Source organism: Trifolium pratense, linkage group LG6, assembly GCF_020283565.1.
Source record: "Trifolium pratense cultivar HEN17-A07 linkage group LG6, ARS_RC_1.1, whole genome shotgun sequence".
Taxonomy (NCBI): Eukaryota; Viridiplantae; Streptophyta; class Magnoliopsida; order Fabales; family Fabaceae; genus Trifolium; species Trifolium pratense.
This window is the reverse complement of record NC_060064.1, coordinates 3,758,645-3,899,782: the sequence shown is the minus strand read 5'-3', so window position 1 is coordinate 3,899,782 and position 141,138 is coordinate 3,758,645. Positions and strand designations below refer to the sequence as shown.

Here is a 141,138-nt window from a genome sequence, read left to right as displayed (position 1 = left end):
AAAAAAAGTTTGATTTTAGTCCCTATAAAATACCAAAACTTTTAAAAAGGTCCTTGAGGTGAATTTTTGGCTGACATGTCAAGTAGTTGATGATTTGACAGATGCTAACTAGAATTTTTGATGACGTGAAATTAACAGTTAATTTATATTTAAAAATAAAAAATGGAAAATAACATGTCAATTTTTTTTTATTAAAAAAATATATTGAAAAATAAAAATAGAAATTTAATATACTTACAAAAAAAAAGTTAATATATTAGATTAAAAAATATATTATATTTAAAAAAAACAAAATAAATTATCACATTTTATTTTGACAATAAATAAATTATCAAAATAGAAGAAAGAAATCACGCTAAGAAGAAAGGGGCAAAAATTAGGGTTCATGAATCAAAGTTGCGATTGAAGGATAAATCACGCAAAGAAGAAAAAAGATGTGGAGTAGCAAAGGTGGTTCTTCTTCTTCTTCAGTAGAAAAGCTTCCTGTGTGTGGGCGTCAATTACCCACAGTGATGTACAAAGCCAGTAGTAGAAAACGAAATTACAAAAACAAAATTGAGGAAGATGAACAACAACAAACAATAGAAGAACTCGCGAAGAAGAACTCTACAATTTGAAGATGATGAACAAAAACTCTTTCTTATCCTAACTTTCAATTTCAATTAACCTCTTACCGTCAAAATAAAATTAATACCTATGCGGTTTGAAGAAGATGAATAGAAACTGTGTTTTTCTTCTTTGCGTGATTTCTTTCTTCTATTTTGATAATTTATTTTTTAAATCTAATAATATATTAACATTTTTTTGTAAGTGTATTGTAATTTTCTATTTTTATTTTTCACTTTATTTATTTTTAAAAAATCTGACATGTTATTTTCCATTTTTTAAATAAAAATTAACTATTAATTCCACGTCATCAAAAATCTTAGTTAGCATGTGCCAAATCATCAATTACTTGACATGTCAGCCAAAAATTCACCTCAAGCACCTTTTCAAAAGTTTTGGTATTTTGCGGGGACTAAAATCAAACTTTTTTTTTTGCAGGGAATAAAATCAAAACAAGCCGTAATTGCAGGGATCGTTTTCATATTTAAGCCTATTTCTAATATATTATAGTTAGACATTTTTTCATTTACATGGAAGATATTCATCATGTGTATAAGATTTTTTGATTTTGTATAAATTTTACAAATATTGTTGGTTTTTTTTTTATAAAAAAGAAATGAATATAATAATCTATTATTTTTTTAATTGATTATCAATCTATATTCATAATACCAACAATACTCTTAATTTTTTTTAGTAGCAACAAACTCACCATAACATAAACATATATTTTTTTTTGCAGCAATTTTTTTTTATTAACTGGACTGGGCAATGGGCTTAAGAAAATATCCAATAAGCCCAATTAGAGTAAAAAGGATGATAAGCCCAAAGCAGGTAAAACACAAACAGGCGATTAGAAGCTAGGGCGCGACCATCAATTCTAAGACAACGCCAAAAAAGGATTGGATTCTGCGTTACTGAAAATATCTTCTCCTTCCTTGCATCAACCGCTAACTTAAGAAGGAAGAATTAAACTTCTCGCAACTGCCATAGCTTGGAGACCAAGGTTCTCATCCCTATTTTCACGCCACACCACCGAAGAAGATGCTAAGGACCGGATTTTTAGGAACCCTTGCTTGGAGAAGAAGACTAGAAGCTCTATAAATAGCTCCATACTCTCATTTGTAAAAAGATCGAATTCTGACTTATTAAACTCCCAGGGTTGTTGGGATTGAACTGAGTGTATTCACACCATTTGATCAATAATACAAACCCCCTTGTTTTTTACCAGAACATTTTGGCGCCCACCGTGGGGCTGCGGTAAAATCATTTGATCCCAGCCTATCACAGCAACTAGACGAAAAATCAAACATCTTCACATGGCTGGAGAACACGAAAACCACGACAACTCTAACGTTAACACCCTGCAAGCCGCCGTCGTAGAGATTCGGCGCTTACAAACTCAGATTGCGGCCATCGAAGCCGAAAGAACTAATGAGAAAGAAAGAGCGAAATTGATTTTGGAGGAGGAGGAGGGAGAGGGCGTCATGGACGTACAACCCTTAGCACAGCACTTGTGGGATGCCCAAGTGGTGGAAACAATCAAGGTTCCTCACCTTCCTACCTTCGACGGAAAGACGGATCCAAGGGAGCACCTGATGGCAATTGGGACACAAACTGCCATAATCAATGCTCCGGAACATCTGAAGTGTAAATTACTAGCCGGCACCTTCAAGGATGTCGCCCTGCGTTGGTACATGAACCTTCCAAGAAACTCAATTGAGAGTTATGCTGACTTTCATAAAAAATTTATTCACCAGTTCGCTGGATCGAAACACGTTAAAGTCACATCAACCAGTCTTTTCTCCATCCGCCAAAACCATGGCGAGTCATTGCGTAACTTCCTCGCCAGATTTAGCGAAGCCACCATCAAAGTCTCAAACCCAAATCAGGAGATGTTCGTGGCAGCCTTCCACAATGGGCTAAGAGCGGGACATTTCAATGAGTCCTTAGCCCAAAAGCCAGCCTCGTCGATGCAAGAGGTGAACAAGAGGGCGGAGTGTTATATTAAGGGCGAAGAAAGTAACGCCGAGAAAAGGCAAAGAGACGTTAAGGAGAAGGAATACGTGGGCCGTGCCGCTAGAGCGCCCGAACACCCACGACCAAAATCGGGGGGCCACCAAGGAGACCCATGGCAAAGGCATCATGGGAAGCCCTACCGCCAACCGCTCAGAAGAGAATTCAGGAATCATCCCGCCAATGAAGACCTCACGCCATTAAACGCCTCAAAGGTTTACGTCTTAAATGAGATTCTGGCCACCGGTTTGGCAAACCTCCCCCCAAGGAGAACCAGTAACATCCCCATGGGGCTGGACGATAACGCCTGGTGCGCATATCACAGGTGTAGAGGTCACTCCACAGAAAAATGCTTCCGCTTAAGAGATTTAATCGAAGAACTAATCAAAAGCGGACACCTTCGCAAATTTATTGACGACGCCGCCCAAGGGCGGGTTGTCGTGCCAAAAGTTCCCCGGCAGGAGCCACGAGACCCTCCTGGGCCAAACAGAGAGCCTCCCAAGGGGAGAATCTCCGTGAATACAATAGCGGGGGGATTCTCAGGCGGGGGCGAATCAAGCTCAGCAAGGAAAAGGTATGTACGCCGAGCCATCTCGGAGATATACCTCGTAAGTCAACCTCAGCCATCAAACGTACCAGATTTGGCATTCACGGCAAAGGATGGTTTGGAGGTAGCACCCCATGACGATGATCCCTTAGTGATACAAGTCCAAATTTTGAACTGTGATGTAAAAAGAGTACTGATAGATTCGGGGAGTTCAGCGGACATTATGTACTGGGAAGCTTTCAAGGCCATGCAGTTAGCAGAGGAGCAATTGCAACCATACTCCGGAACCCTGGTTGGGTTCTCTGGCGAACAAGTGGACGTGATGGGTTACGCCTCCCTTCTTACCACGTTTGGAGAAGGCAGCAACGCCAAAACTATCAAAGTGCGATATCTGGTAGTTAAAACTCCTTTTACCTCCTATAATATTATTATAGGAAGACCCGCCTTTAACGCATTAGGGGCGGCCATGTCCACTTTATACCTAGCAATAAAATACCCCCTCGAGAATGGGGGAGTAGGAACAGTAAGGGGCGATCAGATTCTCGCCAAGAAGTGCTACGAGTCTAGCTTAAAGATACGACACCGAACTTCCAGCGCAAGCGGGAAATTCGAAAGAAGACAAGCCGCAACTCCAGGCGGCATAAACATGATAGAGAGCGCAGATATGGATCCAAGGGAGGAATTCCAAGATCGAAGGGTAAGCCCTATAGAAGACCTGGAGCAGGTTCAAATTGGCGATTACCCTCACCAGACAACTAGCTTGGGAACAGCGTTGCCCAGCGAGGAGAGGAGACGAATCATCAAAATCTTGAAGGATAACGCTGACCTATTCGCATGGAAACCTTCAGATATGCCAGGGATTGACGAAGGGGTGATAACACATAAACTCTCAATATCACCCAGCACAAAACCAGTTTCCCAAAGAAAAAGGAAGGTGGGAGAAGAAAGACGAGTCGCTATAGCAGAGGAAGTAGAGAAATTAAAGGAAGCAGGATTCATCGAAGAAATAAAATACCCCTCATGGTTGGCAAATGTCGTCATGGTGAAAAAGGCCAACGGGAAGTGGAGAATGTGCGTGGACTTCACAGACTTAAACAAGGCGTGTCCCAAAGATCCATATCCCCTACCTAACATAGACAGGTTAATTGATGGCGCCTCGGGGTGTAGGATGCTGAGTTTTATGGACGCCTACTCCGGATACAATCAAATAAAGATGAACCCCTCCGACGCCCGCCATACAGCCTTTATGTCGAATACCTGCAACTACTTTTACAACGTCATGCCTTTTGGACTGAAGAATGCGGGAGCAACATACCAAAGGCTGATGGACAGGGTTTTTGCTGAGCAAATAGGGAAGAATTTAGAGGTATATATCGACGACATGGTAGTAAAAACTTCCGAGGGAAGTCGCCATGATGATGATCTGTTGGACATCATGGGATCAGTAAGAAAGTACAACATGAGACTAAACCCAGCAAAGTGTTCCTTTGGGGTACAAGCCGGAAAATTCTTAGGGTTTATGCTCACCAGCAGAGGAATAGAGGCTAACCCCGAAAAATGCCAAGCCATCATAGACATGAGGAGCCCTACATCCGTGAAAGAAGTACAGACCTTGACAGGCAGAATAGCCGCACTATCCAGATTCCTATCATGTGCGGGCGAAAAGGGTTTCCACTTCTTCGCATCTCTTAGGAAAAATGAGAGATTTTCCTGGACGCCAGAATGCGAAGAAGCCTTCAAGCAACTAAAAGAGTTCCTGGCATCACCGCCCATCTTGACGCGCCCATTACCAGGTAACACCCTTTACCTATATCTCGCAGTCTCGGATAGAGCTTTGAGTTCAGCTCTAGTTCAAGAAATAGAGGGCGAAGAAAAACCTATATATTTTGTAAGTAGAACCTTAAGGGGAGCAGAAACAAGGTATCAAAGAATAGAGAGGTTATCTCTCGCGGTAGTTGTCACAGCAAGAAAGTTAAGGCAGTATTTTCAAAGCCACCAGGTAGTTGTTAAAACAGATTACCCTATCAAGAACGTCCTCCGAAAGCCAGACTTGGCAGGAAGGATGGTGGCGTGGTCCGTGGAATTATCGGAATTTGACATCACCTTCTCACCTAGAGGGGCCATTAAGTCACAAAGACTAGCTGATTTTGTATTGGAGATGTCTACTCCGCCAACAACAGAGAAAACGGCGTTTTGGACACTCTCAGTTGACGGGGCCTCCAATGTGTGAGGAAGTGGAGCCGGAATAGTACTGGAAGGACCGGATGGCGTGATGATAGAACAATCACTACGTTTCGCCTTCAAAGCTAGCAACAACCAAGCGGAATACGAGGCTTTGATAGCAGGAATGAAGTTGGCAAGCGATATGGAGGTAAAAGAGCTAAAGGCCATGAGTGATTCCCAGCTGGTAACCAACCAAGTATCAGGGAAGTTTCAAACGAAAGAGCCGCAGTTAATCAAATACGTGGAGAAGGTGCAAAACCTAGCTAAGCATTTCGATTCGTTCGAATTAGTTTACGTTCCCCGCGAACAAAACATGAGAGCAGATCTATTGTCAAAGTTGGCGAGCACCAAAAAACCAGGAAGCCATAGAACCGTTATCCAAGAAACCATAAAAACTCCCAGCATCAACGGGGAAGAGGTAATGATGGTAATAGAAGAAGAAGACTGGAGATCGCCCATTATCCGGTACCTCCAAAAGGATGAGCTCCCGAAAGAAAGGGAAAAGGCTTTTAAATTAAGGAAAATGGCGGCATGGTATTCAATGGTAGGGGATAAGCTATATAAGAGAGGATTCGCGTCCCCCCTCCTTTTATGCGTCAGTACTGAAGAAGCCAAGCGCATCATGAATGAAGTACACGAAGGATCATGTGGTAGTCATATCGGTTCAAGAGCATTAGCAGGAAAGATATTGAGAGCAGGATTTTATTGGCCAGATATACATGATGATACCGCCATGTATGTAAGAAACTGTGACAAATGCCAAAGACACGCCAACCTGCATCACGTTCCGGGGGAGCCACTGAAGTCAGTATTATCCCCTTGGCCCTTTTTCATGTGGGGTGTAGATATCGTTGGTCCATTTCCGGTTGGCTATAAACAAGCGCGATGGATCATCGTCGCCGTAGACTACTTTACAAAATGGATTGAAGCAGAGCCGGTATCCAGCATCTCGGCGGAACAGGTAAAAATCTTTTATTGGAAGAAAATCATCTGCAGATTTGGATTGCCCAAATACATCGTATCCGACAACGGTACACAGTTCGCCAGCGAAAAGGTCGTTGAATTCTGTCGAAGCAAAGGAATCAAAAACACCTTTATATCAGTGGAGCATCCACAAGCTAACGGACAAGCAGAGTCAGCAAATAAGGTGATACTAAGAGCCTTAAAAAGAAGGCTAGATAGTAAAGGCGAAGCTTGGGTAGCCCACATCTCACCCATCCTCTGGTCGTATCACACCACTCCCCAATCCTCGACAGGAGAAGCGCCATTTACAATGGTCTATGGTTCGGACGCGATGATCCCGGTGGAAATAAATCCTCCTAGTTGGCGCAGAGAAACCACGACGCAGGAAGAGAACGACAGAGCTCTGGAAGAGAACCTAGACATGATCGAGGAAAGAAGAGAAAGAGCGCATTTCAGGGAATTCGCCATAAAGCAAAGAGCCGCTAGGCGTTATAATACGAGAGTCAAACAAAGGAGTTTTCAAGAAGGCGACCTGGTGCTGAAAAGACCTATGGGAAAGGATAAAGGAGGAAAGTTCGCAGCAAACTGGGAAGGCCCCTTTCGGGTGCAAGAAGCTTTCGAAGGAGGAGCATATCGCCTAGAGACCATGGAAGGAAAAATCCTCCCAAGGACATGGAACGTAGCAAACCTAAAGTTCTACTATAGCTAATCACGGAGCATCACTTTATCGGTGGAAGAATAAGTAAAACCATTCTCTTCTTTTAGCAATATTTTTAAATGATGTATAAGAACCGTTTTCATAAATGAATAAAAAAACAATGAGACACTCTTTTCCCCTGTTTCAACGGGGGTTTTTATCGAGGCTCATTGAATTTCAAAATTCTAGTAGTTTATATCTTCCTGCATATCCCAAAATATTTGCGTCAATAAAGGTCAACCTGATTAAGTTACGGGCTCTGAACCAACAAAAATGGTTATCTCAAACTTGAGCTCTGAATCTTTACTTAAAGATCAACTCAGATGTGAGCGCTGAACCAAAAACAAGGGTTACAGTGCCTTGGCGTCACCTACGAGTTGGGTACGTCAGAAAAAAAATTTTATTAAACAGGGGTTACAGTGCCTTGGCGTCACCTACGAGTTGGGTACGTCAGAAAAAAAAAAATTATTAAACAGGGGTTACAGTGCCTTGGCGTCACCTACGAGTTGGGTACGTCAGAAAAAAAAAAATTATTATTAAACAAGGGTTACAGTGCCTTGGCGTCACCTACGAGTTGGGTACGTCAGAAAAAAAAAAAAATTATTAAACAGGGGTTACAGTGCCTTGGCGTCACCTACGAGTTGGGTACGTCAGAAAAAAAAAATTATTAAACAAGGGTTACAGTGCCTTGGCGTCACCTGTAAGTCTTACGAGTTGGGTACGTCAGAAAAAGAAAAATTAAAAAGGTTGTAAAGCCTTGGCGTTACCTGTAAGTCTTACGAGTTGGGTACGTCAGAAAAAGAAAAATTAAAAAGGTTGAAAGGCCTCGGCGTCACCTGTAAGTCTTACGAGTTGGGTACGTCAGAAAAAGAAAAATTAAAAAGGTTGAAAGGCCTCGGCGTCACCTGTAAGTCTTACGAGTTGGGTACGTCAGAAAAAGAAAAATTAAAAAGGTTGAAAGGCCTCGGCGTTACCTGTAAGTCTTACGAGTTGGGTACGTCAGAAAAAGAAAAATTAAAAAGGTTGCAAGGCCTTGGCGTTACCTGTAAGTCTTACGAGTTGGGTACGTCAGAAAAAGAAAAATTACGAGGTTGCAAGGCCTTGGCGTTACCTGTAAGTCTTACGAGTTGGGTACGTCAGAAAAAGATACAGCAAAGAAAGGCGAGATTATCAATACCGCCAGAAGAAGCTTATACACAACCAAAGCAAGGCGATTCATTATAACGCCAAAAGTCAACAGGTATAAAGTTGTTTGTACCAATTTACAATTATTATAGAAAGTTAAAGATGTCACAGGTGCAAGGACAAAGTTTCCTAGGCGAGAACGACAAAAGGCGTTACCTCTCAACGTAATGCAAATCCATAAAGTTATGAAGAGAAGAAATCAGGCAAATAAAGAAATTTATAAAGGACCCAGCCAAGGGGTAAATTGTTCAAAGCCACAAAAAGGGCATACAAAATAATTACAAAAAGCCACAGAAGGGCAGAAACAAAATCATTACAAAGAGATCATTCACTGAGGAGGAACATAGGGAACGAGCTTGCCGTCAACAATTTGATTCATTGCATCAGCTTCGCCAAGGCGCTTAGCATCGAGATCCGGAAAAAGAAGCTTAACCTGTTCTATAGCAAAAGAAAAGCCCTCGTCATATTGGTTGGCGGCATAGAGCTGAAGCTCTGTGACATCACTCTCCAATCTAGCTTTCTCATCAGCTAAGGTCCCTACAGACTGTACCGCTTCATCCTTCTCCTCGGATAGCTTGGAGAGTTTCTCAGCCTGGGCAGCAGCATTCTCTTTGAGTTTGGCCTCCGAAGCGGCATAGCTTTCTTTAACTTTGGACAGCTTTTCCTCATACTCTTTCTTCAGCCTCTCTGTCTCGCCCTCCTTTTCTTCCTTCAACTTTTTAATGTCACCCTCCAGCTTCGCCTTGGTTTCAGAATACCTCTTCTCAATATCAGCGAGGTTATCATCAACCATCTTCACTTTCTGCCTCGCCTCCATGACCTCTTGCTCCTGGCGGTTTGTCAACAGATAATTAAGAAGAGTACCCTTGACTTCATACTCTAAGGCTTTCTTCCTCAGGTCGTCCGTCGAAGTGTTGGTGAAGCGAGTCATGTCACCCACCATGGTTACCCCTCTCTCAATAAACTCCAGAGGATCGAAGGAGCTCCAGGAAAGAGGCGCAGCGGTTTCAGCGTCTTGAGAAGGAGGCTGAGAAGAACTGGAAGCCGCACCTTTGCCCTTGTCAGCGCCCCCAGCCTTCTGAGTAATCTTCTCAACTTTTTGCTTTTTGGGAGGAGGAGGAGCAACACCCTCAGTCTCCTCTACTCCAGAGGCCGTCTTTCCCGGGATCTCGACACGGATACGCCCCTCATGCTTCTTCTTGCTCCGCCCTTCCTTCATAGCAGCTTCCTCCACTTGCAGCTTTTTCAGTGGATCAGTCACGGCGACAACAGGATTGGCCTTTTGCTGGCGAGCCTTAGCCAAGAATGCCAGTCTCTCCTCATTAGAAATAGTCCTCATTCTCTCTGCAAAAGTAAAAAGAGACAAAAAAAAAAAAAACAAGAGTTAGTAACGAGGCGAGATCAACATTAAACAGAAGTAGAAAAATACCAAATGCGTTACTTACGTAAATACTCTGTCAGGGCTTCACTATTACCCTCAAACCTAAGAATATCGGCGGTATCCATAAGAGCATAGGAGTCAAGGAAGTTGACGGTATCTTGCTCAAAATCGCTTAAGGCTTCAAAGATAGCACCCTTGATAAGCCTAGGGTTATCAGTCCAGTAAAAAGGGAATAGAGGATCATCAACCTCATCATACATCAAGTCAGAAAATTCCCCAGCACTACGAACTCGAAAGAAAGAATTCTTAAAGTTCTTGAAGTTGGAGGCATATAAATTCAGAAGGCGACGGTTAGGTTGACTGCTAAGAGAGACCAAAGTTTGCGGCTTCAAGTTCTTTATGTGGTAGAAAGAGAAAAAAACGCCAATTGAAGGCTCCAATTCGAAGCCAGAACACATTACCTCATAGGCTTTGATAAAGGCCCAACTATTAGGATGGAGTTGGGTGGGGGCGACGTTGAGAACCTTCAATATCTCCGCCTCAAAGGAAGTAAAAGGTAACCAAATGTTAAGGGGTTGTATTACGCCGGTATAAAGATAGAAATAATGCGGCGGGTTGTCGTTCTTGGAAAATACAAACTCGTCCTCTCTGACGGGTTCGGTTATAATAAGGTCTTCATGAGAGGGGTCTGAAAGCTTGACGGCTTTCCTAAAGCTCCTCACCATTTCCGTGTTGGTATACTTTGAAGAAACTTCCATGGTGACGGGAGTATAACCAGCAACAACCAGATCTCGACAAGGATTCTTCCGCTTTCCTGTGAAAGAGGAAGGGGAGATTATGACGCAATCACTGTCATTACCACTATCAACACTACTACTATCACTATCACTATCACTACTACTACTCCCAACATCAAAACCCCATAATTCCGAGTAAAATCCTCGGCTATTAAGTACACCGTTAGCCCTAGTATAATGGGCGCGAACTTGTTGCGCCCATTCGAGATAACTAGGAGCAGAAATAGGAACCCTCCCCTCATTATCGTCTAACTCTCTCAAAATAACCATCTTTCTAAACCTAAATCAGAAAACTAGGGTTCCTACGCAACACAGGCCAAATCGGCGAAAAGGAATAAGGTATAAAAGAAAGAATACCTCAAAGAAATTGACAAAGCTGGGAGCGTCCTAACACGTAGCGTTGAACAAAGGCTTGCTGGAGAATCGAAGAAGGATATGCGAAAAAGAGTACGGATTTGCGAGAAGAAACAAGCAAAGGGAAGGAAACAGAGGTACTATTTAAAGAGAAAAACCTTTTCGGTTGTTCGAAGTCCAGAAGTTGAAGCAAGAGGTAACGCACGCGTCGTCGGATTAAATACGTGTCAAAGCGCGTATCTCGAGAATAAACCTTAGAAGATTTATCGTCAGATAACTAAATACGACGCCTACATGCGGGGAGAGTGGCGCCATTCTTTAAAGTTTGATTCGCCTTAGGGGCGCGACAAAGATATCCAAAACAACGCCAAACGAGAAAAAGCCAAAAATCAAGGAAAGACAAGACATAAAATAATACATTCTACTCAAAGCAAGAAAGAAAAATCTTTATTATTAGCAGAAAATGGAAAGTACAACGAGGAGAAACCAAGGTTACATGGAGAAATCCTAAAATCCTATCAATCAGACTCCGAATCCTTTTGCACAGGCTCAGGGAAAGTCATCTTGGATTCCACGGTGACCCGGGACCCCCCTTCTTCACTGGACGAGGAAGCACGAAGCTCAGGAGGAACATAGGTCTCCAGAAACGAAACGTAATCCTCATCACCACTACCAGAATCGGAGGTATCCGAGGAAAGAACGATAACCTCCACCTTTTTGACATCCTTAGACCTTCGGGAGCGAGTGGAGTTAGAGGTTGAAACCTCAACTCTTTTCTTCCTCCGCTGAGGCGGAGTACTTCTGGCAACAGGTTTTTTCGCATTGTTATTTTCCATGATAAAGATTCAAAATAAGTTGATGAGAATAACAGTTGATATTTATAGCCAATCTTGCCCAACCCTAACATCGTTATTAACGGTCGTAATTAATGCTTGGACGGTCGCAACTACTTTGGTTTGACTGTCTTGAGAACCGTTATTTTTATCTTTCCAAAAAGTCAATGTTTGACCCATTTAAGTTAATGGAGATTTTAGAGGAGGGCGATACTAGCAGAAATAGAAAACAGCGTATAACGGAAAAGGAAAGATTGAAATTCAAATTACTTAAGGGAAATACAACGAAAGCAAAAAGTATGAAGAACAAACAAGGAATGTCCTAAATGCAAAAGCAAATTACAAACATGCAAAGAAAAAAGCGTAAAGGAAAAAGTTGGCGAGCAGGAACTTCATGGCATGGTGGAACCCCCCAATTCACTGGCATCGGCGACGGCGATACGATGCATCTCCTCCAACGCTCGTTTCACCCTTTTCGCCTTCACCATGTTTTCTTCAATAGGCTTCAAATCCTCCCTCAGTTCGTTCTGCTTGTCCAATAGGTCCACCAGGGAGTGACGCCTAGAAATCAGCTTAGTGACATCGTCCCTGATTTCGCCTTGAAGAGCCCTTTTTCTCTTCACAAGCGGCTTCATCTCCTTGTTCAGCAGCGCCAAACGATCGTCCACTCTCCGCTCCTCGTTGAAGCATATCCCTAAGATCTCCTCCTGCACACCCATGGTTTCTTTCGTGATCTCTATCTGACTGTCGACAGCTTCGACAACTTCGGCGTGGCATTCTTTGACATTCTCCACAGCAATCACGAAGGATGCACTATCCTTTAACTCCTTCTCTAGACGCAGCACACTGTCTAGAAAACGCTTCTCTTCCTTGGTCAGCCTCCAGCAATAGTCATTAAGCTCTTTGACAAATTCCGAGAATTCACCAAAATCGTCCATTAAGTCCTCCGTACTCAGGGTCAACATACGGCGGAGCCGCTTGATGACGGGGGAAGCAGGGGATTGACCACATTCAAAGGGAGGATTTTTGGGAGACATACTGTAAGAAAGAAAACTGTTAGGTAAGCAGGTGAAAAGGTGATGAGCGGATCCTATCGTCGAGTGATCCATTTTATAGGGGAAATATCTGATCGTGTCATCAGTAAATGGAGAAATGGTTGATAGATACGGCATAGGAGAGCGAGATCGTGCATCAGAAAGTGGGGAGAAACGTGATGAAACCGTTCCCGCGCTACAAATTTTAGAGGGAAAATTCGAATCATACTCAAGCACTTCACCCCTTTGGACTTCGTGCTTGGGGGGCTGTGGACTGGGCAATGGGCTTAAGAAAATATCCAATAAGCCCAATTAGAGTAAAAAGGATGATAAGCCCAAAGCAGGTAAAACACAAACAGGCGATTAGAAGCTAGGGCGCGACCATCAATTCTAAGACAACGCCAAAAAAGGATTGGATTCTGCGTTACTGAAAATATCTTCTCCTTCCTTGCATCAACCGCTAACTTAAGAAGGAAGAATTAAACTTCTCGCAACTGCCATAGCTTGGAGACCAAGGTTCTCATCCCTATTTTCACGCCACACCACCGAAGAAGATGCTAAGGACCGGATTTTTAGGAACCCTTGCTTGGAGAAGAAGACTAGAAGCTCTATAAATAGCTCCATACTCTCATTTGTAAAAAGATCGAATTCTGACTTATTAAACTCCCAGGGTTGTTGGGATTGAACTGAGTGTATTCACACCATTTGATCAATAATACAAACCCCCTTGTTTTTTACCAGAACATTAACAAACTCACCATAACATAAGACATATATATTTTTTTTTAACATAAGTTAACGCCTGCCTGGTCCACTACTTTTTACATAAATAATCTATTTTTTATATTATATGAAACTTTATTCTTGTAAATGTAAAAAAAAAAACATCATTTTTTTAATACACTATATTTCACTAATGAAAAAGCTATAGTGTACTATAAAAATTTCGTCACATTAGCACAAAGTTTTTTTTTTCTTACGAAAGCACAAATTAATTGTTGGTTGTAATCTCTAAATGTGTATAGTTCTATATTATATCTTGGTTTATGTTTAAAGTATTTAAAAAATTATAATCTAGTATCAATTTAACCAACTACTCCTAAAAGAATTATCTTCTCTCAATATTTTCATAGTTAATGTAAATATTATGTAATTATTATTAAATCAATTTTTTAAACATATTTATTAAATAAAAGTTGACATTTGTAGATATATACCTGCAAGAATCATGAAAAAAATTACAATCAATAAATATAAATTAAATTATTACATGATTAGTAATTATGTTGCTACTATTTCCATTACAAGTTTGATGCAGATTTTATGAATTATGAACATGTACTTAATATGTATCGTTATTTGCTTATAAAAGGAGGTTATAGTTATTCAACTTCAAATCATCCAATCAAACATATATTAACAAAATATCAATTTTTTCTCACGAAAAAGAGTTATGGCAAAGAGTGAGATGAAAAACATTGTTATGATTACATTGATGACTATGACAATGATTATATTCGGTTTGGTAAATGCCGATGATACTCCTTTGACAACAAATAGCGTCACGGGGATAATCCGCTGCACTATGGGGTGTGCTGTCTTCTGTAAAGATCAATTCAGTATCTTTTTTCCAAAACGTTACATAAAATGTATTAAGAGTTGTAATGCAATATGTCCACACGCATTCTCTAAAGTTGCATATGAATGTACAACAAGTTGTGCTTATTCCAAGTCCAATAATGCTAATATTGGTATGAACATATACTTAACCTCTTTTATGAATTATTATATTTAATGGTATCAAGTCAATCTTAGTAGTATCGATTTAATTTATGATGTTTCTCACATAACTTTGGTATTTTTTTCTTCAGATGCTCGTAGTGTTGATGCGATTATGAATTCTTGCAAGGAAATCTGCAAGAACAACTAATACATGTAATTAACAATCAAATAATTTCAAATAGTGTTTATGTGATAGATTATTTTTCTTTAATTTTGTTGTAATAATAATCTCAGAAGTTCCGACGTGTATCACATTCTAATCTTATTTATAAAAAATATGTCTTGGTAATATTATTTATAAAAGTGTTGTAGCATTTTCACTTGATATATAGCTTGGATTGTTGGTTGTTTTGATTAGTGAATTGCCTTAAGACATTGTTGAAAGTTTCATATGACGTTACCATTAGTTATGTTTACTCCATGCCTAATAATATATTAACTAGTATAAATTACGTGCAAAAATCACGGGTTAATATTGACTAATAAATTATTTTTTTTCTTGGTAAAAATAAATTTTATTTTGTTGTGAAACTTTATATTTATGTGTTCACAACATGACAAACTTAACTTCAAGTCACAATATAAGATAGTTAAATTCATTTTAACATAGATTTTTATTTTTAAACAGTTTATTCCAGTGGTTAATATTCTAAATATTAAACTTAACGAATATCAACATTTTTTTATAATAATATTAGTTTTTTTTAAATAAAAATACAAAATTTATAGTTAATACTGTATTAAATATTCATTTGAAACTAAAACAAATTAAATATTAATTCGCTTACATCTAAATTTTTTACCCCGTATATATGATTTTTTATATATACTATAATAATATTATTAAATTTTTTAAACAAATAAATATGTTAATCTATTATTTCTAAGGCTTAAATATGAAAACGGTCCCTGCAATTACGGCTTGTTTTGATTTTAACCACTGCAAAAAAAAAGTTTGATTTTAGTCCCTATAAAATACCAAAACTTTTAAAAAGGTCCTTGAGGTGAAATTTTGGCTGACATGTCAAGTAGTTGATGATTTGACAGATGCTAACTAGAATTTTTGATGACGTGAAATTAACAGTTAATTATTATTTAAAAAAAAATGGAAAATAACATGTCAAATTTTTTTTATAAAAAAAAAAATATATTGAAAAATAAAAATAGAAATTTAATATACTTACAAAAAAAAAGTTAATATATTAGATTAAAAAATATATTATATTTAAAAAAACAAAATAAATTATCACATTTTATTTTGACAATAAATAAATTATCAAAATAGAAGAAAGAAATCACGCTAAGAAGAAATGGGCAAAAATTAGGGTTCATGAATCAAAGTTGCGATTGAAGGATAAATCACGCAAAGAAGAAAAAAGATATGGAGTAGCAAAGGTGGTTCTTCTTCTTCTTCAGTAGAAAAGCTTCCTGTGTGTGGGTGTCAATTACCCACGGTGATGTACAAAGCCAGTAGTAGAAAACGAAATTACAAAAACAAAATTGAGGAAGATGAACAACAACAAACAGTAGAAGAACTCGCGAAGAAGAACTCTACAATTTGAAGATGATGAACAAAAACTCTTTCTTATCCTAACTTTCAATTTCAATTAACCTCTTACCGTTAAAATAAAATTAACCCCTATGCGGTTTGAAGAAGATGAATAGAAACTGTGTTTTTCTTCTTTGCGTGATTTCTTTCTTCTATTTTGATAATTTATTTTTTTAAATCTAATAATATATTAACATTTTTTTTTGTAAGTGTATTGTAATTTTCTATTTTTATTTTTCACTTTATTTTATTTTTTAAAAAATCTGACATGTTATTTTCCACGTCATCAAAAATCTTAGTCAGCATGTGCCAAATCATCAATTACTTGACATGTCAGCCAAAAATTCACCTCAAGGTCCTTTTCAAAAGTTTTTGTATTTTGCAGGGACTAAAATCAAACTTTTTTTTTGCAGGGACTAAAATCAAAACAAGCCGTAATTGCAGGGATCGTTTTCATATTTAAGCCTATTTCTAATATATTATAGTTAGACATTTTTTCATTTACATGGAAGATATTCATCATGTGTATAAGATTTTTTGATTTTGTATAAATTTTACAAATATTGTTGGTTTCTTTTTTTTAAAAAAAGAAATGAATATAATAATCTTAATTGATTATCTAACTATATTCATAATACCAACAATACTCTTAATTTTTTTTAGTAGCCACAAACTCACCATAACATAAACACATTTTTATTTTTTCAGCAAATTTTTTTTATTAACAAACACACCATAACATAAGACATATATGTTTTTTTTTAACATAAGTTAACGCATGGCTGGTCCACTACTTTTTACATAAATAATCAATTTTTTATATTATATGAAACTTTATTCTTGTAAATATAAAAAAAAAAACATAATTTTTTTAAAACACTATATTTCACTAATGAAAAAGCTATAGTGTAAATAAAAATTTCGTCACATTAGCACAAAGTTTTTTTTTCTTACGAAAGCACAAATTAATTGTTGGTTGTAATCTCTAAATGTGTATAATTGTATATTACATCTTGGTTTATGTTTAAAGTATTTAAAAAATTATAATCTAGTATCAATTTAATCAACTACTCCTAAAAGAATTATCTTCTCTCAATATTTTCATAGTTAATGTAAATATTATGTAATTATTATTAAATCAATTTTTTAAACATATTTATTAAATCAAAGTTGACATTTGTAGATATATACCTGCAAGAATCATGAAAAAAATTACAATCAATAAATATAAATGAAATTATTACATGATTAGTAATTATGTTGCTACTATTTCCATTACAAGTTTGATGCAGATTTTATGAATTATGAACATGTACTTAATATGTATCGTTATTTGCTTATAAAAGGAGGTTATAGTTATTCAACTTCAAATCATCCAATTAAACATATATTAACAAAATATCAATTTTTTCTCAAGAAAAAGAGTTATGGCAAAGAGTGAGATGAAAAATATTGTTATGATTACATTGATGACTATGACAATGATTATATTCGGTTTGGTAAATGCCGATGATACTCCTTTGACAACAAATAGCGTCACGGGGATAATCCGCTGCACTATGGGGTGTGCTGTCTTCTGTAAAGATCAATTCAGTATCTTTTTTCCAAAACGTTACATAAAATGTATTAAGAGTTGTAATGCAATATGTCCACACGCATTCTCTAAAGTTGCATATGAATGTACAACAAGTTGTGCTTATTCCAAGTCCAATAATGCTAATATTGGTATGAACATATACTTAACCTCTTTTATGAATTATTATATTTAATGGTATCAAGTCAATCTTAGTAGTATCGATTTAATTTATGATGTTTCTCACATAACTTTGGTATTTTTTTCTTCAGATGCTCGTAGTGTTGATGCGATTATGAATTCTTGCAAGGAAATCTGCAAGAACAACTAATACATGTAATTAACAATCAAATAATTTCAAATAGTGTTTATGTGATAGATTATTTTTCTTTAATTTTGTTGTAATAATAATCTCAGAAGTTCCGACGTGTATCACATTCTAATCTTATTTATAAAAAATATGTCTTGGTAATATTATTTATAAAAGTATTGTAGCATTTTCACTTGATATATAGCTTGGATTGTTGGTTGTTTTGATTAGTGAATTGCCTTAAGACATTGTTGAAAGTTTCATATGACGTAACCATTAGTTATGTTTACTCCATGCCTAATAATATATTAACTAGTATAAATTACGTGCAAAAATCACGGCTTAATATTGACTAATAAATTTTATATTTTTTTCTTGGTAAAAATAAATTTTATTTTGTTGTGAAACTTTATATTTATGTGTTCACAACATGACAAACTTAACTTCAAGTCACAATATAAGATAGTTAAATTCATTTTAACATAGATTTTTATTTTTAAACATTTTATTCCAGTGGTTAATATTCTAAATATTAAACTTAACGAATATCAACATTTGTTTTATAATAATATTAGTTTTTTTTAAATAAAAATACAAAATTTATAGTTAATACTGTATTAAATATTCATTTGAAACTAAAACAAATTAAATATTAATTCGCTTACATGTAAATTTTTTACCCCATATATATGATTTTTTATATATACTATAATAATATTATTAAATTTTTTAAACAAATAAATATGTTATTCTATTATTTCTAAGGCTTAAATATGGAAACGGTCCCTGCAATTATGGCTTGTTTTGATTTTAGCCACTGCAAAAAAAAAGTTTGATTTTAGTCCCTATAAAATACCAAAACTTTTAAAAAGGTCATTGAGGTGAATTTTTGGCTGAAATATCAAGTAGTTGATGATTTGACAGATGCTAACTAGAATTTTTTATGACGTGAAATTAACCGTTAATTTTTATTTAAAAATAAAAAAATGGAAAATAACATGTCAAATTTTTTTTTTATAAAAAAAATATATTGAAAAATAAAAATAGAAATTTAATATACTTACAATAAAAAAGTTAATATATTAGATTAAAAAATATATTATATTTAAAAAAAACAAAATAAATTATCAAATTTTAATTTGACAATAAATAAATTATCAAAATAGAAGAAAGAAATCACGCTAAGAAGAAAGGGGCAAAAATTAGGGTTCATGAATTAAAGTTGCGATTTAAGGATAAATCACGCAAAGAAGAAAAAAGATGTGGAGTAGCAAAGGTGGTTCTTCTTCTTCAGTAGAAAAGCTTCCTGTGTGTGGGTGTCAATTACCCATGGTGATGTAAAAAGCCAGTAGTAGAAAACGAAATTACAAAAACAAAATTGAGGAAGATGAACAACAACAAACAGTAGAAAAACTCGCGAAGAAGAACTCTACAATTTGAAGATGATGAACAAAAACTCTTTCTTATCCTAACTTTCAATTTCAAATAACCTCTTACCGTCAAAATAAAATTAACCCCTATGCGGTTTGAAGAAGATGAATAGAAACTGTGTTTTTCTTCTTTGCGTGATTTCTTTCTTCTATTTTGATAATTTATTTTTTAAAATCTAATAATATGTTAACATTTTTTTTGTAAGTGTATTGTAATTTTCTATTTTTATTTTTCACTTTATTTTATTTTTAAAAAAATCTGACATGTTATTTTCCATTTTTTAAATAAAAATTAACTATTAATTCCACGTCATCAAAAATCTTAGTCAGCATGTGCCAAATCATCAATTACTTGACATGTCAGCCAAAAATTCACCTCAAGGACCTTTTCAAAAGTTTTGATATTTTGCAGGGACTAAAATCAAACTTTTTTTTTTGCAGGGACTAAAATCAAAACAAGCCGTAATTGCAGGGATCGTTTTCATATTTAAGCCTATTTCTAATATATTATAGTTAGACATTTTTTCATTTACATGGAAGATATTCATCATGTGTATAAGATTTTTTGATTTTGTATAAATTTTACAAATATTGTTGGTTTTTTTTTTATAAAAAAGAAATGAATATAATAATCTATTATTTTTTTAATTGATTATCTATCTATATTCATAATACCAACAATACTCTTAATTTTTTTTAGTAGCAACAAACTCACCATAACATAAACATATATTTTTTTTTGCAGCAAAATTTTTTTATTAACAAACTCACCATAACATAAGACATATATATTTTTTTTGACATAAGTTAACGCCTGCCTGGTCCACTACTTTTTACATAAATAATCTTATTTTTTATATTATATTAAACTTTATTCTTGTAAATGTAAAAAAAAAACATAATTTTTTTAATACACTATATTTCACTAATGAAAAAGCTATAGTGTACTATAAAAATTTCGTCACATTAGCACAAAGTTTTTTTTTCTTACGAAAGCACAAATTAATTGTTGGTTGTAATCTCTAAATGTGTATAGTTGTGTATTATATCTTGGTTTATGTTTAAAGTATTTAAAAAATTATAATCTGGTATCAATTTAACCAACTACTCCTAAAAGAATTATCTTCTCTCAATATTTTCATAGTTAATGTAAATATTATGTAATTATTATTAAATCAATTTTTTAAACATATTTATTAAATCAAAGTTGACATTTGTAGATATATAACTGCAAGAATCATGAAAAAAATTACAATCAATAAATATAAATTAAATTATTACATGATTAGTAATTATGCTGCTACTATTTCCATTACAAGTTTGATGCAGATTTTATGAATTATGAACATGTACTTAATATGTATCGTTATTTGCTTATAAAAGGAGGTTATAGTTATTCAACTTCAAATCATCCAATCAAACATATATTAACAAAATATCAATTTTTTCTCACGAAAAAGAGTTATGGCAAAGAGTGAGATGAAAAACATTGTTATGATTACATTGATGACTATGACAATGATTATATTCGGTTTGGTAAATGCCGATGATACTCCTTTGACAACAAATAGCGTCACGGGGATAATCCGCTGCACTATGGGGTGTGCTGTCTTCTGTAAAGATCAATTCAGTATCTTTTTTCCAAAACGTTACATAAAATGTATTAAGAGCTGTAATGCAATATGTCCACACGCATTCTCTAAAGTTGCATATGAATGTACAACAAGTTGTGCTTATTCCAAGTCCAATAATGTTAATATTGGTATGAACATATTCTTAACCTCTTTTATGAATTATTATATTTAATGGTATCAAGTCAATCTTAGTAGTATCAATTTAATTTATGATGTTTCTCACATAACTTTGTTATTTTTTTCTTCAGATGCTCGTAGTGTTGATGCGATTATGAATTCTTGCAAGGAAATCTGCAAGAACAACTAATACATGTAATTAACAATCAAATAATTTTAAATAGTGTTTATGTGATAAATTATTTCTCTCTAATTTTGTTGTAATAATAATCTCAGAAATTCCGACGTGTATCACATTCTAATCTTATTTATAAAAATATGTCTTGGTAATCTTATTTATAAAAGTGTTGTAGTCATTTTCACTTTATATATAGCTTGGATTGTTGGTTATTTTGATTAGTGAATTGTCTTAACACATTGGTGAAAGTAAACATTCTTCTAAATGTAATTGCTCCAAAATAGACATTCCTTTAAACCTAACAACTTTCATCAATGGAATCACTCCTTCTCTTGCTTCCCCCAACATACTCATTATTAAACAATGCTTTTTTATCTTCTGCAATTGAATAAAAATTATTGATTAAAGATCAATTTAGTTTTTATTATAAGAAAGAATAAAGGAGAACCTTTTAGTGGCGGTTGGCGGACGCCGACGGAGTCCCGCGTTGTTTTCCCGGCAGATGAGTTCAGTGAACTGCAACTGTTTTTGTTGTTTAAGTTTATGTGTTGTTTGCGTTTTTAATCGTTAATTGTTAACAATTATAAGTTAAATTGTGTTTTCTTTTTGTCATTAAGGATTAATGGGCCTTTTGTCAAAAAAAGAAGGAATAATGGGTTTGTTCTATAAAAGAAGGAATAACGGGCATTGTTCTATAAAAAGAAAAGAATTAGAGTTTAAGGACGCACCTTCCGTATAAATTAATTTTACACTAACAATTGATAAGAATGATTCAACGTTTCATGTCATATCTTACAAAAAAAAAACGTTTCATTTCATATCAAAAAAGTAGAGTTAAGTGAGATGACGTTACAAAATATATGAACATCAACAAAAAAAATTCTTTTGAAACTCTTTATCGACCAAAAAATTTAAATATTTAAAAAAATTATATTAAATTTTTGGTTTGTCAATTTATTTTTAAAGTTCTCCGGTATGGAACACCGACACACCGTCCACCTTGAATGGATATCATGGTGCACGAGCCTGCATTCTTTGTTTTTGGTGTCAACTTAGTTTGGATCATTAGTTTAAAGTTTAAACAAGTGGGATTATTTGTTATAAAATGAAGTCATGGGATAAAATTAAAACTAAAAATTAAGGATTAAAATAAAAACTTATTTAAGCAACAAAAACTTTGGAATACAAGATAATGAGCCCAATTATTACCATCTTATAAAAATGATAGAATGGAGGACTTGCAACTTACAATTACAATGTCAACCCTATCATAGTATTCAATATTGATAATCCAAAAAAAAGAAAGAAAAAACAAATGAGAGAGCAATACATTTCCTTAATTTCCTCTCTCCCAAAAATTACAAACAATCTTATCAAATTATTTGACATTAATAGATGAATCAACCTAACATGTCTTCTCTTCAAGACTTGCACCAATATATACTATACCAACAAATTTTTCTTTGAAATTGCACAAAAGCTATGAATCAACTTTAGTGAAATTAGGAAAACTTAGATAAGCCTAAATTAATTTTTTTTCAAGACTTGATAATCCCAAGTGTTTCTGCTTGAAGTGAAACAGAATGTTTAACATCACCAATATGAAGACTATGTACCCCCATTGGAATTCTCCTAATCCCAGACCTATCAACAACACTAAGCAATTTGCAAACATGAATATTAACTTTCACCCTTTGCTTACTTTTGGCAGGAACATGAACTTTTTCAAAAGTCACAAGCTGTTTTTGTGGTACCCAATTGGCACCACCATTAGGTGGTGCAGCGAACACTAACAATGTGTGAGTACCATCTCTAGAACCAACATTTTTAACATCAACATGAAGAGTTATAGAAAGTTTGCCACATCTTGCATGTGTCACTCTAATTGCTTTGTTTGAAATGTTTGTGTTATTACCGTGTCGGTGACCGTGTACCGGAACTGAGACTAATGTAGGTGCACTAGCTAATGTGTGAACAAAATGTGTGTATGTTAATCCATGTCCAAATGGATATACAACCGGTCCCTTGTAGAATCTATATGTTCTTCCTGGGTACCCTACTGTGCTTGGTCTCATTGCCATATTTGTCATGGCCAAGTTTTTTAGGTACTCTTGTGGGTACCATGTCACAGGTAGCTTGCCTCCTGATAGAAAAAATTGAGATAAATTTCTAGTCATTGGCCATATAAATTTTTACGCACACATCCAATCAAATTATGCATCATAAAAGTTAAGAAATTAAATCAATTTCACTTGAGAAATTTTTGACAAACCTGGATTAGCGGTTCCAAATAAAATATCAGCAATGGCGGCACCACCAGCTTGGCCAGGATAACCGGCCCACAAGATGCCAGCAATACGAGGATCATTCTTTGCGAAAGTAATGTCGACAGGCCCACCAGACATCAAGACCAAAATAGTTGGTCCTTTTGATGCTGCTGCAACCTTTGAAACAAGATCTTGTTGATGTCCAGGCAAAAGCAAGCCAGTCCTATCAACAGTTTCAGCTTCAATAGACTGATCTAAGCCTATCACTAGAACAGTTGCATCTGCTTGACGAGCTGCATCTAAGGCAGGCCCAAATTGTTTATCATCGCTACAAGCTACATTTGCACAACCCAGTTGATGAATTGTCCTAGCATATCTTCCTATTCCTTGTAAGGGACTAGTATATCCACATGCAATACCTATCAAACATGTATTATTATAGAGAATAATTAATAAAAAGTAAAAAGATAAAGCATGTAATCGATTTGAACAACTAGCGACTGACGCAAGTGATTGGTACACAATGTGTGTGAATGTTGTAAACTCTGAAGTACGAATTCTATTTCTGCTACTAATAAACTCGATTTGAACTTGGGCCTGAAAGAATATAGGCTTACCGGCATAGTTTCCGATCATGGTAACCGTGACATTGGAATTGGGCCCAATGACAGCCACGGTTCGGTGTCGTTGTGGGGAGAGAGGCAAAGTAGGACCATTGTTTTTTAGGAGCACTATTCCTTGTCTAGCTGCATCAAGTGCAAGCTCTTGGTGAGCTGGTTTACATACATCTTTTGGGCCTAACCTGCCATAAGCTTGAGCTGATGGCTCTCCATCAAACATCCCTAATCTCATTTGCACAGTAAGTGTATTCACCAAGGCACCATTCACATTTGTTTCTTTTAACAAACCCTTTTTCACAGCATCCTGTGTGTGCAAGCCTAGGAATGGCCCACAATCTAAATCCAGACCTGTAACATCATTTAAAAAAAAATAGAACAAAAAATTAAATGAATAGTCAAGATTATGGCACATGAGGAACATGAGAGAAAGTACCGGAGAGAAATACTCGTCATAATCTTCCAATTTATACAAATTTATAGTAAAAAAAATAAATTCAGTAAACTTATACTGTAAATTTGGCACCAAACAATCAATATGATTTATGTAATACAGAAAAGTTTAGCGGCGCAGGCGGCGCAGCTTGTTGTCCGTCTACCTTTGGGTAATTACCTTATATTTAGAGTAAGACAGTAAGTTACTGACCTGCTTTGATGGCATCAGCAGCAGCTTCTTCTGGCGTTGATGTATAATGTTGGCTATTGTAAAACACTCCAACAGAGTCACAATCAGATACAATGTACCTACATTAATTAACCCCATCAAAGCAAAAAATTAAATTATTTTTGCTTGAGAATGAAATAAGGCAATTATATTGTCCAATGTTGAAATAATATTTGTATAATTTTGAGCATACCCATCAAGACCCCATTGTCCACGAACTGTTTTCTTTAGGAGGTTGGGGTCAGCACAAGTAGGGACACCATTAACTTGATTGTAAGAACACATGACACTAGCTACTTTTCCTTCCTTCACACACATTCTAAATGGCACATCGAATGTGTCCTCTATGTCTTGCTTACTCACCTGCGCATTAAGCTTTTTTAGTTAGATTATACTTTTCCACATGTTCAAAAGGGATGTCCAAAATTGTCAAGAACTGGCATCCATTATTCCATATATGGCATAATATGATAAATCCTCATGAAGATGTTGCAACAAAATAACTCATGTTAGTAAAGCCTTTTTAATTCAGTAGTTAATAACCCAGTCGCCCACTCACAACATAGTTCAGTTGGTAGGGCATTGCATGTAATATGGAAATACCGTGGTTGGTTTGTATATTCAGACGTTAAAATTCCCACATGTGTAGGACATGCACATTTGAGTAACCTCATAATTTTTCTTACCAAACTATCCTCAACTTGATGGGAGTACAATAATTTAGTCTTATGAATTCATTACACTGCCCTGTGCATATCAAGTTTCATTTAAGCTCTTTCTTTTAAGAAGTGATTTTTGTAGAATCAAATTAGACAACTTTCGTAACAAACTTTTTAAGTGATTAACACAGTTTAAATAAATGGTAAATTAATCAATTGATGTATCAGTGTCAAACTTATCGACCACTGACAAAAACTTCATTAACCTATAGAATTTTGACGTAGTTAACCACAACTCTTCGGTGTTTAACTATTCGTAAATTTGAACACCTAAAAATTATGGTTAATTATGTACGGATTTAATTTTAACTCATAATTCGTATAAATCATCAATTAACATTTAAAAGTACTAAAACACTTTTTTGAATTGAATTAAGTTAACCATTTAGATTAATGTCCCAAAAGTTAACTTTTGTTGTTGAATTAACACAACTGTTTTTTGGTACAGATGATAACTTTGATTAAGCTCCAAGCAAAAGCAGGAAAGGAAAAACAATATTACCTCATCACAGTCCACTCAGCTGAGTCATATCTAGTTTTTCCTTATCCTCTATATATTTAATTGAGTATCCATTATCCAAAAACAAACAGATAAGATAAAGGATACAAAGAACCAGGACCCACAAATACTACAAATCAACTTGACCTATGCCAAAAAAAGTACTATAAGCTCAAACATTTTTCAATTCAGGAGATTCTCATTTTTGCTATAATAACAATTGAATTCAATTTCAAATGTTCAGTAAATGACCGATACAGTCCTATAATCAAAGTCACGTGCATTAGCTTAAGATAATTAGGAGGTGCCTCAGCACTAGTCTATTAAAATAACATTATGGAAAGATTTTATATTACTAATCAACATTCAGTCTAAGAACCGACTAATTTGAAGATATTAATTTCATTGTACATTTATCGAGAGAAGCTCATTTAAAGTCTGAGTTTTGTTCCGTCCCAATGGACCAACCCAACGGAAAATATCGTAAAATTACATCAAGAGGATTCATTTTTCAACCACTATTGACCAAAAATTAAAATTGAACAGAACGCACCTGTGCATTAAAGTGAAAGCGATCAACACCATTCCAATTATCAATATCATAAGCTGTGAAGTGTTTACAACAAGCAGCCACTTTCAACCGGTTACCGTCTGTTCCCTGTAACCCTTTAACATAGCTTGCAGCATAACTACCGGCTAATACAGGATCTTCACCGGGTGTTTCCTGTCCACGACCCCACCTAGGGTCTCTAAAAATATTCACATTTGGACTCCAATAAGTTAATCCAGCTGCTCCTCCATTGTACATTGCCCTTGCTTCATCCGAGACAACCTGTGCAATGCATTACCAAACCACATTGTTTTTTCTTAAAATCCAAATATTTTGCAAACTCCGTAAATGTTTTTTTTACTTGTTACTGGCAAGATGTGCAAGTTACTTAGGAAAGTGTGGGACAATGAAGGGTCCTACATAAAGTGATGGGCAAGTTGAGAGTTGAACCAATAAGTGAGTAGAACAAAATCTTAAGAAAGATGGGTGAAAGATCCTAACTCATCATGATTGGGTTCATAACACTAGTTGTTGTACCTGATTAATTTGTCATAAAGCAAAGGATAAATAAAAGCCATCCTAGTGTATGTGGATATGATTTTATATATCTTTAGTTTTTAGTCACTTTTACATGTTCTTTCCCCCCTTAAGAATTATTTTATAGAGTCATCTTAATATTTATATCGATTTGTAAGATGAAAATCGCGTCTACATAAAAATATATGTTTGTTGTTTAGACCATCTCATATCTGATGTCAGACTCCTAATAACTTGTTTGAATTAGGATTTTATAAAGTTAGAATTACACATAACAACTAATAATCCTAATTCATTCAATTTGAATAAGATTCTTCCCACCCTAAGCCCATGATCAAAATAATTAGCCAAATATATAGTTAAATAAATGGTGTTCTTGCCCGTGCAAAATGTAAGATGATCCATTAGTGCAAGCACAAGTGTGCACACGCCTTAACTATTATTGCTAGCAAGTAGTAGCAAACAACTGCTTAATGACAAGACAATGTGTATCTGTATTTCAAATGTAACACTTGAATTACACTTTATTACTTAGGGGTCAAATATATGAAACTTTGTGATACCTAATTAGTATGTTTGGTATTGTATTATGGTGGATATATCTGAATCACACTAGATACATAGTGTAGTGTAGCTTCTGTAAAATCACGGTAAGTCATCGTGATTCTGATGCATCACCGTGATACCAAACATAAGATAAGTGAATAACATTTTTGTCTATGGTAATACAGATGACTTACTCTGCCCATGTGGAAAAACAGAATTAAAGCACCATACTATCTTATGTATCAACTGGACAGAATATCAGTAAAAACAAAAAGAAAAAACAGATCTTGACAAAAAAAAAAAAAAGCAAAGCAAAAGGCAAGTTCGACTTTAATATTGTGGAGAAAAAGGATTATACACATTTTAATATATTGTTAGTCTTAATTTCCTTTTGAACTGTAGATTTAATTAACATAATCACACTTTATAAATACTGATCTTCTAAGGTACTTTGATTAAATTCATAATCACTCTAATTCTTTTAATTAAGAAATGTACTTGTATGTACAAGTTAGTTGTATAATTAAATTTAAATCTCACCCGTCCAATAGCCTCCCACAAAGAAGCATTAAAAGAAGCAGCGGTGGTGATAACTTGAGGAAAACTAGTAGCACCAGGAAACACACCACCAAATCTAGTTCCAGGACCAACATTTGAAACACCATGAAGTGCCTCCGACCACCACTCATAACCCTTTATTCCGACTCTCGGAACCGCCGCAGCATTATTCACTAGCAAATTAACTTTTTCTTGTAAAGTTAATCTTCCAATAAGATCCTTCACTCTCTCTTGAATAGCCAGTTTCACATTGCAAAATGGTAAGTTCTTTGTTGTGATATCTTTTGCGTCGCACGCGAATGTGTCACGTGCGTCACAAGTGCGGTGGAGGAGGAGGATGAAGAAGAGGGTAGTGAGATGTGAGAGTGAGAATGTGGAAGACATTTTGGTGAAAGAAAAAGAAAAATGAATGTAACTGACTTGAGAAGTGGAGGAATGGAGGGAACATTATTTATATAGAAAATTAGAATTTTAAAGAAAAATAAAAAATAGAATTAGAATTAGAATAGGTGTGGTGTGAGTGAGGTGATAAATAGTAAGCCACTTTCATCATTGAGTTTTTCTTTATTATTATTGCTTTATCTTAACTGTTTTATTATGACATTGTACTAGCAACTTGCTTGGCTGCAGGTGAGATTTAAATAAAGTTGGTGAATAAAAATAGTAAAAAATAGATCACTCAGTTAATGCACATAAATTAACGAATTAACAACCAAATAAATATGCGGTGGATATTGTATTATATATGCAGGATCGAGGTTCGAATTCCGATTATCTCATTTATCCATTTTAAGGATGGAATTTATAACCATTAGACTACTTAGAAAAAGAAAAAAAATTAAGTGAGATTAGTTTGTAGCTATGTACCACTTATGCCTATCATCATAGATGTGTAGTGTCCGACACGTGTTAGTGTCTACACTAACACATGTAATTATATTTAATTATTTAATTTATTTTCAAATTATTATATGCGTATCGACGTGTCAATATTTTGTCCATATTTATTATTTATTTAATTTTTATTCATGTATAATTATTTTATATTTATTAATATAATGTTATCTCAAGACCAAAAGTTCGACTGGAAAAATAAGTTTGCCTATTTCTCGAGAGGTCACTTGGTTGAAGATTTATTCTTCAACCTCGAGGTACTCAATTTGAGACCCGGCACCGAGAGAAAAAAAATGCTACTAGTAGTTTGTTTAACTGATTATCTCAAATGTAAATAATCCGGCACATTAGATGTATATATGGAAAGAGTGTAAGCCATTAGATTTGTTTTAGTAGTGAAGAATTTGGGTAGTGTACTAAAGGTCTGGATTCGATACTCAACTCGTAAAAAAGAAAATGTATGAAAAGAGTGTGAGTGAAGTCTGTTTTAAGTTGCTCTGCTTTGTGGTTTGTATCAAATGCAAACATTCTATACCACAACTTGTGCACCACTTCCTTATTTTCAATTTTGTATTTCCTAGTAAAATTATTTTGCTTATTAAAAAGAGTGGTTGTTAAGCTAGGTCTAGAAACAAAGATTCAGTTGCTTGATAACAAGTTTTCAACCTTAAGCTGTTAGTGGGGAACTTCCATAAAATGGATTGAGTATAACACACGTTACTCACAAGAGTTACCTAAAAAAACAGAGAAACTAAAAATTGATTAAATGTCACAAGTCAAGTGCAATGATAATTATAGTTAGTTAGTTTTACATTGATTAAAAATGGAGTAAATGGAAATTTAGTATGTAAATCCTAAACTACCCATATATTTACTATTTCGCCAAGAAAGCATTAATTGAATTGGTTGAGTATTAGAATTTAGAGATGCCCTATCTAATCTAATCTAATTTTAGATATCTACAGAAGTGCTTGTTGGTTGAGAGTAGCTTCACTTAGAAGTGAGGTTTCAAGGTTCAAATATTCAAACCATGAACTAGACTAGATATATCTCACATCAGGTTGGTTAATACTTTCTTGCTACTTTAATAAAACTGGAATATAGGCATTAACACTAATCAATTTTATTTTATATTCCTTCTTCCTTTTATAAATTAAAATACTAAAGTTTGTTTGTTAAAATTAAGTTATAAGTTAGCTTATAACTTACTTCCTCGGTAATATTTTATAAGTAAAATTATATTTTCTAGGTTTATTGTATATTTAATATATCTGGACTAGATACATTAAATATACAATGAATCTAAAAAATATGTTTTTGCTTTTAAAGTATTACAGATAGAGTATAAGTTAGTTGATAGTTGAAAAGCTACTTCATAGTTAATGTTTGATAGCGTTGAAAGTTTATAGATGAAAAACTAATTAATTCTAAAACGTATCCTATTGTATCTCTCTAGTTTAAAAAATTAATATTTTCTATGGCGATGAGTTTGAGAAATCAAATGATTAATATCACATATTATTGAAAAAAATTATACTCTCCTAGATGAATTATTTAGTACTTCCTCCGGTTCTTAATATAAGAAAAAATTTATTTTTTAGATATATTGAAACATTGATGTATCTAGACTATATCATAGACTAGATACATTAATATTTCAATGTAGTATCTAAAAAGTGAAATTTTTTTTTATATTAAAAATTAGAGGGAGTAAAAAATAGTGAGTTTCTCCGTTAGGAATGGCTATCACCTTTCGGTGGCAACCGTGGCATGGCAACGAAAAAGAATCTCCTTTGGATGGGTAAAGTCCAATTATTTTTGGGTCAATTAACATGTTTCAATACTATCATTAGTTGACCGAACCCTTAAGATTGTTGATTATCAGTCATCATTTTTATTGTTTTCTATTTGTCCAATTGGATAGTGCTATCTAAGTTCCCAATAAATGAAATGAATTGTACTACTATTATTTTAGCAACAATTAACAAACATTATGGTCTGCACGAGTTGTGATCATGGCCATGGCCGGATATACTAGATGATAAAGGGAAGAAATTAAGTTAAAGTACTTATGAAAATCCACTTGTGTGTGAGTGTGTGGTCAGCTTCTGACAAAACAACATTAATGAAAGAAATGCTTTGTTACGTTTTCTTGGGAAAGCGCCCATAATGTCTTGCAGTTTGCACAAGTTTTGTCTGCTTTCTTTGCCCACTTGAGGAATTTTGTTATGGAAGCACTAGAATCTCTATTTTTTGTTATGAAAGAAGGTTTCACTTTTCAAATTACTACTAGTACTAATAGTATGTACAACTTATGGTGTCTCTCTTCTAGATTAGGCTTTCAGCCCAGCAACCGGGGAAATCCTCCTTACCGACTGTTGAACACGGCTCAAAGAATTTAGTCATATTGTAACGGTCGATATTGGAATGATTGACAATTATTTGTCAATCATGACTCCTCGGCCGTTTTTCGATAACTATTAATGACGTTCATACATTCATCAATAATTTTGACCTAGTATTGGGTACTATATGTACTCCTCTAATGGAAAAGAGTCGGATACATTATTCTCTACTCTTAAAACATTTCATCCACACTCATCTTGCATCTGAACATAAAATGCATTGTTTTCAAGGATGTAATCTAAAGACAATACCATTATAGCAACTTCCCTTCACACATGTAATTTTATTCATTAACACCAAATTTTTGCTTCACGTTAACATTTCAATTGAAATAATTCAATAATTTAATTGAATGAATGTCGGGCTATCTTACTTTTTTATTTTAACGTTGTCTTTTGGCCTATGATTGACCAATCCTGATATACTAAAATGAAAGAAACTTCATAAGCCATCATCAGATGATGGGATAACATGTGGCTTGGCAAAGTTCGATCGGAAGCATGTATGCTCCACAATATTCCTTTTGCAATACTTGTCCATAAAAATGTATAATAAAATATATCTTTGATATTACGGTGAATTTATCGAAGGACAAAACTTATATGCATTTTTTTTAGGTGCAGTTTTTCTTGTTCCTCTCATAAAAAGGTAGTTTTTTATATTTTTTTTTTAATTTAAAAAATAAAAGAAAACTATTTTTATATAAAGATAACCATCTCCATGTATCTAGTACAGTAAGAACTGTGTATATGAAACTATACATAAGTTTGGTCCTTTATCGAATATACGGTGAATCACTAAAATCTTGTAAAAAAAATGTGACTTTTACAGAATTATGATAAAATACTGTGATTCCGATAAATCTGCCATAATACCAAACATTTATGGAGTAGCACGTGATATTATGGAGTAACACATGATATGTAAGCATTTTCTATTCTTTACACATGATATGGACTAGGGAAAACTTGTACCTAATTGTATAATGATGGAAAATTAATTTGTGTAAAAATGAAGCAAACTAACCTAATATTGGTTTGTGTTTGTAGGAATTGTCCACACAATATTTTTCATCTTTTGAGTTGTCCTCCTTAATTTGTCCATAATTTAAAGGTTAACCAAGAATAGGTGGTGCCCTCGAATTACAAAGTACCAACAACTTTGGGAGGTAATGTTTTTTTACTTGTAAGTAAACAAATTATGGGAGCTATGCTTTTCATACTTGTAAGTAAACAAATTACTATCATAATAAGAGATATTATCTGGAATTGAATCACCTCCGGTGGGGCAGCATTGTTGTTGTTATTTTGAGTGTGAGGAGATAAATAAAAAAAAAAAAAAAATCAAGAGAAGAAAATGATGAGAGAGGTAAACATAAAAGTGCACAGAAGAAGATGCAGGAGAGAGAAAGAGTTGCATATGATTCACATCCATATTATCTTCTAGCATATTGATTTTGGAAAGGAGAGTGAAGGAGATGATCCAATCACTTGTCTTTTCTGGTACAAATAATCTCTTAGCTTATAGATATAATTCAGATTAAGTTGATTAAATATAAGTGATTTGTTTAATATATCTTTTATATAATTGTTAACGCATTTTCTATTCTTTAAAATAGCTAATAATTTAAAACAAAAAGCATGGGGATGTAGCTCAGATGGTAGAGCGCTCGCTTAGCATGCGAGAGGTACGGGGATCGATACCCCGCATCTCCACTTTTTTGTACTAAAACAATAGTTTTGGGTTCCAATTTTTTTTTCAAATCATTTTAAAAACAAAAGAAATCGGATTTTATCTACCACATTTCTATTTATAATATGAGTTTTATTTTTCTCATAGAAAACAAAATAATTTTTTAAAAATAACAAGAATAATAATTTATATAAAAAATATATTCCATATAAATACAATATTGTGACATAAGCTGACACATCGTATTTTTCATTTATTTAATAGTCTTGTGTACTCGTACCCAACATCTTTTCAAGGTTTCACCAAATAATTATTAAAAAAAAATGGTTTCACCAAATAAAAAATATCTTCGGACAAAATTTTGTTTAAAAAGAGATTTTTGTTTTCCATGACATATTTTTTTAAAGAAAGGTAACTCGTTTTAGGCCTCGTCTATTAAATAAGCAATTACAAATTTTAAAAATGATAAGTGGAATGTTTTTTTAAGAAATAAGTGTGGAGAAGAAAATGATAGCTGTAGAAAAATAAGAAGATAAATTTTTATATTGACAAAAAAATAAATTTTAGAAAATATCATAATTAGCTTATTCACATAAACTTTTTTTTTTGACATAAACTAAAAATAAGTCAAATCTAAACAAGAAACCATAATTTGACTTTCACCGTATTCTATAAAACTATTTTTTTTTTATAAAATAACATATTTCTTTAAAATAAAATAAAAAAGGCTTAAATGCAGTTTTATCCCCCCTAATTATAATTTTTTTTGGATTTTGCCCCCCCAAAATTCTGCACAAAATCTGCTTTCGAGTCTCAACTTCAAAGCTTTGCATATAACTCAATTAGGATCAATAATTCACCAAAATGACCGTAACCGAGTTAGCTTTCCACAGAATCAAACCCCACTAAATTTGGAGTTACAGAGAGAGATTAATTACCGTTTTAGTGAAGTTCTGTCAAATTACTAATTCTGCAGAAATATACTTCTGACCTTCAAATTCAACATCGTCTACCGAACGCATCAGAACTCCAAATTCGATGAAATTGAAATGCCAACAAGGGTAATTTCGTTAGCTTTCAGACATGTAAATACTATTAAAAAATGAGCTACTGGTGAGAGACATGATGAAAAGACTAGTAGTAGTTCCATACGATAATTAATTTGGACAGACCTACACCCAAATGGTAATTAATCTCTATCTGTAACTCCAAATTTATTGGAGTTTGATTATGTGGAAAACTAACTCGATTGCGGTCATTTCGGTACCAGTTTGGTGAATTATTGATCCAAATTGAGTTCTGTGCGAAGCTTTGAACTTGAGGCTCAGAAGTAAATTTTGTGCATAATTCTTTGGTGGGGGGGGTGGGGGGCAAAATCCAAAAAATTATAAAATAGGTGTCTAAAATTCCGATTTATTTAAAATAGAGGGGTAAAACTGCATTTAAGCCAATAAAAAAAGTAATGTTTTGTGAAATAAGGAAGTAAAAAAAATAAAAACCAAAAAGTTAAACTTTTAAAAAAGATTTTACCCACTTCAATTTATGTAGGGAGTGAGAGAATTAGACGAGGTTGTGAAAAATAACTATTATTTTGAGATGTTTTCTTTTCCCACCCCCCGTGAATCTTTTATCCCCCTTGAATTTCCAATTTTGCCCTTGAAAAAACTTCGGTTCATAGAAACCGAAGTTTTTTTTGCCTTGAAACCAAATTTCAGTTTCTAAAAAACGAAATTTACTCTGAATTTGCACTAGTAAAAATTCAGTTTCTGCGAATCGAATTTTTCTGCAAGGGCAAAATTGGAATATTAGGGGTATAAAAGATTCATGGGAGGTGTGAAGAGAAAACATCTTATTTTGAGGCACAACAATTTCTCATTCAATGAAAAACTATGTGGGCTCTAAAATAGTATGATATATCATATATGGGTCGCTCGTTGAAGTGGGGAAATTTTTACTTCATATCCCCCTTTTATACATGTACCCCACCCCACAAACACTTGATATTCAATGAGTAGAGATCCTGAAAAAAATGTAAAACTTTCAAATTACCAGAAGTTTATATATATATATAATACAAAAAAAAAATATATATATCCATATGAACATTCATACCGAAATTTTTTTTTTCCTTAAAGATTTGATACAAAAATTTGACTTCTAATGAAAAAAGGAGAGTACAGTAAAATTTATTTCTAATGATGAATTTTGTCTCTTACTATTCTTGATAATAATTTTTTTGAATTATAGTCACACAAAATTCTACAATATAAGTCCATTTTTATTTGTGATGAATGTTGATGATAAATTTCGCAAGTGCACGAAAATCACGTAGTAATAAAAATATCGATCCACAGGGATTGTGTGATCAAACTAATCGAATGGTGTTCATAGACATTATACAGAAAATACACATAAATTGGGGGTATGTTGAGTAATGAATTGCTAGAAAATATGCTTGATATAATGGAAAAGCGAGGTAGAATCATCGGAATCGCCTAGTCTATAGTTCAACCACATGCAATCTACTATATCATAGGAATCTACTCAAGTGTTAACAACTAGATCGACAAAATAGTGAATCGCAATCTCTTGTCAAAACCCACTCTATTCGTTGTCGATACTCCCCCGATCTCTCGGGCGGAAGCTACCTACAACGAATGATCTTAACGCGCGTCAATCGTTCGCTACACTCTATGCCTCAATCTCTCGACCGGAGACACTCGAGCGCTCAATACAATTCAGTTCAGACATTAAATCAATACTCTCGCACGTGACTTAACTCAAAATCATTACAACACTAATGAAGGATTGTAAAGCATTAAACATTGAATTGTATCAAATTAATCACTTATGAAATGAGTAGATTCTTACACATATAACAGATTACATATGATCTCCCTACATTCTAGACTATCCTAGATCCTACCTCAAAGGAGTTTAGCTCCTCATCGATCTTCGTTCGCTTCCTCGCTTCATCGCCACGGCTTGTGAATCCATGATCTGATGCGCTTGGAGCTCTCCACTGGAGTGTGAATCACGATCTTCAAGTTCCAAGTCCAGAATGTAGTCCAATGTTGCAGAATTTTCCAACCCGAAAACAGAATTATGCAGAAAATATATATACAGAACGCAACCACGCCGCGCGCCAGATCCACCACGCCGCGCGTGGCTGCAATTCCATCAACTGCGCCGCGCGTGGTAACAGAATCACGCGGCGCGTGATCAAGTCAGAGGCAATCTTCATCTTCAATCAAGACTTCACGCCGCGCGTGGTCCAAAGCTACGCCGCGCGTGGCAAGGTCAGAGAGCAATCCAGTTCCTGCACAAAGGTTCACGCCGCGCGTGGTCAGTTATCACGCCGCGCGTGATCAGAGTGAAAATCCTTGCTCCCTGTGAGCTCCATCACGCGGCGCGTGATGGGCTACGCCCCCAGCGTAGTGAAAAGCACTCATTTCCTGCAGTTTTTCCTGTTTTCTTGCAAATCAAGTAATCAAGCTAATGGTTAGATTTCTCTCATATTTATTGCTAAAAACCTACTAAAATGTATCTAATGTTGCTAAAATAGGCATGGATTAGAGAGTGTGACGATTTGTCATCACAACCCCAAACTTAAACCTTTCCTTGTCCTCAAGGAAACAACTTTTACCTCAAGCTTTTGTGTCAAGACCTTGGCATTTTCCTTAAATTCACCCGAATCATACATACGTGAGACTCACCTGATGATCAATGATCCACCTGCAAACAATGCTCAATTGCACAACTGTTCCCGCAAGACATTTTTAAGTAGTTCACACTTTTTGACCAAAGCTCTATGATTTCATCACACTACTCACATGCACTCTTCAGTTTTTGGTACTTCACTCAAATCAACACATCAATGCAAGTCAACAATAATTTTGCAAGTAATCTAAGAATTCCTTCGGTTCACTTTGTGCACACACATTAGAGGACTTTTAGGGTTATAACGTGGCTTGGCTAGGGTGGATGGTGACATTTTGGGATAAGTAGTAGAAAAACTTGGAGTTAGATCCCCCTATTAGTCAAAAAAAACATTTTCATAAACCAAACCCCTTTTTCCTTTGAACTATAGTGGACTAGAGAACTTTTTCAATCATCAAACAAGTTTTGCAATTCTTTTGAATTCAAGGTTATCACTTCTTTTCTATTTTTTTTTTTCACATACATCTCTTTTTTTCATTTTTTTTTTTTCTGCCTTGCAATTTTTGAAATTTTCTCAATTTTTCAAATCAAAACTTTTTGTGAGTTCTCTAGTACCCTCACCCCAAACTTTTTTTGTTGCTAATTCCAAAGAGCAACCCCAAACTTAGTGGTGAGCAATGCGCATCAACCACTAATTAGGTGCCTAACCTCCAAGAAAGTCATTCCTTTTTTCATCAAAAATTTCTTAAGGTTTTGTAAAAATAACATTTTCTTTTTCAGCTCAAATTGGTTAAGCAAAGGATAATTACAAGTAAGGGTGGATAGAAAGGCTCAAAGGTACCAAGGAACATGCCTCGTGTGTGCTACAAAAGTACCAATCAAATAAAAAGATGACAAGCAAAATCGAGAGACAATACATGAGTGGATATCACACATAGAAGAAAAAGGAGTGTTTGGCTCAATACCTCTCGGTTGGGTCGAATCAAAGAACCGGTCAAAAAGTGTGCGTTCCCTTCCTTTGCCTCTTGATCACATGAGTGCAACAAGCTATTGCACTGCAAGTTTCACATATCACACACGGAGAAAATCAAGTAATTGATACTCAAGTGACTAGAAAGAACATGCCAAAATATTGAAACAAACTCTAGAGGTAAAAATCATTCCACAATTAAACAAAGGAGATTCAAATTCAAGTACAAAATAAAACATCCAGCCAATATCCAAGCAACATCAAATATTATTACAAACCAAACAATTAAAAGACAATTAAGTAAAGATAGAGATAGAGTAGTAGTGGCATAGTAGCAGCAGCAGCAGCAGTAGCCCTTATGCAAAACATGCACGATCTATAATTGAAGAACAGGGAGGTTAATAGTAGTCACGTGCATCTGAGGCCTACAACAAAACACCAGACTGTATATCTTACCACCTGCGAAAACCCTCATGAGATTGAGTTAATGCAATGAAGGTTGAATTAATGAAATAAAAGTTACTGAATTCACTTGCACTGATTTTAGGCTTCACATCGCACTTAAGAATTCAAGTGAAATTGATAGATCTGAAGCCTAAAACCAAGCAGATGAATCTGAACTTTGACGAATGGTGAGTCTTTAGCTAGAATCTTGAGAGTTTAAATAGTCAGAACAAGGTCACCTGATGACGCCGCGCGTGGCTTACTCCACGCCGCGCGTGATTTAATTCAAAATTTCTCTCTGACCCCAAAATCCAACGGTCATGTTGACCAAATTCAAACGGTCAAGTTGACTTTATCACGCCGCGCGTAGCTCTCCTTACGCGGCGCGTGATAACTTTAGCAAATCCACCTTCCTCTCTGCCTTGGTCACGCGGCGCGTGAAAGGTACCATGCCGCGCGTGATCACTAGTCAGAGAGCTCACTTATCCACTTCCAGCATCACGCCGCGCGTAGGAAGCCTTCACGCCGCGCGTGATCTCTACTCCAGTGGCACCTCTTCCCTTTACTTACACGACGCCGCGCGTGACTACACCACGCCCCCAGCGTAGTACACTTCGTCAGTGCTCTGTTTCTGCTCTGTTTGCTGCTAAAAACTGCGTACCTACCTACATATTGCAAAATAAAACAACTAATCATTAGAAACCGTTGGGTTGCCTCCCAACCAGCGCTTGTTTAACGTCCCGATGCTTGACGTTCCATGCACCTAAGGGTCTTGGAAGAAAAGAGCCACGTTGTGCCGAACGAGCTCTCCACCCCGATAAACTTTCAATCTTTGACCATTCACCTTAAAACTCTGATTCTCCTCCCCCGATTTGAAGATTTCCACAGCCCCATGTGGAAACACCTCCTTAACTACAAAAGGACCAGACCACTTGGACTTGAGTTTACCGGGGAATAACTTGAATCGAGAGTTAAATAGAAGCACCAACTGTCCTTCGTGAAACTTTTTCGGAACTAATTGCGCATCATGATATCGTTTAGTCCTTGCCTTGTATAGCACTGCATTTTCATATGCCCTTTCACGCCATTCCTCTAACTCGTTGAGCTTCAACAACCGAGCTCTACCGGCGAGCGTGGCATCCATGTTCAGTTGCTTAACAGCCCAGTATGCCTTATGCTCAAGCTCCACGGGTAAATGACATGCTTTTCCATAAACCAACTGATACGGGGAAAAACCGAGGTGGGTTTTAAACGCGGTGCGGTATGCCCATAACGCGTCGTCCAGTTTGAGTGACCAATCCTTCCTTGACGACGAAACCGTCTTCTCAAGAATCTGTTTCAACTGGCGATTGGATACTTCAACCTGTCCGGAAGTTTGAGGATGATAAGGAGTAGCAACCTTGTGCTTAACGTTATACTTCCTCAACAAGTTTTCCAGATGCTGATTAATGAAGTGCTTTCCTCCATCGCTGATTAAAATCCTCGGCACCCCGAATCTTGTAAATATGTTCTTTTTGAGAAACCGCACCACAGTGGCTGAATCATTAGCTTGGCAGGCTGTAGCTTCGACCCACTTTGTAACATAATCCACACAAACCAAAATGTGCACATTAGATTGGGACGAAGGAAATGGTCCCATGAAATCTATCCCCCATACATCAAATGGTTCGACTTCAGTTAGGCCATGCTGCGGCATCTCATCTCTTTTAGAAACACCCCCCGATCGTTGACATGCATCGCAGGCCTTGACAAACTCCATACAATCTTGAAATATCGTTGGCCAAAAGAACCCACATTGTAAAACCTTCGCAGCTGTTCTTGGGCCACTATGATGCCCGCCACAAGGCGAGTTATGACAATGCCACATAATACCTCGGATCTCACTATCAGCCACACATCGACGAATCATGCCATCATTACTCATCTTGAACAAAAATGGATCATCCCAGAAATAATGTCGCGAATCCGCGAAGAGCTTCTTCTTTTGTTGCGCCGTCATTTCTTCCGGAATGAATCCACTAGCTTTGAGGTTGGCAATGTCACCGAACCATGGAAACTCAGATACGCCAAGCAATTTTTCATCCGGGAATTCACACTTAATAGCTTCTTCCTTATTAGTAATATCTGGATTGCTTAGCCTTGAGAGGTGATCAGCCACCACATTCTCTACCCCCTTCTTGTCTCGAATTTCCAAATCGAACTCCTGTAAAAGCAACATCCATCGCAACAACCGCGGCTTGGAATCGCCCTTTGTCAACAAATACTTCAAAGCTGAATGATCTGTAAAAACAATCACTTTTGACCCAATTAGATAGGAACGAAACTTTTCCAAAGCGAATACCACCGCTAGCAATTCCTTCTCTGTTGTGGTGTAGTTAATTTGATTCTCATTAAGGACCTTGCTAGAGTAGTATATCACATGGAAAAGTTTGTTATGGTGTTGGCCTAGGACTGCACCAACCGCGTAATCGCTTGCATCGCACATCAATTCAAAAGGGAGATCCCATTGTGGCGCAACGATCACGGGGGCAGTCACCAACTTAGTTTTAAGACAATTAAATGCAGTCACACAAGCCTCATCAAACAGAAACACCGTATCCTTGACTAGTAAGGATGATAAGGGTTTTGCAATTTTCGAAAAATCCTTAATGAACCGCCGGTAGAACCCGGCATGTCCGAGAAAACTCCTTACCCCCTTTACATTCAACGGTGGAGGTAGCTCTTTGATTACCTCAATTTTGGCTTGGTCTACTTCAATCCCCCTTGAGGAGATTTTGTGACCGAGAACAATCCCTTCTCTTACCATGAAGTGACATTTTTCCCAATTTAAAACCAAATTGGTACTTATACATCTTTTCAGCACATCATTCAAATTAGAAAGGCAAAAATCGAAGGACTTACCGAAAACCGAAAAGTCATCCATAAATACCTCCATGGTGTCCTCCATCATATCGGAGAAGATGGCTAGCATACATCTTTGAAACGTTGCTGGGGCATTACATAATCCAAATGGCATTCTTCGATATGCGAACACCCCAAAGGGACAAGTAAATGCCGTTTTCTCTTGATCTTCCGGATCGACGGTGATCTGATTGTAACCTGAGTAGCCATCAAGAAAACAGTAGAACTCTTGCCCCGCTAACCGTTCCAACATCTGATCCATGAATGGCAAGGGAAAGTGATCCTTCCTAGTCGCGGTGTTGAGTCGGCGATAGTCAATGCACATACGCCATCCCGTAACAGTCCGAGATGGAATAAACTCATTCTTGTCATTCTTCACTACCGTCATTCCCCCCTTTTTCGGTACCACATGCACCGGAGATACCCAAGCACTATCGGAGATAGGGTATATCATCCCGGCTTCCAATAGTTTCAGCACCTCTTTCTTCACAACTTCCTTCATGGTAGGATTGAGTCTTCGTTGCGGTTGCACCACTGGTTTAAACTCCGCTTCCAACTTGATTTTATGCATGCAAAAAGTGGGACTTATTCCTTTCAGATCGGAGATAGTCCATCCCATTGCGGCTTTGTTGGACTTCAAAACTCTCAACAGTTTCTCTTCTTCCAAATGAGTGAGTTTGCTGCTAATGATGGCTGGAAACGAAGCATCATCACTTAAGAACACATACTTCAGATGGGAAGGGAGTTGTTTCAGTTCGGGAACTTTCCTTTCTTCTTCCATTTGGTCCTTGTCCTTTACTTCAAGGAGGTTTTCAAACTTAGGGCTTTCATCTATCCGACTAGCATTCAAATTGCTAAGACACAACTCAATTTCTCGCTCCCCTTCCTCTTCCACATTATCCAATGAGTTAACTAACACTTTTTCAAGAGTGGAGGAGGAGTGTTGAACCTTAAAGATATCTTCAATGACCTCATCAACCACTTCAATTCTGAAACATTGAGTGTCATCGTCGTGTTGTTTCATAGCTTCAAACACATTAAAGAGGATTTGTTCACCGTCAGTCCGGAACATTAGCTCTCCCAACTCCACATCGATAAGGGCGCGTCCGGTAGCTAAGAATGGTCTTCCTAACAGCAAGGGTTCCCAATTCTTATCTTCTTCCATGTCTAAGACGACAAAGTCAGCTGGAAAAACAAATCCGCCAACTCGTACCAGAACATCATGTAAGATACCTTCCGGATACACGATAGATCTATCCGCCAAAGAGAGACTCATCTTTGTCGGCTTTGCTACAGCTCCTGGTATCTTCTTCATTATTGATAACGGCATCAAATTTACACTAGCACCCAAGTCACACAAAGCCTTCCCAATATTAAGATCACCAATAGAACAAGGAATTGTAAAGCTCCCCGGATCTTTCTTTTTCTGAGGTAGCTTCCGTTGAATGAGGGCGCTGCACTCCTCCGTCATACTCACCATTTCATCATCCAATGGTTTTCTTTTCTTTGTGAGCAGCTCCTTCAAAAACTTTGCATAACCCGGCATTTGCTCCAAAGCCTCCACTAACGGTATTGCCATCTCAAGCTTGTTCAACACCTTCATGAACTTCTTGAACTCCTTCTCCCGCTCAAGATTCTTCACTTTCTTTCTCCTAGGAAAAGGCATCCTAGCATATGGTGATTCGTCAATCCCTTTACCTTTCTCAATCTTCTTACTCTCTTTTTCTTTTATCTCCCTCTGTTTTTCAACTTCTTCTATTTCATCCTCACTAATCTCAACTTCCTTGGTCATAGTTTCCTTTTCTACTTCTCCCTCATATCTCTCATTTTCAACTACAACTTCTTGCTTATTTTCAACTTCTCCCTCAATGACCTTCTTTTTCAAGGGCTTCTCTACAGCTGGCCTTTCCGGAATCTCCCTACTCCTCAACGTGATTCCATTGCAAGTTTCATTTTTCGGATTATCATGAGTGTTTCCACCGAAACCTCCTTGGTTTTGCAACATCGAAAACTGTCTTGACAGCTGACCCATTTGCACCTCAAGATTCTTTATCGAAGCTTCATGATTCTTATTAGAGGTTGCTTGACTCGATTTCATCGCTTCAAAGTTGCTTTGGGTCATGAGCATGAACTGATTTAGAGTCTCTTCCATCCTTGATGGAGGCCTTTGCTGCTGTTGCTGTGCACCTTGACTTTGCATACCATTCCCCCACCCGGAACCGTTGTTATTATTGTTGTACGGCTTCCGAAAATTGGCCAAGTAGCGAGCCTCCTCTGAACCCTCCGGGAAGCATCCGCCATTAGGGTGGTCCTGCAAACAAAAATCACAGCGCACATTGTCAATTTTACCTATTGGAGAAGATTGAACTTGTGGATTGGACAGCAACTTCATCATTGCTTCCATTTGGCTAGTCATGAGCTTTTGCTGCGCCAATAGAGCTGTTTGAGTATCCAATTCCAACACTCCGCCTTTCTTTTTGGCTCCTCTATCATTAGTAGCTCGATACTCGTTTTGAGCCATGCTTTCAACCAATTCTCTTGCTTCAGTTTCGTCACGGTTTTTCAACGAACCACCGGCTGATGCGTCAAGTATCATTCGCGTTTGAGCCCTCAAACCTTGGGTAAACATTTGCATCTGATTGTGGCCATCGAAACCGTGATTCGGGCACCTTTTAAGACAAACTTTGAACCTCTCCCAAGCATCATACAACGTCTCACCATCCGCTTGTTCGAAGTTGCTAATTTCAGCCCTTCTTTCTAGAAACTTGTGAATAGGAAAGTAACGATCTAAGAACTTCCGCTCCAGCTGTCTCCAAGTCTCAATTGTTCCGGCGGGTATCGTGTCTAACCAATCTTTAGCTCGGCCGGTGAGAGAATGCTTGAATAACCTCAGTCTTTTGTCTGATTCGCTCACCCCCGGTGGATCAGTATAGTCGCAGGCTTCATAGAAGTGAGACAAGTGTAAATTCGGACATTGAGCTTCCGAACCTGAATACGGATTCTCTTTTAAGGCGGAAAGGACCGTGTTCTTGATGTCGAATGAGACAGGATTCGCCGGCTGAAAGCCTTGGTTTGCCAACGCGTCATTGTCTCTCCTCCCATAATCACCAAGGGTACGCCTTGGCGGTTGAGGAACCGGTGGAACCTGTTCTTCTTCCATCGTTTCTGCAGCCCTTCCTTGACAGTCCGGTGTATCCCTTAGCAAAGCTGTTCCCCTTAAAGCTTGAGCTTCCCTTGTTGCCCTTCGAATTGCGCGAGCTGTCTTTTCAATCTCCGGATCAAATTGCAGCTCTTGAGGACCTGTTCTCCGCATGCACAATGAAACACACAAGTAGAACGCTCCGGGAGAAAAATATAAAACAGAAAATAATCAAACAAACACAGAAAATATGAACACTATTGCCTAGTTGAATCAATCACAATCCCCGGCAACGGCGCCAAAAACTTGATGATAAATTTCGCAAGTGCACGAAAATCACGTAGTAATAAAAATATCGATCCACAGGGATTGTGTGATCAAACTAATCGAATGGTGTTCATAGACATTATACAGAAAATACACATAAATTGGGGGTATGTTGAGTAATGAATTGCTAGAAAATATGCTTGATATAATGGAAAAGCGAGGTAGAATCATCGGAATCGCCTAGTCTATAGTTCAACCACATGCAATCTACTATATCATAGGAATCTACTCAAGTGTTAACAACTAGATCGACAAAATAGTGAATCGCAATCTCTTGTCAAAACCCACTCTATTCGTTGTCGATACTCCCCCGATCTCTCGGGCGGAAGCTACCTACAACGAATGATCTTAACGCGCGTCAATCGTTCGCTACACTCTATGCCTCAATCTCTCGACCGGAGACACTCGAGCGCTCAATACAATTCAGTTCAGACATTAAATCAATACTCTCGCACGTGACTTAACTCAAAATCATTACAACACTAATGAAGGATTGTAAAGCATTAAACATTGAATTGTATCAAATTAATCACTTATGAAATGAGTAGATTCTTACACATATAACAGATTACATATGATCTCCCTACATTCTAGACTATCCTAGATCCTACCTCAAAGGAGTTTAGCTCCTCATCGATCTTCGTTCGCTTCCTCGCTTCATCGCCACGGCTTGTGAATCCATGATCTGATGCGCTTGGAGCTCTCCACTGGAGTGTGAATCACGATCTTCAAGTTCCAAGTCCAGAATGTAGTCCAATGTTGCAGAATTTTCCAACCCGAAAACAGAATTATGCAGAAAATATATATACAGAACGCAACCACGCCGCGCGCCAGATCCACCACGCCGCGCGTGGCTGCAATTCCATCAACTGCGCCGCGCGTGGTAACAGAATCACGCGGCGCGTGATCAAGTCAGAGGCAATCTTCATCTTCAATCAAGACTTCACGCCGCGCGTGGTCCAAAGCTACGCCGCGCGTGGCAAGGTCAGAGAGCAATCCAGTTCCTGCACAAAGGTTCACGCCGCGCGTGGTCAGTTATCACGCCGCGCGTGATCAGAGTGAAAATCCTTGCTCCCTGTGAGCTCCATCACGCGGCGCGTGATGGGCTACGCCCCCAGCGTAGTGAAAAGCACTCATTTCCTGCAGTTTTTCCTGTTTTCTTGCAAATCAAGTAATCAAGCTAATGGTTAGATTTCTCTCATATTTATTGCTAAAAACCTACTAAAATGTATCTAATGTTGCTAAAATAGGCATGGATTAGAGAGTGTGACGATTTGTCATCAAATGTGAATATTAGATTGTGCGCAAAAATTGAATTTTAGTGACGGATTTATCTATCACTAAAAGTAAAATTTGCTTTCGAAATATATATTTTGGGAGCCGGCCATGCCCAAAGTCGATACCTTAATCGCAAGGAGGGGGATACCGAAGGCAGGGCTAGTAAATAATTAATGAATTTTTTTTAAAGAATTTTGATATTTCATGCGTTGTCCTCTTTAACATTTATTTTTTTCGAATCAATCGTACTCATGGGAACTATGTTACAGGAAGTAAAGTTGCATAAATGAAAGTATGCAATGAAGATTATAACATTGCTTTATAAAGGCACATCTTAACATTTTTCAAAAGAAAAAGAAAAAAAAGAATGTGGAAATAGTTTTTTACCGGCAATTTAAGCCTGTGTTTGATTTCATGTTTGGAGCAACTAGAATTGATTTTATCTTTAGAGTTTTTGAGTCTAAACATAATTTTTACACTTATAGTTCAATTCAGTCTTACTTCACTGCCAAACCATTTTATTTTTTTTTTTGGAAGGAAACCGCCAAACCAAATATAAACATACAACAAAATTACACTGTGAGAGGCCTGGAAAATAAGTAAGTAAAGTTAAAACAACATTTTTCACTAAAGAAGAGATGAGAATATAACACAAACTCAAAATTAAAACAAACTTAAACAAACAATTTTCACTAATTAGACCATATTATTGTTCAAATCTTTGTACCAATAAAAGCACTTCTGAGAAATAACCAACCAGATAGCTTTTTCTCAACCTTCTTTTCCTTAATAGTATCCAAACTAGGCTTCCACCCTTTCCCTGACAATTGCCTACTCAAATTCAAATACTCTGCTCTCTCTTCCATCATTTCTGGCAAAAACTCACAAAATTCAAACCTCTCTTCCTCATTTATCTGCAAACTTGTTTCAACTTCTCCAATTTCAACCTTCTTTTTCTTCATAAACCTTACAAGCCAAGGAATCAACCCTTGAGAACGCATGAGATAATTTGAATGCAAAGAAGAATTAACTATTCGACGACAATCTTCCGCGCTTAATCCTATAGGCTTCCCTGGTTTCATTGGAACCATAACATATTTTTTGTTCATTTCTAGATTCTTGTCAGCTGGTAATGGTGTTGGTTTTTTTTGGTTTACTGCTGAATGAAACTCAACAACAACATGTTTTGGATGTTCTAACATAAGTTCTGCTACTGTTATTGGTTGATCAAATTCTTGAATTGAACCATCATAGTAAATAATTTTAGTTGTTGCATGAAATGAAATATGGTTTCCCATAAGAAAGGATAATGATAGAGAGAAAGTGGGAGAGAGTTGGTGTGTGAAGTTGTGAAAAGAGAGGTGTGAAAAACAATGTAATGTATGGAATGGGAAGTGATGTTGGTTTAACCGCTCCATCTTGTGAAAAATATAATGAATGGTGGACTTGGTAGTTTGATTTGGTTGTTGGCTATGATATGACATTAGTTTTTGACTTTGGAACTTTATCATTTTATATGTGAGACCATAGACTCGGTCGAATAATTCGAGCGGTACTAATGGTCATTCACTAATTGTAATTTTACACTCGTCTTTCAAGAGATTTGGACTCGGCACCTTAAAATTATAATGTTATACTCTTATCGCTAATCAAGCATATATGTGTAAGTTTTAAATATAAATTGATCAGAATTGTTTTTTTACACAAATTTTTTGTCATCAACTCATTTATACAATTTTCTAACTTTTATATTTTTTTTCTTTCTCTCTTCTAGTTTTGACATCCACACGTGTTTCTTTTTTTCTAAACACAATCGATATAAATAGGTCTATATCCTGTCAAAAAATTGAGGCATGAGCGTTGTCTATTATCCGTCGTAAATTTTTTTTTCAGTTAAGTTAACATCAAAATATTCACATCTTACATGTTTATTTATAAGTGTGTAACCGTAAACACTCTAACCGAACCAACAATGATATGCTTGTCTATGCGACAGTTATTTAATGCTAAAATTAAGCTATAAGCTAGCTTATAACTCGAATGCTACTTGAAATAGCATCTCAAAAAAACTATAAGCTCGTGAGAAAAGCTTTTTACCAAACACTTTTATTTTTTTCAAACAAACTTATAAGATAGTCCAATAAGCTATAAGCTAGCTTATTGGACTTACCAAACACACCTTAAATTTGGATTGATATTTTATCAAAAATATTAAAAAGGTGGTTGTAGGATGGCCTTGAGTGCTAAGTAATTTTAATTAGAATGTTCTTAATTTTGCCAAGTCCCTCTCTTCTTTTATTTGGCAAGTATTGCCAAGTCTATTGACCTAAAAGTAAAAGGAATTCAAAGAACAGTTCAACTACCACTTCATTAACTAATTTAATTAGATTATCATGGGTGGTGGTGTGTACTATGTAGTACGGAGTAATTTATGTGTTCTTTGGTGTATTTGGCTTTGTTTTCATAGATTTTTTATGTGAAGCAATCATATTTTATACGTGTTTGTCATTAAATATGAATTTTTTTTTTCCAATTGAAATTTAAACATTAATTTACCAGAGTATTCCCCCTATCCCAAAATATAAGCAAAAATGAGTCAAAAAAACTTGATATATTTGATTAAGATTTTGACCAAATATATTCACTTTTATCGACCAATTTTTACTTATATTTTAGAACGGAGAGAGTATATCATAAGAGTCTATTTTATCCCCGTTGATTTTTTAGTTATATCCTTTTATTAATCTGGTCATAGAAGACAAGGTCCAGCTTAACTAAAAATTAATTTTAGATTGCTTATAGTTATAGTAGTTACAGTAATTTTTACCTCGTGACCTTTTCTTTTTGGCGATAATCAAAAGGGAAAAAATCAGATTGGGGGATACCCAAACAGGCAAACACTGCACCATGCACCGTATTAGTAAAAAAAAAAAGTACCATCATATCATATGAACGTTGGAATTAATTAAGAGGAATTAATTGGTTCACCTTCACTTCATGAAAGGTACTGTAGTGTAGACGATTTGTATGGCAAAATTCATTGAAATTTAAATTTCTTGTGAGGTTGTTTGCTTGCCATTATAATCGATTACTGTAAGATGTAGTAAAGCTCATAGATTTAGCTTGATATTTTGTGGTCATTACTCCAAGAAAAGATACCGGTGCGCTATGAAGTATTTTCATGCAAACCCAACATATGTGATATTCTACTATTGAGTAATGTAATGTTATGTTTTTTTTTTTTTTTTTTATAAGCGAGTAATGTTATGTTGTTAAAATAACATTTCTCTTCTACTATTAATTAAATAAGCAAGCTAGTAGCACCTTACTAACTTTTGAAGCAACTGAAGAATGATGACAATCATTGCAAACTATTAGGGTCATAAGGACATGTCCCATGTCTACATACTACAATACATATCTTTCTGAAATTTTAGTCCTTTTAGGATGACTATAATGTCTCCACTGAGAATTCAACTACGATAACTTTTCATTAGACCCCTCATATTTCTTTAGGCCTTTAAAACACAAAAAAAAAATTCGGTTTCTAAAAATCGGTTTTTTTTTTAGCGCAAATTTTGCACTAAAATTGCACTAAAAAAAATTAATTTCTAAAAACCGATTTTTTTGCGTGTTTTAGGGGCCTAAAAAAATATGGGGCCTAATGAAAAGTCAGCTTCAACTACTAGTTTACGATGGTTTCTCTCCGGACCCCCCTCATTTCTTTTCTACCCCCTGGATTTCCGTTTTTGTCCTTAGGGGTACTTCGGTTTATACGAACCGAATTTTTTTGTCATGCTAAAAAATTTCGGTTTATATAAACCGAAATATTGTGTTCCAAATTTTTTTTCAGCTTTCCTGCATAAATTCGGCATGAGACCCTCAACTTCCACAATTTATTTGAAATACTAAACGATGTCCGATTTGAGTAAACGACCACTCGTTGGAAAGCTTAGGGTGTCAAGAATACAAATATAATTTTTGTTTTGAGGGTTAACTATCCAATTGGTTCATTTTGACCAAATAATGGGTACTGGTACAAAAACAGAGCATAAACTTTTCTCAAACTTGTAGGTAGATTTGCTCATACTATACTTAATGAAATTTAACAATTCCGGTATCAATCTTGTATTAAATGTTGTCTTCTTTACACTGGATTAAAAATCATTAGCATACGACTTATATTCAGAGAGTTATGATAAACTTACCACATGTATCTCTACAACATTTTGCAGAAACTTTTCTCAAACCTGTAGGTAGCTTTTCTCATACTATACTTAATGAAATTTAACAATTCCGGTGTCAATCTTGTAGTAAATTTTGTCTTCTTTACACTGGATAAAAAATCATTAGCATACGACTTATATTCAGAGAGATATGATAAATTTACCACATGTACTCTCTACAACATTTTATAGAAACTTTTCTCAAACTTGTAGGTAGATTTTCTCATACTATACTTAATGAAATTTAATAATTCCGGTGTCAATCTTGTAGTAAATTTTGTCTTCTTTACACTGGATTAAAAATCATTAGCATACGACCTATATTCAGAGAGATATGCTAAATTGTTTCATAATATCACACTTGAACAAAGGTAATAAAATGTTTACTCCTCTTTGCGTATAAAGTGAAGGTTATATAGCGGTTGTTGATGTGTTATATATGGAAAAAAGCAAGTGCATATACACTCAAACAGTGACAGAGCCAGAAATTTTGGGTTGTGGGGACGATAGGGTTAAATACAAAAAAAATAAAGTTTCATAATATCACACTTGAACAAAGGTAATAAAATGTTTACTCCTCTTTGCAGTATAAAGTGAAGGATATATAGTGGTTGTTGATGCGTTATATATGGAAAAAAATTGGAATAGGACAACTTAATTGTAATAGACTAACAATTTCTTTTGACTTAAAGAATAATGTCTCAATATAATTTTATATACAAACAACTTTTTAATTGTTAGGTTCATTCAATAATGATATATCTAGTCAATACATCATCTATTGAATGAATCTAAAAACTAAAAAATTGCTTATATATAAAAAGAAAGGAAGTATATGTAAATGATAAAAGAGTTGATGTTTATATTTTAAATTTGAAAAATGACGTGTCCGATGAGTTCAATCATGAGTAGGGTTGGGAACAGGCCAGGCCAGGCCTTGATAGGCCTGAGTCTGGCCTACGATTTTTCTTTAGGCCTGAGTCTGGTCTGCGGCCTATCAAATGTTTTTTTTTTTGGCCTGGCCTGAGCCTTTTAAAAGTCTGGCCTGACCTTGTAGCCTATTTAAAAGTTTGTGTTACATTAAAGCTTCTCTATATAGTCTTTTTAAATAGGCTAAACAGGCCTTAAAAAGTTCATATTTAAATTTTTATAATTTCTACAACATTAAGAAAAAGCTAATAATATGATTAGCACAATAATTAAAAACTAATAAAATAACAAATACGATTACGAAAAAGTCGCCATAATACAAATTGTTTGCTAAGTGTAGTCAGCAACAAGCCAACAACCAAAATATAGGATGAGTTGCTACTTGCTCGAGAGAATGAGAGATGGAATGGAGGTAGGGTTTCTATTTTTAATTTATATGCGTGAAATATAAAAACAAATATATTTTCTCTGTTTTGTTAAAAAAAAAAAAAAATCTTTGATATTTTGTATTTATATAAATAATATTTTTTTATAAAATATAAATAATAATTATTATAAACAGGCCGGCCTATCAGGCTTCGTAGGCCTTTTTAGAAGCCTAAGCCTACCTATTTATGTAAACAGACCGTTTTCAAAGCCTAAGCCTGACATTTTTAATAATCAGTCAGGCCAGACTTATACATGCCAAGCCGAAGGCCCCTGTAGGCCGTCTGGCCTATTCCCAACCCTAATCATGAGCTCCGCTGATTTCATCGGCAGCTTGATCTCTTGAATGTTTCCGGAAGTGTCCAACAACGTTGCTATTTTGTTCTTAGTCTTTATTATTACTTTGTCATTAATAGCAGAATTAGTACTAGTAGGGATGCAAGAACAAGAAGTGGTGTTTCCCATGGAGTGTGTGTGTTTGTTTCTTAAAAAACAAAGTTGTTTATGTGTTGTGTACTACTATGGAAAGTGTTGTGTTGTGTGGTGTGCGTACTTAAAAGGGAGAAAAGGAATAAGAGTCAAAGGTAAAGAAGAGAACACAAACGTGGATTTTCGCCTCCTTGGTGAACTAGTGTTAAAACCGTGGATCTAATTTTCTTGCTGGTTGTTCATTTTTTAAACTTTTTTTTTGTCAGCGCCAAGTTCAGCGCCAATCACCACTGAACCTATCAGAGCGATACCCGAGGGATGAAGATGAAGATTGCGCTTCCGCTTACGATTCTGAAAGTTGTGAAGAAGATGAATCCGTCGATGTTGAAATTCTCAACACTTCTACTCAAAATTTGGAGTCTTCAACTTCACAAAATTCAATTCTTTTTGGCAGCTTCGCAAGTCCAATTATTCCGGTTTCTATTCCTTCAATTACACCAGATTCTGATGGATGCTCCATCAAGATTGGGGAGATACGTTGTTTTCTTGGTGATTCTTGCTGTGATGTCGATCACTTGATCACCGTTTCGGAAGAAGACAAGCATTCGAAGGATTTCGAAACTGAGTTGGTACTTTCTGCAGTCGGCCAGAAATTGCAGAATCCATCCGGTTTACAAGCGTTCTCTTCTCCAATCAAGGTCGAGCGTCAACACGACGGAAACGTCCGATTCTCGCATGATCACGATCCGAACGGCAAGAAAGGTGAACTACTTTCTGATTTGCTACTGCCTTCGAAGAGCATCACTTTCTTTTTTCCCTATCATGTTTTATGCATCACTGTTTTTGATCCCGGTGGAACTATGGCAATGATTTACAGTTCTGATACGCTCTCTATTCTGTCAAAGTTCATTTCGATATATTTCACTTTTTGTGTTTTCGTCTTCGATCCCGACGGCAATCACCATGATTTCCGTTCGCCGTTGATTTTGCGGTATAAGGGAATTTTAGATAGAGCCGACACAATATTCTTGCTATTTGAGTTGATTCATGGTGAGGTTGTTCTTGGAAATAAGATCAAGATTCAACTGAGATTGATAGAGCATGGGAAGAAGATGACGGAGAATTATAGCTTCGAGAATCCAGAAGCATTATTCTCTTTTGAATCAATTTTCTGTGGTGCTTTACTCAACAATTACGGTGCCATAGGTTGTCATACACTGCTACTGTGTTGTTTCAAGTTTTGGATAAATGCATCATACATCAGCAACAAGTTAATTAGTGCTTCCCCTACTGAATTTTACTAAATGAATATTGATCTCATAAAGGCTCAATTCAATGGATTTTGTGTTGATTTACTATAAGCTTATACTGCTGATGTTCTTGTCATTTTATGTTTGGGCTTTGTATTCCAAAATCCAAACTCATACCAAGAATTCTCTTACTATGAGTTTAAGGGAGGCTATTACAATATAGAAGTTTTGGTTCTGCAACATTGTTCAAGCTTGTTTGATGGTTAGTTGGTTATGGCTTCAGGTACATCAAATCCTCTTGGTATATGTTAGTTTGTGCTTCAAGTTACCTGTCCATTCTTGCTGATCAACTTGGGTTTCATTCCATTTAGTCAGTGAGTGAATACATATTTGTTGGAGAAATTGTTTTGGGATTTGGTTGCATAGAAAATTACACTATGGAATGTTGAAAGTATGTTGTAACTGTTGCTGGTTTGATTTGGCTGTGGATCTTAGCTTTATCCAATTTCTCAGTTTCATATTAGTGGTTTGTTGCCATGTTTGATGCCTATCTGCTTAAGGCACAATACTATTTGGTCTTCTGATATTCATTCTAGTCGATCCATTTCTCCTACATACTGATGATTGATTGTTGGTATTTGATACATACTACACCATACAAAGTTTTGAGCTAGTGTTAGAGCATGGCCAAAGGACTGGTTTGAATATTCTTTGAATATGGTTGTATCAGGTTATTGGAGTTTTAGGACTGCTCCTTTTGAGTTGCCTAGCATCTGTCAGCATTAATGGTAATGAAAGAGATTCTTACAAAAGCCTTATGTGGATTTTGCTAAAGGAGTTCATCATGATGTTTGCAGCAATGCAATTTTAGATTGCAATTTTCACACAAACTTTGAGAATAATTGTAATTCAAACTCAAATTGGTAAATTTTCCAATGTTGAGTTTGAGGGAGGCTGTTAAGAGTATAGATAGTTAGTTAATCAACTAGAGTTAGTTGATAGATTACCAAGTTGGTTAGGAGATTAGAAAGTTAGTTAGGGAGTTAGTTACTCCAAATAGGTTCTATAAATAAATAAGCTACTCCATTGTACATTTTAATCATTCTTTTATCAATCTATATTCATTCAATATGAATTTCTATGAGTATCTTCCTCATGAATACTCTTATGCACTCTATCTTGCCGACATCTATGATCTTTATCCCTTCGATTCCATGATTCATAACAGTAACAAAATTATATTTTAATCATGAGCAAAAAATTGTTGATATATGATCATTAAATACATGATTCATCGCGTATTTGTAGTTAGTGATCAGAATTAAACCTTGTGTGTTTTTCAACAATGCATGACAATGAATTGGTGATTAAGATTCCCTTATTCCTAGACTCTCATTAACAACAAATCACCTATTTCAGTTAAGATTAAGAACTCGTTATGTTTATCACTATGACCTTTAGCATCTGGTTCTAGTGGCTCCTTCTTCCCTTAAGGATGTGGTCTGGAATATGTTAGTCCCTTCCAAAGTTTCTCTTTTCCGGTGGCACCTCTTCAATAATAGGTTGCCTACTAAAGATAACTTAATTAGACGCGGGATTCTTGACGGGGTTTCTTCCTTGTGCTCGGGTGCTTGTGGTAAGGAGGTTCTTTCACATTTATTCTTTCATCGTGACCTTTTCGGAGCTGTTTGGTATGAGGTGGCTTGATGGCTGGGCATCTCTATTGTCCCTCCTCGTACATCCATTGTTCACGCTTTTCATTTTGGAGGATCGTTGTCTTTAGGTTTCGGTGTTAGAAATGTTTTTTACTGGTTAGGAACCCGTGCGTTGCACGGGCAAGAACGATTGAATTATCTGATTATATACAACACTTAGACAATTGGTTGTTTATATAACACAACCATATAAAAAAGACATATAATAATATAATTGTTGTTATAGTTAGAACATAAACCAACAAACAAACAAGTTCCACTTTTAAAATCTACAATTTCTTCTATACAAAATTGTTTCCATAGATTGGGATAACTTGAAATTTCTTCCCTTTAACATCCATATGGAATACTCCTCGTGTTTTATGTTAATAAATTTTCACTTTTAAAACCTATAATTTCTTCTATACAAAATTGTTTCTATAGATTGAGATAACTTGAAATTCATTCCTTCAGCATCCATATGGGACACTCCCCGTATTTTGTCTCAATAAACTTTCACTTTTAAAACCTACAATTTTTTCTATACAAAATTGTTTCCATAGATTGGGATAACTTGAAATTTCTTCCCTTCAGCATTCATATGGGACACTGCCCGTGTTTTGTGTCAATAAATTTTCACTTTTAAAACCTATAATTTCTTCTATATAAAATTGATTTCATAGATTGCGATAACTTGAAATTCCTTCCATTGAGCATCCATATGGGACACTCCCCGTGTTTTGTGTCAATAAACTTTCACTTTTAAAACCTAGAATGGTATAGATTGATCCAATGGTTATGATTATATGTCGAGCCATCAGTGTACCTAATATATAGAACAACAATATATAAATCTCTATACATATTATTAAACTTGATTACTTCAATTAGAACCTAATGGATGATAATCAATATGCCTTTAAATTAGTGAGTCGTAGGATTAATAGAATAAGAACAATACAACAGATGGGGATCCAAGAATAAGAACAGTACAACAGATGGTCAAATTGGATCTTGTGAAAACAACAATGCATGTGTAGATCCGACGATATATAAGAAGACTTCACTGAATAGATAAAGTGCATGATTTTAAAGTTTATTATTATATTGATTATTCAACAAAAAAAAAAAAAACATGAAAGGGACCCAAATATTTCTTGTTTATAAGGTTAAATGGTCCCATATTAGCAGAATATAATAATATCAGTACAAAACATACCGAAGAGATTGTTGCATTCTTTTTCTTCAAGAATCAAGATGTTTTATGGCATGGCTAGAGATTTCTCATAGATTCTACTATCTCCCTTCCTCCCTTGAGCTTATATGTTATTTAGTCTTGCGATCCGGTTTGGACTAAACTCATTATATTTTTATTAGGCATCTCTTGTGCATTTCAATTTTTTAAGATTTTATATATATGAAATATATAGAATGAAAAAAATTAAGAACCGAAAATGCATAAATACCACAAAACATTTACATGAATAATATATACTAGATTGTCATCGAAGAAATTAAACAAAGTAATATACGTTCTCTTGAGCTTGAGCAATAGTAAAATTTCTCATCCCTAATTACAAAATTAGTAAGAACAAAAAAAAAATCTAATTGCAGAGTTTGCAAAGCACACTACATTTAATTAAAAAAAAACACTACTAGAAGTTTCATCGCAACGTTTAAAAATTGTTGGCCAAAATTCATTATGCAATCAAGCTGATTCAAAAATTGGATCCAAAACAGGATTCCATCGCCTTTGACGGACTGAGTAAACGCCTCCATCATTTTCTGTTAACTTAGACACCGGAGAAACTTTCGCCATTTTATTTCCCTTTCTTTTTCCACTCACTTTCTTCTGATCAGCAACCGCAATCTCAAACTCCGAAGCCTTAGAATTAACCCTACTCACCGGCACCACCAGGTAAACCTTCCCGGCTACAAGCTCCTCATCGGCATGCAAAGCCTTAATCCGTTGCGTTCTAAGAAGATCTTCAGCCGGAGTGATGACATGTCCGATAAGTTCAATCATAAGCTCCGCTGATTTCATCGGAAGCTTGATCTCTCGAATGTTTCCGCAAGTATCCAACAACGTCGCTTTTTTCTTCTTACTCTTTATTACTTTCTCATTAACAAACTCAAAACTAGTGCAATTATTAGTAGGAATGCAAGAAAACGAAGTTGTGTTTCCCATGAAGTGTGTGTTTCTTTCTTATAGAACAAAATCAAATTGAGAGGTTATGAAGATGTTTTTGTTATTGTGTTGAATAAATGTTTATGTGTTGTGTGCGTATTTATATGTTTAAGGGTAAAGAAGGGAATAGAATAATAAATATTGAAGTGGTGTTTGGCCTCCTTGGAAAATTAGTTGTGTTAAAAACGCGGATCTTGATTTTCTAGCTGGTAATTATTCATTTTTTTGTAAACTTATTTTGTCATTATTATGTATATATATAATAAGATTTTATTTATATTATTATTTATGGCTCAATGAGTCAATAAGAATGGTGGTGGGGTGTGCGTGTGATTGAGACTTGCACTAAGAAGAAGACTACAATACAAAGAATGTGTAAATAACGAATACCGAATTGTGGGCGTCAGAATTTAGATGACTCGTCATTGTTTTTTGATTTGGTCAGTGAGTGTGCTTTATAGTAGTAATACCGTGGCACTGCAATGGCCTTTAGCTCTATTGGAGGAGGAATCTCTCAAAGTCTCCTCAATTGTTAGGTTCAAAACACCTTAATTATTACTGTCGACTTAGCCAATAATAACTGCTAAATTCACCTAATTTCTAAAGAACTTATCAACTTAAACTCACAAAATATTTGATTTCCCCCAAACTATTATTGTACATATTTGATTTTCACGTATTTGTCAAAGTTAAAAAAAATAAAAAATAAAAATCCATTTTGAATTCGTTAATGTTGTGTCGCAGTGGATATTCATTCAAGAAGTCCGACATCAATTAGCTGGGAAAAAAAAAGTGATATGTTATTATAAATATGGAGAGTTATATTAAGTTTTGTTCAGCACAACAATCCTAGTCTTTTGGGTGTATTGGGGTTCTGGTAGTTGCGAGTCTTGAGAGGAAGCTTTGCAATTTTGATCGTTGTAAAAATTGCAATTGTTAGGGCAGGTTACATGTTAAAATGAAGGTTAAATTTATGGTGCACAAGTGAGACAAATTTGTCACCATTACATCAATAAATCTAACCATTGCGTAAAAAAAATAGTCTAACCATTAAATTAAATAAGATGTAATATTTTAATCCAACTGTGAAAAAACTTATTTAACTTATTCATGTTAAGACAAATTCTATGAAATGTGCATGGTCTCATTAGGTAGCATCTTCTTTTTTTTTTTTGGTACAACATTATTAGGTAACATCTTCTATTGTAGCAGTAGTTGTCATTATTATGTCCATTCATTTTCTCTTTTGTCTCTATACCAACCTAGTTTCTAACTGTTTGGAGGTATGTTTCACACGTTTTCATTTGACTACACAATACTTGTTCTTTTAGGATTGAAATTGCTAATTTTGGTTGAACATGGTTAATTGTTTCATTTCTGAATTAGTTAAATGATGATGTTTCTTATATACATGATGATTTCCTCTCAATTGATGGAAATTTGATATCATAAATAAAGAGCTTTCTTTTGGTGTTAACCTCCACTTTTCAAAGAAAGGAGTTCTGTCATTCAAAGTTTAGCTGCGAACTAAGTAAAGTAAGAATTGTTCCACTGAGAAATCGAACTTCAACTTTCTCGAATAATTCGTCTTATGAAGAACTCATTAATTACTTTAGCCAATCATTTGGTTTAAATCAATAATTGCTAATACTTCATATATTCATATATAAATAAATTAAACAAAAACAATTTCTCCTCATATTTATAGATTCAATGCTTCTCAAGAAGCTGAAAATAATATGCTTCATGAGAAGCCAGCTAAAAAAAGTACTAGAAAACAAAAAGCTTAACAATTTCTCTCATGGATGCTTCACAATTACAACAGGACACTTTGCATACATGGCACAATAATCACTTACACTTCCAACAAGAGCCCTGAGAAGCCAAGATGAAGATCATTGTTAATTTATCACATCATAATAAATCCTTAATTAATGAAATTGAAGGTCATGAAGAAATCTAAAGAATTTGTTGAGTTACCTCTTAAAGAATCCATAACTATGAGTTCCCATAACCAAAGTATCAGCCTCAAATTTCTTAACTGCATTACATATCACATCTTTAGCATCTCCTCTTCCAATTATTCTCTCAATTTTGATCTGCACAAACCTAAAGTCAGCACTTGCACATAATATATATTTAATAAATATAAGCAAAAAATAAAAAAATACATGTATTTTGTTAAATACATTTCCATTTTTTTTATCATATTTAAGACTAGAGCGAATATTAGGACGAATAGATAAGAGACTCGTACATCAGTTGTATTCGATTTCTTGCAAATATCTCCGGCTCTTTCCATTACCGAATCAACCAAATCAATGCAGTACTTGTCCATGTCTAAAATAACATCATTGTAAAATGCACACCCTGTAAAATACGAAATTGTGCTAATGAAATTAGTCGAAACAAAAACAAATTTTAATATAATTGGGACTGAAGGAGAGTAAAATTAACCTGATGCAATGAAAGAGTGAAAAGCAGGAGTTGGCTGGACATAGAGAAGAACTAGTTTAACATTTGTAGTGTGAGGAATAAGTTTTGTGATGCACCAATACAGAGCAAACATGCTTTCTTTGCTCTCATCCACAGCCACCAAAAATTTTCTCTCCTTTTTCTCCATTATTATTATTCTATATATTCTCAATCTTTCTATTGTTTATCATAATGTGGGCCTTGAAATGTTGGTTTTTGAGATTAAACAATGTTCTCTACACAGATATTTATAGTATTTCCTTGAACAAAGAAAACACAAGTTGTGATGCATATAATACTATTTTGTCAAAAAAAATAAAAAAAATACTAGTATTTATTGAAAGAATTTATCATTATGTATCATCAACATTTATGATCCCAACTGTATGAACTACTCAAATGATGACAGGAATACACTAACTACTACACTGATCAATTGTAGTATTGAATTGAATCGTACAATTGATTTTAAGATAAGGAGACTTTATTTAGTACTTATAATCACACTTGTTTAAGAATGATAAATAAATAATTTTTTCGTCAAAAATAAATAAACAATTTTTTGGTAAAAAAGAAGGGAATGATAAATATTTTAAAATAAGTAAATTAATCCACTCTTATTTAGACTTATGCTACTAGAATACTATTATTTTTCAGATAAATATTTCTCTAGGCACAAGCTCAAATATTTGTTGTTAGGCACACTCATAGGATATAAAAAATAAAAAATAAAAAAGTAAAATTGTTAAAGTAATATACTTGATGTGACAATTTTATTTTTCTTTTAATTTTTTTTTCGATTTGTGTATATGTGCTTAAATCTTGTGTTCAAAAGCTTCTGCCCAAGCAACTGTTGATATATTTTTCAACTCTTAGAGTTTTTTCACTTGTCTCATACCACAAATTCCCACGGTCGTGTGGGGAACCATCAACATACAAATATAAAATATTAAATTTTTATTATTTTCAATAAAAAAAATTAAGAAAATAAAAATTAACCATGAAACAAATAAAACATTACAATATTATTATGAGCCATGTGATAACAGTAATATATCATTCAATAATTATTAAACAATAATACATCACCTTCAAAATATAATCAAATTTTTAAAACATCAACTATCAAATACTGGTAGCTTGTTTTAGTACCAAACAAAAAGACTGGGAAATGAACTGTCCACGAAGCTGGGTGATGCTGAGATACTGGGAAATGGACCCAATGGAGGTGCTAATACTTTAAGTCCATAACTAAATGACGATGCTTCTAATTTGTGATGGAGAATCATTAAACATATCTCAATAATTAGGATGTACCTCTACATTCTTTTTCATAAAGAACAAAAATACACTCATCATTATAAATGTTCCTCTTGTTAAGAAGTAAAGTGAGGACAATTTTCATCTTACAAGTCGATTTTGTATGGTCGAGTTAGACCAAAATCGCAATTCTAAGATGATATTAGAGCTTCTTTCATGATCCGCTGGACAGCCTGCTACCGAGTTTTCGATTGGACCATCTACCATTTATATCCGCGCTACAAGTCCAACCGTGTGTGTTAAGAAGTAACGTGAGGAAGATCCTCATCTTACAAGCCAATTTTGTATGATGAATTAATCCCAATATAAAAATCTAATACCTCGTAAGTTTAATTTTATCGAGCATACTATAAATATTACATATATTTCTATTAAAATTAACACCGTAAATTTTGCTTAAAAAAAAATCAACATGTTACACCGTAAACTTTTATAATAAAGTTATTTGAAGTATATATTGAAAAAATTAAAGTGTACCATAAATTTAAATTTTACGGTATAATAAATAGAATGGTGGAAGTGTGGGGAAAAAAAGTAAAGATATATTTTTTTTTTTTTGTAAAAAGTGGAACAATGTAGAGGTATACTCCAATGGTTAGGTTACATTTAACAATTCTCTTTGGAATTTTGTTTATAGGTGTATTTTTTCTTCCAAAAGTATATACCATAAAGACCTATTTACATTAAGAAATGATGATTTGAGAATTTGTTTTTTTTTAAAGAAAAAAAAATGCGGTGTATGTGTGATAAATGTGGGGTGCACTTATAAGAAATTATTCTCTTTATGATTAGATTGAAGTGTCGAAGGTGCGCACAACAGCCCAAATAGCAATGAGCCGACTGTACTTAGACATAAGCTCATTCTATCATTTCAAGAGTAGATTATCATGCATCTTTTGGTGGAGAAAGTCTTACTTGGGATGTTTTCTCTTCGGGTCCCCCGTGTTTCTTTTATACCCCTCAATATTCCAATTTTGTCCTTGTGAAAAATTCGGTTCGCAGAAACCGAATTTTTTCTAATGCAAATTCAGAGTAAATTTCGGTTTTTAGAAACCGAAATTTGTTTTCAAGGCAAAAAAAAACTTCGGTTTCTACGAACCGAAGTTTTTTCAAGGGCAAAATTGGAAACTCAGGGGGATAAAAGATTCACGGGGGGTGGGGAGAGAAAACATCCTTACTTGGGCACAAGTGCAAGGGAACAAGTGCAACACTTGTCATTTGCACACATATACATGATTTTAAAAAAATTAAATATTAAAGGATTGATTAATGATAGTTGATGTGACTTAATAATTTGTCTTTAAATTTTAGTTTTTGATGTCTGTGTGCCCAAATGACAAGTGTTGGACTTGTGCTCAAGTAAGAGTTTCTCGTTTTAGTGTGCTCAAACTCTTGATTTTTGATTTTCTTATTGTTTGCTTTAGCTAAGTTTTTTTTTTTCAGGTTCTCTTTTGTTTTTTTTACAATAAAATAAACATCATTCACTCATATGCTAAAATAACAATACAAGAGATAAAGATAGATAAATATTCAATAAACATATATATAAACTTTCAGTCGACAATATAACATTAACAAACCAAAATCTAAATCTGAACTATCAGACTAAGTTCTTCCACATATGACCAAGTCAAGAATAATTTGAAATTCGCATTCTTTGATGGCATCCAACTCCGAAAAAAATATTTACATGTGCTCGCACAAAGAATAAACTATATGTGGTCTCTAAAATGGTCGATTCTTCCGACTACAAGATATTTGCGAGATTGATAGAAAATTGACTGTAGTGATAATTGTCACTCCAATCAAAGAAAACACTGTACTAAGACAAAACAACCAAAAAATATCACACAAGAGGACGAACAAACTAAATAACGCCACACTTAGGCGACAAGAATAGAAAAATATAACTCAAATATATGTGAATAACACTAATTTATATAGATGACGAGAAGGAATGATGAAGATGAATAATTTCGAATAAAAAATGACTCAAAACTACCTCTTTGATAGATGAGTATGACGAAGAAAAGTTTGAGAGAAAGAGAAAAAAAAAAATTAGGGCCGACTAGTAACAAAGCGCGATAGTAACAAGTCCTCAATTTCTCTCTTGTTGGCTTATTAGTGTTGAGTACTTTTTCATATACCTTGGCTTATTGTTTATTTTGTCATTATAAAGTAAAAGTGATAAGTGTTATAGAAATTTAGCAGATCCCTGTGTTTATGGATGATCTTATCATAAAAGCAATATATTTTCAATGTCTATGTTATTGTTACATCACCTCAATATGAAAGTTATTATCCATACAAACGCATGAAACTTTGAAGCTAAGACATCACCACCTCAGCATTCAACAACTAGGGACACTTTTTTGTAGCTAGCACTCCCCTTCTTAAAAGAAAATTAATCTTCCAAATTAATTATGGGAAGATTATTGATTTGCACTCTCTTTTATCCAAATTATTGGCGGATATTTTTAAGTTGTACAACAACTAACATGAGACTTAGCTTAAATCAAACTCCACAATGACACCATTTAACGGACCAAACTTCACTATCAAAAACCACCACCAACGAATTTTGGGGCATTGTGTGCTTTATTACAAGGTGGAGGTTATGATGGGAAGGATGGTTAATTTTCCCATGATGGGAAAAGCTAAAATATACCATTGATATATTGTTAAAGAATTAGATGGTCTAGATTTAAGATTGGCTACCTATTTGACAAGTTCCATGTTAATGTCATTTATTTATGAATTTGTCCTGCACTATTATACATTAATTCTATATTTATATCAAATATATTTGTACTTTCCGTCAAAAATAAAATACTGTAAAATAAAAGACATTTATACTTATGAGATTGAGAGCATTGTGTGGCCTTTTAAATTGCACGAAATGCCCATAAAAGTTGTAGAATATAATAATGTATGTAAATTTATTGACTTTGTGTTGTGACAAAAAAAAATCGATTAATAGACGAAATGACTAAGTCATTAAAAACTCACGCATATAAAGTGGAGTAGTTGGAATTTGAATCCCAATCATAACGTCCGACACTAACAATTTTAGTATTTCTAGCAGTTGAGCTAGGATGGATTTGTGAACAATTTATCCGTAATGATATGTATATTTGTTTTCTTTATTTTTTATATGAGATGTTTGAGGTTCGAACACCGACCTCCATGTATATATAATACAATATCTCTGTCAACTGAGTTAAGCTCACGAGACTATTTGCTTTCTTTATTTATGAAAGGTTTAAATGTAGTTTTGGCCAATAAATTTTAAGGGTCATGCTAAACAGTGCCCACGACATTAGTTAAGCATACTAAAAAATGAAACAAATGAAAAAAGTAATGATGAGAATTAATAACTTTTTACATCATTAAAGATTGAATACACAATTTACGAGATAAAATTTCCATATTTATATCATTAATCAGTGTCTGGGAGCACTGTTTAACATTTTCTAAATTTTAATTGCTTGATTTTAATCTCTTAATTATATAACTGCTCAATTTTGGTCTCTTAAATTTCAATTGCTCGATTTTAACCCCTCAATTCATCCCCTTTTACATTTTCTAGTCTCTTATGTTGACTTTTTGACTGAAAATTGTTTATATGACATTTTAAAATTAAAAAAGGAAGTTGTAAAAACATTTTTTTTGTCTATTATAATTTTTTTATTTTAAAATACTACATAAGTAATTTTAGGCAAAATAGTCAACAAGAGACTAGCAAATAAAAAAAAGAAAGTAAATTTGGAGGTTTAAAATCAAGCAATTAGAACTTAGCGGCTAAAATCCAATAATTATAAAATTTAGGATGTTAAAATCAAGCAATTAAAATTTTGAGGGTCAAAATTAAACAAGCTAAAACAATATTTAATAGTATAGGAGAAAAAACTGTAATTTATAAACAAATTGGTGAAACAGGCAAACACATGTAACACCTTACTTTCCCACCATGGGAAAATAAACTTTCATTCCCACCTTATTACAATACCATTTTAATTTGTTTATTAGTTGTTGCATTAAAAACATTTTAAAATAAGTGATTCGTATATGTGAATTCGCTTAAACATTCAAGTGGAGGAATATCATTGTAGATTGTATCCTTACTCTATTAAGTATTTCATTCTTACTTTAAGAAGAAATAGAGTAGGGCCAATAGAGTAATACTCTCCCTGTCTCTCTATTCCACAGTAACTGACCTGTTTGTAAAATAAAAATGTCTTAAAATAAATGATTTTTTTATTTTATTTTCAAGACAATATTAATTACTTATTTTCAATTATACTTCTAATTAATACTCACTTCGATCCTTTTTAAGTTTCGTTTTAGATTTGTACCAGAAAAAAAGTTTTGTTTTAGATCATTGCACATATATTAATGCACAACTTTGATCGCTAATATTTTTAATTATCTATTATAAAAAAAATTATGAAAATTTTATATTTAAAAATACTCGCCGAGACAAAATGAACAATATTTTATATGTTAGTAATATTTATTTTTATATATTAAAAAAAAATTACAGTCGTAATAGATTATGTGAATATTGCAACGTCACGTAAAAAAATGGAGGCAGGACTACTTTTATCACTCTCAAGAAGGTATAGAGAGGTATAGAGATAATGGTGATTACAAGTAATTTAATAAAAATATCACACGGATTCTCTCTCTCTCACACACACACACACATTTTTATAGTTTTCTTACCATGTGTGAAATGGTCAATTGAGTTACTCAATTTTGTCTCCAGAGGTGTAGCCTAGTGGTAAAGGGTTGTGACATTGAAGGAGTTTCAAAAAAGAGATTCAAGGTTCAATCTCTGACTACTAACATTTCCCCCTTCCAAGCGACAACCCACGCTATCTCGCTCCAGCTCAGAGACTGAATATATAAGTGTTGCTAATGTGGTTTTTGAATCTTGTTGGCTCTACAACCTACTAATGGAGCTTCACTTCTCACTTTCTCAGGCTACTTTGGTGTCCTGTGACAATGTTAGTGTTATCCACGTCTTTGATAATCCTGTACAATATCAACGTACAAAGCATATTGAGATGGACAATCACTTTGTATGAGAGAGGTAGCCCATGACCAAACACGCGTCATTCATGTTCTTTCTCATCACCATATAGCTGATATTCTCAAATTTGAAACTCCCTATTTATTCGACTTAAAGAGTGAAATACAACTACAGAGAAGTGAAAAATTCAGAGTTCAAACCTCCATCCTTTTATTAATGTTTATAATAACTATCAACTGAACTAATCCTATGAAATTGATACTCCCTCCATTCCAAAACCAACTTTTACTTATGTTTTGGGATAGATGAATTACATGTACTACTCCGGCCTCTTTTACAAGCCAAAATTCTTTTTTGCACACTTATTAATGAGTTACTTTTTAGTCTTAATTTTATATGAAATTTTTATTACAATTTCTAAAACGACCTTCTAATATATTAAATTTGCATTGAGACTCTACAATCATGTACAAAAGTTGAACAATTAATTAGGGGTACTTTTGGAATGATAGCATTTAAAAAGTTACTTTTAGCAATTTTTACTTATATTTGAGGCTAATTTTTTTTATTAACTTTTGCTTATAAATAAGGTCGGAGAAAGTATATATATTTGACCTGAAGGGCATGGAACATGTATATTTCGCCACATTGATATCCGTTTTCTTACGCGTAGTATGGTACATACATGCAATTCGGCTAACAACAACAGAATAGTGAGGAATGGAATGTGTTAGGCCCACTTTTCTTTGTCCCACAAATGTTAGTGCCGACCTCTTTTTTGCTTATAGAAAAGTTGCCATAACAAAGTGCAAATTGAATCCCCATTACTTGTGACTTGTGTGAATATTGAATCTTCTAAATGACAAGGATTGCTCATAATTGTTGGATAATTCCAGAAATTTCTAGTAAACGATAAGATCAAACGACACTAGAGGATAAGTGCATGTGTCACCTTCCTCACACATATATTAATAGTAATAATAATCATTAATAATAATAATAATAATACAATATGAGATAAGTCTAGTTGATTGCTTTACTTCACACGGCAGACAAATTTGAAGTCGATGTTAGTGAGAGTTATTTGCATAATAATTAATAGTATATATGCAATATATGTTAAGATAACAACTATAGAAAGATATGATTTGTCATATACACTATAGTAGGTTTTATCTACAAATATTTTTCACATATAAGTAGTTGAACAACAAAAATTGAATCATTGCAAAACTTTGGTTGTCCAAGGATATTTTTACCGTTTATGAATGAATAATTAGGTGAGGGCCTCCTAGATTGATGTAATAAAAAAGTGGGTCCAACAATTATACCAACAAAAGATAGAGGGACCCATAATTTCAAATTTCAGTTGTTTGTTACCGTTGGTGAAGGGTCATAGGTCTCAGGCTTAAACCTTTTAAGGGAAAATTTTGATCCGTGCGGGGATGGGCACTTGTTGATATATACCACAATACCAGTCTCATAAATTTTTGTTACATAGGTTCAAGTGTTCAACAGTTTGGTACTGTGCCCCCCTTCCTTGCTGACCAATAAAAATAAGCAAATATTTGAAAAGGTACGTACACATGTTTCCTCTTATTATAGAATTGAACTTAACTCATTCGGTAGAAACATCATAGACCATTTTATTCATCTTATAGACCATCTTTAAGGTGATACTTATTTTTAAAGTACTAGTATTTAATAGGTATTATCATTGAAGTAAAACTCAAAATGGTACCTAAAATAGGTACTGCTTAAGTAAACATTGATACCTATGTATTTCAGTGAGACTCATTCATAATGATGTAAAGTTATTAGTGAGATATAACGTTATTAGTGGAACTCATTTAGAACTTTTTAAAATGTGTTGAGTTGGAGGGATTGAGTGTTTATTAAGTACTATTATTAAAAAATTAAAAATGAGTGATGTGTACATGTAAGAGGGTGTGACCAAGTTAAGTACCAAAAAAATGAGTATCTCAAATTCTCCATTGTAGATGCTCTAGTGTCTCATTTCTAGCCACTAGATTAATTGATAAAAAAATCATAACTTTTATTGAGGTCAATCGATGTTCTGGTATACGACTGAGTAAGAAGAAAACATGTATGTGTGGACTTGACTGGAGTTTCTCCACTTGTGGGATTAACGACTGCGAATTTTACTGTAGGACAGGCGGCCTCAAAGCCGCTTTAAATAAATTGGTCAAACATGAGAGAGTGTATTTTGACAATCAACATGTGTTTATATCTTTTACATTTGATATTTTTTGGTTTCCTAACACCAGAGGTTGTAGATATTTTGAACAGAGTTCAAAGAATCATGCATAGCAATGTAACATCTCCTAGGTCTCAAGATGTATGTAGCATTTAAAAGGATTAATTTTATCATTAAAAAAGAATTAAGAACATAATTTATTATTTGTTTGTCTTTCGTTCAAGTGTTACCAATGAATAACAAATCAGCGGTAACAAACTTACCGTGTTACCAAACAAGCATTGGTTTAATATGTTAAAAATATAGAAATATTTATTATACTAATTATGTAAACCAGAGAAATGGATTAAGAAACAAATGATGAAAAGGTAACATTTATGATCATGCAAAATTGCAATGGTTAGTTGGTGCATAATAGAATTTAGATTAATTGTCAACGCAAGCAAATCTGACCAAACAACTGAAAATTTGAAAAGATGGCCTCATAAATGAAACATACTATAAAGTCTCTTTAAGTTTATGGAGTATTGGCTAAATAAGTCAGATGGAGTATTGGCTAAATAATTTAAATTCGAGAAGACAACAACACAAGTATCTTGTGATATGATAATAGGTTTTTCATTCTTAGATACTATACTTTCCTTGCCAAAGAATGAAATGGAAAAAGATTCATTTCTTTTCCCATTCCCTCCTTCAAATTGTAATAGCTTATAACTGTTATTTATGTAGAAGCAAAGAATTTGATTAAAATTACTCATTTAAATTATGGTTTATTTTGTCAAAAAAAAAAATTACCCATTAAAAAAAATAACTCATTTTAAAAAATAATAACCTTACTACTTCAAGCCTAAAGCAAGTTTAACCTCCTTGCATTGCAAACAAGTCCCTCTCTCCAAATTCAGTGCATAATTTTAAATAAAAGAGAGAGGGTACGTAATTTAAGGCCGGGTTTTGACTATTTTTGAAGGTCCGGTTTAAATATTAAAAATAGACTTATAACAAAAAAATGTTAAAAAATAAAAAAATATCCCTATTTAAATTATAAGTAACATAAAAAACATCGATAATGAATTGGTCCAAGCGGTAAGTGTCTCGTTCCCCTCAAACATGTGGTCACATGTTCGATTTCATGGCTCATGCGTATGGAGAAAAATCGGTTGGGAAGGAAATTCTTAATCAAAAAACGTGTAATTATTATTTTTTTACTTGATCAAGATTTTTTTTTTACTAAACATATGGTATTTTATGAACATTGGTAATAATATATAATACATCTGATATTGAGTACATCTGATATTTTATAAACACTAACAATATATAATAATAATAATTTTTATTATTATTACGGGACTTCAAAATTTTAAATTGAGGCCCCCAAAATTTTGAGGTCCAATGTCGTCTCTCACCCCTACACCCCATAGCGATAGCGGCCGGGTCTGTTAACATGTTTGAGTTTATCAAATAGTCTAACTATTGAGCTGAATAAGTGAAAGATTTTGGGTTCAAACTTTGACCCTACGTATAAAATATAATATCCGTATCAATTATTTTATGTTCACAGATATATAGTCTCACATTTTAAATGTAAAATCTTAAATTTGAACATGAACCATTGCATATCAGTATTATTTATGTGGCTATTAATTCATCTAAACTTACGAGATAATTATCTATAGACTTTTAAAGTAATTATTATGTGAACTATAAAGTAATTATTATGTGAAATATTTGTAGTAATTAGAAGATTATATTTGATCGAATCGTTATTTTTTTAAAAATTAACATTAAATATCAGTTAAATTATTTTATATTCAACTCAATTTTAACAAAATTATTTTTTACAAAAATTATTTTAACAAACGTATGGTTGGTTAGGTTCAACTGAAATTTGGTGATATTAACTTTCTTTTATTTGTTGGGTATGTAAAAAAAAATTTAATCTTTCCTGAAATATCATACAGGGGCAATATTGTAACTCTACAGTTGGTTCTTTCTTTCTTTCTTTCGTATATAAATTCCATGTTCCTTAGAAAGACATTGAAAAAGAGAAAGAAAAAAAAGCAGAGCAAAACAGAGTAAGATACAAATTTGAAAACAAAAGCTGAAAAACTTTAGGAAAAATCAATCATTGGGTTTGTTACCGTTTGAGAAATATGGAAGAAATTGTCTTGCTAGTTGATGATTTGAGGTTACTTTCAGGAATTTCTCGCTGTAGAATATGCCATGAAGAAGAATTTGAAAGCTCCAAAACCTTGGAAGCACCTTGTTCTTGTTCTGGAACCGTTAAGGTAAGAAAAAACATAATTAATCAACTGTTACAAGCTTATGATTTTATTTTATAAACTTTTTATTTTCTTCATATTTTTCTTAATTTTTTTGTATTTTAATTTTTTTTCAGTTTGCTCATAGAGATTGCATACAAAGATGGTGTAACGAAAAAGGAAATACAACTTGTGAAATATGTCTCCAGGTAAATTATATATGATTATTGATTATTCAGTTTTTCTTTTTCTTTTTTGCTTTTGCAATCTTCATAATCATAATTTCATAACGTTGTTTTCATTTTCTGTTTTAACAAGTTCTAATCAATTGATTATACTAATTATTTTAATTTATTTTTTTTATAAAAAAAATGGGAAGAAAAATAAGAAAGAGTTATATGTGTGTGGACACGTAGTATTTTGTTGTCGTTAGTAATTATGTTATGACGTAAATTGGATGGGCTTACCAATCTAAATTTGACTTATATAAACGATCATGATTTTCTTTCTTCTTTTGTTTATTAATTTTATTTTTGTCGTTTACTTAGTTTATCTCAATATTTAAATAATAAAATATATCCATTTTAGTACTATCATGATGATGATGACTAGTAGTATGGCTCTTTACTTGTTTTTATTTTTATCTTAATTTTCGTTTGAATTGATATTATTATAGGAATTGGGAAATTCATTAATCGTATTTTTTTAATTAATATTACACAGCATAAATTAAATATAAAAGATATGGTTTGTTATTTTTTGCAGCAATATGAACCTGGATATACAACTCCTCCTCCTAAGAAATCTGAGATAAATGATGAAGCAATGTCCAATAGGTACTTTCCCACTTTATTTTTTGTGTAACGAAATTTTTTTAAAAAAAAGTTTTAAATTATTTGATTTAAATTTAATCAATCATTTCACATTATGAAGTCTTAGCTGCACATGAAGCAACTACTAAAAAATAGCACGTTTTATCAAATAATAGTAAGATATTTTTTTCTCTAATGATATTAAATTTGATAATACATTTGAAGGGATGAGGAAGAAGCTTCAGACAGAAGAAGAGAAAATGTGGTGGAAGGAATTGTAATAGAAAGTGATTGCAGTTCTACAGCTGACAGAACCGCGTCTCATTGTCGATCACTTGCATTAGCTGTAAGCACCATGTATTATGTACTATTTTCTTATAATTCTTACACATAATCTTAATCAAATTCATATTTTTTTCAGAGTAAAGACTCAATTTGGTCCGTATATAAGCTTAGCTTAGTTGGTAGTATTATATATGCGCGGTAGCGATTCAAATCTCAGTCATCTCACTTATCCAACTTGGTGAAATTTTTAGTCACCAGACTACTTGACAAAAAAAAAAAGACTCAATTTGGTCCTAATAAATTTTTCACGATCCAATTTAGTCTATGATAAAAATAAATAATACTCAAATTAATCCCTGATATTTTTATATTTTGAGATAAATTAATCTCTCTATTATTATAATAAGTCACCGACTAAATTGGATTGTGAGAAAAGGCCAATTCTAACATGGAAGACTTCCATGTTGCACAAGTTGTCAATATTATTGTAACGAATACGAATTTTATAAAACTGAAAGTTGGATTGAAAGTTTATATCATATAGATTATCCATATTTTTTTTAAAGAAAGTCAAAAATCATTTAATATGTTATTGAGAATCAACAAAATTAACGATTTATGGGTTTTTATTGAATACCGTTAATCTTGATTGGTCTCAATAACATATCAAATGATTTCCATTTTTTAAAAAAATATTATGAATGATCTAAACGATGTAAATTTTCAATCCAACTATCGATTTTGTAAAATTCGTATTCCTTATAATAAAATTAGCAACTTGTGCGCCATGGAATACTTCCAAAGCCTGTGAGAAAATTGCGAAAGACCAAATTTGTTCTCTTTTAAACATGTTAGTCATGGTAACGGTCAAGGTCGACTCAAGTTGATTGTGTCATTGCCAACTGGAATGCCAGTTGCCAAACAAAGTGTTATGATGAGATGAGAAAGTTGATAGAACAATTTTCCTCTCTTAAGAAACAGTTTTGTTGACCCTTTTTGTGAGAGTATTTTCCTGGTGCATGAGCATGACTCTCCCAAAAACGAATTTTGTTTTTTAAAAATGAAATAAATGTCCATTGAATTATTATAATAATGGATATATCTTAGTTGAACCCGGTCTATAATTTACATGTAGAAAATGCCAAAAAATAACTTGAAGTTTTTCTTCTGCAGTTTACACTTGTGTTACTAGTAAGACATTGTTTGGTAGTTCCTATAAGTGGAGCGGAAGATTACCCATTTACACTTTTTACCGTAAGTAGTACTTTATTTTCCTATTTAATTTTGAATGAAAAGAAACAACATATGAATCAATATAACTAAAAATGGTTTATGAACTAATTTTGTTGTAGGTCATCGTACTAAAGGCTTGTGGAATTATTATACCCATGTACATAGTTACCAAGACAATCGGAATCATTCTGAATAGCATTCGGCGCTATAGAGGTTCTGACTATGACTCGTCATTTTCTGATGAAGATGGCAGAAATGAAGAAAATGTAATATATTCGTAGGTTTTTTACTTCAATGTGTAACAGAGTATCATGAATAATGATGCTCGTTCAATTTCAAAATTTTCCAATACAAATATAGACAATTGAATTCTAATCAAAATACATCTTCAGATTTCCTCTGCCTAATGCAGTATTAAATATATCACCAATTCACTGCAACTATATACAAGCCTAACACAACCAACAAAACAGATCTGTTCGCACTAATATTGTCATGAAATAGTTTAACATTGTTCTAGAAGTTTTCTTGCTTTACATTGAAGCTCCATTAGGGAACCATCAGAAACAGTCTCCTCCCGACTCAAATTTGTAGCAGCATTGTTCAATTTTTGTACAATAGCTGTTATCTCATCGACCCAACTTTGATTCAGAGAGTTTGTTTCAGGTAACGCATTTCTGTATTTACCGTAAGTGGCCTCAAATTCTCTGGACTTAGCAGCAGCCTTCTGAAGCACAGAAGTCGGTAGTCCTGAAATAAAATAGTAAGGTTTTATACATTCATAAGAAACAGTGTAATAAATCAGCATATCACACATAATAGTTTTCAAAAGTGATGGAAAAGACTTGTAGTAGACCCATCTTTGATATGCATTTCATGAGATTGCCAGCCCAAGCTTAAGCTTTAATATAACAAAGCCTTAAATAAATAGCAAGGCTACAATGAACCAAATTTAATGCAACGCGCAGATGTTTGGATGTTAAGTGAAATAATAATGTTTATGATAGTTCAAAGCAACAAAACAACATACCAGCTAATCGAGCAACATTAACACCATAGCTCTTGGGGCAAGCACCAGCAGTCAGCCTGTAAAGAAAGGTGACTTCGTCCAAACCTTCACTGCCACTACCAACTTGGCATGCCATGTGAGAGAGACAGACCTTTACAACAAATACAGAAAAAATCAACTCAATAAGTATGTTCTCAAAACACTAGCCAAAATGGAAGGTAGAACAAATTACCCTACACTAGAAAGTAAGCTTTCTATAGCATATGATAAATGTATGGGTCGTAACTTCATAGGCAGTCAAATACATCAATAAGTTTAAGCATTCAAATATTCTTTCGAGCATTGGAGGATAATTAAATATACCTGTGATGATTATACATACAGGACAAAAAACAGGGTATACCTTGGGATCTTTGAGATAATCTATAGCTAATCGATGATAGTGTGTAGAAAACAATCCACGACACTGCACCTTATGTACAAGATGTTCTAGTACTGATTCCCTGCCAAAAAAATTAAAGCATAAAGCAGAATTTTAGATGGACTCGGCTAGTAGTTAGAAAATAAGTCGTGAATAAGGAGGAAACCACTGGGGAACAAATGAAATCTCACAACAAACACTTACGCAATGGCTTGTCCGTCCGACGTTGAGGTCCCACGCCCAAGCTCATCCAGAGCCACCAATGAATTACGAGTTGCTGATGACTGTATCCACCATCAAAAAGTACATAATCAGAACAAAAGAATGCCTTAATCAGGCCTGGTAATACCATATATAGGAGCTTATAAAGCTTCATGATACAAAAACATGAAACACACAGAACTAACCTATCCTAGTACACGACGTAACCTCACACAACAAAGGTCTAAAGAAAAAAAATAAATTAAAACTTAGTTCTTCCATGCTCTGTTTTTGCTTGAAATGTCAGAGAAAAATGTCTATCATATATGACAAGGATCCATTCATGTTCAGCAGGAAATATAAAAAAAATATATAACTTTTGAAAATTGCTGTCTAGGAACATATTGATTATTGAGCAGCCTATAATAACTGGACAGATTGACCTAAACAGCTAAAAATAAACAAAGTTATGATACACGTCTATTCTTATATGCCTGCGTAACCCAAATTACACATGATACAAGGTGAAGTGATACTTAAAGGACCGTCTTACCAGCATTGTTGCAGTTTCTGAAAGCTCAGTTAAAAATGTACTTTGGCCAGCCATGATATTATCTCTGGCACCCATCCGAACAAAAATTCGGTCCACGGGAGACAATTCAAAACTTTCTGCCGGAACATCAGCCCCTACCTGCGTAAGAAACTAAAATGAATAACACCAAAGGGAAAAGACAAGCTTACTCAAGATAAGCCTCAACAGGAAGAGGTTCCTTTTCTACATGTAATTTCTCTCTCTTACCTGAGCCAAAATCACAGCCAAGCAAACTTGGCGAAGAAGAGTTGACTTCCCACCCATGTTAGGACCTGTAAGAAGAATAAAGGAGGCCTGATCTGGACCACCTATGGTTATGTCATTAGGTACAAAGGCAGCCTTTCCCAAGGAATCACTCCTAAGAACTGGGTGTCCCAGACTTTTAGCATAGATGTATGGAGCTTCATTTGTACATAATGTCCCAGCAAAACTCGGTCTGCATGTTGGTCCTTCATAGTAATCACTAACAATAGCTAAATTGATCAAAACATCCAACTCTGCAATATGTAAAATTTGTAAATGCAACATAAGTTTAAGACATGTAAAAAGATAAAACTTCAATTTTCTATTTGAAAAGCATAAAAAATCATCATTAAAATTCCTTAGGAAATGCAAGAGTTGAATCAAGGTAAAAGGAGAAATATAGGTTTTAACAGCAGATATCATACAAAGGTGAACAGGAGAGCAAGTACTTCAAAAATGGTTCATACGTACCAGAAGTTGCAGACACCAACTGCTTCCACTGAGTGTGATGCTCACAAAAACGCACAATCATTCTCTGCAATGTACTTTTCAATAAGGTCTCCTTTTCAGATTCAGCATGGGAGAGCTCTTTCAAAAATATTTTAATATCTGGAGTCCAATACCTACAGACGCCCTGCAAATGCCAGATGGAGAAAATGAGGCAAATTCCCTTATGTTGACAGTCATAATTGTCGACTTCTATCATTTATCAAGAGCCAACCAACATGTTCACATGGATTATATTTTTAATCACTAGTGACATAACATATTAGTATATACTTGCATTCAATTCACACAATTATCAGAACATGGTCTTCTTACTTTCTTGGATGAACGCCTCTCATAATCCCGAGGAATATTCTCAGATAAATTTTCAGGCACTTCCAATAGGTATGTGTCCTTTCCAATATGAACATAAGAGATCTGCATAGACAAATAAGAACATTCAAAAATTGATTTTCTGCGTTATAAGAAGACCAAACTTCAATTGTTTCCATTATAGGTCTCTGTCTTACTGATGTGCATCCAAGTAATTTCTTTTGTTCCTTGAGGTGCTTTAATAAACTGGACTCAATCTCTTTAACTGCCTTACAAGCTGAATCATACTCTATGTCAACTCCTTCATGAGGTACTATACGGCCAGAGTTATTGGCTTCTACCCAATCAAAAGCATCCTTGAAATGATTCAGATCCGAACTTACATCAGGAAGACCTTTACCTACAATTCACAACAGTCAATGCATCAAGCAGTAGCTGGTGAGTTGTTTCGTAACATAATTATTTATTAAGATAACTGTACCAGGTGTTAAAAGTTGACTAAGTTGTGTTGATTTGACATTGTTCAAAATGACACCGAGTGACAAGCAAGCTTGTGCCATTAGTTCAAGACCGCGCAGGGCTGAAATAAACTCTTGCAGCTGTTTCTTTGATGAATCCTCATACAGAACCACTTTATTAGCATTCCTTCCACTAGCATCCCTGCATTCATGAAAATCAAGGAGCATAAGACAATGGCAACCCCTATGGACTATGGTCTGTGTAATATCACGAATAGTTGTTTTACAAATATATTTTACCTAGAAGAGAACACCCGTGCAAGCAACCGCTCCATGTCAGGTAACTTCGATAATGTGTTTCGAAATTCTAGGGCGTGAGGTAGATTTTCTCCCTTAAAAGTAAATCATATATCAAAATGATTGACAAAATATACTGATTTTGTATCTGATGAAAATGATAGGTTCAATCTAGCCAAGTATGTTAATAGATATTAAAACTGTACATGACAGACAACTCTTCTATCCATATCAGTTCAAAAGCAAAACAGAAAAGCAGAAGATTTCCTATAGAAGCTTAAAACATGCTCCAAATTGTATAGGTGGACACAACAAACCAAACAAACTGTCTGTGATCTACATAGAATGAGGGGGCAAGGTTCCCAAAAAATTAATAGCTAATTATGACATAAACATAAATATGAAAGATGAATATGCTTTACAAATTTATTTTTAAAAACTATAATTTCCCATGACCAAATGCTAGTTATACAAGTCCAAAAAAGAGATGCAAAAAGTTTTAAACTAGAGCGTGCAGTAGTGGGACAAAATAAGAGAAAAGAAAAGGCAGAAGAGAACAAAAAGCATAGCTGACATGAAAAGAAATCCAACAGTTTTGGAGCCCTGCTTGGTTTACCTAGTGTCCAATTTAACAAAAGGGCATCTAAAGAGGACTCGTTGTATCTTAAAGGAATATCAGAATAAAAAAAAATGCATGGTCAGGGAATGTACCTTCAAACATGCAACAGCTTCCTGGCGTTCCTTAATTGACTCCACATGACATAACGGTCTTGCAAGCCATGACTTTAGCAATCTCTTCCCAAACGCCGTAACACATTGGTTTAATTGAGCATAGAGCGTGCTACAAAAGAATCACCATTTCAGTGAAATATAAACATATATTGCCAATTCACAAAGAATGTAGATAAATCCAAAGAAAAGTATACCCAGAAGACTCTCCATTTCTGCTGTTCTCAAAAATCTCAAGATTCTCTAGGGCTACTGCATCAAGAACCATGTATGGTTTTGAAGCAAGGCCACTGAAAACAGAACATGGAAGCAACTCAAACTGCGCAAATCTAAGCAACTGCTCATCTAGGAAAGCCTGTTTCAAATAATAGAGAGCACCACCAAGTGCTGAGAGTGCACTTCTGCTGTCATGACCTGTTTTCACCAGCTCCAGTAAAACATCTGGCAGACAATCTAACTCTCCATCTTGAACACTAACATCATTATTGTGCCCATAAATTCTCTTCAATTGATCCAAAGTTTTATCAGCATCCCAGAACTCTACAGTTGGAATTAATTCATTCACTAGAGGGTTTCTGGTGTGTTTCAGCAGTACCCTTTCTGTTTCAGCACTCAGTAGTTTAGCAGGTTTCACAATTTCAACTGGCCTGACCTCAGACAAGATAGAGCACAATGCACTGCACTCTGAGTCATCGTTGAACTGTCATATATAAGTGATGCCAAATGCAATTAGTAGACTAATTAGGCCCATGTTTAGTATAAAACAATTAGAGGAAGGATTGAAGCAACCAAAAAAATATTGAAAATTGAGCAAACATATAACAAATCTTAATTTACCAACACAAATTCTTGAAAATTGGTCCCACAAATATTTAAAAGCTTGATGACATTCATTTACAGATCTCACCAAAAAAAATTGGGACGAGTTTATATGTAAAGAAATTTTGCCCGAGAATTACAATACATGATCATACATTCATACCTGCCCAAGAATGACTCTGCTTGTGGAAACATCAACTACACAAACACCGTAGATGCGCTCTGACATTTCATTTGGATGGTTCTCATGGTGCTCAGTCAGTGCCATTAAATATGCAGCTTCGGGATTTGTTGACATAAACTCCCCGTCTGTTATTGTGCCTTTTGAAACCACTGCACATATTTCCCGTCTCACAACCTAGAAGACATTGAGATGTCAAGATTAGTGAACATTGTTCCTCTACCAACACTGGGGTTAGAAAGAAATAAGAAAAGCTGCAAAACTATATTCAAAATAGATAAGCAGGCACAGTATCCAAAAGAAAGTACAAATAAAACTAACTTTTCTGGTTTAAGTGAAGAGTAATCAGACCTTATCTTTAGATCCGTTCTCCTTGCGACGAAGCTCCAGCTGATCGGGTGTTTCAGTTTGCTCTACAACAAGAACTCGATAACCCTGCCCATCCAAGGCCATTCAGTAAGTTCCTCCCCAGTTGGAAGTTGGCTTGTGGGGTATATTAATTAGGTTAGTAGCAAAGGTTAAATAAGAAAATAAGTTATTTATGTGACAAACCTTTCTAGCCAGTTTCTCTACATTCATTGAGAAATTCTTCTCTGGAAATCCACAATGAGGTTGCTCTCCCTAAAAGAATCAAATTTTAACCAATAAACATGCATGGTTCAGCAAAACCAAAAACAGCACCTTAGTATTCCGAAGAAAATCCATAACTCTAGAGTACTCATACTAACCTTCATATACTGCAAGTCAAGCTCTTTTGCTCCTACATGTGCATCCATTTCAAAAAGCTCATAAAATTTACCCATCTGTTCCAATAAAAGGGGGAAAGAAAGATTTCATTTGGTTGTAAATTGTAACGATTACTAATAATAAAACTTGACCAATTAAAACCTTGAAAAACAAAACTTTGTCCATATGTTTTGACTTGAAGTCCCACCATTGTCTCTGCATTCATCAAATGATCATATTAATAGCATGTAACATTAAAACTGAGAGTTTCATCCCACTACTTTTGAAACAATTACCTGGCCATCTGACAAACCCCTCACAAAATCTGGAGGCAAGTAGAGAGTTCTTGAGTCATAATTTTCATCTCCTGGACGCCTTCGTTTGGCGTCCCTGCGATCTCTGTACAACAGCATACATACAGAGCACCATTAATAAAATTATAGTTCTACTATAAACCAGCAAATTAAATGACCAAGAGAATTGCAATAACAGCATATAACTGCATACACAGAAAATGGCATGCCATACAAATCCCTGTACTAAATAAGTACATTTTGGCATAGACAGACTTAAACAAAACGCTAAATCACTGCAGTCGCCACTCACTTTCCCAGAAAGCGAAACTTTTGAGCTTCACGGAGCGCAAATCTTTCAGAAGCATCACCAGTTGCAGCATTAACTAAGTCATCAGATATCTTTTTAACTGCAAAACACAAGAGATGGTTTAAAATCTTAATTTATCATCGAAGAATGGCTTCTTGCATCTCATTTATCCAACCTAACTATCTCAAATTTTCTTTTACCATTCTTTGTGTGCCTATTTTCATCTTCATTTGTTTTGATAAAAAATATGCTATTTACTACTACTAAATTTGAAAATCATAATATTTAATGCCCACACCACCAACAAGGAACATAGTACTATGTATTAGGATAATAAGATGCATTTAAATCATTATTCTATAAAAGGTGTAAATGACATGAATACAATTAATCTCAATATATAAAAAAACAAAGATTGGAATGGATTAACATGGTCACTGACCCTCCAATGGTGAGAGCTTAACAGCTACTACCCCATTAACTTCCTTTCCACTCTTGCTCTTTTTCATAGGTTCCGGTTTCGCTGCTCCCCCGAGCTTCCTCTTTTTGGGCTCAACCTTGCCCCTACTCTTTCCATTAGAGTTCTCCACAACCTCATTTTCTTCCTCCAGCTCCATATCTTCTTCATCATCCGCAACATCCTCCAATACAGCATTTTTCCCCCAATCTTCATCAGCCGAATCATCATTATCACCATCATCATCAAGTTCTTCTTTTTCCTCTTTGGGACTTTCTTCTACCTCATTATCCTCAATCACCATCTTCCTAATAGGCGAAGAACCACGCCGCAGCCGTTTAAGCTTCTTAGAAGAATTATCCTGAAGCCACTCAATCTTCTCCTTGGAAATATCGATTGATTCCTCTTCATCGTCATCGTAACGAATCCGATGCTTGGAAGTAACACTATCAAATGATTTGACAACACCTTCGTACCAAGCATCGTCTAAAGGCCAATAAACCTTGATCCTTTTACCGATGAAATGAGAATGCGAAGAGGATGGTGGTGTTGGTGTTGTTGTGGTAGGAGAAGCATCGATGACGAGACGAGGCTTGTGTGGTTTTTGGGGATTGAGAGGTGAAGGTGTAGTAAGTGTAGGACTAGGGTTAGGGTTAGATTTAGGGTTAGGAATGGGATTAGGGTTGTTTGATTTGGGATTGGTTTTGGTGAGAGAGGGAGAAGGGGAAGGAGTTTTGGTGAAGAATGAAGTGATTTGACGCTGAGGATTAACGAGTGGTGATCGACCATTGGAATTGCGACGAGACATTGTTGTGTTGTTGCAGAAAAGAGTGAAATGAGACTGAAAGAGAAGATGAAACGAACGGTAATATTAAAATGCGCTGAGAATTCGCGGGAAAATGTTTATCGCGTTTGGCAGTGGCGGGAATTCACTACCCTATGTGGGGGTATGTAATGTATACGCCGCTTGTTCAGCTTCCCATCGGTCGGCGCAAGCTTTGCACTAGTAAATTTTAATCAACTTTTAATATTCATAAATGCTATTAATAAAGTTCTAAGTCCCGACAAAAAAAAGTTCTAAGCATAATTGTACCCCCAAAGAAATTCTAAGCATAACAAAAATTGATGTTTGTATGAAAAATCTTTTTGTCTAATTTTGGCATTTTCTTGCTTCGTGTTGTTAGGACCAATTCTACACAGGATGAGACCTAAAACAAATTGTTCTTCATAGAACTCAAGTTTTATATGAAGAAATAAAATAGAGATGGAGAATTCACGGTGGTAGATTAGTGGAAGGATGCTCTGAGCCGGAGGTCAGAATCCGAGCGCTAAAGACAATCGGCCATGGCGAAAGAGGAGGTACCTGCAGAAAATGTTTTGACGCCCAAGTCAATATAAACTTGAGGTGAAGGTAGAGGTTAGAGTAATGCATACCTTAGGAGGTGGTGAAGACTTGTATATAGGATGGCAAAAATATCTATACCCGCAAATATCCGCGGATAAAATCCGTCACGGATACGGGGCGAATAACTTAATGAATATCCACGGATGAAATAAATGGATATTTTAATTACTCGATACTTAATGGATATGGATACGGGTTTAATCATATCCACACTCGCGGATATCCGTACCCGCTAATAAATAAGAAAATTACTTAAATATTCTTAATTATTAAATATAAAATAGGCTTTTATATTTCGCATAACTTTATCATAAATTTTATTTTAGTTAGAAATGTATGTATATTTTTTTTTTAAAGAGAAATATATGGATATTATATTAAGTTTTGGTAAAAAGAAGAAAAATGAATGTGGTGACATTGTTGTAAATTGAAAGTGAAATGTATGAATATTATTATGTGTTAATATTTGTTTTTACTTCTTTTAAGAAATTTTAGGTATAATTAGAAAAAAAAGAATAATTTTAAGTATCATAAAATTTCTAATACATACTCTGAGCCGGAGTATGTATTAGTTATCTTTTCAAATTTGTTACTTGTAATTTTAAGACAAAGTTCCCTTTTGTGAATTCCTTAAACAATATTCTTAGGACTTTATATTAGATATCTTTATTTTAGTAATAAATATTAATAGAAGATAGTTTTGCACTTGCTTGCCCAAGGTATTGGATACACCATAATGTTTTTTATGATGTCATATTCTCAAACATAAGTGTCATGATCATAATACAGTAAAACCCATTTATATTTGTGAAACCATTTGTTATTTTTAAACAGGCCATTGACATGCAGTACTTGGAGTTCTTTTCATGACGACAAGATTGCATCATATGAAAGGTGTCAAAAATGTGTACAAATATAAGTACTAAAAGATTTTACTGTTAAGATGCAACCTGGTGGGCGCTACAAATTTGTAGTTCTGTCTGGAATCATATAAAAGTTAAATGTGCAAGAACTCCGCAAATAATTAAATATAAGCATTTCTACATTCTAGTTAACAATACAAAGAATCCACATGACCTGGGTAACCAAACCACAAGAAAACGAAACTACTAATGTGATTTCCCTACAGTCGACCACCACTCTTATGGCTTATCCCCGTTTCTGGAAACTAGATTATCATAAAGCTTTTTCTAATTCTGTTGAGTGTGCATCAAGCATCAATAAATTTGATATCAAAGGTTTGAGGATGTATCTGCCATACATTCAATGCTGCATACTCCTCCAAACATTCTTTCAACTGGGCTTCACTGTACCCCTGTTCCAAAAGCAGAACTGTGGTCAGAATTTATTTGAGCGGGAATGAAACAGGTATCTTTTTAAAATAATTTGATCAGTTAAGTTGTAAAAATTTAAAACAAAGATTTTAGTTATTTTAATAGCAAAGAAAGGCTTTGTTAGGCAATTAAAAAAATTGACGTATTACTCAAATGAATTTGCTAATACATCTCTAATTGATAGGTAGGTAGTGTACTGTCGGTAATTAAATCCAGACAGGATAGGGAAACCATCAGTGTAAAAATTAGGAATTGTGATCACTCAACCAAAGGCACCCTAAAAGAGTTTCAGACAGTTTAATTATATACTAATGAGCTTATGGTTCCTCGTTCAATGAAATAAAGTATATTAATTTGATTGTTTTTAACTGTTAAATCTCTGGTATTTAGCGGTCTAACTTGAGTACAACCCTTTTAAGTTTGACGTGGAACTCATTTTCTACATTAGTGTATTATGAAGAACACAATTCAACTTCAAGCAGTAAAATGAAGTATGAACTTACCTTTCGAGATATCCAATTCAATGCATCACGATAATTGACATCCATTCGGCTACTTCTAGCAGCTTCATCACGAAGTATGGAATAAATATCAGATATAGCATCCAGACCAGATCTTTGACGGTCATCTGAGTACAAAGAGAATTTCGACATCTGCATTAACCTCAATGCCTCATCCACATCACTCTGAGCAACAGTTTCAGAAAAACGGAGTCTTGCTAAGGCCTGTTCATAAATTACAAATGGAATTCTAATTGATTAGATAATTTAAGAAATAATATTGAAATGCTTACAACTTCACATTGTGGACTTCAAACAGAGCCGCCTAACTATAAAAAATAGTTCTTTAAAACCAAAACATGTTAACCAATGCCTACTTAGTTTTAAATTTAAGCAATGCACTTTGAATGATGAGATGAAGTAAGCAGATCAATCAATATTCCCAAAAGAAAAGTCAATATAACCCTATATGCCTAATAACCACCCTCCTTCACCTCAACAGGTGAATAAAAGAGACAAAATAAACACTTACAGCTGATATGCGGAGAATACTGAGCAATGTTCTGACAGTAGTATAGGAATGTGGAGTGGTGGACTTTGCTTCTTCTTGACGAATACTGGAGTAAGCAGTAGCAATATACTCTTCCAATTCCCTTGGGACAGTTGGAGACAATCTTCTAGCAGTTGATATGTATGCACTAGATGAAAGCAACGTAATTTAATTTGTATTAATTTCTTTCTAGAAAATGGCAGTACAATGACAAAGACCCTATGTGAAACTATATTAGCAGTCAGAATAAGCATGCAATCTAATCAGCAACACATTTGCTTTGCGAGTAAACTACAATCCTGTTTGGGAAAATGAAAAGAAAAAAGCAGTTAGTACAGTATATATTCTCTTCTTACCGGAGAAGAGATGGTTCAAGAGGAGTGAATCCTAGTGCGGGAGATTCTTTATTTTGGTGGACATAGACAACATGCCTTGCCATTTCAAGATCGTTATCCATATCAGCTCGATCAAGGATTAACCACAGAAGATCAAACCTTGATAGGAGGGCAGGTGGAAGATTAATATTTTCAGCAGGAGTTCTTCTTAGATCATATCTTCCCCTTCACAGTTAAAATGGATGAAATTAGAATTGGAAGCACAGAATGCATGTCAATGAGATCTTGTATCACATCAATAAGGTGAAAAGAATTAATACCATGCTGGATTAGCTGCAGCAAGGACAGCAGTCCTTGCATTCAGTGATGTAGTGATCCCAGCCTTGGCAATGCTAACAGTCTGTTGTTCCATAACTTCATGTATAGATGTACGATCTGATTCATCCATCTTGTCAAATTCATCAATGGCACATATGCCCATATCTGATAGGACCTGAAATTAAAAATGTTCTGTCAAAATCTGCATTTATAACTGGAAACTACTAGTTAAAAGGACATAGATTGTATTGATTTAGAAGCTAAAGTAACAATTTGATGCATGACTTGTTTCCCATCTTCATTTTGCAAATGCTGACAGCATAAAATGGTTTACCTAATTTTTATAGGTTTTGAACTTCAAGTATAACATAAGCACAAAATCGATGGAAATAATTGCTAGACATAAAAGAAACAACTCCATTACCAATGCTCCACCCTCCAAAACCATCTCATTTGTCACTGGATCTTTCTGAACAGCAGCAGTTAGACCAACTCCACTACTTCCCTTGCCAGTGGTGTATACACCCCTGGGTGCTACATTGATTATGTGCTTAAGAAGCTGACTCTTGGCAACACCAGGATCACCCATCAAACATATATGTAGATCTCCTCTGATCTGCAGTTAAATGAAAACTATAATATTTAGTACTTCAATTGTGTATATTCCATACACGCAACATTAATCAGACCAAATGCAGAACAAACTTAACAAGTTGTTTGAGAGAGGAGAAAACAAAAATTCCATACAAATCACTAACATCGTTATAATTTTATAAATGATTTCATGTCTTTATCCCTACTAATTCAAAATGGTTATTTTCATGTAAAGTTTAAGCTCCATTAAACATGTGTGCTTCAATTAATATGTAGTTTATTACCTTCATCCCATCTTTCAATGTCCGATGGGGAGCACCAACAAGAAGCAGCAGCAGTGCTTTCTTAATATCTTCATGTCCAAAAATTTCAGGAGCTAGTGACCTAGCCAACTTATCATAGATATCACCATCTTCTGCTAAACGTTTAATCTGCTCTTCCTCATCTCCTATTAGTTCATATCTATGACAGAAGCAAATGATTAGGAAATTGCTATGTTGCCCCAAACTACTTTAATAAGATTAACTGGTAGGCATAAATTTAATAAGACAACAATATCTTAGTGGAAAACCAATCCAAGCAGCAAATAGAATAAAAAATTCCAATATGCACTACTATACTGGAAGAGGGATGAAAAAAAAAGGGGGCCAGTAAATTATAAAATAAAAGATCTGCAAAAGTAACTTACTCTTCGTATTTTTTCTTAAAATGAGTCACAGACATGGCCTCTAAGTATGTGTCAGCAACTAGGCCAGCACGCATTGCTCTAAAACCAACATAAGGTATAGGAAGAAAAATCCCAGATAGTTCAACGACATCACCAGGAGCTACCTGATAATTCACAATAAGCAAGTTAATAAACAGTAGCAGAAGATTAGTCGGTTAAATTTCAGTAGGCACACCAACTTATTATAATTATTAATCATGCCCTTGAATTTTATGAGATAACTTTATTCATATGTTTGTATGGTAAGGATGTCCATATTAAAGAAATGCAACTATGTATTAAAACAATTTCAAGTACTTGATAACAATTGTTATAGCAACGTTAGTTTAATGCTATTGGCAGGAAATAGCCAACCTTTCTAGTGAGTTCTCCCCTGAGATGAACAGTCATAGTTCGTGGAATATGGCCCTTTGGAACATGTTCAGACAACTCTTGAATTTTGGCCTGCAGTTTAACCATATAAAAAATTCCTTATTCGAAAGCTAATAAGCAATTGTGCAGCAGAACATGAAAAATAAATTAAGCAGTATTGGACTATGACCACTGAACCAGAGTAAAGTACAAACCTCTTGAAATCTCAAAAACTTTGACGCTCTCAGTTGAAGGATGACATTACCCTTACTCTTGTTCGTAACACAGCGTCTTGATGGACACTCAAATAAAGGCATGAATACTCTAGCTGTTACTTCCTGTTTAGGAATGGGGGAAAAGACAACGTCAAAAATCTTTGGCCAAGAAAACTTCAAAACAGTCTAGCCATATCATATCCCATAAAAGAGAAAAAGATAGTCCACCACAATAATCTAACAAGGTTTAATAGAGTTATAAATAAATTATAATATTAAAACATTCCTCCTTAATATCCTAGTAACCAAATCGTAATAGCAGAAGAACCCTTTCATTTTCCTTTTAAAACTCTTGTGCGTCTAAATAAAGTGGTCCTTGCAGCTCTTTCATAAATTACCTGATAAATTTCAAAGCCACAATCCTCACAGGTGTATACAGCCACCTGCATTAGTGGTTTGACATCCGAGCAACGAGTCACTATACCAGCTATCCTTACAAGCTGACCAATGTTTGAAGCCTTCACTTCTCTAATTGTAAACGGCCGTCCTTTTGAAGATGCTCTAATATAAACTTCACTGCAAAATAACCCACAATGTAATATTAGAATTGTCATAAAACCTAAGGCAGAAAAACTACTCCTAGTAAAATAATAACACAATAAATTGCTCTTATGCAACAAATTAGGGCAAAATCATATATTAAAAACCCTTAGAAATGAATATAAAGCAAAAATTGGAGTCTTACAAGAATCGCCTGATTTCAGGAGGCATTTTCTGGCGCGGGTCAGAACCATCAGCACCTTCAGTTCCTTCGTCAGATCTCTGAGTCATCAAAATATCATGATCATCATCGATGAATGCCTCAGTCGGCTCCGGCATAAGCTCATCGATTGCATCAGCAAAAATCCCAATATACCTTCGAGTATTCTCAGTAACACGTCTCAGAAACTCCTCATCTAGATCTTTGTACTAAAAACCCCAAACACAGTGGTTAAAATCATCAACTGTGACTAAACTTTCTAAACGCACAAACACAAAAATAGTGAAAAAAAACAACAAATCTTACTTCAATCAAGTCTTCGAGATCAATTTGAACAGATCGAGTTTTGTGGTTTGCAACATCTTGCTGAATCGAGAAAAAAATTGGGGAAAAAAATTAAATTAGGGTTAACCGTTGTTGTAATTTGATGAATCGGAATGAAGAAGTAACTAACCAGGATGTTGAGGTATTTGGCTTCGCCATTATTGTCTGCGAAATTGGAAAGAAACTCTCTCGCTAGAACTGAGGGAGAAAATAGGGGATTTAGTTTAATTAAACAAAAAATTAACAAAATGAAATGATTGAAACGAAGGTTAGTGAAAGTTTACCTTTGTCTGAGTTGAAATCGACGCCTTTGGTGTTCATGGTTGAATATGGCGAAGAGAGAGAGAGAGAGAGAGAGAGAGAGAGAGAGAGAGAGAGAGAGAGAGAGAGAGAGAGAGAGAGAGAGAGAGAGAGAGAGAGTGGAGTTGAGGCGGAGCGGTGGTAGTGAGTATGAGAAATGGCGCGAAACTGTAACTCTATAAGGGAAGAGAAGGGGTAATTTGGCGGGAAAAGGAAGATCCTTGTGCTACGATCTCATATGGCGTATCGAGTGTGGTTCCACGGTGTTCAACAATGAAATACCGTTCGATAATATTAACATATTACCGGGTTAAAGATAAAATTGAAATTACAATCATACTTCCCCCGGTCTTATATATAAGAAAACTTTTACTTTCTAGATTTACAAAGTAAAAGTTTTCTTATATATAAAACTAGATAGAGTACTAAATTATAAAATTGTTACACACATCAACATCTTTTATTTTCTCATTTTATATTTTTTTTTTTATAAAATAGAGGGCCTACGCCCAGAAGGAAAGATATTACACTGAAATCATACGCAGGGTAGTAATCCCCATTACATCAGCTAGAACAAGGTCTTTCATATGCGGAGGACAGTCTTCATAAAAGAGTATCTCTCTACCCAATTGACATCCTACATTAGCCAACGCATCAACACACTTATTGACTTCACGATATACATGAGCAATGGTATGGTAACTTCCCAGACCAATTCCCATAATTTTCGAATATTCAAAACCAAGGACCAACCTAGCTTGTTTGTCAGTTGATATCACCTAAACCATCACATCCAAATCAATATGAAGCTCAACCTTTATGAACCCCATCCGCCTCGCGACAAGCCTTCAAAAAACTCCATAGTTCCTCTATAAACACGCTGCACTCACCTACACCTTAATTAAAGGATCTAAAAATGTTTGGCGTAGCTAAATTATGTTGCACGATATTTGTTTGAACTATGATAATAGATAGTTGATGTTAAATCAAATGTATGCTTTTTTTCAATCTTGCTTATATTTTAGAAGTTGAATATTATTTTTTATAAAAATACCTAAAGGAAAATATCTCAAATAAATATGTCAAATATGATCACAATGTACACTTCAATATCTTGTTTGTCAAGTTTTTGTCAACTTTGCTCGTATAAGTTTGTCTAATATTGGGAGCTCCAATGTAATTGGATCTAAACATCGTTCTGCAGCGGAAACATTCACCTGTTTAAAAAAAAAAAAATCATCAAATATGTATATTGGCAAGATAAGAAAGATTAGAGAAGACATAAATAACTTTACCACAAATTATATATAAACAAATTTAAAATTACTATAATTTTGAAGTATAAGAGACATTTGAATGAATCAAGAGGGTAACATTATTTTCCAACCTCATCAAGTAAGAAGTCTGTTGTAGCTTCATCTTGAACTATTTCTTTTAATGGAGTCCTCAAGAATTGAATATCCAATTGAATTTGCTGGAATCCACTCCGATTAAATGTCTGTAGTCTAACAAATTCTTGTAAACTCTTGAGACATAATTTAGCCATGGTCATAAGAACTGATGTCTGCAGTTTGCAAGCAAAATAAAATTTAGATAAATGTGTTATTTCAAAAGTTAGGACAAAATAAAATTGTAAGAAGACCAAAGATCATGTACAAATAGAGAGTAGTTATTTCACACCTGTGTATATTCTACTTTTGTGAAAATTTCAACTTTTTGCTTGAATAGTTTGGCCAAATGTGTTTCAAAGTATTGTTGGTTCCTTCCCTTTTGAGTATTTGACCTACTATTTGACCTACTCAACATCTCATCTGGAATGGAGTTGCTTCTTGACAATGATAAATTACTACTACAGGCACTATCAGCTCTCTGGTGTTTCTGCATGCCTTTAGGCAAAGTCTCATTCACTTCATTACCTATAACTTTTAGCTGAAACATCGAGTAAGTTAAGTACAAAAATATGATAGAAATACCACAATTAGGTCATTTTAAAATGGGAGATCGATTTCGTGAATACGTGGATAAAAACAGAGAAAATCAAAACTGTAATTAAACCTAAATAATACTAACATGTTCAATTACATTGGTCATCAAACACTGCGACTTAAAAACCACAACCCTCACAAAAAGAAAATAAAATAATAAAGAGCATTTGATTTAAAAATACCAACCTCTTGTAGAAACAAATCCACAAACATGTGGACTTCTCTAGGCTCCTTATGCTACACAAAGAAACAATGTATTAAGCTCTTTCAAATACTAATAAAATCGGTGTTTTTAATTATGAAACAAAGGTGTATAACATACTCACTTTTACCCAATTAGGCGTGGTAAACCTCTTCTTTAGAATAAGCGATATCCGTTGAGTTCTCATTTTAATATACTATGAATAAGCCAATGAAGAGTATATAAATAAGACACAATTTTAATGATAAATAATTATTGATTAAAAAAAAAAGAAGAAGAAGAAGAGTTGTAATCAAGTAAAATGGAAAATAACAATTTCCAAAACTTGGCCTCAATCTTCCTTAACCGTAAGGTAGGATCGATCCCTTTTTGGTATCTTGTTTGGTAAAGTCCCTACACGTAGTAATTACACACACACACACTAATTTATACAAATTGCAATTCTAATTAAAGTAGAATATGAATTTGAATATATACCTTATGCAAGAAACTTTCACCGACAGTCCCGAACTTTTGAGAGATCCCTTCCGAAACAAAAAGTCCATGTTTTCTAACACTACTACAAGAAAAAGAAGCTGCTAGTTCCTAAAATCACAATACACTTTTAAAAATACCTGAGACACTAACATTAAACTAACAAAAAGTTTATTTGTTCTAAAGAATCAATCAATTATAAGTCAATTTAATCGATCTTTACCTTGTTGATTTTTGGAATGGCAGACTGTTCAATGAAAGCGGATAGCTTTGCCAACACCAACACAAGACCAGGAAAAGCTTTGTCACCTTGAGATCCCTCTATCAAACTCTGATTTTGAATAACTGCAAAATCGTTTCTTCCTGCAAACAATTGAAATTGGAGACAAAGTTGTCTAAAAAAGTCTTGAAACCCTTCTTTAACCCAATCAATTATCAAATCTCTTGATTTATTTAGAATCTCTACACCGTCGTCAAGAATTTTGCAGACATCCTGAAATGATCAGTAGATACAAAGGGAGATTAAACATAAATAAAACTACATAAATCATAAATAATAGAATTTTTGTAACAAAATTAAAATTAGTATAGATACACAAAGACACCTACCACCATAAACTTTTTGCTTCCTTGGAGTAATGTTTTTGTGCTAGCATTTAGAGCATCTTTCAATGAGTGACGATCACCTTCATCTCGTTTCAACACATTTAATACGAAATCTACCAAAATGAAGTTAACTTCGACGTTATTCATTCTTCACTCTTGATCATTTATGCAAACACAATGTCATACTGTCTAAAAATATTTCATAGTATGGAAGGTAAATATTTTCAACTTTTGTACTAAAAAGGTAAAATCATAAGCTTCATACAAAGTAATGGAACTAACCTGATATATCTTGCATTAGATAAGAAAATGTAATGTTAACGAACGACTTGATAGAAACTTTGGCAGCCTAAAAATATTTCAAAAATCCATTTTAAATTGGAAATTTCATTAAGATTTTACAGTGGAGAATAATAACAACTTGAAAAGCTACATCTATTGGTCGATCAAAATTAATTTGGAGTCAATAACTCTAATAGACGACCTCGAGAGAATGATTAGAGAGGGAAGATTCTTGTAACACTTCATCCATTTGAAGCACATCATTCCAAATAACTCCTGTGTCAAGGTCAAGTGAAATTACACATTTGAAAACACCAAAATCAAATCTCAAATTACTTGTATAAGTTAACAATAAGCATGAAAATATGTATTCGAGACACTTCTTTTGCTATATAAAAGAAGAAAATCAGAGATTATCACATAAATAATGCTTACAAGATTCATGACTAGTTCAGCTGATGGTTATTACAAAAAACCTACGGCGGACTTGAAATATATAAAAAACCATTTGGTTAGTTTAAGGAGTTAAACTAGTCATAAATATCAAAACGATATAACTACTTACGAAGAACGCCAAGTAGATCTTCTGCACTAATCCGCGTCTTCATGTACTCCTCAACAATTAGAAAGTTCCTGAAAAGCAATTAAAAATTTGATTGGCATATAATGAATATTTAATGTATTGTGATAAATTTTTAAAATACTAAGTTGTAACATAAAAATACTTACTTGTTTACTAAATCTAGGCCAAGTTTAACTAACTGCATTTCTGAATCGGGAAATATGTTCTGAAATGCACGAACGGCCTCCACAAACTCGTGAAAGGCTACCTGTGTTATGAAATAGGAGTAGAAACACGTATTCACTTTTTTAGGGAGGGCATTACATGAAAGGAAAATACTCTAACAAGACTAACCTCGTGCGAAGAAGGTGAAACAATCTCTACTACTTCAGGGATCAACTGAATGTCTATAAGAAAATGTTCCAATTTCTCTAGTAAATTTGCCTTTAAATTGTCCACCTATCAATAAATGTTAAACATACTATCAATGTAATTTCTCTTTATGGAAATGAAAAAGGGGAGACAGATTGAGACATGAATAATGCCTGCAACTCTCATAAAACACAAGAAAAAAGTATTTACATCAAAATAAATCATGTTTACCCTTTATGAATTGATTCATAAAATGAATAATAGTTTCTAAAGGTCAAGCATGTCTCAACTCTCAACAAATAATACAAAGTGTAGTTTTAAGAAGAGAAAAAAAAAATGAACCGGAATATCCAACTTCTTAAGGAGAATTGCAGCTTCGGCCCTCACTTGAGTTGATTCAGAATCTGAAAGTAGTTTTTCCTGGTTACAAAAAAAAAGTTAAATTATGGAAGCAATATTTTGCAAAAATAACATCAATTTTCTGTTCAAGATAAGTTAAGAGACTCCAAGTCTAGTGCATTCTATAAACTTGTGAGATTGTCCAGGAAATCAAATAAGAATTGATAAATATAACTAGCTAAGCTTACACAGTTTTTGTTGGCGCAGCATAGGCGCAACGGCAACACAAACGCATGAAATAGGCATAAAAATGAGCGTAATGCATTGTCACTGCTATAGGCTCAGTATAGGCACAACACTTGCAATTCTTGCACACAAAACAATCTAAAACTAACAATGAGATAAAATGGAAGAGATAGGAGATGGAATATTGGTGTAATCACTCATTCATTAGTTATGAAGCAAAATTGATTACAACCCTTATTTATTGGGATAACTTGCTAGCTAAGTAATTGACACAAACTACTTAACTAACCAAATCAGTCAGTTCTCTAACTAACACCAAACATGGTGGTTACGAATTAGTTACACTACAGTTTTGTCATGAATTTGATACTCAAATTAGACATGATATAATCATCTAACAAGGGTCTTGATCAAGATATACCTGTAAATTTTTTACTATGATAGATATTGCTTCATCAGATGCTTGCTTGCAATCTTGGAATGACGAGTCTCCATATGTCTGACAGAGAGTGAAAAAATACAATATAAGGCAAAAGTTTATTATATTAACATGAAAATATTTGTTCAAACGTGTGCAGTAAATGTAAAAATACAAGATTGATTTAGTAATAAAATAATTAGGCAAATACAACCTTAAAAATGGGCATTGAACCGGTGTACATCTTGACTGCATCTGCATATGCCTCAACTTTGATGCACTTGCCTAATCTATCAGGTAAGTCATATATGAACTGTTTTTCACAAGAGTAAAATATACAAGTTAAATTATCAAACATATAATGTGTAACTAAAAACACATAGCATTGCTTTATTAAATTTAATACCTGAATTTTACGAAGAAGATTACATTTCTTATTCAATTTCTCTATATGCTCTCTATTTTCAGACAAAGATGTGTTAACATTGTCACTCCTTGACTGGACAAACATTATCTGCATTTGAGAGATAAGCTTGAACCGTTCATGAACACTTACATTTTTCTTAGCTTCTTCTGAATATCATACGTAGAAAATGATCGTAAAATAAATCGAAAAACAATAATAGATACTTACCTTGTCAAGAAGTTGTTCCATTTCCCCCTCCATCCCTATAATATTGCTTTTCATCCTATTTAACCAAAAAATTTGATAACAACACAACACTCTCAAAATAAATCATTGTATTGTACTTTATTTAAGAGATAAATAAAAATGAATTACACCTCTTTATAGAATCTGTAGCGCAAATGAATTTATTGTAATTCTCGTAGACAAGCATTTGCAAATCGGTATCGAGATTCTTTATTTCAGTAACCATATCAACATGCTTATGGAGCAACTCTTCCAAATTAAATTCATGTACCTTCACAAGTGAAATTATATATATCATTTTCAATAATGTAAAGGATAACTAAAATCAAAAGGATCAAATAATAATAAGGTATAACTACCATAACATTCATGTAGTGATCACTTTGGAAGGATGAAGAGTTGATGTCATCGGAAGAGGTGTATTTTGAGGACATGTTAGGGGAGCCAGAGGGGTGTGGAGAATAGAAACTGGAGAGGAGATCTCTCATTCTTTTTGCTTTGTCGTCTAATGGTGGGGTTTCCATTGTTTCCTTAATTGTTTGTGATTGTTTACTGAATCTCAATGAGTGTGTTCATCCAATAAGTGAAATTAATAACAAATTTTTTTCCTTTATCCCACTTTGTAGCTGTTTTGTCATTGTTGTAATACACAGTTAATCTATATAGCCATTTAGTCTTATTCTTTCACAGAAAACAAAAACAGAAGTTTTGATCTAAATGAGGCAAAAGATTGTAGTTCGGAACTTGTATAATTTACTTTTTTCAAAAAGTATAAAAAATACTATTTTCAATTAATTTTTTTTCTTTTTTAAACTAGTGAAATTAGAATGACCCTTATTACAAGGTTTTTTCTCTCTCTAAATTGCATCATAATTACGGAGTATTTATCTATCGACCAATGAGAACAAGTCATATGTATGTGAAACAAGAGTTGGTTAAAAGTTAGTTGTGAGTACCACATGCAAATTTACTTATGTAGCTTGTTTTCATTCGTTAATGGATAAATATACCCAAATTATAAAGGAATAGAGTAGGTCTCACCAACTATAAATAAAATGAAACAAAATTGAAGGCCGTTGAAAAGTTGCCCATGATACAAGTGAAATATTAGACATTTTGTGTGTTGCATGAAAGCGGAAAAAAAATAATATAAATGATAACATGCAAATGACAAATGACATGTTGCATGAAATGCAGATTTGAATCATTTGCAATTATTTTTGTGCAACCCTCTCTCCTTTTTCTTATCCAATGGTGGATTGAACTATAAAGTAAAAAAAAGTAGCACAGAAGAGAAGAAAAAAAAAAACCCAAGTGAGTGAATGATTGAGTGGGAGATGATCCAAATCCATGAAAATGCAAGGTGGCAAAATACATGTAAATAACAAGATACTTGTAGAGTTTGGTCTTGCTCTTATTTAATTTCTAGTTAGCATCCAAAGTGGTAAGAATCTCTTGAAATTCACACAAACAACTACGAAATTCTATACTCTAATTCGAATGAAGATATTCAACTTAATAATATTGGTATAATCAATTAATTTATTTATTATTGTCAAACTTAATGTTATGCTCACGAAAACTTTGTGTATAATATGAATATTGTTAGTTGAGTTGAAACTTACAAATTTATTTAATATTATCGAACCTCAATTTATAAATCCTATTCAACAATTATGTTTAGGAAGACTTATTATTATAATTTTTTTTACAATATTATACTATAATAGGATCATATTAACAATTATGTACCAAAAAAAAATCATGTTAACAATTTTTTTTAATGTTAACAAATATTTAATTATTAACACAATTTTTAAGACAATATATTCATATTTATTTCTTTAACATGTGTCATTAAGCAGGTGTTAAGATTCTCCTATAATATTTTCAAGAGATAAGAATGACATTAAATTCATTTTTATTTACTATTTTATTACTAGTATATTCATTCATAAACTGGGTTTTGGTCAAAAAAGAAACTAATGATTTTCCTTTTTCTTTTTTTTTCTAGATTATTTTCCTCTTTTCTTATTTTACAACTTTATTCGAGCAACCGTGAGAAAGAAAAGGTAACAAACATCCAAATTGTATTTGTGGAGGAGCGTAGCTGTCGTCATTAATTACGCCATCAATGACGCGTTCCTTTCACGCCCTCAAAATTAGCCTCATTGAAAATTTCTTACCAACAAAATCTCTCACATTCTTTCTCTCTATAAAACCTAACCCACCCCAATTCTCTTACCTTCTTTGCATTCTTCCAATAATAATAAGTCATAGCCCTTTTCACACAAACCCTATTTTCTTCTCTCCCTTATCATAAACCAAATCTTTTCCCCTAACCGTTCATTTTTCTATTCCTCTCATAACCAGATCTAGGGTTTCATACAGAGCTTTTTTCAAATCACTCCAATGTTTTCCGAATTTTTATGACCTTCCTCATGCGTCGAATTCGTCTGCTACACTCTTTCTCCGTCGTGTTTCTCTATTGGTTCTACGTTTTCTCATGAACCTCCTCTCAATCCCTTAATCTCATCGTTTTCTTCATTCTTCTTCATCATCTTCAAAATTAGATCTCAGATTCCTATTAATTTTATTTTTATTTTATTTTATTTATAATTCTGTTGTAAAATCAAATCGAATTGAATAAAAATAAACTAATTACCTGATAAATCGAAATGGCTTCGATTCAACGACCGGCGAGTTCTGGATCCGACGGCGGAGATCTACAATCCGGAACAATCGACGAGAGGAAAAGGAAGAGGATGCTTTCGAACCGTGAATCAGCGAGACGATCGCGGATGAAGAAGCAAAAGCAGTTGGAGGATCTGAGCGATGAAGCGAACAGATTGCAAATCGAGAACAAGAGATTGTTGGAGAACATTAAGGCGAAGGAAGAAGCATGCATTGAAAATATAGCTGCTAATGGCGTTCTCAGAGCTCAGACTATGGAATTAACGGATCGATTACGGTTTCTTAACTCAATCCTTGAGATTGCTGAAGAAGTTAGTGGATTTTCTGTTGAGATTCCTGAAATTCCGGATACTTTGCTTGAACCGTGGAAGATTCCTCGTCCAATTCAACAACCGATTATGGCTTCTGCAGATATGTTCTTGCATTGATTCAACCATCCTCTCTGCCATTGAGTCCTAGTGTTTTTTTTTTTTAGTTTATGTGTTGTTGCCATTTGTGTCTAAATAATAATGGTGAACTTGTAATGGTTCTTTATTTTCTTTGTTGATGTAATACCTAGTAGCATTGTCTATTTTGTACCATTGTTGATGTTCAGTGTTTGTGTTTTCTTTATAAAGAATTTAAGTTAATTATCATTCTAAGAATTAACCAATGGAGCATTTGATAATAGAAATTGTGTCACTCACTAGTGCATGTTAGGTATCAAGATATTTCTTCCGTTATATTTTATAAGCAATTGTATAATTATTGTCTGATACGTTAATTATATACATTAATTATTTGCTTATAAATTGTCACCGAGAAGTACCAAACATAGGAGGCTTACTTGGAGATAAATATCTTGAAAACAACATAATTTATCCATCTGAAAGGTGTAATTTGTATATGAGCATAGGGTATAATCTATATTGTGTGATGAAAGCATGAAGTTGACTAATGATTTGTTCGTGAAATTTGTGGAGGCCAATGTAGGTATTGTATTGTTTGGAGATGGAGAAATGTGTGGTTAAAGTTTATGTCACTTTGTGCAAGTTGTGAACTCGGAATATGAAATCACTTTCAAACCCAAACAACTTGTTCGTTTGTTGGGACAATTACAACTATAACTGGTCTTAAACTCTTTGTCTTACTCTGATTAGAACTTATCAGTATTGTATGTTTTAAATGATTAAATTATGTACAAATTAAAAAGAATTAAGCAAAATAATGGGTGGAGATAGAGTCCCAAACGTATTTTCATGTCAATAGCGCGCATTACAGATACTAAACGTCACCATGGGACCAAGAGGATTAGCACTTTACATTTTATAAAGGTCGGTTTGGCCTAACTTTTTTTGAGCTTATGCAAATAGCTTATGCAATATAAATTAAGTTTTATGTTATTTTATAAGTTCGAACTAGTGAAAATTGTAATTTTATAGGCTATTTTATCATAAACTACCTTGACAAACTTATAATAATATATAAAAATTGCATAAGTTGTTTGCATAAGCTCTAAATAAGAGGAAAAAAAGCCAGGTCAAACGATACCCAATGTATTCTTTGGTTTGCTCTTCATGATTCTGTTTACAAGTTTCTAGTTCCTTGGAGGGTCCATTTCATCGTAATTATTACTAGCACTCGTTAGCAGTGGCGGCTTGCACACATGTGCAAGGTGTGCGATGACAACGGGCCTCAAAATTTTGAGGTCCTATAATATTATTTATATATTATTTATACCTATAAAATATCAGATGTCTATTAATAGATTAATTTTTAGGCCATAAACTAATAGTTATATATTGTTAATGTTTATATAATATCATATGAGTATCAATAGATTAGTTATCTATACTCGTAAATATAGTTTTAGTCCATTTTAATCTTTCCATAAAATTTAAACTTAGATTAGTTGGTTCCTTTTTGACGTTATATACAAAGATAATTATTTTGTATTTCTTATCCCATTTGATTTGATGCAATTGGTTTAATATTGATAATCTATATGTTTACAAGAATAAAAATGATTTTTTTATATTATACGCAATTTAAATCGACAGTTTTTTTTAAAAAAAAATTAAATTTTTTATACTAAGGGGTCACTTTTATATTTTGCACAGGGCCTCCTAAAATCCGGAGACGCCCCTGCTCGTTAGTATTTTCCTATTAACTAAAAGGAAATATTGGATTAAAGATTATTGTGAAGGGTTTTGCTAACATGTATCATAATCTAAGTTTACATGTTAAAAAACCTCATAAGTATTTTGCATTGACCTTTGAAAAGGAATGCTCGACTTTTAAATCAACAATTAATCCGCATGTGTAATTGTATAGATTAATCCCACTAACAAGAAAAAAAATGTCCTTAAAGTTTAGCAAGCGTTGTTATGGTATCAATGGAGAAGAAAGGAAATAAATCCGTAAATGGTTAGCAAAGCAAATTATACAGGAGGCAATCCAAGCCAGCAATTGGAAGTAACCAAATTAGTTGTAACCGAGTTTTAGCTATACCAATTTGTATCGAGCTTGAGTCTCAAATCAACTTATTTCCAACTCTAAGTAAAGAAAAAGTGATGGAAAAGTACATTTACATGTACAAATGTTAAATAATGTGGTAAAATAGTAAATTTTAAAGAAATTTAAGTGTCAAATTAGCTCAGAGACTCGTGCATTCGCACATATCAATTAATTTATTTTTATTCGATATTTAAATTTCATAGCATTCATGTGTATGACGATTCAAATAGAAACAAATTGCCGAGGACATATTATACGTGGGAATGTGAGTTCAAATAGTGTAGAGAGTTTTGCTGCTTACCTCTTTTAAAAAATAATTTAATTTTATTCACTTTGCTTTTCCTTTAAATCCAAATATTCATAGTGTCTTCATTTTATTTAATTTTTTATAGATTGATTGGCCAATAGGATAAGCTTCAGCCAGGAAAAGGATATATATCACAAACCAATTTTTTTGTTTATAAAAAATAACCATTTTTTGTTGAGAATGAAGAAACCATAATAAACAATTTTTTTGACATGCATATTGTATTATTTAAACACATCAATAATTCTGTCAAGATTTAACTAAAAAATATATAGCATGGATAGGATCGAATATGGATTTGGATAATTTACTTTATTCGTGGTAACTGATTAAAAAACACCCCAAAATAACCATTTTCTAAAATAATGGGGTAAATTTCTGTCAAAATTAAATAAAATAATGGGGTAAATATTTTTTTTTTTACTGAATTGGTATAAATATTATCCTTTCAAACATAATGATCAGTTTTCAAATACTTTTTTTTTACATTTTTTTCTTTTTCATTTAGGATAGTTTTTCAAAATTTATATACTAACGGATAAAAAAATGTTGTTTGACATAATTTCTTGGTGCATATCCAACCCTCACCAACTTTAATTTAATATTAAAGGGTTAATATTTACTAATATTTTTGTCCAAAAGATAAGATAAACAGGAAATAAAAGATAATAGACCCCGTGAGTTTAGCTCAGTTTACAGAGACATGTATGCAGGGGCCAGGGTTTGAACCTGGTTATCCCACTCCCACTAATCCATTTTAAGGGTGAAATTCTTAGCTACTAAACTACTTGACAAATTTTTTTTGGGGGTTTGTACTATTGTGCGAGAGTGAGGACTTCACCACTCTTTTCAACTATATATAAAATGTTCTTCATTTCCGTTTTCACATATTCCATAGTTCTTGCATGACCTATCTCATCATCAACAAAATATCAAAATTTTATTTATTTTCAATTAAACCAATAGTTAAAAAATTAAATGTAGGATGAAATAATAACCACTAAACTACTCGACCAAAAATATAAATAAATGTAACCATAAAATAAATAAAAAATTATTAAAGTCTCATAACAATAATAAACATCACATAAATAAAATTTATACTCCATTTGATTCTAAATATAAGCAAAATATTACTTTTTAGAAATGAATGAATTGTTCTCACAAGAAATCTCAATATTGCATATAAAATTTGTATATATTGTCAGTCAGGAGTATGGTGTAGTATACTGTACTTAATACATCTAATAAGTTTTATTTTTAATGGAAGTTAAAAACATATTGAGATTGATATCGAAAAAAAATAATTTAGACTTATAATATTTTCATGTTTTTGCTCATCAAAAGTCAGAAGTTTCTGCCATTGAGTTGAATGGGGGCATCACTTTAGCGCATTCATCTACAAGCTTCATCCCATGTATTCCTAGTTATTGTGAAGTGGATTTTATAGATTGAATGTACAAAACTAAAATTTTGGGGGGTTTTGAAGAAAAACTTGGAGAAAGCATAACTAAGGACGAAAGACCAACGTATCATAAAGAAGTGTCACTATAAACTGTCCTATTGGTCTTCTTAAAATTGCAACCATGCATATACGATATACCATCATGTATCATCGGAAAGAGTTGTTGTTTGTTTGGTATTACGGTGAGTTTGACAGTCAATATCAACAAAATCGTGTTATGAAGAGATTATTTCAGACTAAATCAAAATGTGATGTAGCGAAATTGGATTGTATGCAACCATTGAATGGTACTGCACTGCATGATTTCAGCCTTTGATTTTCATCAAATGTTAGTAGTCGACACCACAGTATAAGTCGATGGTTCAGAACAACACATGACACAAAATTGGAGAAGAGGAGCAGAGGATCAAATCCTGAGTGTAGCAACAACCATGTTAAGGTGGCTGGCAGTAGAGGCAATGCCAATGCCAACAGAGTACCAAAGACTCAAAAAAAATTCCCAGAGTTTTAGACAGAAAATCACTCGATTTAGCATAACTCTTTTTTTTTTTTCTTTTTTTCATGAACCGAACATAATTTAGTTAGTAAAGACACCACAAAATTTTAGTGCGCGGACACAAAATTTCCCCCTTATTTACTTCAATGAATGAATTTCTAACCGGAGATCTCTCACTTATTCACCTCAAAAGGTCAATTTCTAACTGGCAGACTATTTGGCGAAAAAATAAAATAAAAATGAGCCGTATCTATGGTTAGAAATTAGAAATTAGAAACTAGAAACTAGAAACTAGACGTAGATTAAAATAGAAGTTAATGACTAAGAATCTATTATGACAACTAATTGAATTTCATATCAATTCATAACATGCTATATACTTTTGTATGATGCTAAGATAAACATGCATAAAGATACACACACAGTTTAAGTGCAGTACTGAATTAATGTTCATACTCATACTCATCATTAATCATATAAAGCAACAGTTTAAGCTTAACAATCATTAATCAATTATCATAAGTTTTGCACTCATCAGTCTCTGGATTATCCTTACAGTAATCCTCCAACGGATCAGATTCCTTCTTCCTATCCCTCGCATGACTCGCCGCAGCACTGAGTTCCTCCACCTCATCCCACGCCGCAACGCATTCACCACTAACTGGATCATCAGCACATGTCTCTTGTGCACTCTTTATGCTCTCTTCTACTTTCTTTGATATCTGTTCCGGTGCAGCGCGAACGGGACGAACAATTGTTATCCGACCCGACCCGATCATAGCTCGCCGTGTTTGCAGTGGTGATGCTGATGAGAGCTTGATGGATTGGGTATTTTGTTGAAATATTGGTGATGAGTTGAAGAAAAATTTGGGATTTGAAAGGCTTAGACCAGTTATTGTTGCCATTTTTCTTGCTGAAGATAAGAATCAGAGATTGAATGATGAGATTTTAGTATTATATATACGGAAGTTGCTGCGGATTTATGTACACATATTTCTTATCTGCATGGAACCAATTATCGTCTTCCACGTCTATTCCAATAAGATATTTTGTCACGTTACGTATGGTTCAAGATAGAAAATTTTGAACTCAAAGAGCATTTTGGAGTGTACTACGGTAAGAAATTCTTTTTATGAGTTTAAAAATGTTTTTTTTTTACAAACGAGTTTGAAAATTTAAAGACCTATTTGTTATAAATAAATTATAAATAACTAAATTATTACAAACATAAAACTTAAATAATCACAAGATCAATTTTGCAAAATTTAAATATTAATTATACAAATGCGTATGTTGCGAAAGTTATGGGATATAGCTTAATTGTTGTGCACCGACAGTGTAAATTATTTTTACACATACATCCAATGACGCGTTGCCACATCATTTAATGAATGTGACACATCATGTGTTTTTAATGACCATACATAATGTGTCAGTTTATTATTGGACGCATGTGCAAAATAACTTTACACTGACGGTGCATATAAATTAAATTTTATTGGATAAGGAAAATATTTTAGCATGTCTAGAGATGCAAAGTAAATCTTTTGCATCTACAGTATTAGGGATTGAGCGGTGTACATAGCACGACGCCTCTCTCGTCCAATTTGCACGACCTTGCATTTTTTCATTAAATTGGCTTCATAGTTACTACTTGGTCATACTACTTAGTTTATCCGTTTCCAAATTAAAAGAAAAATAGATTAAACTAAATGTTCTTTAATAATTGTTAGTTGGTCTGATTGTGATTGACGATGGATTTGGTAGGAAAAATTACAGTTTGATTTCACGCAACTACGATCAAGAGGGTGCTTAAACTAATTGTTGCCAAAACTGATCATCGAATTAAATTAGGTGGTCCACTGACCCGAATACTGGTGATGAAATTTAATAATAAATACTCTTTAATTCCAAGAGTTACACGTATTAAACCAAGTGTCAACTTGTTAACTAATTACCTCAAAGAAAAAGAAAGATAAGCAGCTAGTTGGATTGATTTGGAGTACTGTTGACACCAAAATTATAATATTGGTAATATTCATTTCGACTTGGTGTTATAATTTGAATAGAAGAAAAACTCATTTTGATTAGGCATGGAACGTGATTTGTCGAAGTTAGCCATATTAAGTGGAATTTGACTAAACTATTTTGCTGTCGAAGGCTTCATTTTCAACAAGAAGTGACATATGTTTTAAGACATCGGAAGAAGTCATTCAAAGAGTCGAATATTGACATGGTTCTTCGATCAAGCAAACAACTCCTACGAAGAAGTTATCGGAAGTTATTCAAAGGGACATGTGTCAATCTTAGATATAGGAAGTTATTAAATATAAGACACTTGTCAAAATCTAAGATGTAGGAAGTTATTTTCTATTTTCTATAAATAGTTGTAATTTCTATGTACAAAGGGTTGGATCTCATTTTCTAAAAACTCTGCAATGCCCACGCCACGGAGCAAACGGGTTCAAGGAGTGCATAGGAATGGATTTCAACCACCCTTTACATTTCATGCAATTTAATATATTGTTTTGTTCTTGCTTTCTTTTTCTTTTGCAATTATGCATTCATTTTCATCTTCTTTATTTTTCTTTCTTTTCAATACTCACTTGAGTATTTTTTCTATTATGTTGTCGTGAGACAACTTGTTATTAAAAGTTGTTGGATGCGATTCTAACACTAAAAAGAACAGTGATTTTGTTCTTAAAGACGCATGAATTACATCATAAATCCCGAGACTTGAACGAACACTTCAAAAAAAGGATTCTTATCGGATCCTGCAGTTAGAAGGACTTTTATCCAGGTCTTAAAGTAACAATGGATAATTATGTTTACGTTACCAAAAATCGGTGTAAACAAATTGGTGCGGTGAGCGTGGAGTTTCAAGTTTAGGGTTGATCAATGCTTTATGCGTTTGAAAATGATAATTTAATCTCTAAGCCAAACAATGTTTTTGAAAATATTGATATTTTTGGGAAAATTGTGAATCAAATTGTGGCTATGAGAAACGGTTTTTGAAACCGTAGTAAAAATGGTTATTTTACACCATGATTTTTTAGAAACCAATATCTTGAATGTTCAAAATAAATTTTGATGTAATACTTTGTCATGCATGATGTTAAGATGAAAGTTGTTTTTAAAATTGGTAAAGTGATCCAAATTTTGTTGATCTTATCAAGTATGAAAAGATAATCGAAATATTGGCCAAACAGGGTCGAGAGATATTGTAGATCTGGTCAAATTTTCATATTGTTTATCTCATTCTAAGAATGATGTTTTCGACCAAGCATTTTATTAAGGTTTTGACCAAAACATTGGTAAAGTGTTACCATGTTTCTTTCGACATAAAAAAAATGTGATGATGAAGTCCGAATCATCTTCTCTAAAATTTGGCCATGTTTCTTTCAAAAGAGGTCATTAAGTGTTTTCTCTAAATTTATGACATGATTAAAAATGTTATTCCTCTCACTTTCTTCGAGAAACAACATTTTTGGGGGCCTCTGTTGACACCAAAATTATAATATTGGTAATATTCATTTCGACTTGGTGTTATAATTTGAATAGAAGAAAAACTCATTTCGATTAGGCATGGAACGTGATTTGTCGAAGTTAGCCATATTAAGTGGAATTCGACTAAACTATTTTGCTGTCGAAGGCTTCATTTTCAACAAGAAGTGACATATGTTTTAAGACATCGGAAGAAGTCATTCAAAGAGTCGAATATTGACATGGTTCTTCGATCAAGCAAACAACTCCTACGAAGAAGTTATCGGAAGTTATTCAAAGGGACATGTGTCAATCTTAGATATAGGAAGTTATTAAATATAAGACACTTGTCAAAATCTAAGATGTAGGAAGTTATTTTCTATTTTCTATAAATAGTTGTAATTTCTATGTACAAAGGGTTGGATCTCATTTTCTAAAAACTTTGCAATGCCCACGCCACGGAGCAAACGGGTTCAAGGAGTGCATAGGAATGGATTCCAACCACCCTTTACATTTCATGCAATTTAATATATTGTTTTGTTCTTGCTTTCTTTTTCTTTTGCAATTATGCATTCATTTTCATCTTCTTTATTTTTCTTTCTTTTCAATACTCACTTGAGTATTTTTTTCTATTATGTTGTCGTGAGACAACTTGTTATTAAAAGTTGTTGGATGCGATTCTAACACTAAAAAGAACAGTGATTTTGTTCTTAAAGACGCATGAATTACATCATAAATCCCGAGACTTGAACGAACACTTCAAAAAAAGGATTCTTATCGGATCCTGCAGTTAGAAAGACTTTTATCCAGGTCTTAAAGTAACAATGGATAATTATGTTTACGTTACCAAAAATCGGTGTAAACAAGTACTACCACCTCAAGAGAGATTGCAAGAGTTACTGATTTTTGTTAAAAAAAAATGTTGGACAAACTAAACCAATCGTTTCATCAATAAAAGAGAAAAATTAAGTTAAAAAACATGTCATGCAATTACGACGACAACATTTGTCATACCATCTATCATTTTCCTTAGGGGTTATATATATGTAAGATTATTCAAAACTAGAATTTTATATCTATCTCTAAAGCATGTAAAGAAGTGTTTTATCAAAATGGTGATCCAAATTATTACCTCATGTTGCATGTACATTTTTCTTCTCACTACCATTTTAGGAGAAAAAATTGAGCGTGTGTGTATATTTGAAATGACAAATTTTTTTCCAGGGGCAAATTTTATGTTCAAATTTTTCAAAATTCAAATCAATTTTTTCCGAAAAAATTGAAAACTTTTTTTTCTTGAAAATCAAAACATTTTTCCCCGAAAAAATCGGGAACTTTTTTTCCGAAAAATATTTGAAACTTTTTTTCCGAATAAAATATCGGAACTTTTTCTCGATAAAAGATAGGAAACTTTTTTCCGGAAAAACTCCGGAATTGTTTTTATCTGAAGTCAAAACTTTTTTCCCCGAAAAAATCAGGAATTTTTTTCCGAAAATTAAAATAAAAAACTTTTTACCAAAAAAAAATCGGAAACTTTTTTACGGAAAAATCAATAACTTTTTTCCGAAAAAAAAAATCAAAATATTTTTCCCAAAAATAGATCAAAAACTTTTATTCCACTAAAAACTCAAAATTATTTTTATCTGAAATCGAAAATTTTCTGAAAAAATTGGGAACATTTATTCCGATGCTCACAATCCCGTCTGTTATATCACTTGAGAGAATACCATTGAAGCTCCTTATAACACACCAAGGGCTTGTAGGCACAGAAGCAAGGCCCACAAAGGACGTTCCATGACTATCTATGTCCGTTGGAATAACTTCAAAAGCAAACAAGACACCAATCCCCTCTAATGGTGTCATTAACTTTAAGATTAATAAAATTAGTATAAAACTTAACAATATTATAGTTAAAAGCATAATATTCTTAACGGTCTGTTTTTCCATTACTCTTGTCACCTCATTATATTTTTTTGGGCATAAACTAAATTGGACACAGATTTACAAATGTTTATTATTTATTTATTTATTTATTTATTTTTTGGTACATAAATGTTTATTTTATTTTGGAATTTAAATTTGTTTTTAGGCCAATTAGAGCTGTCAAAACGGGCGGCCCGACCTATTTCGGGCCGGCCCGGTCGGGCTTCGGGCTTCGTTGGGCCGGACTAAAAAGTCTGGATAAAAAACGGGCTACCAAAATTAGTGCCCGAGCCCGGCCCGGTACGGGTAGTCGGGCTTTCGGGCGGCCCGATTTATTTTTTTATTTTTTATTTTTACTTTTAGTGCTCAAACTCAACTATATAAATAGCATTAATAATTCTCGCGTCCTATTTTTTACTCATCCGCTATAAATATTATATAATTCGCGCGCGCCGTATTTTTACTCATCCCCTATCTACGAGTTTCTCGCGCGCCATATTTTTACTCATCCACTACCTACGAGTTTCTCGCGCCCTATTTTTATGCATCCACTACTTACGAGTTTCTCGCGCGTCATATTTTTACTCATCCGCTACCTAGGACTTTCTCGCGCGCCCTATTTTTACTCATCCGCTACTACGAGTTTCTCGCGCGCCCTATTTTTATTCATCCACTATGTACGAGTTTCTCGCGCGCCCTATTTTTACTCATCCACTACCTACGAGTTTCTTGCGCCCTATTTTTACGCATCCGCTACTTACGAGTTTCTCGCGCGTCATATGTTTACTCATCCGCTACCTACGACTTTCTCGCGCGCCATATTTTTACTCATCCGCTACGTACGAGTTTCTCGCGCGCCCTATTTTTATTCATCCCCTACGTACGAGTTTCTCACGCGTCCTATTTTTAGTCATCCGCTACCTACGAGTTTCTTGGGTGCCCTTTTTTTACTCCTGCTACTTAAGTAGCGGACGATATTTTATAATTTATATTACAAACTAATTTCAAATCATCCGAAACAAATTATTTCGGGCTTGCGGGCCGCTCGCGGCCCATTCGGGCTAGTCCATATTTTAATCGGGCTTTATCGGGCCGGGCTAAAAAGCCCGGAAATAATTCGGGCCAGGATTTTCAAGGTCCGAGCCCGGGAAAAAATCGGGCTTGGCGGGCCGGCCCATTCGGGCTAGCCCATTTTGACAGCTCTAAGGCCAATCAATCAAGTCATTAAATAAATTTTTTTTTAATAAAAAAAAGTTACAATTTCTTTTTTTTTTTTTTTTTTTTTTTTTATTTACAATTTCTAATATCTTGCTATTTTTTTCAAGAACAAATTGATAAAAAAAATACTATATTTTTTAATAGTACTTAGCAGCACAGTGATAGCATTAAGCAGTAGTGAAAATATCAAGCAGGAATAGAATAATTTTATCAAATCAAATCAACAATGATGCGGATGCATACACTATACCATCGTTTAACTCTCCTCTCTTTTTCTTCGCCATTATCTCTTCTTCCTCTCGCTCCTCCGCTCCACCTCACTCTCCGTCGCAGAACCACCGCTAATTTCTCCTCCATGTCCACCTCCCGGCTTCGCCACATAGCACCTCTCGCTGCTATTTCCACTGAAGACGGCGCCGTTGGAGCCTCCAACGGCTCCGTTTCTTCCTCTTCCACCGCCGATGCTTCCAATGATTACGAAGGTTAGTTCAATATTCATTTCTTTACCGTTAAGTAAATGTTAATTGTAAAATTAACAACGTATTGATTGATTTTTTTCTTATATAGCATTTTTCACGATGTTGATTTTTGAATTAGTTAACGGTATCATCTTTTGAGATGATTGATGAACTTATTTTCAGTAGTTAAATTATTTTGCTGCTGATGAAATGTTTGATTAATCAGATGGTTTTGAATTAGTAACTAGTTTAAGTTCCTGAAAAGTTTGCACATGAAGCAAAGCGTTTATTGGGATAAACAACTTAATCAAAAGCTTACTTATCATATAAGTGCTTCTGTATAAGCTATTTTTATAATAAAAGATAAAAATAAAGTCAAACCTTTTTCATGTAAGTTTTTTTTTTGACGTAGAATTTACGAAAATAAGCTGAAAATAGTATTTTGAGCTTAGTCTTTATGTGCTCAACTCTTGCCCTGCAATTTTTAGATTTAGTATTTTGAGCTTCTTCTGATTGGAGTAGAACTAACAGCTACTTTAATGTTTGGATTATATTGCTGTTTTTGTAATTGCTGAATGCTGATGCTTGTTTTATTTGATTGTTGTTAGATGATTCAGTGTTAGGAGTAGGATATCGTGTTCCTCCACCTGAGATTAGGGACATTGTTGATGCTCTGCCCGTTCCTGCATTGTCATTTTCGCCATTTAGAGATAAAATTATTTTTCTCAAGCGACGATCTTTACCTCCGCTGACTGAATTAGCGAGGCCAGAGGAAAAGTTGGCTGGTTTACGTATTGATGGACACTGCAATTCAAGAAGTCGCATGTCATTCTACACTGGTTTAGGGATCCACCAAATTCTTCCTGATGGTACATTCGGACCAGAGGTTGAGATACATGGTTTGCCTGAAGGTGCAAAGATAAATTTTGTTACTTGGTCTCCTGATGCTCGGCATTTATCCTTTAGTATTCGTGTGAATGAGGAGGACAATAATACCAGTAAACTCAGTGTATGGATTGCAGATGTGGAAACAGGGAAAGCCAGACCTTTGTTTCAGTCTCCCGATGTATATTTGAACGCAGTTTTTGACAACTATGTTTGGGTAGATAACTCTACATTGTTAGTTTGCACCATTCCATCCACTCGTGGACCTCCACCAAAGAAACCTTTGGTTCCTGGTGGCCCAAAAATTCAATCTAATGAGCAGAGAAACATTATTCAAGTAAGAACATTCCAGGATTTGCTGAAGGATGAATACGATGAAGATTTGTTTGACTACTATGCGACCTCTCAGCTTGTTTTAGCATCTTTGGATGGTACTACAAAGGATTTTGGACCACCAGCTATTTATACCTCTCTGGACCCTTCCCCAGATGAGAAGTACATTATGATTGATTCAATGCACAGGCCTTACTCTTTTACTGTACCTTGTGGAAGATTTCCAAAGAAGGTAGAATTATGGACTGCTGATGGAAAATTTGTCAGGGAGCTTTGTGACTTGCCCCTTGCCGAAGACATTCCAATCACATCCAATAGTGTGCGAAAAGGGATGCGTTCTATTAACTGGAGAGCTGATAAGCCATCAACACTTTACTGGTATAGATATGTATTTTTAATTTATATTTCTTCTTGGGTGTGTACTTTGACAACATTACAAATGTATAATTTAAGTAAACTTAATTCTTTTTTACTTTTTTTTTATAGACATTTTTAGATCCGCAGTTGAAATTGTTTTTATTATTTTTTCTCAAAATCTTTTTAAGTGTTTGAAAACTTAAACTTCCCAAGCGTGTTCTAATAATGAAGTTCATTGCCATGTAAATAGTACTAAGCATGCAGTTTTTATGAGCAATCATTCAGGTATATGGGTAAGCTTGTTTTTGTCATTGTATGCATGTATCCATACACACATATATCATCCACTTGCATCACAATATTTGGGGGTTGTTCTATTGCAATATTATGTTTAGGCATTTCAAATCTTATTTTACGTTATTTACCAAAGTACTCATATTTGCAAGGCAATGTTAGATCACTTACCGTTCTTTACCCCAACTGGTTTAACCCATTTTCTTTTCCCTTTTTTATGGTTAGTTTTTGATTTTTTCATCATATGCACCTCTCACGGTTAGATTTTTTTTCACAATCAAACTTAACATATCTTTTATTTTAAGTAAGATGTTTGCCCTTGCATTTTATATTGTTTTTCTAGTCCCATTTGTTATATGTCTCTGTTTTTATGATTCTTTTGTTGTTAAAATTGCTTCATTTGAGGTCTCTAGGGTAGAAACTCAAGATGGAGGTGATGCAAAAGTGGAAGTTTCTCCTCGTGATATAATCTACTCACAACCTGCTGAACCACTCGAAGGTGAACAGCCAGTGATATTACACAAGCTTGATCTCCGCTATGGGTATGAATACAAATTATTGATTCACATTTAGCTATCGCCATATTTGCAAATATCTAAAATTGCTTACTCTTTCTTAGCATTTCAAACGTGCTGCTCAAAGCCAAGGTTTGCAGTTGACATTGTGACTTCAATGCCAAGTCCTGGCCATTTTCAAATATTACATGCTAGTGCTGTGCTTGCTATTCATATCTATTTACATGCTTGATTTGATTGTCCTAACCAGCATTTGGTTTGCATGCTCATAAATTGACATTTATGTTAATCGTATGCTACAAGCATCTATATAGCATATGTCTGTTAGGAAAAGGCCTGGCCAGGTTCACGGTTGATGCTCTTGTTTTCTGTATCTACAGAGGAATTTCTTGGTGTGATGATTCGCTGGCTCTTGTATACGAATCTTGGTATAAAACAAGGCGAGTAAAAACATGGGTAGTCTCTCCTGGATCTGAAGATGTGCCTCCACGCATCCTATTTGATCGATCTTCAGAAGATGTATACTCTGATCCTGGCTCTCCCATGTCGCGGAGAACCCAAGCTGGGACATATATTATTGCCAAGATAAAGAAGGAGGGTGATGATGGAAGATATGTCTTACTGAATGGAAGTGGTGCAACACCAGAAGGGAACGTTCCCTTCCTTGATCTGTTTGACATGTAAGTGTCTTAAAATAAATCACTTGTTTCCAGTATAAGCCCTCGCAGATTCTCATTTATTCTCTGGTCGTTTGAACCAAAATGTTACAGAAATACAGGTAATAAGGAACGAATCTGGGAGAGCGATAAGGAAAAGTATTTTGAGACTGTTGTTGCTCTAATGTCTGATCAAGAAGAAGGGGATTTACAGTTCGATAGGCTGAAAATACTGACTTCAAAAGAGTCAAAAACAGAAAACACCCAATATAACTTTGTTAGCTGGCCAGATAAAAAAATAGTTCAGGTTACAAATTTCCCTCATCCATACCCTCAGCTTGCTTCATTGCAGAAAGAGATGATCAGGTATCAGAGAAAAGATGGGGTTCAGCTTACTGCCACATTATACTTGCCACCAGGTTACAATCCATCAACAGATGGTCCTTTGCCATGTTTGGTTTGGTCTTACCCTGGAGAATTTAAGAGCAAAGATGCTGCTAGCCAAGTTCGTGGTTCTCCAAATGAATTTGCTGGGATCGGTTCCACGTCAGCCCTTCTTTGGCTGGCTAAAAGGTGTGAATAAATTTGATAATTATCCGCGTTGTTTGGCTCTAGATGATTTGGCACTATTTTACTTAGTTTTTCTGTTCTGGTTCAGTATATTGTGTTAAATTAGCTGGACTGTTCTTTAATGACTTTAAGTACTGCAGGTTTGCAATTCTATCTGGGCCAACCATTCCTATTATCGGTGAGGGAGAACAAGAGGCAAATGATAGGTACATTGATAGCATTATTTATATAGCCGTGGGATCTTTAGTGTATGCTAACTATGAAATAATTGTTCTTAAACACGTAGAGGAATCTCCTCATTTTCACTCTCATTTCTTCTCTTCAAATCTGAGTTTCAATGTTTCGGCTCTTCACTTTTGTGAGGCTTTAGTTTCTTTTTCAGTGTATTGATTTTTTTTTTTTTTTGAAGTAATCATATCCATAATGAATAAAGCAGTTAAAGCTTATCTGATTGTGTTTAAAAAAAAGTTTATCTGATTATTTATCTCTACAAACCAGCTATGTAGAGCAATTAGTTGCAAGTGCGGAGGCTGCTGTGGAGGAAGTTATCCGGCGTGGGGTAAGATTTTATTTTTACTTATGTAGTCTTTAAGTTGTCAATCCGATAGAAAATATAATTTGAATCCAACATTTTTGGGTTGTCCCATCTAGGTAGCTCATCCAAAGAAAATAGCTGTTGGTGGACATTCCTATGGTGCATTCATGACTGCCAACCTTCTGGCACATGCCCCTCATCTTTTCAGTTGTGGAATTGCTCGTTCTGGTGCTTACAACAGAACACTTACTCCTTTTGGTTTTCAGGTACTGCTTATAATGACTTGAATTTTATTATTCCAATGGCTTACTATTTTCCATAAATTGTCTTTTCCCCCACAGTTCCTTTTGATCTCCTTTCACATCTTATTTTTGGATTGACTGGTATATCTTATAAATGTCTTTTAGAAATAAAGACCTTACATCTTATACACCACTCTCTTCTGTAGAATGAAGATAGAACTCTTTGGGAGGCCACTAATACCTATGTAGAGATGAGTCCTTTCATGTCAGCTAATAAAATTAAGAAGCCTATTTTGCTTATCCATGGAGAAGAGGATAACAATTCAGGAACATTAACCATGCAGGTAAGACAGGAATTTCCACCTCTACTACTCTTGTAAACCGTAATTAATTGACTATTGCAGTTTTTGAAAGAAATAATCCTCTTGGAGCCTTTGGCCAATTTCTTGATGCTTCTATTCTATGTGCTCCTATTGCAGTCAGACAGGTTTTTCACCGCTCTGAAGGGTCATGGTGCTCTTTGTCGGTTGGTGATTCTGCCTTATGAAAGCCATGGTTATTCTGCCAGAGAAAGCATCATGCATGTCCTTTGGGAAACAGGTAGATGGCTGCATAAATATTGTGTGTCAAATACTGCCGATGCTGGTGAAGATCAAGATATTGGCACAGTCAAAGAAAATATTAGCAAAGGAGTTACAGATGCTGAAAGCAAAGTGGTTGCAGCCAGTGGAGGTGGCAGCAAAGAAGCATGTGATCTCGAGCATGAACAATCTCATTCTCTACCAAGGTCATCGTTGTGGTAACCTCTTCAGCCTTTATATTCGAAGTCCAAATAAAACACTTTTTTACCAAAGATTAGTTCTTGATAATGATATACTTGCAAATAGTAAATTCCTCCCAGTAACAGTCTTTGGACATAATCTTGCTGCCTTCTTAAGAGTAGTACATGACCATACCAGATATTCTTTTGTTTAAAAAATAAATAAAATAAAATTTTAAATTTGGCATTTCATAGTGATTAGTGAACCCTGTTGCAACCTAACAAGTGTATGATCTTGAGTATTAAGAATTTTATTGGCTTCCAGAGTCATCCTTTGTGTTAACCTCTTCAGTCTTCAAATTTTAAATCCAAATAAAGACTCTTTCATTGAAAGTTAATTATCTCTTGATAATCAGTATTTCTTGATGATGATATATTTGGAAAGAGTAGATTCCTGAATAGGCTTGGACATAGAATCTTGCTACCTTATGAAGAGTAGTTGGAAGTGAGGACACATTGCTATTTTGTTTAAGTGTACTTTTGACATTTGAGCTGGACCCTTCAATAACCAAAGAATTTGGACGATTTTAGTCAAACACTTGAACGATTCTTACTGCTTCTTCCCTCCACCTATATTTATATTTACCTTGAACTTGTTTTTTGTAGAAAAATTACCTGATCTTCTGGGAAGCACTTGAATTGGAGCATGTAAATTATACACGAGGAAGACGATCGTCATGATGCCCTTCACTCAGAGAATGGAACACTTACATTATAATTATGGGATGTAAAACACATTCATTCAATAGCTTCTATAGCAATAATTGCATTGCTGGTGCAGCGGTGGGTTGCCAAATCATCGCCTTCATGGTTTACCAAGATGAAGTTACCGTCGCCGCCCCAGTTCTATATGCACTAGGCAGTTAGGGCCTTTGGGATTTCTAACATGCCTTAATTATTCAGGTGCGATTCATTATTGCATCTGCTATTGTATTTCAACAGCAGATCAAGGATGTTGGTTCCAGTTATGTATAACAACGTAAATTCTGTAGTATTGTGTAATTTGGGTTCATAATAATTCAAATAAAGTTCAGGGTATATTTATTGAATTGGATTAATTTGGTAATGAGTAGAGTTGTTGTTACTTTTGATAAAATTATTTTTACTATAATACCCTTAGTTATTATTATTTTGGTAACGAGATACCCTAAATTATTTATTTTATTGTTTTACATTTTCCTCTATACAATAAATAATTAGGGATAATTGGCAAAACAATGATTAACATTACTTTAAACTTTGAAAATGACAAATAAGATGAAACCAAAATTTCCTAAAATTTCGACATTTAAAAAGCATTTGAGGAAACATATTTGATGTCTTGCCATTTGTAATGAAAAATAGTACTCCTTAATTTAATTTTAATAATGACATTTAAATGTGAGTTTACGTAAATTATCTGAGCCCTTTTTTTTATATTAACCTCTAATTTTTAAAGAAAAAGGGTTCCGGTAATCCAAATTTTGGTTGTGAGATAAGTAAAGACAGACAAAAAATTGTCCGGGTCTTCGACTATTGTAATCCTGAGTATATATCATAATTATTTGTCGTATTGCTACACTGAGAATGGCAAATAATTTCATTTTAACGCAGCTTAGTTCAATGTTTCGAAGGTGAGAAATAATGCCAATATTAGCATATGATTCAACAAATGGCGTATGAAAAATACACAGTAAGTTGTTGAATTGGCAGATTTCGATGAAATACAGTGCCTTTCAGACAATTTTATATTACATGATCCACACAGTTCTCTCAACAACATTATCTTCTCCAGAATACTAATCTTTGCATTTGTTCAGTTTGGCAGAAACACCTAACTTGTATGCTAGTATGTTATTTCTTGTATCCTTTGAAAACACTTCAGTTAGTAGGGAAAATAAGTTATATTCAGCATAGTGAACATATGAACATAATAATAAAACATACATGCTCGTCCAGCAAAAACATATCTCCACCAGGAAAAGCAAACAAATAAAGCATTGTAAAATTTCCACAGGCCAACAAAATATAGTTCACAGCTCAGTACAAGAAACTTATTTCTTGGAATCAACTCATCTACATCTACATTTTATGAAACAATTGAATATTGAAGGGAGCAAAAATTAGGGCACAAAACATGACCTATTTTACTCTTCCTCCGCAATGACACTAATCTCACCCTTTTCCAGCAAATCATAAAAGGCCCTGGTTTTTTTCTGTTCATTCCAGTGATGCATCTTCCAAACACTGCCAGCAGCTAATCCGAGTACTGATCCAATAACAATCTCTTTCACCACACTTGGTCCTTTCAAAGTAGCATGAGCAATCCGAGGACCAGCCATTTGCTTCCTTGTATTTAAGCTTGTTAACTCTACAAGTTACAAAAGACTGCTGATATAAATATTTACATATAAAACTAGGATGCAGTTCACACTTCAGAATGCACACCAATCCTAACAATCAATATGAGAGTAAAGGGAAGATAATGGAAACAAAAGAAAAGCAATAGAGTTTTTTAGGCTGTTTTACTTCCTTCTTATCCTTTAACCTTAGGGTGAAGAAGCATTCATTCTAGTTCTAGTCCATCAGAAAAAATCTGGGACCCAATTTGGTCTCTACAAAATCATCACAACTTTTACTATGGAAAAATATAATTTGGGACAATTCACTCCCTACTTAACCTCTATCTAAAAATATAATCTGGTTTAATTTTGTCAAAGAACGGGTAAACTAGATCTCGATCTTTCTGTAAGGACCAAAATGAGTATTCACTCTTACAGATTACATCTAATCTAACTACCTCACTAACAACATTCTCTCCTATTTTCATTCCCTTAAAACTCATCAAAGGAATGAATATACATCAGATTAAAGCCATATTAATCAATAACAAAAACAATAAATCAGGGACAATTGTATATTTAAACAAAAACAACCTACGTAACCCAATAAATTAACCATGAAACCAAACAATAACATGGATCCTCAAATGTAACATTTAACAAAACAATTTTAAGAAAATGGGACAAAGATCTAATTTATTTGATCCATTTGTATAATATGAAAGGAATCTAAATTTTTTAATCTTGTTTCCAATTGACAACCATTAATTTTAATAAGAAAATGTAGAACAATGCAATAAGAATTGAAAGAGAACTCACCAGAAGAAACAGAGGTTTGGGGATCTCTTCTTCGTCGCGAATTCGCGTCGATGGTGTTCTGTTGAGAGGAAAGGTAGAAGAATATGTACTTCGCTTGGACTACGGTGGCACTTCTCTAAGCCCAATCTAAATGAACTTGGGCTCACATATTGGCCCATATCAGTGAGAATTTTAAAATATAGAAGAAGAATAATAATAGTATATGATATTGTATTTTAAAAATAAATAAACGTAATATTTCTTATAGGATTGTGATTGCATATATAAAATTTGAAGGAAAAATTAATTATTTAGGGGGCACGAGCACGACTGAATATAATATTTTCAATTGCATGGCCAAAGAACGATTCGATGAGGCACAAGTGCATGTTAGATACGCTCTCACTATCCATAAAGAGGGTTCATCACTTTCACATTTTATTCTCATCATCTCAAAATAATTAAAAAAGATGGTGTAGTGTGGATTATAATAGTTACCATTAAAAAAAAAACTAAATTACAATGAAGTTTATATCATATTAGTAAGTTTATATCATATTAGTAAATTTTACCAAGCAGCTATAAAATAGAATAATCCGCCTCACTCAACTCTCTCTCTTTGTCACAGAATCACCACCAACTTCGCTTCCATGTCCACTTCGCGGCTTCGCCATATAGCACCTCTCTTTTCCGTGTCCACCAAAGACGGTGCCGGCAACAACGCTGTTTCTTCCTCTGCCACCGCCGCTACTTCCAATGATTACGAAGGTTAGCTCAATATTCATTTCTTACAAAGCGCCGTTTTTTTATCATTTTACATATATCAATGAACAACTTTGACGACTAATATATTTTATATTACTCTTGTTTATTATAAAAAATTATACAAAGTTCATATTTTAGAAAATATTCATTGAAACAAATTAAACATCTTATTTTTTTAACATTTTTTTCTATATATTAATAAGAAAATATGATCAGCTATATAACCAAATATATATATATATATATATATATATATATATATATATATATATATATATATATATATATATATATATATATATATTACTGTTGATGAATTATTTTACTTATAGTGTAGAGTTTTGAACTAGCAACTACTAATTTAGAAGCTAACAAAGTTTAAGACTTTTGAATAAACAACTTAATTAAACATCGGTTTATAAAAACCCTTAAATAAATGCTTATAAAATAAATAATTAAATATGTAAGTGATTTCTGTAAATAAAGAGTTTTAATTTTAGTTCTTGTAAAAAAAATTTAAAATTTTTATTTTAGTCCTTATAAATATATAATGTTTTGCTTTTCTTCTTGTTGTTTTGTTTAGTTCCTGTAAAATGGTTTCCTATTGAAATTGGTATTCGTAATATGTAAAATAAGGCTTAAAATGAATATTTTTAAGACTAATTTTAACATGAACATATTTTATCCGGACTATTTAAAACATAAGATCAACGATCAAAACAAAAAATTGTATATTTGAAAGGACTAAAAAAAAAAAAAAATTACAAGGACTAAAACAAAAAAAGAAAAGATTCTACCGTATTTGCATGGACTAAAAACGTATTTAAACCTAAGAGAAATACTACTTATCATATAAGTGCTTTTGTATAAGCTATTTTTATAATAAAAGGTAAAAATAAAGTCAAACCATTTTCATGTAAGCTGTATACAGAGCTTATGAAAATAAGCTGAAACCAACGTATGGACATATATATATTGCGATCCTTTAGTCTTTATGTGCTCAAGACATTTTAAGATTTAGTATTTTGAGCTTCTGATTGGAGTAGAACTAACAACTACTTTAATGTTTAGATTATATTGTTGTTTATAATTGCTGATGCTTGTTTTTATTGTTTGGTGTTAGATGATTTAGCACGGTATCGTGTTCCTCCACCTGAGATTAGGGACATCGTTGATGCTCCGTTGGTTCCTGCATTGTCATTTTCACCATATAGAGACAAAATCATTTTTCTAAAGCGACAGTCTTTACCTCCGCTGACTGAATTAGCGAGGCCGGAGGAAAAGTTGGCTGGTTTACGTATTGATGGACACTGCAATACAACGAATCGCATGTCATTTTACACCGGTTTAGGGATCCACCAAATTCTTCCTGATGGTACACTAGGACCAGAGGTTGAGATACATGGTTTGCCTGAAGGTGCAAAGATACATTTCATTACTTGGTCTCCTGATGCTCGACATTTATCCTTTAGTATTCGCGTGAATGAAGAGGACGATAATACCAGTAAACTCAAAGTATGGATTGTAGATGTGGAAACTGGGAAAGCTAGACCTTTGTTTCAGTCTCCTGATGTATATTTAAACGCGGCTTTTGACAGCTACATTTGGGTAGATAACTCTACATTGTTAGTTTGCACCATTCCATCAACTCGTGGAGCTCCACCAAAGAAACCTTTGGTTCCTGATGGCCCGAAAATTCAATCTAATGAGCAGAAAAACATTATTCAAGCAAGAACATTCCAGGATTTGCTGAAGGACAAATACGATGAAGATTTGTTTGACTACTATGCGACCTCTCAGCTTGTTTTAGCATCTTTGGATGGTACTACAAAGGATTTTGGACCACCAGCTGTTTATACCTCTATTGACCCTTCCCCAGATAAGAAGTATGTTATGATTAGTTCAATTCACAGGCCTTACTCTTTTATTGTACCTTGTGGAAGATTTCCAACGAAGGTACAATTATGGAATGCCGATGGAAAATTTGTCAGGGAGCTTTGTGACTTGCCCCTTGCTGAAGACATTCCAATTACAGCTGATAGTGTGCGAAAAGGGATGCGTTCTATTAACTGGAGAGCTGATATGCCATCAACACTTTACTGGTATAGATATGTGTTTTTAATTTATTTTTCTTCTTGGGTGTGTTCTTTGTCAACACTTTATATGTCTTTGTTTTTTGTGATTCTTTTTTTGTTGTTAAAATTGCTTCATTTGAGGGCTTTAGGGTAGAAACTCAAGATGGAGGTGATGCAAAAGTGGAAGTTTCTCCTCGTGATATAATCTACTCACAACCTGCTGAACCACTAGAAGGTGAACAACCAATGATATTACACAAGCTTAATCTCCGCTATGGGTATGAATACAAATTATTGATTCACATTTTAGCTAACGAAAAGGCCTGACCAGGTTCACAATTGATGCTCTTGTTTTCTGTATCTACAGAGGAATTTTATGGTGCGATGATTCACTGGCTTTTGTATACGAATCTTGGTATAAAACAAGGCGAATAAGAACATGGGTAGTCTCTCCTGGATATGAAGATGTGCCTCCACGCATCCTATTTGATCGATCTTCAGAAGATGTATACTCTGATCCCGGTTCTCCAATGTTGCGGAGAATCCAAACTGGGACATATATTATTGCCAAGGTAAAGAAGAGGGGTGATGATGGAAGTTACATCTTACTGAATGGAAGTGGTGCAACACCAGAAGGGAACGTTCCATTCCTTGATCTGTTTGACATGTAAGTGTCTTAAAATAAATCACTTGTTTCTGTTAAATGCCCTCACAGATTCTCATTTACGCTCTGGTGGTTCGAATGAAAATGTTACAGAAATACAGGTATCAAGGAACGAATCTGGGAGAGCGATAAGGCAAAGTATTTTGAGACTGTTGTTGCTCTAATGTCTGATCAAGAAGAAGGAGATTTACAATTAGATAAGCTGAAAATACTGACTTCAAAAGAGTCAAAAACAGAAAACACCCAATATAACTTTGTTAGCTGGCCTGATAAAAAAATAGTTCAGGTTACAAATTTCCCTCATCCATACCCTCAGCTTGCTTCATTGCAGAAAGAGATGATCAGGTATCAAAGAAAAGACGGGGTTCAACTCACCGCCACATTGTACTTGCCACCAGGTTACAATCCATCAACAGATGGTCCTTTGCCATGTTTTGTTTGGTCTTACCCTGGAGAATTTAAGAGCAAAGATGCTGCTAGCCAAGTTCGTGGTTCTCCAAATGAATTTACTGAGATCGGTTCCATGATATCCCATCTTTGGCTGGCTAAATGGTGTGATATATTCAATAATCATTTGTGTTGTTTGGCTGTAGATGATTTGACAATATTTTACTAGTTCTTGTGTTATGGTTCAATATATTTTGTGTTAAATTAGCTGGACTGTTCTTTGATGACTTAGTACTGCAGGTTTGCAATTCTAGCTGAACCAACCATTCCTATTATCGGTGAGGGAGAACAAGAGGCAAATGATAGGTAAATTGATAACAGTACTGTTATAGATGTGAGATCTTTATTGTATGCTAAATACAAAATAATTGTTCTTAAGCACGTAGAGAAATCTCCTCATCTTCACTCTCATTTCTCTTCAAATCTGAGTTTCAATTTTTGTTTACAAACCAGCTATGTAGAGCAATTAGTTGCAAGTGCAGAGGCTGCTGTGGAGGAAGTTATCCGGCGCGGGGTTAGATTTTATTTTTACCTATGGTGTTTAAGTTGTCAATCCGATAGAAAATATAATTTGAATCAAACGTTTTTGGGTTGTCCCATCTAGGTAGCTCATCCAAAGAAAATAGCTGTTGGTGGACATTCCTATGGCGCGTTCATGACTGCCAACCTTCTGGCACATGCCCCTCATCTCTTTAGTTGTGGAATTGCTCGTTCTGGTGCTTACAACCGGACGCTTACTCCTTTCGGTTTTCAGGTACTGCCTATAATGAATTGAATGGCATATCTTATAAATGTCTTTGAGAAATGAAGATCTTACATCTTATACACCACTCTCTTCTGAAGAATGAAGACAGAACTCTTTGGGAGGCCACTAATACCTATGTAGAGATGAGTCCTTTCATGTCAGCTAATAAAATTAAGAAGCCTATTTTGCTTATCCATGGAGAAGAGGATAACAATTCAGGAACATTAACCATGCAGGTAAGTGAGGAATGTTTGCCTCTACTATTCTTGTAAACTGTGTTAATTTACTGTTGAGAGCCTTACTTTAGCGAATTGCTCGCTGTTTCTATCCTTTGTGCTGCTATGCAGTCAGAAAGGTTTTTCGATGCTCTGAAAGGTCACGGTGCTCTTTGCCGGCTGGTGATTCTGCCTTTTGAAAGCCATATTTATTCCGCCAGAGAAAGCATCATGCATCTCCTTTGGGAAACAGGTAGATGGCTGCATAAATACTGTGTGTCAAATACTTCTGATGCTGGTGAAGATCATGATACTGTCACAGTCAAAGAAATTACAGATCATCATGATGTACTTCACTGAGAGAATGGAACACTTACATTATAATTATGGGATGTAAAACACATTCATTCAATAGCTTCTATAGCAATAATTGCATTGCTGGTTCGGCAGCGGGTTACCAAATCATCACCTGCATGGTTTACCAAGATGATGTTATCATTGCCGCCTTGTTTTCCGAACGATCTTAGTTGCTTAATCGAATAATGTACAAAGTGTAATTTAAACTCATAGTATTACTTGTTCTTAAGCACTACGCAGATCTATTCAGCCTTAACTTGTTCATTTCAAAGTATCTTTCAGTAAAGCTTCACAAAGGATTCTTAACAAAACCATTTGCATGATTTATTTGATTCATTTGCATAAGACGAAAGGAACCTTTGTGAAAAATTGCTGTGGAATAAAATAGTAACTGTGGGTGAGGAAATTAGTCCCATTTGAGAATTCAATAAAAAATCTAAAACAATGTAACAAGAATTGAATAAAAGAACTCACCAGAAGAAGCTGAGGTTGGGGGATCTCTGAGGAGAAGGAAGGAAGAGAAGAGGCTTACTTTTGCCGCACTATGAATTTACCAAAATACTTTGTCAGCTGTTTGAACAGTGGATGTTATTTTTTTTAAAAAAATCATTTTTATAACGTCCGCTATTTAAGTAGCATAAGGGTAAAATGGGAAAGATACAGGACGTTCGAGTAACTGGTCGAGCTGCAAAAGTAATTCTAGGAAGAAAAATGTACCCCACTTTGGACTACGGTGGCACTTCTCTAAGCCCAATCTAAATGAACTTGGGCTCACATATTGGCCCATATACGTGAGTGTTGTAAATTACTAGGTATCAATTTTTTTATTTTTTGATAAATTACAAGGTATCAAATCCGAGGTTATTGTTCTTCTTTCGTTGTATTGCTCAATCAGATAAAAATATTTTCTTGTAAGATTTTATATTATTGAAAAATATCTTTCGAGATGACTTACATTTTCAAAAAATATATTTCGATGAGTTTGAGGAATTCAAAGCAACATATAAGAGAGAAAAACAATTACATGAGTTTCACTACTAATTATAAAAATAATTATTTAACCTTTGGGAATTTTGAAAAAGTATGATTATTAGAGAATTATAAACAAATAAAAAAAAACATAATGACGTATTGTAATAGTTAAAAAAATTAGTAAGATTTAGCTGAACTAGCAACAATATTATTAAGATGTAGTATATTTTTTTCTCAGCAATCATGTGTTTGAATTTTAATAATGCTTATGCAAAAAGAAACATAAAAGAGTAGACAAATGGAACTCATTCAAAAAATCATTACATGAGTATAATAATCACACTTCAATTATAGGAACTAAAAATAAATTTCTATCCACTGTAAATATAGCAACTAAATATGTACTAATATTTTTTCTATACAAAAAATATATTTTAAGACCCGTGCATCATATGCACACTAATTAAATAACAGAAGCTACTAACTTCATCAATAGGAGAGTTCAATGCCAATGGAGTATACTAAAAAAATTATAGCATACTAATAATATAATAAAAATGATAAATTATACGAATATATAGCTTACAACGTACTAATTAGTAAGAATCTATCGTTATTTTATTGTAGCTTAACGTAAAACTCCATTCAGTTGTGGACTTGTGGTATTACTATTATTAGTGTACAGCAAATAAAAATAAATCCATGGATACTAGCTTTTAAATAAAACCTTGTTGACCTTGCAAGGTAAGGAGATAACATATTGGCTGTACTTTGTGATTAATTATAATAGTTTTTTGATAGGATTGGATTGTAATTGTAATTACATATTATTATATTTTGAAGGAAACTTAAAACTAAACTCCGATCCAAAACTAAAAAATAATTAATTGCAATTTGCATGGCTGGCCGAAGAACGATTGGATGAGGCACAAATGCATGTTTGGTATGCTCTCACTATCCATCCTAAAAGAGGTTCATCACGTTCACATTTTATTCTCATCTCAAAATAATTAAAAAAGATTATGTAGTTTTTTTTTAACAGTAAATATATTATTATTAATAATCAAGTTATCTACAAGACGAACAAACACTCATAAAAAAGTTTACAAAACAAAAGACCGTGGATTATAATATCAAGGCCGGCGTGCAAGGTGCCCTATGGCGCCGGACCTCCATTTTTTAGGACCCTAAAAAAAGTTTATATATTAGTAGGTCTCTTAAAGAAAAAGATAATTCAAAACAATGTCCTTACGCATACCAATGCATAATTTGAATAATTAATATCTTTAGTTTTTTTTTTTCATAAAAAATTATAAAAATTTAATATTTTGAAAATATTCATTGAGACATTTCAAACAAAATCTTATTTATTAATATTTATCTTTATACATTAGTAAAAAAAATACGGTCAAAATAAATGTCAACAGTCAACCGGGACGATTGTTTTGGGAGGGTTGAAGTCTATGTAGCATGAGTACTTCTAAAATGGTGAAGTACCCGTACAAGGTACGTATCAGTACCGGATACTCCATGATACTCGTATGGTACGTACCAATTCCGTACCCATTTTTATTTGGTTGATTTACGATGATGAATACGGAAAAAAACATATTGACGGTTGAAAAATTTCTTAAAATATTATAATTTTTTATTATATTTCAATTATCTCTCATTTTTTATGAAAATAGTTGAGACGGTGGACCAAAAAAAATTAAATCTTCAAAGCATGATGATAATAATTCACTTAAAAATAATTTTTCTAATATTTTATATTAACGTACCCGTATCTTAAATTTTCTAATAATGTAGTACCGTGTACAAGTACCCGTACCGAATACCGTATCCGAACCTAGCTAACATAGGATGGAGTAATAAAGAGAAGAAATAAAGAAACAAACTTTCCTTCCATAGTAACCAGCTCACGAGTCACCGCTTGTAAACTTGATGGGGACCAGAACATGATCATACTATTTTTCTGGATCAGTCAAGTTCTTGGAATTGGATCCTCTCCATCCCCAATTGCCTCCATCTCTCTCCTTCTCCACATATTGACCATTGGATCCATCCAATGGATGAGAGATTATTAAAAGATAAAAGGACATATGATTCCAATAAAATACCCTTTTTCACCCTGTTTTTCATTTGGGCGGGATTCATTAGACTTTCCCTCTTCTTCTTCTACCACAAACTACCATATATCTCTTAACATCAAACTTTCATAATTCTCTTCCACTGGTTGATTGTCTTTGCTCTCCCTCATTGTAGAATTTCTAACTGTAAGTTTCAAATATTTTGATTGAAAAAATAGCTTCAAATAGCTTGCATTTAGTGTGTTTTATTAGGTTTCTAATAATAATCAAGGTGGTTTGGGAATGTGTTTGATTTCTGTTTATAGTTATTCTGCCAAACAGGGCATTTGATTTGTACTCTTTCTTATTGCTTCCATGTTTTCTTATTGGTTTATCATTCATGTGTAAATAAAATTATATATTCATTCTTTTGAAAAATGTAGGATTATTTATACAAAATATGCAAGAAGATTGGATGCCAAAACAGGGAATGCTTTTTGATAATATTGATGATGCTTGGAAGTTTTGGGTTGATTATGGGGGAAGAATGGGGTTTGGAGTGAGAAAACAATATAAACACATAAGCAAGGACGGCTCAGGCTTAGCTACTTCTTGTAGGTTCGTGTGTTGCAAAGAAGGCTTACGAAAACCGGACAAACGAGATTTTAAAACAATTAAGCCAAGACCAGAGACGAGAACTAACTGTCCAGCAAGGATAGGTCTTAAGAATATGGGTGAAAATTGGATGGTTCATGATTTTGTGGTAGAACATAACCATATGTTACACACACAAGAAACAACTCATATGTTGTCATCTCAACGAAAAGTTTCAGAAATTCACTGCCAACAAATTGATCTAGCGGATGACGCCGGTCTTCAACAAAGGAGTTCATTTGATTTGATGAGTAAAGAAGTGGGTGGCAGAACCAACTTGGGATTTACACGCCTTGATCAAAAGAATTATCTAAAAAAAAGAAGGCAAAACAGTTTAGTAAATGGGGAAGCCGGGTATCTATTGCAATACTTTCAAAAAATGTCGCTTGATAGTCCTTCTTTTTATCATGCTTATCAAATGGATGTGGAAGATCAAATTACTAATGTATTTTGGGCAGATGCGAGAATGCTCTTTGATTATGGATATTTTGGTGATGTGGTTTCTCTTGATTCAACATATTGCACAAATAGTTCATATAGACCACTAGCAGTGTTCTCGGGATTTAACCACCATCGAAAAGCGGTGATCTTTGGGGCTGCATTATTGTACGACGAAACTGCAGAGTCGTACAAGTGGCTTTTTGAGACGTTTCTAGAGGCACATAAGCAAAAAACCCCTCAAACAGTTTTTACTGATCAAGATCAAGCAATGGCAAAAGCACTTGTTTAAGAGTCTTTATTCATTTGGATGTGAAATCAGTGCCTGAACCTTATATCATGAAGAGGTGGACAAAGTCTGCAAGAAGTGGTGAATTACCTATTGTTGGTGTTAGTCATGTGGTGGAAGATATTGATTTGTCCCCAAAGCAACGGTACCAGAAGATTTGTCCCCGCCTTATTAGGATTGCCAGTGAAGCATGTAGAAGTCCGGAAACATTCACCTTTATTACCAAAGTTGTTGATGAATTGGAGAGGCAGATACTACGATTTCAAAATAGTCAAGTAAGTAATGCTCAAGTGAATGAGTTTCTTAGCACAATTGAAGAAATTGAAAATGGCATTGATGGTTCAACACAAGTACATAAATTTAAAAAAAGGGAAAGCCAAAAAGGCAGAAAGCGTATGAAAAGTTGGGTAGAGAGCAGACTTACAAAAAAAAAAACAGAAAAGTGGTGGTTCAGGTGCTTCACAAATTAAGGTATTATTAAATTATATAACTATTGAATTTTACTATTATATTTAGTCAACTAAATAAATTCACATTGTTTTTTTTTTTAATGTTTTTACATGCAGAACAACAATAAAAAAGTGGTAAAGGGTCAACTGTCCAAAAACAGAAAAAATGATGACTCAAGTGATTCACAAAGACATGTGCAACATATGGTGTCTAATACAAGTGCACCTATATGGCTCAATGATGTATCCATGGTTAGATTATAGCAATTTCAGTATGTGAATGAACTACAAATTGTTTACTGATTAAATGTTTTTGAATTTTATGCAGGAAAACAATGACAGTTTAAGTTCATTTTGTGTCACTAATTATACTAGCTTATTAATGGTAAGTTTCAATACTATGTAATTGTCACTTTCAACAAAGCCAAATCTTGTATTTTATGCTAATCCTATGTTATGAATTATAGGATAACCTTCATGAGGATACCACAACAATGATCAATCCATAAAGATGTGAAGCAACTCTTTTTTTTTTTGGGAATCTACTTCTGGTTGTGTTTTGGACCAGTTATTTTGGTATAGATGCAACATGACTTGATGTTTTTTGGACATGTTATTTTGGCATAGATGCAATATCACTTTAGTTGCTACAAGTGTAAATTCAAGAAATAGTATAAGTATAAATACAATATTAGTTTTCTGGTTTTTCTGTATAATATGACTTTAGTTGCTACAAAGTGTAAATTAAAGATGAAGTAATTCATTGGTTTTTCTGTGCAATATCAGAAACATCATTCATTATGATATCATATTTTCTTGATTTTTCTAGTTTAGTGGTTTAGAGACAAAGTAATTTGAGAACAAAACCAAATCTTTTTTGAAGTTAAACATCATTCATTAGATAAAAGCTGGAACACAGCCATTTGGAATACATATAGAAACAGGATCACCTGCATAATTTGAAATACTAGACACAATGGGAGTTACACCTATCCATGTTCTATTACCCACAACTTTTGCCAATGAGGCCAGGTTATGAGCATCACCATTTTGTTCTCTTCTAAAAAACATAACACTAACATTTAACAAACTAGAAATTAAAGCTCTACAATCTTGGACCACCATATCAATTGCTGCTATCTTTGCCTTCTTGTTAATACAATCCACCACAGTAGCTGCATCAGAGAAAATGGAGACATAATTTAGGCCTAGATCTCGAGCTAGTTGGATGGCCCGTATAATACCCAAAGCCTCGGCCATAATTGGATCGACTGAAATGTCATCTCTTTTACGAGCACTAAAGGTTGTTACACTATTGTGATCCTTGAAAACCAAACCCCAGCCTGTTGGTGCATTCACACTACATCCAGCATCAACAAAAATTGAAACAGACCTGGCAGTAGCAGCAAGATGGCTTGTGTGCAGTGGCTGTGATATTCGCAACAAAACACTACATCAATACACCATTTGATGACAAACCAATTTTCTCCATTGTGCTTCAATAATTTCACTATCTTCCAGTCAATAAATACAAAAGAAACAAAATCAATAGAGAAAGATAGAAACAAACAAATCAGAATAACGAAGGAAATAAATTTCACATTTTTATCATTCATCTTATGTTGTGTTTTCTCTGCTTTGCTTACCACTTATCGTCTTTTCGTCGACCACCGCATAAACCGCCGTCTCTTGCCGCTGCGTCTTCACCGTTGCGTCATATCCAACCACAGCGCCGCTGCTTCGCCCACCGCAGCGTTATCTCCGACCACAACGCCGCTACTTCACCCACTATTGCGCCGCTGCCCAAGTTGAAGTTGGTGGTGTTGTCTGAATGTTCGCACGCAGAGGATGTTCTATTTCAAGTTTAGGATTGTTTTGTCAAAATAGATATTGACCGCAAGATTGATCTAACGGGTCAGGATTGGAGAAGGAGAGAGAAGGAGACGGTGGGTGATGGAGAGAATCCGGATCCCAAGTTCTTATCACATTTTCGTACACTACTTTTTTTTCCTTTATTTCTTTTATTCCACTCTTTACATTTATAAAAATATCATATTCCTTAAAAATATATTACATTAATCAATTATTAATTATTCTCCTGCAACTTCATAATTCCATTATTAAATTGTGCATGAACCATAATGCTACAAAAAAAACCTCTTAACTGCTACCATTGACTCGTAGCAAACTCATTTTCATCATCAATGGAGAGACAAAAAAGTTTCTCTTTCAAACCCACTAGACTCTTACTCTTCACATTCACAATCTTTTCTTCTATCTTCTTCCTTTCAACTTTCACAATCTGGTTAACAAAATCCACAACCACACCTTCACTTCATCACCAACAAACTCTTCTTAACTTCAACACTTCAACAAACAACAATAACAACAGTGTTGAATTGAATCTTCAACCTTTAACTGTTCTTTCATTGACCCAAAACTTCTCTGTTACCAAGATTCAAACTTTAATTGATAACCGTCTTTCTAGGAGTCAAAAGAGTTTCTCAGAATCCAAATCTGAAGATATAGAGATAGAAGAAAACCATGTTGTTGATACTTCAATTTCAAGTGTTAATTTTACTGCAATGCATGGTAACAATGGAACTAAGGTTGAAGCAAGTGGGTTAGTGGGTAAGAGTGATAAAGTTTTGATTTTTAAGGAGATTGAGGTGAAGAAGAAGAAGAAAATAGTGAAAGAGTGTGATTTAAGAAAAGGGTATTGGGTTTTTGATGAAAGTTATCCACTTTATAGTAGAGATTCTTGTCCTTTTATAGATGAAGGTTTTGATTGTGAGGGAAATGGAAGATTGGATAGAAATTATACTAAGTGGAGATGGCAACCTCAAGATTGTGACCTTCCAAGGTACTCCCAAATTCAATCTTTTTTTTTTTTTCTGGAACCCTTCATTTGTATTTATTTAGTTGTTGTCTTGCAAATTTAGTTATGCTTAGAAGTTAGATTAAAAAGTCCACAAATAAATAGGTCAACTAGTAGAAATGTCAAAATTGCTATCGTACGTCATGATCAGGGTTCGAATGTCGGTTCCTCCATTTTAGATATGTTAGTTTTTAGTTACTTGTCATTTTGTCTATCTACAAAAAAAAATTAGATTAAAAAGTACTTTATTTTGGTGCTAGAGGTTGTCACAATAATTCCTAAATGTGTTTTGGTTAGTAATTTTGGTCATTGAATATGTATTTAATTAGTTAGTTTGGTATCTAAATATGTTTTCTGTTGGTCAATTTAGTCCTTAAAATGACTAAAAAAAACAAACTTAGTGATGTTTTTGTAATTTTGATACATCGAAGAATTATACCAACAAAGGCTCACACATTTAGAAATAAAAATGAATTTTTACTTTTCGAGTTTTCAAAGTTGCAAAAGTGAAGTTAGGAACAAAAGTTAAGTTGATTTTAATTTTTGGGTTACTGTTTGTTTGTCATAGGTTCAATGCAACAAAAATGTTGGAGTTGATAAGAGGGAAAAGGCTAGTTTTTGTGGGTGATTCCATTAATAGGAACCAATGGGAATCAATGTTGTGCATGTTATTGAGTGCTGTTAAAGATCCAAAGAGAGTGTATGAGGCGCGTGGAAGGAAAATTACGAAAGAGAAGGGAAACTATAGTTTCAGGTTTCTGGTAATTCTGCAGAACCTTACTTCATTTGTGTGATGTATAATTGTGTATGATTAGTTCTGAAGTATTAGATTTTTGCTCTTTCTTCAACCTTGTAGGATTATCAATGTACAGTTGAATACTATGTGAGTCATTTCTTAGTTCATGAAAGCAAGGCAAGAGTAGGGCAGAAACGAAGACCAACGTTGCGAATTGACGCTATTGATCACGGTTCATCGAGATGGAGAGGAGCTGATATTTTGATTTTCAACACAGCACATTGGTGGTCACATTACAAAACCAAAGCAGGGTTAGTAAGCACTCTTATTTATCTTTTTTGAATTTTCAGTCCTTGAAACTTTTTCTGATGTGTTCTGTGTTGAATGCTTAAAATTAAACTGGTCACTGAAAAATTACTTATGAATGTCAACTTAGTTCTTATATTTGTTAGTTAAAACTTAAAACTCAAAAAGCTACCTAGAGAATAACGTATTAACGTGTGTCTAAAATGACCGGGAATTTACAATTTCACGTACGTTGTTTTTGTCAATATCATAGTTTCAAGGACTAACCTAACAACACCTTACTAATCATTCTATATATTGGGGCCATCTTAAGCAGAGAAAGTTGGCATGTGCTGCACATGCTAATTTTGAAAAATGAGCTGTCATAGCCTGATTACAAAGTTTTCATTTATCACTTATAAATGCCAGATTTTTTAGTACTTTTTTCAAGTAACATGTGGTCAAAGAATGATAGAAGTTGTCTACAAATCCTAGCTCAACTGGCTGAAATTGCTAGTGTCGGAAGCTATGACCGGTGTTCGAACCCCGGTCCCTCCACTTTGTGTGTGAGTTTCCAATGGCTTGTCATTTCGTCTATCTACAAAAAAAAAAAAAAGAATGATAGAACCTATGCTCTTGCCTTAATAAGGGAGGGTGGATACAATACATATCTGGCTAGCCTTTCAATATTGCGATGAAGACACCAATTATTGCTTTGATTACTAATGAAATAGCATAACATCTTTTATGATAAAAAAACTAACTAGCCTATGGTCGTATAACAGGACTTATTACTTTCAAGAAGGAACTCTAGTTCATCCCCGGCTAAATGTTTCTACAGCTTTTACGAAAGCTTTAACGACTTGGGCTTCATGGGTTGATAAACGCATAAATTTGAAGAAAACACAAGTTTTCTTTAGAAGTTCAGCACCATCTCATTTCAGGTTTGCTTCTGATATCCACTGTGCAATAATTTATTGTAGGTTTCAAAAGCTAAAATGCTATTGCAACAACAATCTTAGTGGATAACACAGTTCAAATAAGTAAGCGTGAAAACTCGTAACTTTATTAACCACCAATTTAGATGCGATCAACCACAATTTTAAGGGTTCAAATCTAAATGAAGTTGAACACATGCAAATTATGGTCAAACCACATCCAAATTCATGTTTAATGAAGTTACCTTGGTGGTTAATGAGTTGCGACATCTGGTAATTAGCCACCTATGTCAAATGTGTTAACCACTTAAAAAATTGTCGCAAAAGTTGTAGTAATTTTTGGTCATACAAAAATCATTTCTCAAAATCCAAAATAATTAACGACTTCGATACATTCTGCAACAGGGGAGGTAATTGGAATTCAGGAGGACATTGTACAGAGGCAACTCATCCTCTTAATGAAACCTTAAATACAATTGATCCTGAGAAGAATATAATCATAGAAGAGACAATAAAGAAGATGAAAACTCCTGTGACATTGTTGAATATAACTAGTTTGTCAGAATTTAGGATAGATGGTCATCCATCCATTTATGGGAGGAAAACTCAATCCTCTAGAATTCAAGATTGTAGTCATTGGTGTCTACCAGGGGTTCCAGATACATGGAATGAATTGTTATTTTTTCATTTACAAAGTAGATGAGGCTGAACTTTTCAAACTATTGTACTCTTCATTTTTTCTGCAACTGTGTATATGTAGCTTGTGAAAAATTTCCACTAGTTCATGAAATTGAATGATTTTTTGCACTTGCTTTTTTAGCATAATGCAATTGTATATACTCTTAATGTAACCATGAAATTATGACATTCATGAAAATTGTCAAGATTAACATCAAGAACATAAAAAAGGATATACATATGCCACAAACATCATCAGCAAACTCCATTATTGTTATTGTACCAAAAACAATTCCATTGTTGTTACTAAACAATTTATTTTCTAATTTATAATTCCGTTTGAAAATAAATGTCGTTTGAAGTTTTTACACACATTCATAAATAAGAAATGCAAGAACAGAGTGGATATCTCCAATTCTTAACGTTGAAATCGGCGAAGCTATTGGAGGATACAATTGAAAATTGAATTGTCGAAGTTGCAATGTAAACCGAAAATAACATTCGATTGTAAACAATTTTTTTACCAGTGACGCTCATTTTAAAACAGAAAGAGTATACCCTTAATAAAACTGAATCCATGAACCTCTAGCGTCTAGCCTATTCATTTTTGTATTGTATTTTTTGTAAATCTTAGACCATCAATGAAGCTGGTGTTTTTTGCCTTTTCCTTGAGAAGATGTTGGATCATTATTTTTCTTAGAAGCATCATCTAAAAGCTTACGAAGCCATGGTGGTTCCTGATTTTCATCAAAGTGGTAATGATAGAGAACCTCCTCACCAGCTTTAATGTCTTCCATTGCATATATTCCTACTCGATGGTCCCCACCAACAAGCATAACCTATACAAAAGGCCGTTCATAATTCCATAATTAATAAGATCACAATGTGAGATCAAAACGTTTCATATATCTCTAAAAAAAAAAAGGATTTTGTAGACTTACCCTTGCATAGCAATTGGGTTTTAATGAGTGGTTTGCAAATTTCAACTTGTTTCCTTTGCGAAAAGCATCAAGACAATACTGAAAAAATGATACTAATATTATACCCTACATTAAAGACATGTGTAGAGATTCTGAATCCCCTGCAGTCGCAGTCGGAGATTTTTTGCATTCACATAGTCGGAATATCGGTGGTCATTTGATCAAGATCGAATGATACAGTTCTTCAAAAAGAAAATTGAAAGATACAGATTCAATATTTTGAATTATAAAATGAAATACATTTTTTAACCGTATGATCTTGATTGAATGACGAGCGATGTCTCGAATGTGTGATCCTTTAATTGCAAGGAATATACGACACACTTACCGTATTATTCAAGTTGAAAAGAAAAGAAGAAAAGCTTGTACAATCATAAAAATTTCCACGTTTCTCAGCTTCTATGTGAGAGACTAGTTCACCTGTGTATTCTCCTAGAAAATCATTTTTGTTTGCATGGTTCTGAAATGCATTAACATTAACAATTATTAATTAGAATAATATACACTAATACACACTCACATTTTTTATTTCAAAAAACAAACAAATTCAAAATTTCAACCTTTAAGAATGCTCCCCATCCAGTAATATCAGACCTTCCCCAAAGAATCTGACAAATATACAAATAAGATAAGGAAAATGATATCAAACATTCATTTATTCATGAATTAAATATAAATAATTAAAAAAAAAAAAAAACTTATTACCTTATGTTTTTTTTTCCCTAAAAGCATATTCATATTTTCACATTGACCCTCTGCACGATGAGATGACTCTCCTAATGAACCATCACCACAACTATATACAAAATAGTACCATATAGTTAAACTGCTTATGACTTCACAATCAAATTTGGTTTAATATATGATATCTTAGAATGAGAGTCGGGCTTAACTCAACTCGATAAAACCAGTTTGTAAGGTGAGGATTGTCTTTACTTTATAAACACATATTCAGGCCATCTCGCAACCGATGTGAGACTTCTTAACATATAGATGCAAAAATAAAAAATAAAATATAGGAAAAATAAAATCATCAATTTTAAGACAAAAGATATTACCTAACCCAACAATTTTTACATACATCTGGGTCACATTCTCTTAATGCTGCAAAGCATGGACAATGCCTACTTCTACAATGAGTCTTATTACAATGACATCCTCCAAATCGATTTCTACAAAGCATCGAACACCTGAATGTCGAAAATAATAATTCATCAGATTAAAAATATATAATAATTGGTTTATTAACATCGACCGTTTCAAAAAAATAAATAATAATTCGTTAACAACTGATTACTCTGTGCAAAGAAAATTGACATACCCGCAATATTTTTCGCAGAAATATCCACCAACAAGACATGAACATTCTTTTCCACACGTTCCTTTACATTCACAAGGTGTATACTGCTTATATTTTTCACATGAATGTTTTCCTTTACATTCAGTAACTTGTTTCCATGTAGATGGAAGTCCTGCAGATTTTGAAGAGAACCTCTTCGCTTTGTTTTTTCTTGGCACTTTCCGCGGCCTTGATGGCGTCTTATTGTCCTAGCAAAATTACTCAAACTTAAAAAACAATTTGATGCCATTTGAATAGTGAACTGTTACATAAATGCTGTCAAAGTTGTTTGCAAAATATTTGAAATATTTGAATAGTAATAAAATGTTCATTAAGACAAGAACAATACAAACAGTTAGGACTCCTCCTGTGTCCTAAGGCTTAGGCTACCTAGAGTCCAAGAATACAAAGTTAACGAGGACACGGAGAAAAAACTTCCCGATGTAGGGAATGGAGACGGGGTTGAGAGCATTGTGGATGGCAGGGATGGGGAGCGAGGGAGTACTTCCCGCCCTGCCCTGTTGAAATCCCTAATCCCATCGCATCATACATTATATACGAGGAGATATTAAACGTCCACCTTATACTCATCGAACACCCCAGTAAAATATGATCTAGACAAACCAAGACCATAGAAAACACAAAGGAGATGAGGAAATGAATGTTTGTAATACTCACAGTGGACATTGCATCAAATCTTCCATTTTCGCCCATGTATCCATGTGGCCTTGACGCTTCAGCAGACATGTATTTAGAAACTTCCTTGCAAGTCTTCAATCCAGCGAGTAAGTTCCGAGATATAAGGCAACTGCATAGCAGGAATTAAATATAAGCCAAAATATAAAAACAATCTTAACTTATATTACAACATAAGCACTTATGCAAGTGTAGTGTAACATGAAAAATAAGAAAAATCCATACCTGTTTCTCCCAAACATTTCTATTCCCTTCAGATATAATTCTTTCTCCAAAGGTTTCCAATTTGAAACACTAGAATCTTCCTCAATTTGTCCTTCCATTGAGTTAGATCCTTGATTCAATTCTGTTTCATCCATGACATGTTGTTCTTCATTGCAAGCAGTATCCAAATTTAGGTCCCTCATAGAATCACTAATTGTAGCATCTTTATCATTAAGGTGACAATAATCACTACATGGTTTTCTGTCATCTTCTGGTTCTGACCAAACATTTTGCTTTTCATTCTGATAAGTAAACCATCAAATTAGTTTATTAATTAATGAAAAAAACATGTTAAGAAATGAATGTAGAACTTTTTACTTACTGGATATATAAACTTTTGAGAGCGTCCGTGCACAGAACAATCGAAGATCTACAAAGAATTTACAAAAGTAAAGACACGCGAGATATTCATTATCATATTAGACAATATGGTGATCACAAACATGCAAAATATTGTTAGTTTCGTAGTATATACCATGCACTGGCGACATAAAAGGTGGTTAAAACCATCTAAAGTTACGCTCAAACTTTTTTGCAAACGTTTCTCAGTGTGAGATCCACTTTCTTCATAATCTTCAGAATTTTGTTCCTTTTCCTTGATATGTTCATACCTCTCCTGCATATTTTGATTGACGAGATTTGTCCAAGACATAAAATTAGCCGCTCATAATACATATCCGCTAGGAAACTTATTTTTCAATAAATATTAGAATGAAAAACCATCAAAGATACATCAATCATGTATGTAAATTGTTCTACATTACCTGAATTTCTGAACTGGTACCCCCGATAACATCGCTAACAATGCTCAAAACCTCCTCAGTTAAACCATGTTTTTCAAATACCATCCTAATATATTAAATAGTCAAGATAGTAGGTTTATCAAAAGAGAAACATGAAACATTTGAATAAAGTAGAAAAACTTATGCACGATAAGCCTATGCTTGGATACAATTCTACGCCGCTTCTCAATACAAGTTGCCATGATTTATCAGAAGCTACAAATTTTATCTTTGTATTTGACGCGCGTTTGAACAATCACCCACCGCAAAAACAAACACTCTATCCATTTTAATTTACCTTAGAAATTGGTCTTCACCTTCCGAAAAGTCACGTTGAACTTCCTTGTACTCTTTTGGCTCTTCCTCAGTATCACTGATATTGGTTATTAATGTTTCACCTCCATGATGATCATAATTTATATATCTTGTTCTAAAAACAGATTGATCTTCAGTCATTAATTCATTTCTGTTATGCAAGAAATAGTTTTAAAAATTAGTAAATACATTAAACAAAGTTCATATAAATTGATCAATAACATTTGGCATCAAATGTATACTAAGCATGTATATGTGTCTCAAATGTACCTGGTTAAATTTGTCCAAAATGTAAATCGAGGCAATCTTTCAATGAGTGTCATCTTTATACTTTTCACTAATGGTGCATCTGGATTGTTGATTTGGTCACCCTCTGTCGAAACTCGAGGGATGCAACTGTTGAACTTACGCTGAGGATGATCCATTCTTGAAGAAAATATATTAAGAGTACTTTCCTCACTTTGTAATGATGTATTTCTTGATGATATAACTAACATGACCTCAGAAAGTTGACATTGGAGATTCTTCCCATTTCTCTGAATCTTTTCCTGTACGTGGAAAGATAATTAAGATTAACTACAAGCTAACTAGCATGCAAGACATTGCTTATAGAAATATATATGAATAATTGTGTAGCAAACATAGGGTACGTTTGTATTGAGTTTATCTACTAGCATAAGCACTTATGAAACTGTTTGAGAAAATTTGTAAAAACAGCTTATGACACATTCATAAGTTGTTTCAACTTATTTTTCGTAGGCTCTCGAAAATAGCTTATAAAAATAATTTAGCCTAATTTAATAATTTGTTATAAAAAATAGCGTATACATAAGCGTTTATGCTATAAGCTACAAATTAAGCTGGTTATCCAAAAAGGGTCATAATTACACATAATTATATATACTATTACAAAGAATCAACCACCAAATAGAACTTACTTTAATCGATTCAACTCGTTCCTTTTGGATTTGCTTTTTCAACAAATTTATCTTGTTCCACAAAGTTTGACGAGTGTTAGATGACCCCCCTTCATGTTTCACCTATTCATAAAATAAAATAAAATATTAATATAGCACAAAAAATTTTAAAACAATAAACAGCATACATCACTTTTCATGCAAGGAACAAATTAAAATGATTGGAAACAGAGAAACAAAGAATTTTTTAGTTACATCACTTTTCTATCCTATTAGGAACAAAATAATAATGCACGATCATCTCAAAAATCGAAGTAATCTATAAAGCACTGACACAGATATGTCGCGTGTCGGCACCAATAATTATATGAAAAATAACATAATTGAATATAATTATATAAGGTGTTGTTTCGGTGTCGGACACCGGACACGACTTCGATCTGAAATGTGGTGCTACAAAAGTTGTCATATTGATGCAATAAATGAAATTAAGAAGCTAAAAATATGAATTGAGCAGAGCAAGAGAAAAAAATGAGAGTGGAAAGAGAAACAAACTTGAGATCCAAAGGAAGGGCCTGGAGAATTTGAGACCATTGATGAAAGTGTGAATAGAGAAAATAATAGCTTTGATGAAAAATGAAGAAGATTGAATGGAATAGTGAGAGTGTGAAAAATGAAGAAAAGAAACGGTAGCTAGTTTTAAATAAGAGTGTGGAAACAAAGATTGTTCGTTCCTTCTTGTCTACATACTTTGGGGGCGCGCCACCACTCTAAAAATGCAAAATATTTTTTATTTTATTTTTGTGTGTGTTATGTCATAATCTTAAGGGAACTATCCTAGGAATCTCGAATTCGATCGTAAAGTAAATAAAGTATGGTCAAGAGATTTTTCTACTCAAGAATTCGTCCTTTAGTAAAGTTCATTAACCAGCCAAATAAAAATAATATATTGATTGGTCCTTAAGCAAATTGTCGGTGATTCGATATTGAAAGAATTTTTTCTTTATTAAAGTGTGAAATATGTTTTTCGTAATAACCAATGATGAATTGATGGTTAAGAGTCTTAGATAAATAGGCTAGAAATTCGATCTCTGACACATTTGTAAGAAAAATCGTTAAATAGTAATGGAAACTTGTCCTATAACAATTAACGGCGGTGAAAACTTGTACCTTCGTAAGATAAATGTTTTTTTATATTAATTCTCTCTTAAAAACTTATTTGTGATATATTTTTCTTGAAATTGAAAAATTATATAAAGAAAATTTAAAATTATTTTCTTTTAGAAAAATAATAATCTCCAAAAATAGGCTATTTTTGGTAATCATTTTTATAGTAAAATACTAAAAGTGTTATAATATAATAAAAAAATATTATAATAATTTACCATAAAAAATAATAGAAATTATTAATTTTTGTTCTTATTTGAAAATTCTTTCTATTAAAATTTTCTTATTAAAATATTTAAAATTATTAAGAAAATACCAAAATATGCTAATTTTTTTAATAAGAAAATAATAAAAGAAATAATATAAAACTTTTTGAATTAAAGAAATAATATAAACTTGTTGACTAATTTTTTTATATTTGACTAATTATTAATAATAATAGGGTTAACAAATAATAAATAAATAAATAATAGCATAGCATCAACTTTATACAAAAAAAAAAAAAAAAAAAACAAAAAACTTTCACTCCTTTGGCCCTAGAGTTTTGAATTCGAGCCCCACTAGTGCATGTGGACCAAAGTAAATATAATTAAGTTCTTCTATAAAAATTCTTTGAGCATTAAGATCTTCTCTACGTACATAATTAAACCACATCGTAAATTATTTCTGTTTTTACAGATCATTTGAGTTATAATCCTGCATTTTAAAAATCTCTCGATTTGTCACTACACTTTCATTTTATTTTAAAAATAGCCTTTGGTTCCATTTTTTTTCTGAAGTATCATGTTTTTGCACACGTGGCACTGTTGACTGATTCAAAACTGCTGACTCATAAAAAAATAATATGGAAGGACGAAAATGCCCTTGTCATCTCTCCGCAACATGACTCGTTTTTATCTATTGTTCGATGAAATGCCTCTTTGGTTCCATCTTAATTTTATCTATTGTTTTTCATTGCATGGTTATTCAATGGCTTTGAGAAAGGTGTTCTGGAATGATCTTCTTCTATATGAAAAATTGGGTGAGTATTGTTTTGGGAATTGTGGTAGATTCTATGCTACTAAAGTGGATTTGAGGAACTACACACCCACCATGATTGTCAAGAGAATTGAGAAACGTTCGTCCTATGATTCTTGTTGCCAATGAGGTCTTACTTGCTAGGAATATTCTCATCCATGGTGTTTCTACTCTCTTCAATTCGTCTCTTCTCATGGCTGCTTGCAAGTAAGTTTTGATTTCTAATTACACCCATTATTAAGGGCATTTTCGTCCTTCCATATTATTTTTTTATGAGTCAACAGTTTTGAAACCTAGTCAACAGCACCCAGGGACGCACATGTGTGAGGTTATAGCCACACCAGCCCAGCCCAAATATTTTTAAAAATAATAATAATAATTTTATAAATAATTTTAAATTAGTCTGTATACATATTCCTACAAATATTAATGTAAATATTAGTTTAGAGTTTATTATTAATGACCGTAAGTCTCTCGATACATATTAGTTTAAATATTAGTACAAATATTAGTTTATAGTATTCAACTCTTTGGTCATACATAGTATATTATTTTAAGTTATATACTTTAAGCTATATATTTTAAGTTATAGTATTCAACTCTTTGGTCATACATAGTATATAAATATGAAATGACATAAAATAATAGTTTAATTTTTTCAAGTAAGAAAGTATGGGTAAAATTGGAATAAATATTAATAAGTTATAAGTTAATTGAATTAGTTTATCAAAATAAACTATAAGCTAGTAGAAGTTTGGGTTCTATATATTTTGGTCCAAGATAGAATCTTGTGATGTATCAAACAATAGTAATATGTATGATTTTACATATAATCAATAAGTTATAGTCTTTTTTTTTCCCGAATAGAAACTTTGTAGTTTTCTGGATATAGTTTGTTAGTTTGTTAATTTCTTTTTTTTTAAATAGGAATTTTCTGAATTGTTGGTTTGTTGGTGTTTTTTTTAGATACACATATTGTATTAATAATAATTTCATATGTTGTTCGTTGTTACTTTAACTGAATTATTAAGATAACGATGATTTTTTTCAATATTGCCTAAAAAATTTAGCCACAT

At 33.9% G+C, this 141,138-nt stretch overlaps 16 protein-coding genes, 1 long non-coding RNA gene and 1 other non-coding gene across 23 annotated transcripts; 8 read left to right on the top strand and 10 right to left on the bottom strand.

The window, feature by feature from the left end:
• Positions 1 to 22,402: 22,402 nt before the first annotated feature.
• LOC123891124 (probable beta-D-xylosidase 2) lies at positions 22,403 to 28,942 on the bottom strand. Its single transcript, XM_045940944.1, has 7 exons — positions 28,149 to 28,942; positions 26,529 to 26,807; positions 24,951 to 25,120; positions 24,740 to 24,837; positions 24,094 to 24,444; positions 23,482 to 23,895; positions 22,403 to 23,352 (listed from the first exon to the last, which is right to left on the bottom strand). The coding sequence occupies exons 1-7, from the start codon at positions 28,548 to 28,550 to the stop codon at positions 22,748 to 22,750; spliced, it is 2,319 nt and encodes a 772-aa protein (XP_045796900.1). The 5' UTR covers positions 28,551 to 28,942; the 3' UTR covers positions 22,403 to 22,747.
• Positions 28,943 to 33,108: 4,166 nt separating this feature from the next.
• TRNAA-AGC lies at positions 33,109 to 33,181 on the top strand. The gene has a single exon. It is a non-coding gene; the product is annotated as a tRNA-Ala (tRNA).
• A 13,274-nt stretch (positions 33,182 to 46,455) lies between these two features.
• Positions 46,456 to 47,306, bottom strand: LOC123891123. The gene has a single exon (XM_045940943.1). The coding sequence runs from the start codon at positions 47,293 to 47,295 to the stop codon at positions 46,591 to 46,593; it is 705 nt and encodes a 234-aa protein (XP_045796899.1). The 5' UTR covers positions 47,296 to 47,306; the 3' UTR covers positions 46,456 to 46,590.
• A 9,040-nt stretch (positions 47,307 to 56,346) lies between these two features.
• Positions 56,347 to 57,119, bottom strand: LOC123891122. Its single transcript, XM_045940942.1, has one exon. The coding sequence runs from the start codon at positions 57,018 to 57,020 to the stop codon at positions 56,541 to 56,543; it is 480 nt and encodes a 159-aa protein (XP_045796898.1). The 5' UTR covers positions 57,021 to 57,119; the 3' UTR covers positions 56,347 to 56,540.
• A 1,576-nt stretch (positions 57,120 to 58,695) lies between these two features.
• LOC123891121 (universal stress protein PHOS32-like) lies at positions 58,696 to 59,787 on the bottom strand. The gene is made up of 4 exons (XM_045940941.1): positions 59,478 to 59,787; positions 59,278 to 59,390; positions 59,001 to 59,119; positions 58,696 to 58,895 (listed from the first exon to the last, which is right to left on the bottom strand). Exons 1-4 carry the CDS (start codon positions 59,641 to 59,643, stop codon positions 58,820 to 58,822), a joined length of 474 nt encoding a protein of 157 aa, XP_045796897.1. The 5' UTR covers positions 59,644 to 59,787; the 3' UTR covers positions 58,696 to 58,819.
• A 10,308-nt stretch (positions 59,788 to 70,095) lies between these two features.
• LOC123891120 (E3 ubiquitin-protein ligase MARCHF8-like) lies at positions 70,096 to 73,078 on the top strand. The gene is made up of 6 exons (XM_045940940.1): positions 70,096 to 70,356; positions 70,467 to 70,538; positions 71,095 to 71,165; positions 71,367 to 71,487; positions 72,600 to 72,680; positions 72,779 to 73,078. Exons 1-6 carry the CDS (start codon positions 70,222 to 70,224, stop codon positions 72,938 to 72,940), a joined length of 642 nt encoding a protein of 213 aa, XP_045796896.1. The 5' UTR covers positions 70,096 to 70,221; the 3' UTR covers positions 72,941 to 73,078.
• LOC123891119 (DNA mismatch repair protein MSH6) lies at positions 72,968 to 81,233 on the bottom strand. The gene is made up of 21 exons (XM_045940938.1): positions 80,200 to 81,233; positions 79,761 to 79,857; positions 79,451 to 79,553; positions 79,317 to 79,370; positions 79,157 to 79,231; positions 78,981 to 79,049; positions 78,780 to 78,863; positions 78,411 to 78,605; positions 77,626 to 78,128; positions 77,411 to 77,540; positions 76,703 to 76,794; positions 76,426 to 76,604; positions 76,142 to 76,344; positions 75,948 to 76,049; positions 75,597 to 75,759; positions 75,090 to 75,379; positions 74,844 to 74,981; positions 74,294 to 74,373; positions 74,072 to 74,171; positions 73,690 to 73,819; positions 72,968 to 73,409 (listed from the first exon to the last, which is right to left on the bottom strand). Exons 1-21 carry the CDS (start codon positions 81,020 to 81,022, stop codon positions 73,165 to 73,167), a joined length of 3,855 nt encoding a protein of 1,284 aa, XP_045796894.1. The 5' UTR covers positions 81,023 to 81,233; the 3' UTR covers positions 72,968 to 73,164.
• A 1,292-nt stretch (positions 81,234 to 82,525) lies between these two features.
• On the bottom strand, positions 82,526 to 88,189 carry LOC123891118 (DNA replication licensing factor MCM7). The gene is made up of 15 exons (XM_045940937.1): positions 87,912 to 88,189; positions 87,758 to 87,825; positions 87,610 to 87,669; positions 87,289 to 87,512; positions 86,942 to 87,119; positions 86,544 to 86,666; positions 86,332 to 86,421; positions 85,939 to 86,081; positions 85,535 to 85,712; positions 85,081 to 85,272; positions 84,659 to 84,831; positions 84,360 to 84,563; positions 83,986 to 84,151; positions 83,457 to 83,678; positions 82,526 to 82,934 (listed from the first exon to the last, which is right to left on the bottom strand). The coding sequence occupies exons 1-15, from the start codon at positions 87,946 to 87,948 to the stop codon at positions 82,830 to 82,832; spliced, it is 2,163 nt and encodes a 720-aa protein (XP_045796893.1). The 5' UTR covers positions 87,949 to 88,189; the 3' UTR covers positions 82,526 to 82,829.
• Positions 88,190 to 88,976: 787 nt separating this feature from the next.
• LOC123891116 (vacuolar protein sorting-associated protein 51 homolog) lies at positions 88,977 to 94,789 on the bottom strand. Of its 2 annotated transcripts, none has more exons than XM_045940936.1 (20): positions 94,425 to 94,789; positions 94,197 to 94,336; positions 94,048 to 94,102; positions 93,820 to 93,927; positions 93,628 to 93,726; positions 93,417 to 93,494; positions 92,753 to 92,830; positions 92,393 to 92,497; positions 92,206 to 92,306; positions 92,042 to 92,109; positions 91,679 to 91,752; positions 91,477 to 91,543; positions 91,198 to 91,307; positions 90,812 to 91,081; positions 90,592 to 90,699; positions 90,239 to 90,310; positions 90,099 to 90,149; positions 89,608 to 89,856; positions 89,315 to 89,491; positions 88,977 to 89,144 (listed from the first exon to the last, which is right to left on the bottom strand). In XM_045940936.1, the coding sequence occupies exons 1-20, from the start codon at positions 94,587 to 94,589 to the stop codon at positions 89,049 to 89,051; spliced, it is 2,271 nt and encodes a 756-aa protein (XP_045796892.1). In that variant the 5' UTR covers positions 94,590 to 94,789; the 3' UTR covers positions 88,977 to 89,048. The 2 variants fall into 2 exon arrangements, with proteins under 2 accessions (XP_045796892.1, XP_045796891.1); XM_045940935.1 differs by having other exon boundaries at positions 91,676 to 91,752; positions 94,425 to 94,675.
• A 1,432-nt stretch (positions 94,790 to 96,221) lies between these two features.
• On the top strand, positions 96,222 to 97,394 carry LOC123891115 (bZIP transcription factor 53). The gene has a single exon (XM_045940934.1). The coding sequence runs from the start codon at positions 96,744 to 96,746 to the stop codon at positions 97,185 to 97,187; it is 444 nt and encodes a 147-aa protein (XP_045796890.1). The 5' UTR covers positions 96,222 to 96,743; the 3' UTR covers positions 97,188 to 97,394.
• Positions 97,395 to 101,855: 4,461 nt separating this feature from the next.
• LOC123891114 (calvin cycle protein CP12-2, chloroplastic-like) lies at positions 101,856 to 102,464 on the bottom strand. Its single transcript, XM_045940933.1, has one exon. The coding sequence runs from the start codon at positions 102,426 to 102,428 to the stop codon at positions 102,033 to 102,035; it is 396 nt and encodes a 131-aa protein (XP_045796889.1). The 5' UTR covers positions 102,429 to 102,464; the 3' UTR covers positions 101,856 to 102,032.
• Positions 102,465 to 108,262: 5,798 nt separating this feature from the next.
• Positions 108,263 to 114,861, top strand: LOC123891111 (probable glutamyl endopeptidase, chloroplastic). 4 transcript variants are annotated; one of them, XM_045940925.1, is made up of 11 exons: positions 108,263 to 108,629; positions 109,214 to 110,201; positions 110,888 to 111,016; positions 111,370 to 111,669; positions 111,760 to 112,218; positions 112,356 to 112,421; positions 112,714 to 112,774; positions 112,867 to 113,016; positions 113,199 to 113,336; positions 113,472 to 113,791; positions 114,419 to 114,861. In XM_045940925.1, coding segments are annotated over exons 1-11 (2,868 nt in total). In that variant the 5' UTR covers positions 108,263 to 108,373; the 3' UTR covers positions 114,420 to 114,861. The 4 variants fall into 4 exon arrangements, with proteins under 4 accessions (XP_045796881.1, XP_045796882.1, XP_045796885.1 ...); XM_045940926.1 differs by having other exon boundaries at positions 108,266 to 108,629; positions 113,472 to 113,779; XM_045940929.1 differs by having other exon boundaries at positions 108,311 to 108,629; positions 109,223 to 110,201; positions 113,472 to 113,779.
• A 901-nt stretch (positions 114,862 to 115,762) lies between these two features.
• On the bottom strand, positions 115,763 to 117,112 carry LOC123891113 (cytochrome c oxidase subunit 5C-2). 2 transcript variants are annotated; one of them, XM_045940931.1, is made up of 2 exons: positions 116,953 to 117,112; positions 115,763 to 116,162 (listed from the first exon to the last, which is right to left on the bottom strand). In XM_045940931.1, exon 2 carries the CDS (start codon positions 116,131 to 116,133, stop codon positions 115,939 to 115,941), a length of 195 nt encoding a protein of 64 aa, XP_045796887.1. In that variant the 5' UTR covers positions 116,134 to 116,162; positions 116,953 to 117,112; the 3' UTR covers positions 115,763 to 115,938. The 2 variants fall into 2 exon arrangements, with proteins under 2 accessions (XP_045796887.1, XP_045796888.1); XM_045940932.1 differs by having other exon boundaries at positions 115,763 to 116,179; positions 116,953 to 117,040.
• Positions 117,113 to 117,342: 230 nt separating this feature from the next.
• Positions 117,343 to 122,432, top strand: LOC123891112 (probable glutamyl endopeptidase, chloroplastic). The gene is made up of 10 exons (XM_045940930.1): positions 117,343 to 117,699; positions 118,820 to 119,798; positions 119,921 to 120,049; positions 120,139 to 120,438; positions 120,529 to 120,987; positions 121,123 to 121,188; positions 121,336 to 121,396; positions 121,487 to 121,636; positions 121,726 to 121,863; positions 121,975 to 122,432. The coding sequence occupies exons 1-10, from the start codon at positions 117,582 to 117,584 to the stop codon at positions 122,200 to 122,202; spliced, it is 2,628 nt and encodes an 875-aa protein (XP_045796886.1). The 5' UTR covers positions 117,343 to 117,581; the 3' UTR covers positions 122,203 to 122,432.
• Positions 122,433 to 125,687: 3,255 nt separating this feature from the next.
• Positions 125,688 to 126,624, top strand: LOC123889091 (protein FAR1-RELATED SEQUENCE 5-like). Its single transcript, XM_045938287.1, has one exon. The coding sequence runs from the start codon at positions 125,701 to 125,703 to the stop codon at positions 126,622 to 126,624; it is 924 nt and encodes a 307-aa protein (XP_045794243.1). The 5' UTR covers positions 125,688 to 125,700.
• A 590-nt stretch (positions 126,625 to 127,214) lies between these two features.
• Positions 127,215 to 127,797, top strand: LOC123891110. The gene is made up of 3 exons (XR_006802998.1): positions 127,215 to 127,322; positions 127,399 to 127,455; positions 127,538 to 127,797. It is a non-coding gene; the product is annotated as an uncharacterized LOC123891110 (long non-coding RNA).
• Positions 127,798 to 129,067: 1,270 nt separating this feature from the next.
• Positions 129,068 to 132,629, top strand: LOC123891109 (protein trichome birefringence-like 6). Its single transcript, XM_045940924.1, has 5 exons — positions 129,068 to 129,933; positions 130,517 to 130,709; positions 130,805 to 130,995; positions 131,755 to 131,913; positions 132,313 to 132,629. Exons 1-5 carry the CDS (start codon positions 129,275 to 129,277, stop codon positions 132,608 to 132,610), a joined length of 1,500 nt encoding a protein of 499 aa, XP_045796880.1. The 5' UTR covers positions 129,068 to 129,274; the 3' UTR covers positions 132,611 to 132,629.
• Positions 132,630 to 133,726: 1,097 nt separating this feature from the next.
• Positions 133,727 to 138,491, bottom strand: LOC123889090 (histone-lysine N-methyltransferase EZA1-like). Its single transcript, XM_045938286.1, has 15 exons — positions 138,434 to 138,491; positions 137,900 to 138,001; positions 137,232 to 137,509; positions 136,945 to 137,112; positions 136,629 to 136,713; positions 136,340 to 136,480; positions 136,187 to 136,234; positions 135,826 to 136,106; positions 135,583 to 135,712; positions 134,887 to 135,113; positions 134,624 to 134,755; positions 134,271 to 134,361; positions 134,126 to 134,173; positions 133,894 to 134,025; positions 133,727 to 133,747 (listed from the first exon to the last, which is right to left on the bottom strand). Exons 1-15 carry the CDS (start codon positions 138,470 to 138,472, stop codon positions 133,727 to 133,729), a joined length of 1,923 nt encoding a protein of 640 aa, XP_045794242.1. The 5' UTR covers positions 138,473 to 138,491.
• Between the last annotated feature and the right edge of the window lie 2,647 nt (positions 138,492 to 141,138).

What these genes read in the sequence shown, in the direction of transcription:
- LOC123891124 (XM_045940944.1), bottom strand. Translation starts at nt 28,550, where the DNA reads ATGTCTTCCACATTCTCACTCTCACATCTCACTACCCTCTTCTTCATC. An exon ending in GGACAATGGGGTCTTGATGG is followed by an intron (nt 24,838 to 24,950) that starts GTATGCTCAAAA and finishes TAATTAATGTAG; the next exon opens with GTACATTGTATCTGATTGTG. An exon ending in ATTTGGAACCGCTAATCCAG is followed by an intron (nt 23,353 to 23,481) that starts GTTTGTCAAAAA and finishes TTTTTCTATCAG; the next exon opens with GAGGCAAGCTACCTGTGACA.
- LOC123891123 (XM_045940943.1), bottom strand. Translation starts at nt 47,295, where the DNA reads ATGGAGCGGTTAAACCAACATCACTTCCCATTCCATACATTACATTGT.
- LOC123891122 (XM_045940942.1), bottom strand. Translation starts at nt 57,020, where the DNA reads ATGGGAAACACAACTTCGTTTTCTTGCATTCCTACTAATAATTGCACT.
- LOC123891121 (XM_045940941.1), bottom strand. Translation starts at nt 59,643, where the DNA reads ATGGAGAAAAAGGAGAGAAAATTTTTGGTGGCTGTGGATGAGAGCAAA. An exon ending in AGAAATCGAATACAACTGAT is followed by an intron (nt 59,120 to 59,277) that starts GTACGAGTCTCT and finishes AGGTTTGTGCAG; the next exon opens with ATCAAAATTGAGAGAATAAT. An exon ending in AGTTATGGATTCTTTAAGAG is followed by an intron (nt 58,896 to 59,000) that starts GTAACTCAACAA and finishes TTGGCTTCTCAG; the next exon opens with GGCTCTTGTTGGAAGTGTAA.
- LOC123891120 (XM_045940940.1), top strand. Translation starts at nt 70,222, where the DNA reads ATGGAAGAAATTGTCTTGCTAGTTGATGATTTGAGGTTACTTTCAGGA. An exon ending in GATGAAGCAATGTCCAATAG is followed by an intron (nt 71,166 to 71,366) that starts GTACTTTCCCAC and finishes ATACATTTGAAG; the next exon opens with GGATGAGGAAGAAGCTTCAG. An exon ending in GTCGATCACTTGCATTAGCT is followed by an intron (nt 71,488 to 72,599) that starts GTAAGCACCATG and finishes TTTCTTCTGCAG; the next exon opens with TTTACACTTGTGTTACTAGT.
- LOC123891119 (XM_045940938.1), bottom strand. Translation starts at nt 81,022, where the DNA reads ATGTCTCGTCGCAATTCCAATGGTCGATCACCACTCGTTAATCCTCAG. An exon ending in GGGGTTTGTCAGATGGCCAG is followed by an intron (nt 79,371 to 79,450) that starts GTAATTGTTTCA and finishes TGATGAATGCAG; the next exon opens with AGACAATGGTGGGACTTCAA. An exon ending in AGAGGCGTTCATCCAAGAAA is followed by an intron (nt 75,760 to 75,947) that starts GTAAGAAGACCA and finishes TGGCATTTGCAG; the next exon opens with GGCGTCTGTAGGTATTGGAC.
- LOC123891118 (XM_045940937.1), bottom strand. Translation starts at nt 87,948, where the DNA reads ATGAACACCAAAGGCGTCGATTTCAACTCAGACAAAG. An exon ending in GTGGCTTTGAAATTTATCAG is followed by an intron (nt 86,667 to 86,941) that starts GTAATTTATGAA and finishes ATTCCTAAACAG; the next exon opens with GAAGTAACAGCTAGAGTATT. An exon ending in TGAATTGGATATCTCGAAAG is followed by an intron (nt 82,935 to 83,456) that starts GTAAGTTCATAC and finishes CTTTTGGAACAG; the next exon opens with GGGTACAGTGAAGCCCAGTT.
- LOC123891116 (XM_045940935.1), bottom strand. Translation starts at nt 94,589, where the DNA reads ATGGAAACCCCACCATTAGACGACAAAGCAAAAAGAATGAGAGATCTC. An exon ending in GGCCTAGATTTAGTAAACAA is followed by an intron (nt 92,110 to 92,205) that starts GTAAGTATTTTT and finishes ATTGCTTTTCAG; the next exon opens with GAACTTTCTAATTGTTGAGG. An exon ending in GAAGCAAAAAGTTTATGGTG is followed by an intron (nt 91,082 to 91,197) that starts GTAGGTGTCTTT and finishes TGATCATTTCAG; the next exon opens with GATGTCTGCAAAATTCTTGA.
- LOC123891115 (XM_045940934.1), top strand. Translation starts at nt 96,744, where the DNA reads ATGGCTTCGATTCAACGACCGGCGAGTTCTGGATCCGACGGCGGAGAT.
- LOC123891114 (XM_045940933.1), bottom strand. Translation starts at nt 102,428, where the DNA reads ATGGCAACAATAACTGGTCTAAGCCTTTCAAATCCCAAATTTTTCTTC.
- LOC123891111 (XM_045940925.1), top strand. Translation starts at nt 108,374, where the DNA reads ATGATGCGGATGCATACACTATACCATCGTTTAACTCTCCTCTCTTTT. An exon ending in TTCCTTGATCTGTTTGACAT is followed by an intron (nt 111,670 to 111,759) that starts GTAAGTGTCTTA and finishes AAAATGTTACAG; the next exon opens with AAATACAGGTAATAAGGAAC. An exon ending in CTTCTTTGGCTGGCTAAAAG is followed by an intron (nt 112,219 to 112,355) that starts GTGTGAATAAAT and finishes TAAGTACTGCAG; the next exon opens with GTTTGCAATTCTATCTGGGC.
- LOC123891113 (XM_045940931.1), bottom strand. Translation starts at nt 116,133, where the DNA reads ATGGCTGGTCCTCGGATTGCTCATGCTACTTTGAAAGGACCAAGTGTG.
- LOC123891112 (XM_045940930.1), top strand. Translation starts at nt 117,582, where the DNA reads ATGTCCACTTCGCGGCTTCGCCATATAGCACCTCTCTTTTCCGTGTCC. An exon ending in ATGCCATCAACACTTTACTG is followed by an intron (nt 119,799 to 119,920) that starts GTATAGATATGT and finishes TGAGGGCTTTAG; the next exon opens with GGTAGAAACTCAAGATGGAG. An exon ending in TTACTCCTTTCGGTTTTCAG is followed by an intron (nt 121,637 to 121,725) that starts GTACTGCCTATA and finishes TCTCTTCTGAAG; the next exon opens with AATGAAGACAGAACTCTTTG.
- LOC123889091 (XM_045938287.1), top strand. Translation starts at nt 125,701, where the DNA reads ATGCAAGAAGATTGGATGCCAAAACAGGGAATGCTTTTTGATAATATT.
- LOC123891109 (XM_045940924.1), top strand. Translation starts at nt 129,275, where the DNA reads ATGGAGAGACAAAAAAGTTTCTCTTTCAAACCCACTAGACTCTTACTC. An exon ending in CAAGATTGTGACCTTCCAAG is followed by an intron (nt 129,934 to 130,516) that starts GTACTCCCAAAT and finishes TGTTTGTCATAG; the next exon opens with GTTCAATGCAACAAAAATGT. An exon ending in ACTATAGTTTCAGGTTTCTG is followed by an intron (nt 130,710 to 130,804) that starts GTAATTCTGCAG and finishes TCAACCTTGTAG; the next exon opens with GATTATCAATGTACAGTTGA.
- LOC123889090 (XM_045938286.1), bottom strand. Translation starts at nt 138,472, where the DNA reads ATGGTCTCAAATTCTCCAGGCCCTTCCTTTGGATCTCAA. An exon ending in TTTTGGACAAATTTAACCAG is followed by an intron (nt 137,113 to 137,231) that starts GTACATTTGAGA and finishes CTTGCATAACAG; the next exon opens with AAATGAATTAATGACTGAAG. An exon ending in TTCTGCGAAAAATATTGCGG is followed by an intron (nt 134,756 to 134,886) that starts GTATGTCAATTT and finishes TTCGACATTCAG; the next exon opens with GTGTTCGATGCTTTGTAGAA.